Source organism: Trachurus trachurus, assembly GCF_905171665.1.
Source record: "Trachurus trachurus genome assembly, chromosome: 11".
Classification (NCBI taxonomy): domain Eukaryota; kingdom Metazoa; phylum Chordata; class Actinopteri; order Carangiformes; family Carangidae; genus Trachurus; species Trachurus trachurus.
In genome coordinates this window covers 8,930,332-9,074,510 of record NC_139904.1, presented here as the reverse complement: position 1 = coordinate 9,074,510, position 144,179 = coordinate 8,930,332, and the positions used below count along the sequence as shown (strand labels likewise).

Below are 144,179 nucleotides of genomic sequence, written 5' to 3'. Positions count from 1 at the left end.
GTAGAGGAAGCTCCCAGTGTCTCAGGTCAGTGTCAGTGCAAATCTCGCGCGATTTGCATTTGGTGTGTCTTTTTGGACGAAGAAAAGTGAGCCCCGTTCGCAACCGTCATACGGCAGTGCAGTGCTGCGCTGAGCCCCCCTGTAACTTCAAAAAGGCAGGGAGGACTCTGAAACTTCTCCCAACCCTTAGTCGACATGAGGGTGAGTAGAAAATGAGTGAAATTTGAATTTTGGGTGAACTATCCCTTTAAGGCTTAAAGTTGTGTATAATTGAGGTTGTGGTATCTTTGACTGACAGGTCAGAGCTGCCATGTGTTTTCTAGCTTCTTGTTGTTTAGCTGCTGTGGTGTTGGAGCATTTTTCACATAAATATCAGGGAGATAATTTGACTAATTGTTTGGTCAATTGCTGGTTAGCTTAGTTTGTCAATGAGGTCATTAGCCATTAGATGAAATTAACCACGAGTCGTTTGGATGCCTAGCTGTGGTAACGATGCTAAACGGCCAGTTCTTACTTCAATTATGAAGACAGAGGGGCGTCATTTAACTGTCTCTCTGCACCTTTCCTATCAATCAAGGCCTAAAAAAACCCCCAAAATACCAGCTTCCACAAATGCCCCATGCATTTCTTCTCCCGAGTCCTGAGTGGGGTGGAGTCAGGCTAAGTCTGGCCAAGATGGCGGCAGCGGAGCAACCCGCTGTTAGCTTGAAAACAGCACTTCAATCATCATCATTCAGATCAGTTGTGGGCAGCAGACTGCACTGTGATTGGTTAATGCAACCCGGTGCCATGGTCACTCATCAATTTCAGACTGACGAGACTGATACTTTGATTTTGTTGGTGAGATGTTTGAGTCTGTGTTTCCAGGTATTAGACATGTCCACTGTTTAGTCAGTTGCTTCCTTCATCAAAATGCTGAATATTAATATTTCACCGCTTTTTAATTTGCTTTTAAGTGAATAAATATGAAAAGGTGACTGCAGAGTCACCAGGGAGACGACGTGAGAGAAGTCTCATTATGAAAACAAACTTTATCCAACATAAATTAACAGAATTAATTTAATTTAATCACTTTGTTGATCTCGTTCTGCTTTATTTCACTTTTCAGCAGAATGTTGAACATGAACCATCAATATTAATATGAGTCAAAATTAAAAACAGACTCGTGGGTGTTGGTGTGAAACAGATTTGATGAGTGTTTTTTTGGAGGGGGGTAGTGGGGTGTTTGGTGACCTGTCAGAGGAAGGTGCCGCTTGGCTTCGGTTCCTCCGTCGTACCGATGCAGAACCGGATGAGGAGCCGGGATCCAAACCGAGGCAGCATTTGGTGTTTTCGGTTTCAGAGCCGTGTTTTTATTTGGCAGCACGGAAAGTGAGATTTAAAGCTGTCATTAAAACCCAAATCTGGCACAACACTTTTATCCGCCGCCGCTGTTTGAGCCAGGAGGGGTCATCTGTGGGAAAAAAAAAAAAAGAAGAATCTGAGGTCTTGTTTCCTGCCCTGACAGGCTGCTGAAGTGGGAGAGATATATTCTTGAAAAACAAACTGAAATTTAGGAAGACTGTCAGTTTGTTTTCACAGCAAATAATATTTTTCCACACAGATGTGAGAATGAACCTCAAGCTGAGAGGAAGGTGGGCCGGTTAAAAGCTGAGTTTTGAGAAGGAGACAATTGTTGTTGGAGCATTTCAAGGTTTAAATGTTTGAAGGAAGGAGATTTTACCACAAAGAAAAAACAAACAAGTGAAGTCACTGTAATTTTTGTTCTGGAAAATTTAACAACACAGTTTTCTCAACTGAGAAGTTGTCATATTTATCCGAAACAAGATATATTTGTCTTTTTAAGAACCAAAAAACATCTCTTTACTTCTCCTCTCTTATTCTGCTCTCTGGAGCCCTAGTAACAACAGGTTGGTGTCAGCCAATCAGAAGAGAGGAGGCTCTGAGCCTCTGTTCTGATTGGATGGCTGTTTTCAGATCATAATGAAAACTTTTCAAAATATGTCAGGGTTTTACTTATACACTTACAGACATAAATCCTGTTAAATTGGATGCTCTGTCCAGGTGGGCGGGGCTTGTTAACATCACATCTTATGACATCACAAAGTCGCAGAAGTCCTAACGGCTAATTTTTAGGCTCAGGTACTGAATACAGGCTGAATATATTGACACTTTCACTGTATTAATATAGAACCTAGACCTGATTTATAATCAAATAACCCTTTTTATATAACCGTGGACCTTTTTTTAAGGGATGTTTTGTGTCCAGATGTTTGGAGGGACTGAGCTGGCTGCTGTTTGTGTATGCGTCACCTGTTTGTCCAGCTGCTGTGGCACAACAACAGACTGTCAGAGCTCATTGCAGATTTTAATTTGACGGTGATGATGGTGTCTGACCTTTTTACCTCTTAAATCTTTTTTGGTTGTTGTTGTTTAACATAGGACACAAGCAGCATGGAGAAACATCGATTTATGTCTCTTAACTCTATTTTGATCTGAAATAAGTCTCTTGTACTTGAGCTTTGATGCTCAGAGCTCATCTTAACTTTCTGTCAGATGTAAACTCTCTTGGTTTGGGTTAATGGTGGTAAAATGAGGGTATTGCACTGATTTTGGATCTTGTGTTGCTGTGTATCAGCATCAGTGTCACTGCAGTTTCTCCTGTTGATAAAAACTGCCAGTCATGAATCTCTATGCTGTTTTCAAAATGGTGCATGGACTCAGGTGAAGCTCCCTTGCCCCCAGAACGTTAAACAGAGATCGGGGTCGTTTCTGCTGACCTCCCCGAGTACCCCCCACCCCACCCAGCCTCCACCTCCTCTCCCCTCTCAGGTCAGGGATTAAGACCAGCAGGGATTATCTGATCTCAGTCCTGCTGAAGGCCAGAGACGCCCCGGTGCACAGTGAAACAGCAGATACACAACAGCAGATTTATTACTGCAGCAGACAACAAACAAACACGACAGCATTGATCTCATCGTCTCACTGTCAGATCACTGAGACCCTGTAGTCCTGCACCCCCTGACTGACGCCCCCACGCTATTACGTTATAGTATTCTTTTTCTTTCAAAGTTTAATCTTCTCTTCTTTTTCTACATACTTCATGTCGGTTCCTCCTTCTCTAATGTTTCTCCTCTTCCTCTTCATCTGAGTCTTCACACAAGGCTACATAACTGGATTTTAGCTTCAGGATCATTTGCCTACAACGCTACACCACTAGTATAAACATATCTGCAATGATGCCTCAGGCTACAGAGGCTAATGCAGCGTGTGATCTCCATAAACATCCTCAGAAGCAGAGAGAAACTTTTCTGTCGACTGAACAGTCGGAAGAACCCATCAGAAGAAAATGTTCCTGGTGTTCAGAGACGTGGTGAGAAGAAGCGACTGTAGTCAAAGTCTGTCCAGCAGAGAAAACAACACCCATCAAATACTGTAAATGAAAATAAAAAAGCTTGTGGAAATATTTTTTCCACCAAAATAAGTTGAATTATTTTTGAAGGTGAAATGATTTTTAGAGATTCAGACGAGCGCCCAGCTTCGTGTTAGAAATATTGGTAACACTTTATAATAAATACACACTATTAAGCATTAGTTAAGCATCAATAAATACTGAATTCTTCATTTATAACACATTAATACTCATTAGTATGTACCTTATAAATAAACGTAGTGCTTATCAATGATGAGTAAAACATTTTTAACTATGTTTTTAAACTACATACTAATGAGTATTCATCTGTTATAAATGATGAATTTAGTAATTAATACTTAACTAATGCTTAATAGTGTATATTTATAATAAAGTGTTACCGAAATAATCCCCCGAAGATACTAACACAAACATGACCATTCACATACTGTAGACTGGGCATGCATGAACTGGTATAAACAGTAGGTGACTCTGCTGTGCTATACGTTAGTTGTAGAAAATACAGACAGTAGAGTTTATATTTTATTACCAATGTCACTTTCGCCACTAGTAGTTGAGACATGCAACACCCAAACAGGAAGTGACTGTGAGTCTACATCACTGTTTGTCTACTGTTTTTGTCTTCGCTCCTTGCGATTTACAGCAAAACCACAATGTTTTCTAAGTATATTAGCCGGTACGGTTTCCTAAATCCTCAGGATCTGGTGTTTGAAAACTGTGCAGTGGTGACAGCCCAGGAGTTGCAAAAGAGATTGAATTTGAAGCCTGGAGTGGTTTTTCATTTTCGCTCTTGTGAAGGAAACAACCTGTGAAACTGTGAAATTCTGCAGCAGAAACATGACTCAGTTTTAATAGATGGAGTCCAGCAGCGGTCGTAGATAAGAGGTTAAAGGTCGAGGCGTGATGGTCTGTTCCAGCTCGTCCCGGTCCAGGCCTGAGGCTTCATGTTCAGCTTCAGGTTGCTGGTTTGAATCCTCAGACCTGCTTCACCTCAAACAGCCATTGCAACAAACAGTCATTGTCGATGTGGCCCAATTCCTGAGACTTTAAAAGGCTGAAGGGGTTAATCTCCTCATGTGTGCGTATGGGTGTGTGTGTGTTGTGGGGTCTCCATGTGTATGTATGTGTGTGTGTGTGTGTGTGCTTGCGTGTGTCCTTGAGCCGTTGGCAGGGGAGGGGAAATGTGGAGGGTGGGGGTCTGTACGTCTGTCTTTGGATTAAATCCGATAAGATTCGACCTCCTCCCCGTTTCCCTCCAGTCTTTATCCCTCTGGCTGGAAAAAGCCCTAAAACCTCCTGACCCCCTCCCCCACCTCTCATATATGACTCTGTGTGTGGGTGTGCGTGTGCATTAGTGATAAAATGATTCCCCTCTCTGGCAGCCTAACACCAGTGTGTGTGTGTGTGTGTGTGTGTGTGTGTGATCTCTGCTGACATGACGTGGAAACAAGGCAGCCTCTGACACGAAGAACTCAGACTCTCACGGACCGAGGCTTCGCTTTCTCCGGGTTTTCCTTCGGTGGTTTTTGCTTTTCCTCGCCTTTTCCTGGTGGTTTGTGCAGAGCTGACGTTAACGAGACTGGAAAGGTGGAGCTACTGAGAGTAATGAGCTGTGTGGAGTCGCCCCTCCACCAGGCCACCTGAGCTATACCGCACTTTAAACCCTCTGAGTCTCTGTGCTGCTCGCTCCATAAGATAACCACCATGCTCCCACACTGCTGAATGAACGTGTCCACAGGGTCTGCACTGCAGTCACTCAACACACACATTGAAGACTATGGCGGCGTATTAGGGCCACTGTAGGAAAAAAAAGAAAAGGGGGGGGGGTTTATGTGAGTTTATGAGGTCAATACTCAGAATTGTAAAGTTTAAAGGGATAGTTCAACATTTTGGCAAATTGGCCCATTGCCATAATCCCTATAGTTTTAGCAGTAGGTTTGTTACCTTAAATTGTTGGTGCAAGCTATTTTTAGAACGGTGGAGCAGAGCCGCGAGCTGCTCAGAGCTACGCTACGGAGGCTCATGGGATTTCTTGGTTTCCCTCATCAAACTCATCAAATACACAATTCAACAACTCCCAAACGCTCTGGTGGACAAGTTGTGACCTGCACATTCACCACGCTATGAGATAATAACAGAACGTTACGAGATGGAGTTGTTTTAGAGGTAAATGCAGAGACTGCTTGCTGAAAACTGCCCCTAACAGGAACGCGCATCAGCGGTTTTGCATTAATTTACCTTGAAAACGACTCTCGTAACGTTCTGTTATTATCTTATAGCGTGGTGAATGTGCAGGTCACAAATTGTCCATGAGAGCAATTTGCCAAAATGTTGAACTATTCCTTCAAAAACACAAATTTTGAAAAACAAAACAAAACAAAAAAAAATCCAAAGCAACTCAGAATTAAAAGAAAAATCTCATATGTTATTTTCTGATCATGGTCAAATGTGAGATGCCATTAAAAAAAACTCCAGATGTAATGAAGAGTCTTATCTTGCAACAACACAAAAAGCTAATTTCCAGTTCTGAGTGTTTTGGTGCAGTAGTGTCTGATACGTTGATACTGTCTCATAAATGTTAAATTTCCATCTGAATATCTGATCTCACAGACTAATCATCTCTTCTAGTGGCTCAAGCTTCATTAAACCGGAGAGACAAACAAAAAGGGACGTGGCGGCTTGTTTGATGAGTCTTCGTTCTGTCTCGCTCTGTAACAAAAAAAAAAAAAAAAGTAATGATCATATTGGCTTTCAGCTATTTCACAGGGTGATGCTCGGTTTCCTAATTTCTGGTAGATCAGGATGAATTACAGCTTCGCTCTAATCACTGGGAACAGCTGGAAATGAAGTCTGGTCTGTTTTATGTCTCTGTGCTGTTTGAACTCCAGGACACAGGTCTCCGAGGAAGGACTCGGTCTGATTCTGGAAAACTGAAAGTGTCCAGTAGTCCACTGAAAGTTGTGTTGAGTTTATCTGTGTGTGTGTTTGTGTGTGTCCCACTTTGGCCTTTCTTTCACCCTGAAACTTCAGCTCTGCATCTCAGTCTTTGACCTCGTTTCCTGAGCAGATGAAAAACAAAAACCCTTCGTCACACGTCTGCTTCATCTCCACCCGACACAGTGGGAGTGAAAGGAGGTGGATTGAGTGTTGTGAGAGAATTTTTCTTCTCCTCTATTGGTCACTCATTCTTGGAGGTGGCCCACTTCCAGCAGGTATTATTCACTTGTTTTTTTTTTTTTCTTTGTTTTTTTTTTTATCCTGTGTCCCAAATTTTGAGTGGGCCAAAGTTTCCTGTCTGCCCCAGAAAACCGGAGCTGAGGAGAAACTCCTGCCTCCAAACGTCAGACGAGCTCCGTACCCGAGAGGGAATTTAAAAAGAAGAAGAAAAAAAAAAAAAGATCATTATCTGAAGGTGATCTTTCAACGTCTCTGAAGTCCAGAGGGTCCAGTCTGTTAACATGCTCTCATTTTGTCAAAGCGAGGGCTCAAAAGGCTCAATGGAGGTGCTCAGTCACCTCCTCGTGGAGGATCCTCGCCGCCGCTCTGCTCTGCTCCCCGCGGTCCGGGAAAATGACTCGGCTCTGCAGGTGGAAGGGTCTTTCCTCTCTCTGGTTCTGTCACACACCTGAAACTGCAGAGCTGCTGTATAGTCTGAGGATTTCTCACTGTGTCAATATGCAAAATAAGAGAAGTCTGCTCATATAATTATTTATTTTCTGTGAGAACACAGGAACATTAATGGAGGATGTCGAGAGTCCCCAGTGAGAATCCTCCTCAGCCTCCAGAAATATCCTGGTACAAAGTGAAAAACTACATCTGTCTGACTCTGTTCCAGATGTTTGCATCTGGTTACATCATTCCAGCCCCACTCTGTGCAGGTGGAGTCTCTGGTTCGCTGTGAGGGAGAGAAGGGGGGAGGGAGGGAGGGAGGGGCTGCTGCTGCTGCGCCTCATCATTACTGAGGCTCCAGGTGAGCTCACTCTCAGTTTGACCTCCTGATGAAGAGGTCTGGACCATTTGGACTGTGTCCTAGTGAAGCTGATATGTCTCCTGGGTGAAGGTCTTCAGATTCATTATCCCCCTTAACACCCACTGGTCCGTCCACGGCCTGGGAGAACCAGCATTAATAAGAAGCAACACGACCCACAGGCCAGTGGGTGTAAGGGGTTAAAGGGATAGTTCAACATTTTGTCTAATTGGCCCATTGCCATAATCCCTATAGTTTTAGGAGTAGGTTCGCTACCTTTAATTGTCGGTGCAAGCCATTTTTAGAACGGCGGGGCAGAGCCGCGAGCTGCTCAGAGCTACGCTACGGAGGCTAATGGGATTTCTTGGTTTCCCTCATCAAACTCATCAAATATACAATCCAACAACTCCAAAACGCTTTTGTGGACAAGTTGTGACCTGCACATTCACCACGCTATGAGATAATAACGGAACGTCACGAGACGCGCATCAGCGGTTTTGCATGAATTTAACTAACTAATGTTTAACTAACGTTCTGTTATTATCTCATAACGTGGTGAATGTGCCGGTTTACAACTTGTCCACCAGAGCGTTTTGGAGTTGTTGGATTGAGTATTTGATGAGTTTGATCAGGGAAACCAAGAAATCCTATTAGCCTCCGTAGCGTAGCTCTGAGCAGCTCACGGCTCTGCTCCGCCGTTCTAAAAATAGCTTGCACCGACAATTAAAGGTAACGAACCTATACTCCTAAAACTATAGGGATTATGGCAATGGGCCAATTTGACAAAATGTTGAACTATCCCTTTAAGAGAGACCTGTCTTGGCCAATCAAGAGATGGCCATCCAACATGATAATAATACAGATGTTCATAATAATAACATATAATGGATGAAAAAGAAAGAGAAAAAAATGCTTTACCAGAGTGCTGCAGAATATCCCACTCCAACACACACAGCAGAACAAACCTATAAAACTTTTCTCCAGCAACATGAACCTTCATCAGTGGGGCCCTAGGCTGTATAGTTAATAAACATGGTCCTGCAACAGGAGATCTGAAGTGTTCACTCTTTGGTTTAATGAATAATTCTGAGAGGGAGTTCATCCAGGGGCGACCTGATGGCCCAGAGTAAAGGCTCCAAAAAATCCCCCGTCTATCTCCGCTGGTGCTTTCTAATGAAGGCCGAGAAATAAAATATTGATAATAACAAGATGTAGTAGGCTCACCCAGGGTCATCTGTGGTGTTTTTATTGGATGGTTTGATTTGTTGCTACAGTTCAACACAATGCACTTTATTAGTTTTTTTTTGGATGTATGTGTGATCAACTGTGTTGCTTTGTGGTCATGTGACCAGTCAGCTGATCAGCCCCTTTAGCTTCAGGTTGTGACACTGCAGCAGCGAATAAACATCAGTTTGAATATTTCAACACATTTGATTCCAAAATGAGAAGTTGAAATGAAAAACAGTGAGCCTGGAGGAGGCCCCGTCATTAATCCAGTCATGATTTGATTTGTTTATGAAATCAAACACCTGTGGCAAACACACGCACGCACACACCCACACACACAGACTTTATTCAGACACGCATCGTGCGCCGTGTACACACACCAACAGGTTTGATGTGGAGTTACATGTGCGTACAGTACGAACACACACTGTGCTGTTCGAGATTAAAAACTCGGATCCCCCAGGAAACTGATATTCTGGGCCCTCTTGGTGTTGAAAGCAGTGGGTTGTGGGTAGTCGAAATCCTCTGCCCTCACAGCAGTGATGTGGAAATGTGTGTGTGTGTGCGTGAAAGCAATGACAGAAACAGCTGGGAGTGAGACTTTGAGGTGCTGTTTCAGTGTGATCAGATTCAGATCTGAGTCGGGCTCCGATTCCTCACAGAGCGACGACGACGACGACTGAGGGGCCTGATATTTAAATCACATGAAAATGAAGCCGAGCGCTGCTCTGAGCTCCAGCTGCTGCTGCCGTTTTAATCTCACGCTCAGCCTCCAGCCTCAGTTTCAGTGCAGAAATAAAAGCAGAAGATTGAGCCCGGGGCTGATCCCGGGTCAGCCCCTGCGACTGGTCGGGTGGGGGACTTCATGGACCTGAGGGATGAGGCTCTGATCTGACCTGGAGTCAGACCTACAGCTCTGCACGGTCTGATGCAAGTGGTGATTAACATCCAGCGGTAACTTTGACTGTGCAGTGCACCCTAGTGTTTTAAAGAGCCGCTGCAGCTCAGAAATATCTCAAATGCTTAAAGGGATAGTTCACCTAAAATTCAAATTTCACTCATTATCTACTCACCCTCATGTCGACTAAGAGCTGTGAGAATTTTCAGAGTCCTCCGTGCCTTCTTGGAGTTACGGGGGGGGTCCGCGCAGCAGTATTTGTCCATATAATGGTTGTGAGTGGATACCACTTTTTTTCGTCCAAAAAGACACACCAAAAAACATCCAAATACCTCCATACTGCTCGTCTGTAATGTCCCTCTTGTATTGAAGCCCCGACATGAGAAATTGTTCAGAAAAAAATTAAATAAGTATATATTTTAAGCTTGTTTGTAGCGGAAGCTCCCAGTGTCTCAGTTCACTGCTCTTCCTGTGTCAGTCGGGGCTTCAATACAAGAGGGACATTACAGACGAGCAGTATGGAGGTATTTGGATGTTTTTTGGTGTGTCTTTTTGGACGAAAAAAAGTGGTACAGAGTGAAATTTGAATTTTGGGTGAACTATCCCTTTAATCAGAAAGTGAGTTTTCATCGTGTTTTCCATGACTTCATGTTGGAAACATTTGATCAAGAATAATCAAAGACCTCCAGCACCTGCTCTGCTGATAACAGTCTTTATCATCACACGTGGGCTGTCAGCATCAGTTCCTCTTCTCTCTCCTCAGCTTTAATGATCAGAGGCAGCGGGAGAGTCTAATTCTCCCGCTCTTTGTGTCTCCTGACGTCGGCCTGATGTCTGCAGACAGCTGCTAGTTAGCGTTAGCTCCGCAGCAGGTAATGAAGTGGAGTGCGCGCGCCGATCAGCCGACTCCCGCCGCTTCACCCCGGCAGATAACATCAGATAACTCTGCAGAAGCTTCTCTGCTCATTGATGAGATTCCTCAAGTCTGTATGAGATACAGTGAAAAAAGTCAGAAAGAGAGAGAGAAAAGTCATGAGGCAGCAGGAGTTCACAGGACGCTGCAGCTGTTAACATCCTCACCCATTGCGCATATATTGAATTAACTCGATACAGTCTCGGCTTCGATGTGGTTTCACGTCCTTCTGAAGTCATTGTGTGGGTTGCGTTTGATTTTTACAGCTGTGCATATGTCAGCCAGATGTACAGAGTGTTTCAGGCCACAACTGGTGGCAGGTTAAACAGGAGCGTTGAGTCGTTCCATCAGTTCCGAGGTCGACTGAAGCCGTGAGGCGGTGTTGGTGGAAGGAAACCGGGACAGAAAGTTAGATGTATAATTTTGGTGTTTTTTATTATTTTATTTTTTTTATCACACTTTGTGGGACTTTGAGACCAAATATGATCTGCAACCCCCATGAAGTTTGAATTTCAACTCAGAAGCCTCACAAAACTTTGAGCTCACAATCCAAGATGGCTGCTCCGTGCGTCAATAGTGAATATTCACTATTGACGCACGGAGCAGCCATCTTGGACACTGCCATCTTGGACACTGTAACACACAACTTTTAAAAGTTGTGTGTTACAGTGTTTATCAGTCACTTCAGCCTAGTTTTTGTGTCATTAAATAGTTGTACCCTCAGTATTGTGCAGTTTTTGTGCAGAGTAGACATGTTGTTTCTTCTCTGTGACGCTAATGCTATGGTTAGCTTTTAGCTTCCGGCTCACTTTCACACTGAAACTGAATCCAGGTGTGACTCACCTGCTCAGCTGTTTCTGTTGCTTTTCCTCCTCCCCCCTCTTCACATCCCTCTCTCTTTCTCTCTCTCCTTCTATCTCTCACTCTCTCATTCTCTCCCTCCTTCTCTCTCTCTTTCCCCTCTGGCTGCTCTAATTCAATCAGTGTGTTTTGTAGCCTCAGAGTGAGAGATTGTGTGTTCATTAAAAAAAAAAAATCCTGATTAGTCCAGAAGACTGATTACTCTTTGTTGCCACTAGTGTGTGTGTGTGTGTGTGTGTGTGTGTGTTGCTGCTGCCCATTAGTCTTCCACTTGAAGCCTCCCTCCTGCCCTCTCATTTGTCTAATGGATGAAGACTTAAGCCCCCTTTAAAATGCAACGTGCACGCTCACTGCACGTGCGCGTCAATCCATTAATTAGCTTAAGTGGACCCTCAGGCTTCCTCTTCCTCCTCCTCCTCCTCCTCCCCTCCTTCGCCCACTTTGTTTTCCTCCCTTTTTTCCTGGAAAACAGCGGCTCCGTCCGTCACTCTCAGCTTCCTGTTGATGCGTCTCCTCCTCCTCGGTCATAAACTCTCATTAAAACTCAGGTGACTTGTTTCTTTCCCTTCGACTGTTTCAAATGAAGATGCTTTGTTCCCCCCTCTCAGACTTAAGCTGTATCCGGGCAGGTTTTCAGCTCTTTCGGCCTAATTCCTAATATTTATCCCCTAAACTGGCTCTACGGCAAGCGAGCAGGGATTTATCATAGCGGCAGGAATCCCAACCTCTTCTTCTTCTCCTTCTTCTCTGTGTGTGTTCGGCTGCAGGCTGATGATTGGCAGACATTTGGTTTAAGGGGAAAATTCAATAGCAGCAGCCGTTAGGGATTTCACCTCAGGGGGATGTTCCTTTATCTCTGCTTCAGAAGACGCAACAGCAGCCATTATGAGTCATGCAGGAGTGTGGTGCTCAACATGAGGCCCGGGGACAGAACAGGGGCCGCCAAGGACGACCCCTTTGAGGGGAGGAATGAGGAATAACTCAAAATTTTTAATGCCGCTTGTGAAATATAATGATTTATACAACACAAACACACAGTGAAGACAAAACCACGAAGATCAAGTCAACAAGTCATAAAAAACACACACCACTTCCAGTTATTTACCAAAAACTGACTTCAGAAATCTCACAGTTAAAGTTTTAATATATTTTTCAAATTAAGATAAAACCTTTTGAAACAAGTAAATGATCCTGATTTACATTATCTCATAACTAACATTAAACTGGGATGTTAAGATTTCACTGTGATGGATCTAGAGACATTAGATGAGGAATCTGAGTTGAGTTTATTTCGACAGTAGCTCTGATATTAAATACTTTACATCCTGAAACCCTGGATCAGGTCTCAGTGAACATGCCTTTCTCTGCACTTAGTCGACTACCGGTAATCGCTATAAATGACGACCACTGGTCAACCAAGAAAATCTTTGGTCGGGGGCAGCCCTAAACGCAAACACTATTGCGACTGTTTTAGGGGAGCAAAGAAGGATTCGGGTAGGTAGTGTTACGTAAAGCGTTAGCAAAGTGGTAGCAGCAAATCCCACTAGTGAAAAGACGACATTTGCAGGCTTTAATTTGGAGTTGAGACAACTTGGGGAAATAGTGTAGGAAGTGTTTATTCCCAGATTCCCAGATCGTATCAGGTCACATCTGCACAGAGGCAGCACTGGAGAGCTGTTAAAATTTAGTTTTTAAAGAGGTGGTAGCAGGTCAACACATCCAGATGTTCAGGTTTGTTGGACTTAATGTGTGAATCTGATATTCAGAGAGAGAAAAAAATACTTCAAAAAACAACAAAATAACAGCATTAGATTCGTTATCTTTGGATCCAGAGGCAGAGATCTGGATGATGTTGTCGTGGTGATGGAAAAACAGATGTTAACTTTGTGTTTCAGAAAGTTTTCCCTCCACAGTCTCACGTCTGTTTGACCGACCAGTCACCTGTGACACAGAGGAGAGGATGATGAAGAGAACAGATTATAATCTGAGCCTCCTGTGAGATGTTAATTCTCAGAGAAAACAGAGATTATCTGCAGAGTCGCTGGCGGAGCGGCAAATAAAAACAAACAGCGACGTTGAAGAGACACGGTCAAAAAGTCCAGACACTAAAAGGCAGGACAGAAATAAACCAGACTATTTACTGGAGTACAGTGTAGTGTGCCGCCGTGCATTGTGGGTGGAAACAGAGCGAGGCGAACGGCCGCGGCTCAGAGGGTTTAATGTGTGTGTGAAAGTGCAGCGTTCATCAGAGAGGAATGCTGGGAAAGTGGAGGACGCAGGAACAAAGTTTATCGAGTCTGTGATGAAAAACGAGCGACAGCATTCCTAAATGTCAGCTTATCTCTCACACGCACACACACACACGCACGCACACTGGAACTGCTTCTGATGGCTTTATAAGGGACTTTGTTCAGAGTTGAGCTGTTAGAGACACAATGAGAGGACGTGGAGTCAGAGACATTTCTAAATGAACAGACAGCGCAGCAACATGATTTAAACAGAGACGAGGATGAAGGTGACATCATCAGTGATGTCACAGTTTATACACATGATTCAACTTAAGATAAACCTACAAAATGAGCAAAGTATAAGATTAGAATTAGATATTTAAAATTTCTTAACTTTCCTTCCTTCCTTCCCTTCTTCTCATTATCTACCACCCTTTGTCCATGTCTTTCTACACTGTCTCCTTCCCTCCATCATCTACCTGCCTCCAGTTTTTCTATATTCCTTTCTTCTCTACTTCACTCCCTCCTTCCTCCCTTTTCCTTTAGTGTTGTGACGTTCACGAACGAACCGATTCTATTGAACGGCTCGTTAACATGAACGATGGGAACCGAGTCACAGCTGGGAACCGTTCTTTTTTGTTCTCTGTGTGTTCATAACAATCAATTGAAGCTGCTCCATTGGCTACGTAAGTGGCGTGCAAACTCAGATATTAGTGGGATATCTAATTTTGTATTATTTTGTTCCAAATCTCACCCCATTATTTCCAAGATAAAATGAGTTATCACCAGGCTGGCTTCTTAAAACTTAATAAATATAAAAAAATATCAGTCAAATGAGCCAGTTTTTTGAACGTCTCTTTGAAAGGAACGGCTCACCAAGATCCGGCTCCCCTCAAAGAGCCATAAATCTCATCTCTATTCTCCTTTCCTCTCTCTCACGTCTCAAGGTTTCTGTGTCCTTACAAACTCTGATTTCCACCGTAACACACACACAGATTAATGTTGCTGTTGTTTTCTTTTTCTGTTTCTCTTCCCCCTCCTCTCCTCCTTCCTTTTCCTCTCTCTTCTCTCCATTCTAGTCTCTTGTCATACTTTTTTCTTTTTCTCCTCTTCCTACTCCTCATTTTTCCATCTCATCTCGTTCCACCCTTCCTCCTCCTTCTTCTTCATAATCTATTTTCTTCCATTTTCCTCTTCCGTCTCACTCTTTTCCTTTTTGCCTCTTTCTTCCCTCCTTTCTCCATCCCTCCTTCCCTCCTCATTCATCCCTTTCTTTCCCTCCTTCCTTTGTACCCTTTTCTTATTCTCACCTATTCTCCTTCACTTTCCCTTCTCCTTCACCCTCTCTCCTTCTCTTCATCCTCACACTCTCTTTACTTTCCCTCATGTTGCTTTTGCCTCCCAGGTGGTTGTCACCTGGTTGCTATGGTGTTGCTAGGTGGTCTGGGTCACATGGCTTCCTGTTTATCTTGTGTATCTGTGTGTGTGTGTGTGTGTGTGTTTCTGCTGAGTCACTTCATCCGATCATTAAGCTTCATTAACGTCCGCACATGGATCCAAGTGCTGGAAAAATGAGGCCAATAATCCTTACCACACACACACAACCACAACCACACACACACAAACACAACCACACACACACACGGTGTCTCTGGGGTCCAAAACAAACTCTGAACATGAACGGCGACATAAATCAAACTCCACCGTTTCTTTAAACCCTTCAAAGAGAAACATCCAAGGCCTTTTTTGCGCCCACAGTCACAAACATTTAAAAACTTGTTGCCTTCAAACTAACAAACTCTGAACTAAGAGAAATGTTTGCTTCGGGAAACGTCTTTTTAAAAAAAAAAAAAAACAGGAAACATAAAATTGAAATTGCGATTTTTAATTTTTTTTGTGAAAAGACAAAACTTTTCTTTCCTTTAACTTAAGGAGAAAAAAAACAGGTCCACAGACATAAAAAATAAAAATGATAAAATAAATGAGTCTAATTCCCACTTAAAGCTCATCAGGAAACAACAATAACAAACCAGTTTCTCTCCAGGCTGCAGACGAACTCACAAACTCCTTTCAAAGTTATTAAATGTCACTTTTCTTCCTTTTTATTCTCCATCAGTTTGTTCACCATTAGCCGTTAGCCGTTAGCTCTTTTCACTGGCAGGCTTTCATGCTGAGCCCGGGGCAGGTAGCTGTGACAGGGCCAGGCTAACAGGGGCAAACGCTGTGACTCTCTATTATTGTATTATTAATAGTGAATCAGCCCCGGGGCTTTCAATCAATAATGTATACACACCTTCCTGTCAGGTGTGTGTGTGTGTGTGTGTGTGTGTATAATCCTTCATCACATGCAGCTTCAGCTTCTTTTGAAATGAAAATAAATAAAATAAAATCACTTTGAGTCGCAGATTAAAACTCAGTCGTGGTTTTGTTGTGTTTTTCCACTTGAAGTCACTCCAGTAAAATCTAAAAAGCCGCCCCACCCCACCCACCCACCCTGCACCTCCACCCCCCTCTGTCCCGCAGCGGCCCCCGAGTTCAGCTGAAAGTTGTTCTGTGTTGTGTGTAGTGACCCGGCCCGGCCGCTCGACTTCACTTCAGATGGAAAAAATCATTGTGACATTTCCAGCGAGCGGCGAGAGTGACAGCGTGAAGAGGCTTCCGTCACTTCACCCGCTGCTGTTTGAACACACACACACACACACAAAAAAAACGCCAATTCAACAGTCTCTTCTGCCGCCGCTTAACGGGAACAAACTGTGCAGCGTGGAGGGTTTCATTGTTTTCATTTGCATCACTTGAGTTTCTCTCCGAGTTACAGTCTGCGGCGCTCATGCGTGTCTGCATTGGGGTGGATAACGGCAGGAGGAGGCTCAAAGACTCTCAGTTAATTACAGATCAGGGTTTTTATGTTTCTGCTCCTCTGACTTTATTTGACAGCGTGTTTTTTCGGTGATTTCTTGCATCTTGTTATTGTTGTTGCAGTGTTAAATCAAAGGTGATGACGGCGTCTGATGCACACACTGATGGGAAGGCACCGTATATCAGGCAGCGTATTTCAAGAAGTGTTTTGTGAGACGCAGTCTGCAGTGTCTGTGGAAGTCACATGACTTATGGTGCATTACGTTTTTCGTTGGAAGTCGAAGCTCGGAATTACGTTCTCGCTGAGTTTAGCGCTTTCCGGTGGAAAAACAAACACAGAAGATGGAAAAATTGATGATTATTAAAACGAAACAAAAATACAAGGATTTATTACTAAATGTTACATTTCAATGTAATCAGTAACGTTTTTCAAAAGCACAAACTTACAACATAAAAACATGTTTCTTGCACCAAAACAAATGAGGAGGCCGTTAGCCACTGTTAGCCATCGATAGCAATGCTATTCTGATGGGTGGTTTTTAAAGATACAAACAGCGTAGAAAATGTGCAGGGATAAGGACTGAATACAGTATGTATTGTGTATTATGGTATGTAGATTGCTGAGAAGAGAAACAAAATAAACAGTAAAATCGCTCGCTGTTGTTGGCGCGAGTAGCAGCCATCTTGTAGCAGCCATCTTGAATGGAGCTTGTGGGATTCATTCGACTTTCGGATTCAGAGACCTTACTTTCAGATTGAAATTCCCACTCGGAGCTCGGAAATTCAGACTCCACACTTTCCAGTTGTATTAGTCAGTGTCTGTATATGCGGAACAAGTGTTTTCCATTTAACTTGAGCAAAACGTAGCTTTGTTGACTCGTCTGAAAAGAAAAAGTTTTTCAGAAGATTGTGTTTCCTATTCTTACTTTTAAGTGATTGATTAAGGTGAAAGTTAAAATTAATCATCATGTAGATTTGAAGTCGCATAATTCAGCTCCACTCTGAAGCAGTACATCAACCCTGCCCACTGTTAAAACAAAACAAATTTATTCCTTTAAATTCTAGAAACTAGTATGAAGCAACATGATCAGTGGGTTATCAGCATGTAAGATCTTCATTTCTCACTGGAAAAAAACACGCCTTGAGCATGCAGAACAATGTTCAGTGTTTTGAACAGTTATGAAATGTTGTTTCTGTGGAGTTCAGTAGATGTTTTATGATTTGAAGTGGATTTTGAAGAGAGTAAAGAGGCAGCGGGTTAAAACTCAAATCTGGAGTGATTTAAGAGAAAAACCACAAGGTCCTTGAATGTTTCAGTTCTCCTCCTGAGCAGCGTGAAGGTGTGAGTCATTTCAATCAGGAGAAAAATCAAACGGTACAACATTACAACATTTTCTGCCGACGAAACAGACGCTGAGTTTTTCTCGTGCTTTTGTTTTTGAAATCGGAGCAGGCGGCGGAAATTAAAAGGCGTCACATGTTTAGTTTAGCGAGCTGCTCCTCGGGCTCCGTCTGCCGTTCACAGGTTCATTTAATGAAGAGGATGAAAAGAGAAAGAGTCTGCAGAGAGCTGAGAGGAAAAGTGACGGCAGGAAGGGGCGCAGAGAAATAACAGTAAGAAGAAGAAAGTTCAGCCTGCAGCGACACCGCTCTGATTAGATGGAGATGTCTCAGGCTTTTTTCCTTCTAAAGACACACACACACACATAAACACACACACACACACTCGTCATGGACATGTTAATCAAGTGTGTGTCGACATTCTGTGCTTTACTTACCCAGCATTCATCTGGAACAGCCGTGAGGGATTGTGGGTAGATCTGATTGGTGCTTATCTAATTCTGGAGGCTGGAGGGTGGATTTATTACACACACACACACACACACACACACACACACACACACACACACACACACACACACACACACACACACACACACACACACACACACACACACACACACACACACACACACACACACACACACACACACATATACACACACACACACACACACTGTTTCCCGCTGGACATTTTTCTCCCTCCGCTCGAGGGAGAAGTTCTTATTCCCATTAAACATTTTTAAATGAACAGAAACTAGTTCTTTATCTGTCGCCATGGATACATCTGGACTCCAACAGGAAGTTGAAATGAATAAAAAAAAAAAAGTTTTACTAAACTTTTGAATCGTGAACAGTTAATCTGGAAATAACATTTTCTAGATGGTGAAATGATGCTTTTCCCTTTTTCTGTCATTTTGATTGACTAAATAACTGATCGATGATGGAGAAAATCATTAGTAGCCTAAGCGGAAGCAGGAAGTAACGGTCGCCATTGGACCTCAATTCTGAAAAAATCTCCATGTAAGTGAACGGGAGTCAACATTTTATTTCGTGATCCGATTGAATTGTGCCATGAGAAAAAAATATGTCCTCTACCTGTTTAAAACATCACGTTTCATGCTGAGAAAACAGCAGTTTGTTGTAAAACTATTGTAAAATAAAATTCTGAAAAATCCGTAACCAGAAAGACTACAAGTCGCGTAGGTGACGTCACACACCAAATGCCGCCCTTTCCTGTGTCAGCTGGTTACGTATTTTTTGTGGGACACCAGATCTGTAGTCCGTAGAGCGTCGTCACACAAAATACATTCTTCTGTTGCCGTTTTATGACAAACTGCTGATTTTTTGGCATGAAACGTGATGTTTTAAACAGGTAGAGGTCATATATTTCTCTCATGACACAATTAAAGCAGAAGTGAGTGATATATTTGTGTTAATATAAGTCTTAAATAGTTATATCTTCCGACAGCAATCACTTACATAGAGTGTTTGGACTGAAACACGGGTCTGTCAGTCACTCTGCTCTGCTCTGAGCCGAAGAGAAAACATTTATCGTATCCTACAGTTTTTATCCAATGAGGAGAGAGAACGGCATGCAGGGCTGTGTGTGCAACCAAGGAACGCCGTGAATGTGGTGACGTAGCGACGAGGACTGTTATGGTGCGTTCAAGGAAACTCGTATTTTTCCGACCGTGAAGTGGTACCAGTTCGATCTGGTACGAGTTCACCGGTCGGAAGTTACGAGTGGCCGTTATAGTGACTTTCACCGGTAAAACAGGTCGGAAAAACACGAGTGGGTTGCCTGGAACGCTACAAAGTCGTAAGTTGTGACTTGAAGCTGTAATTTACGATTTCAAAAGCCTGCCTGGAACGCAGCATTAGCGAAAACGACCGGATCACTCACTTCTGCTTTAAATCGGATCACGAAATAAAATTTTGACTCCCGTTCCCTTACATGGAGATTTTTTCCGAATTGAGGTCCCATGGTGAGCTTTTGATTGATAAAGAAGTGATGGTGTTTCAACACTACAGTCATGATGTTACCAGTCAGTTGACTACAGGCTGGTGACACGTGAAACTAGACATCTTGATATTTTGGTGCTTCTGAATCTGGGTCCTGGACCGTGGACAACGATAGTGAACGAGGTGTTTCAGTGGACTAAATAATAAAGGAAGGAGGAATAAAGTTAATTCTTTCTTTCTTCTTTGTTATTGCACTGTTCTGTTGAACAAAAACCTATTACAAGATCTCATTTCAAAACATAATGATGCTTTTACAGTACTTCTATAATAACAAGTAAGAGATGAATCAGACTTATATATACATATATTACATATACTGACTTACAAAAGAAAAAAACCTCCACATTTCTATTATTTTATAAAGGTGATGGTGTATGTGGCTCCTTGTCATCATCCGTCACCCTCCTCCTCATCTCTCTCTCTCTCTGAGTGACTCCATCACTGTTAATTGTCTCTCTGATGTGTCTATTTATCTGAAATGAGGCAGCAAAAACCACACGACAGGCCATCAACCCACACACACACACAACACACACACCGAGGCAGTAGCCGATGTTTATAGTCCAGATTGCAGTTAATAGCGCATTCATAATGTCATGAATGCAGAGCTGTGACAGATTTGTGTGTCATTCTGTATCTTTGTGTCTCTGTGTGTGTGTGTGTGTGTGTGTGTGTGTGTGTGTGTGTGTGTGTTGTTGGTGTTGTTTACATATCTGCAGCTCTGTCAGTAACAGACACTCCCTCCACGTCAGTTCACATCAAATCCTCGGACACTGAACTCGCACAGATAAAACCTGAGCAGGTGCAGGTCAGGAAGAGACACTCCTCTGGACACACACAACACACACATACAAAACCAAACTATTTATTGTCGTATTGTTAATGGATTTTAATCGGACTCCATGAAGAGTAGCTGTCGTTGTGGCACAGTGATTAATGGAGATCTAACTTGATAAATAAAACCAATACCACAGTGAGTCAGTAAATCCTCATGCACACACACTTGAGTCAGTGGTTGCTTCATGTCTGTAGAGTTCAGGACATCAGGACTTTAACTAGATGCTACAATTTACCCGTGTTTCCTAAATGCCTCACATGCAGACAATCTATACATACATGACACATCAAACCCACTAGGTGGATAAGATATCATCATGATACTGTATGGTTCATTACCTGTAATTGTCGGTGCATGCTGTTTTGAGATCGGGGCAGAGACGTGCACTGCTCAGGTAACGGTAGATACAGTAGTCCCCTGTCCCTCATCAAACTCATCAAATACACAATCTAACAACTCCAAAATTCTCTTGTGGAGAAGTTGAGACCTGCACATTCACCACGCTATGAGATAATAATGTTACATTATGAGACAGAGTTGTTTTCAAGCAAATGTGTAGCCGGAACTACTTTCCAGACACGGCTGCTGGGCGGAGTGATTTCAAATGCGCAAGTGTGTCGTAACGTAACATTATCTCATAGCGTGGTGAATGTGCAGGTCATAACTTGTCCACAAGAGCGTCTTGGAGTTGTTGGATTGTGTATTTGATGAGTTTGATGAGGGACAGAGGACTACTGCCTGTACCTTGTTAGCTGAGCAGCTCACGTCTCTGCCCCGCTGATCTCAAAACAACATGCACCGACAATTACAGGTAATGAACCTTCTCCCATGACTATAGGGATTATGGCAATGGGCAAATTTGCCAAATGGTTGAACTATCCCTTTAAGTCACGATACAATGTTTTTCCGACTTTGAGCTTTTTCAATATTGTAATATCTTATTGTGATTGTGAACTGCAAATTATGCCCTGAAAAGAAAACTTTATCAACAGGTTTGACTGACATTGTCATACACACAGACTGAATAATGCGTAATAAAAAGTAAAAAGAGGAAATCGTAAAAAAGTTTTCTTTTTCTATGAAACTTAAATTTGTATTTGCAATTTCCAGTAATAAAAGATTAATACTTGGAGTCCTTATAGTGAAACAATATTACCACACCAAATCTGACAATACTTTTCTGTATTGACTTTTTTCCAGCAGTAGTGCTCTGTGTTGTTTCTTTAAAGCAGTTTGTACAGTAGCATGAGGAGCCACTCAGGGGCCCATGTCTCCTCAGAGGGCCCAGGAGTTTGCCTGGTTTCCCTCTATTGATGTTGCACTTTTGTGTGTGTGTGTCTATGTGTGTGTGTGTGCAGAAGCAGCAGCTGGTAACACCTGATGCAGTTGCAGTTATGGTTTTGTTAATTATAAATGTTCAGCAGGTGTAATACACGGGCAGGTTTCACTGTGAGTTCTCCATGCTCTCCATCAGAACCAGTAGGGTGTTTTACAGCAGAAACACGGGCAAAAAAAAACATCAGCTCCAGTCGGTAAATTAGATTTTTGTTTAATTTCTGTCTCTAGGAGGCTTCTAGTTTCATTTGACTTTTTCATTTTTTTTTATTTCACAATATCTGCTGCTGCGCTGTAAAAGCCTGTAGTCACCACCACCGCCATCCATTATTAATAGTCTGGAGCTTCTCCTGCTGTTTAACTACAGTTTGAATCATATATGCAAAGTGGATTTTGTTGTTAGCAGGGAAATAAGATGAGCAGCTGTTCAGAGGAAGTGAGAGCGTGGAAAACCTCCTCGGCTGATAAAGGCAGACACAGAGAGAGAGAGAGAGAGAGCAGCTAGAGTCGGAGCTCGCTCTGTCGTCGGTGGTGATGGAGCAGAAAATAGGGAAATGGCTGTAGAAGCTGAGCGAGTGTGACCGCCGGCTCCTGTTCGTCGTCAGCCGAGCGACGCCACCGGTCGCACCCCCCCCACCCCCCAGATACCGAGACACTTCAGATGATGAAGAGCGTTCCTCCAAAATAAAAGAGTGGGACAGGAAGCAGCCAGGCAGCCAGTCGGCCGATAAGAGGCACAGCAACCGACACAGCTTCGTTTAGTTTGGGCTCCGTTTATCGACAATGTGCTGAAACATTAATCCACAGTTGTGTTATTGATGAAGTCTGATGTGGTGAATGTTTTATAAAGCGCCCGAGCTGCTGTATGTCGAACACGGTCTCTCTGGTGTTTTCACAGTCAGACGAATCAAGCTGCAGTTTCCTGACAAACTACTGAGATAATGCACAATAAAAGAGTAATGGCTGCTTTTAAACTGAAGCAGCAGTAAAGGTGCGGTGCAAATCTTATTCTCTACACATGAACTGACACAATAGAACAGAATATAATCTAATCTATCTAATATATTGACCTCATTTTTAAAAAATCTATAGCTGATTATCTTCTCAATCAATCAGTTCAATTCAATTCAATTCAGTTCATTGCCTTTATTGTCATTACACAGCAGTACAACATAATTGTGTGTTTCTCTGTGGCAAAACACACAAATAGTAGAGACAAAAGACAGTAACCATAACCAATCTAATGAATTCTTTTTCCTATAATTTGGCTAAAAATGTATCAGACTCCATTGTCTCATTGAAGAATCAGAGTCAGAAGTGAAGACTTTTATGTAAAATTTAATTAAGAACAATCTGTTATAAGTTTTGAATAATGTTAATTTGAGATATGCAATCTAATAGCCTACTCATAATCATGACAGGAGCAGAGTGGAGAAGAGTGATGATGTAACAACAGGAGGATGTTGTGGTAGATGGATGAGTGGGAGTGTTGTTTGTTTCATCCATGAGCTTTAAAAAAAATAAAAAAACATTCACCACTTTGTTATTATTACTTATTATAACGATTTTTATTTTTTTTTATTAATGAACAAAGTAGTTTTTGTGCCTAAACCTGATCCAGATATTATTGCTGTTATTATAGTAACCACGGTGATGATCTGTACACAGCTCCTGTTAGTTTCATTTGCATGTTTATTAACCTGCTGTGACACTACGGTTATTTGAGTTGGATCTGAAAAGTTTCAGTTATTGAAAATATATTATCTGTCTGTGTGCGTGTGTGTCAGGTCCTTCATCTCTAATTGATTAGCCTCTAAATTAGTCGATTATCACAATAGATGCTGATTAATTAATTAGCAGCTTTGTTTGTCCCCGGCAGCGCTGGAGAGATGTGTATCTCTGTAAACAGGAAATCAAACCGCCCTCCGTCAAAAGACGACAGACCAACAAACTGATCACACTGATCACAGGTCGGAGTGTGTGAGTGGCTGAAAGTAAAAAAAAAAAAGAAGAAAAAATTATCTATACTTTCATTTTATTGGTTAATTCTCCGGCTTCTCCTTCTTTCCTTCCCTCACCTCCTTCCTTTAGCTCACGTCCTCCTCCCTCGCTCCCTCTGTCGCCTCCTTCACATCCATCATTAAGTTTTGACTCCTTTTTAGGGGACAGATCATTAGCGTAATGGCCTCTCCGTCAAATCATCATTACACACACGCACGTACACGCACACATTAGGGCTGCAGTAATGGCTGTCCATATCGTTGGTTTCCCATCATCATGCCTGGAGTCTGTTCTCACTTTTAAAATTGAAGTAAATGAAATGCAAACACATTCAACTGGGGGAGGAACTTATCTGAGAAACCACATGGATTCTGGGAAATGTAGTTCATCTCTGCATTCGTGGTTTTTTTGGTACCTTTTTTTAAAAACTCTTTCCTTGACAAACACTGTGAAACTGACACAGACACACACACATCTACTGTACACAGAGACATATTCGGTCATGGCTGCTGTATCTGAGTGTTTAAGTGTTGTAGCTGTCAGAGAGACATTCTGCTCTGACAGGCGGCAGAAACACCAGCTGCATACATTTAACTGTGTGATGTGTGTGTGTGTGTGTGTGTGTGTGCGTGTGCGTGTGTGTGTGTGTGTGTGTGTGTGTGTATGTATCTATATATGTGTGTGTGTCCATCCTGCAGTTCCTGGTTTGGAGCTGTCAGTCTCACCTGTTAATCTGTTTTCTCTCTTTGTTCTGTATAAATGGATCCTGACAGTTTGAGGCTGTACCTCGGCCCCTCTGTGGATTCAGACTTAAACTCTGCTCAGTTGGTCTGTGTTGACCTGTTTTTTTTATATATAAATATATATACTATATATATATATAAATAGCAGCAGTGGTTTGTGTTGGTGCTGCTGCTGCTGCCCAGGTGTTTAGAGCCTAAACTGTTCTGTTCTGTTCTCCGAGGTGTCCTCAAGTCACCGTCTCTGTCCTCATTTTAAACAAGTCTGTGACCATGGTGGCAACGAAGCAATCAGTGCGCAACAGGAGTGCAGCAGTTTTATTTATTTATTCATTTTTATTCATATTATCATTATTATACAATGTGATTTCTAGACCTAAATTCACACCCCGCGGTAATTGCCTGCTGTTTTTTGTCTCTTTATGCAGATGACACCGCTGCTTTTGATAACTTCACAGAAACATCCAATTCTGTCTGTCTGATTATAAACTTTCTCTTTGGATGGAATTAAGTCGGTTTTCTTATGAATGTATGTTCAAATTGAGTCAGACAGTGATTTTTTTAAGTGACGGTGGCACAGAAAACACAAAACTCTGCAGACAGTCATAATAAGCCTTGATTACTTAAAATAAACTTGTCACAGTTTTGTCAGGAAACATGTGGAAATCTCACTTTTTGGCAAATGAACTACGATTTACAACAAGTGAATTAAACTGAAACTCCTGAACCAGGAATTTTTTTCTCCCTTTTTTTTCTGTGACCCAACTACTCGACAAAATTCACATAATAATTCTATTAACTTGCAAATTAACTGCTGCTCAGACACTGTGAAATTCAGGTGCTGATTTCAGGTGATTGGAGGTCGTGTTATGAAAAAATAGAAAAAAAAACCTCTGCACAGAGTGTTTTTCATTTTCACTCTGAATGACTTGGTTTGAATAAAACCTTTGCACCGCTATTAAAACCTGGCCTTTCTCAGAAAAAGTAACACTATGATTATATTTGAAGTTGAATAAATGTGTGTGAACTAACGTCGCTTTCTTTCTCTGTCTTTTTTCCATGTGCGTCCTCTCCTCGACCACCCGTCCTCCACAGGTACGTTGAAACAAATCTCATTTCCTTCTCTTGTCTTTGCTCTTATTTGTCTCCAGCATCAGCTCAGTCTCAACCACACACACACCCTACAGGTTTTTTTTTGTTTAGTGCTACACATGCAACATTTTGTCCTTTGATTTTTCGTGGCGTTTTGATTCAGGATGGAAAACCTCTTGTTTTTCTATTCTGCATATTGTTCCACCTAAATATATGTCATGTAAAACAACTATAGGACTATTGTAGTGTGAACGTGTGTGCTTGTGTGTAGCTGCAGTGTTTGACCTGATTACATCGACTCAACGGTTCGGAGAAAAATCAAATCAACTTTTGGGAGGAAATTAAAAACTTCTCCGTCTTTGTCCTCCCCCCCTTCTCCAAAATGTAAACTCTGACAGTGGCGAAGCTGCCAGCGCCGCTTAACTTCACTTCGCTGAGTTTTAACAGCTAATCTGCCAGATGGTGAGTTGTACCGCAGCCGAGATGGAGAAATTCCCAGGTTAACTTGTCTGAACACAACCCAAAAGAGCCAGCCAGCAGACAGCACACACAGGTGGGAGGCTTTACCGCGTTCTCGCCTCGAGACACTTCTCGTGGCGGCGGAAGCCAAAAAAAACTCTTTGTTTTCTGGTTAAACAGCAAGAAATGATCAACTGTTCAAACAAACTGTCTCCTGAGCAGCGATTTAAAGTCTCAGGTATCTCTGCTGTTCAGGGGATTTTACAGAAGGTAGATTTGATTTTTTTTTTTTACTTTTAAATGAACGATTGATCCTGACCGGACTTCATGTTTTTATGTTTTTTTTTCTTCTTAACTTAAAATGCAGCGTTGGCCTTCATCTACTCTCCCTAGTGGAAGGACGACACTTCCCATCCAGAGAGAAATACTCTGATATTGATCCGCGGAGTTAAAATGAAACATTTCAAGTTTAAGAGCCGGGGTTTCATGAAAAGAGACCTTTAGTTGTTAACCACAGTAATCTGCTGATTGTTCTTTTGTGTTTGAAACTCTGCCTGCTCGTACGAGCTGATGATAGGAGCGCACCGAACCCTTGTCGTCATGGTGAGAGTGATAAACATGTGGTTAAGGAAACAGTGCTGACTGTCAATTTGAACAGTTTCCAGTGTAAAAGACTAGATTTAGTTTTTATACATTCAGCCATCAAGTGTAATGAGTTATCAAGATGGTCCCATATGTACTTTTTTTTACCATATGGTACAATATCAAACAAGGAAGTATGATACAAAATGGAAAAAAGAGAAACACCGTGTTATAATATGATACAAAACAATTTAAAAAAAAGAGTGTGATATGACATTAGACTACAGTATTATGTGATACAAAACAATACAGTATGATATATGAAAAGATACAAGTAGATACATATCATATGGGATGATACGATACAAAATAATACAGTATGATAAGAAACGAAACGATGTGGCATAAAACAAACTGAAAAAAAATGTGATGCAATATGAAAATCAATACAGAATCATAAGATATGAAAATATATGAAAACAATGTGGTATGTTACAATATGACACCATACGGTAAGATTGGAAATAATGAAAAATTATAGGATACAAAAAGATCCCAAAGAATGCGGTATAACATAAAACTGCAAAATACAACATGTTGTGGTATAAAAATATTGAAATTAAGATATGATACAATATAAGAGACAAAACAATCTGTTGTCCTATGTAACAAAGCAAATACAATATAATACATTAGAAAAAATATACAGTCTGCAGTGATATGATACTAATCAACATGTATGATGGTACAATATAACCAATAATAGGCCCAAGATACAATACAACATAGTTAGCTATTATGCAGAACACATCGTCTTCTGAGCAGCAGAGCGGTGCTAGGGTTAAACATGGAGCCTGTAGATCTCCTGTCAGAGGTCAAGAGCTGGTTTCTCTATTTTAAACATGACAAAAAAAACAAAAAAAACTCAGGAGCGACGTCAGCAGGTTGGAGCGTGTTCTCGTCGTTGCGGCCTGTGGTCCAGTAATCCTCAAACAGATTCTGAGCTGATTACACAGGTTTAGTCTGAGGTTTCACAGAGCGACGGCCGGACCAGGCCGAACGGAGCCAGTCTGAAGATACGGCGCTCAAACTACGCACGTTGAAACTCTCATTCTCTTCATCATATAAGTCTAAACAATACACTCCCTACTCTGCCTTAATTCTAAGTAGATACGCCGTTAAGTGGAAGTCGGCTTATTCGAGTTCATTTTCCCTGCGTCGGGCTTTTTAAGGTCGATACTGATCAATTAAAGCTGATCTGAGACCTGCGGCTCCCTTTGGGACGTGTAGGTAGGTGTGTGCTGAACGTCCATCCTGAGCTCCTCGGGGCTCCCGGCGACGTCCTAATCCCAGGGAGGGGAGACTGAGAGCGGATTAGCCAACGAGAGAGAGCCCCTGAGTGAGTGAGTGTGTGTGTGTGTGTGTGTGTGTGTGTGTGTGTGTCCTGCTGTGTCGTCGGATCTTCGTAAATCTGATTTCCTGCAGGTTTAGACTTGAGGGTCGCCGTCTCATCTCTGTCTCATCCCTTCATCCTTTATCCTCCCCTCCGTCCGTCCCTCCCTCCGTCCGTCCCTCCCTTCTTCCCTCTCTTTAAGTCCATCCCTTTTGTCTTTCCATCGATTCGACCTTGATTGTCGCCTTCTCACTTCTTTTTCTCTTCACTTTCCTCCTCCGTGATTCTTTTCAATTTCGTTCATTTCGGGTTGCCACAGCAGCCGCGGTGTCCCAGCTCGCTCAGTGGGACGTGTGTGTCTGTGTGTGTGCTCATATCGGTGGCAGTGGAGCAGAACGTGTCGCCATGGAGTCGAGGGGGGGAGCGGGGAGTGATGATGGAGAGATGAGGTGACGGAGGTGAGGGCAGACGGACCGCAGAGTGCTGATACCAGTGATCAGATAGCGAGGGATCAGATAGGAGCAGGCGGGTCAGGGCTCCGAGGTGGCGAGCTGACCCGGCGCCACCTGTTTGTGAGTTACATTAGGGTTTGATATTAGAAAATATACACCGGTACACTGATGGAAACTTGTCTCCGTGGTGACAGACTCTGGTTTTCAGCAGTTATCGGTCCTGTTTCTCTGCACCGATGACCTTGAGGTTTTTCCTGCGGGCTGGCGGGCCCTTGGTATCAGGACTCCCACTCTCAAATCAAAGAGGAGGGTGCGTGTCTGCTTTTTAAATGCGGACCCAAGAGCCGTGGCATTCAAAGGACAGTGCCTGATTTTTCCACCTCGCTGTGTGTCCAGGTGACTCCAGGAGCATATGTGAAAATACGAGCACGAGGCCTTTAGAGCGTCCAGAGGGAGCCGAGTGATAAATGTCCTCAGGCGATGTCACCTGAGTCGGTGATGGGTGAGGAGGAGGAGGAGGAGGAAGGGGTGAGCTCACAGGACCTCCGCAGCCCAACCTACAGCACACAGAACAGCTGTCGGAGAGCCATGTGCAGGGAGGGTGCGTAATATAGGCACCAGGTTGACGTTGGATGGGGACTCGGTGTGGACGTAGTACGGCCCTGGTGCTGGGTCGACCTGTGATGACCTCTTAAAGGTCCAGTGTGTAATATCTGTCAAGGTCTATTGGCAAAATCTGAATATAGAACGGATACGCCTTGTTGTTTACTTCCATGTAGAGAACCAGCATGAGAACAATGGTGACAAGAGTTTCACTATATTTATCTAATTTTTCACATCTATCACCGTTTGGATGTTTGTAAAGTCTATAAAACCAATGATTGGACAAACATTATTATTTCTGTGTGCACGTTTTTGTAATTAGTCATGGTTATCATAGATTAGCTGGGCTAACAGTTACCTTTTTAACTTTAATAACTCAGCAACTCAATGAACGGTCCATGAAAAAATATTTTTTCCAGTGGATATCTTAGTTACAACATGATTGAGCTAACTGGATAGTTTCATGTCGTACCCGACAACGGGAGGGTTTAAACAGTTGACGTCCTGATGTTAGCTTAGCTACCGCCGTTAGCTCAGCTGCCGTTAGCTCTGTCCCTGTGAGCTGCAGCTACTGATGCTTTCTAGACACCGTGATTCCCCAAAATTGAATAAATACCACACATAACAACACAAAGCTGGTTTGCTCGTGCACACAGAAATAGTAATGTTTATTCAATCATTTCAGATTTGTCTAAATGGAAATAGTGGCGTGAAAAACATGATATACTATATAGCTAAACTCTCGTTCGTTACTATTTTTCTCATTCTGGTTTTCTACCCGGAAGTAGGCCTATGTGTAAACAACAAGGCGATTTGTTCTATGCTACCAATGAATGTATTTGTGTTTGTGTATAATTGCTATAAAATAAAATCCATCTGGTTTTCATAGCCTTATAATGCTTCTTTTATATAAACATATAGCAAGGGTCTTGCTTAGAGAGTGTCGCCATCTTGCGCCGCCATGTTTGTACGGAATGGAAAATCCAGCCAACCAGAGAGCACGTTTTAAGAGTTTCACAATCACAAATAAACAATATAATTATTTAATAGATACATAATAGAATCGTAATGCTAGATGCCACTGTTTTCCCCTTATTTTACACACTGGTGTGATGATCCTGCTGGCAGCTGGACATCTGGGCACACTGTCACACAACACTGTGGTCTGTTTAAACATCAGACTTCATACATTTTAATAACTGCTGCTGCTGCTGCTGCTCAGGAACATGGTGATATACACTGTGTCAACAGTCACAGCTACGAGCTGCAGCAGCTCCGTCCTTAATGTCTCTAGTTGTACTTCAGTGTCGTCAGGCAGGATCGCTCTGCACCAACGCCCCCACCCAGTCTGTACTGGGACCACAGTACGTTCCTGCTTCCACAACCTGAATCTGGTCCATAAACAGCTTTTATTATCAGACAGACATCTTCCAGCTGTTTGTCTGTTCAGGAGGATGAAATCTGGATGCAGAAGAAGACACATGTTGATGCTTTGGTCTGTTAGGTGTTGCATTTACTAGATACTGTACTTGTCAAAAGCAGGCATTGTTTTCTAGTGAAATTAATAAATTTGAATTTAAATTACATTATCAGAGTGCACAATTACAGAAACACTTTCTTTCTTTAACCTTTATTTAGATCTCAAGGGCCATAAACCCTTGTTTCCAATGACGTCAAGAGCACATCAAGTCAAAACAGCAGTCACATAGAGCACAATTACACATCATCTACAATTTTAGGATTATTTTTTGAAGCAGTTACATTCAGAGGAGTGCATGTTTATGTCAGTGGCCCCGGGTAACAAATGAGTTAATTTTCAGAGATTGTTGTAGAGAGTTCCTGGTGTGAGCAGCAGAGAAACTGAAATCTGAGTCTGTCCGGGGAACATGACGTGTTAGATAATCATTAGAGCGTGTAAATCAGAAAATTACTATGGTATGGTGGTGTGAAACCTGTCAAAACACTGACAAAGGATTTTCTCCACTTTGCTGAACGTCATTTTACATGAAACCTTAATCACGTGATCTATTGATGTCGTAATATAAAACTATGTACATTGTTGTGTATGGTTTTTATTCCATCATATCAGACCTCCCTGTTTTCTCTGTGTGTGAGTGTTTAGTTCAGCTCAGTCCGACCGAGCCGCTGTTTGACTCGTCTCCTGTGTTTCTGCATCAAGAGCTGCAGCAGCTCTGCAGCCTGCAGGACACACACACACGTCAACACCATATAATACACTGTGTGTGTGTGTGTGTGTGTGTGTGTGTGTGTGTGGGGTAGAAAGAGTTTGGCAGGCAGTTGATCATTTCTGCGTCGTGCCTACCTGCCTGCCTGTGTGTGGCCTTTATTATGTTTGTGGCTCTGTGAGTGTGTGTGCACATGAATCTTTATCTGTGTCTTGTTTGCACACACACACACACACATGCACTCACACACAAAGACAGACTATTGCTCTTGTGTACTGAGTATTTAAGAGCCGGCGGTGTGTCTGACTGTATTGGAAAGACAAATTAATGGAGCTCAGATCTGATGTGTTCTCGGCTCTGCACTCTTAGGCAATTTGACTCGGAGTGTGTGTTTGTGTGTGTGTGCGTGTGGGAGTGAGTCAGTCCCTCCAGCTATACAAGCAGGTTCATACTGTCTTTACGATGCCGATCTGTATGCAAACTGATCTCAGCTCTGCTTTTTGCTGTAATGCGTACAACAACTTACCAGAAACCTGCACCTGTCTGCTCCTGTTCGTTGACTTTCTTTGCACCGGAGCTGCTCACACACACACACACACACACAGTTTCAGTCAGATCTGCGGCTCCGATGTCGGAATTTGTCCTGACAGTCAAACAAAAAACAAAACATAGCTAGATTTCTTTCTCTTCTCCTCCATTCATCTCACGTTGATGCTTTAAAGCGTCTGTTGTGGATATTTCGTAAAAAAAAACAGTGCAATGATGTGAAATTGTATCAGATGAGGAGATGGGATGAGGAGACGTTTGTGATGAGTGATTATTTGAGGAGCGTCGGCCTCTCGTGAATCATGTAAATTGGTGTAAAAAGAGACGAGTGAAAACGGTAATCAGCGGCTGCAGCGGCTGCGTCGTCTTTTTATTTTAATGAAAAGGCTGCGAGGCGAAAAACATCCGAGCAGCGTCTGAACAAACACCGAGAAGTCATTCCCCCTCCCTCAACACCTGAGTGAGTCACGTTGTGGTCACCACATACACACACATGCACACGCACACATACACACAGTGACATTCAGTGTGTTGTCATCAGCTGATCTGTCTTTGTTAGTGCTGCTGCTGCTGCTGCTCGGGAGTTGGAGGATCAGCTTGTTAGTCTGAGAGATGTCGCCCAGCAGGAAATGTCATGCTGGGTTTGTGTGCGTGTGCATTTGTGAGTTTGAGTGTGTGAGTGTGTGTGTGAGTGTGTATGTTCTGCTGCATCTCAAACGCTCTGCAACAACAACAAATATATAGATAAATAAATAATAAATAAAAAATGTCAACAACCTTGTAGAGTCAGGTAAAACAGGAGTATGTGTGTGTGTGTGTGTGTGTGTGTGTGTGGTATAATGATCATCAGATACATTGCACACACACCGCAGCTTGTTTACATTTCCATCTTGTTGCTCAGTTACAGTTTTTTTTCTTTTTGCTGATGTCTTGTTATTTTGTTTTTCACCTGCTGCTGTGATTTTATCTTTTAATTATTAAAAAACAAAACTGACGAGAAAACAGTGAAGTCAGCAGTGATTTTATCTCCACAACGTAGTTACTTTGGTACTGAAAGTTGTCTCAAACAAAGGAAGGATCCAAACATTGGACTCTCTGTGTTTAATAATCAATATTTGTCACTGTTTCTCATTATATTCTTCATTTCCGTGCCATGAATGCTTGTTCACAAGATCTTTTGGCACTTCTGGGTCTCCGTAGATCTAATGTTTAGCTTCTAGTCTGAGGTTTAGCTCAGGTTTTGTTAGTTAGCTGTCTGAGTTTATCCAGGATTTTGTATTCGAGCAGCACATATGGTTGGACTGAGTTCAGTTTGACCATTTTTCCATAATTAGCCTGAGTTTAATCCTGAGTTTTCAGGTGGATTTAGTTTATCACACACTTGGCTGAGTTTATTTTGTTTTTTAAGATGGTGATTTACAGCAGGTTAGTCTTGGCTGCAATACACTTTAATCTAAATTCAAGATGTGTTTAGTTCTTGTTTGCTCAGAGAGATAGTGGCTTTACATGGCTGTGGTAGGGTTTAGGTTTAGCTTAGCTTGTTTTGAACACGTTAACCTGAACTTATCCAGGGTTAAAGAGGGTTTGTTTTTCCAGCCTGCCTTTATCTTGAGCGTAAGTATGTCTCAGTTTAGTGTGTGTTTGTGCTTGTGCAGGGTTCAGTCTGTTTTCCTTTTCCAGATAAAGAATTTAAAGAGAAACCAGAGACACAGAGATAAGACACAAACTGAGCGAGAGAGAGAGAGAGAGGGGAATCAGCTGATCTCCTGATCATGGAGGACAGATCCAGATGTTTTGTCTGAGACATCCTCCTGATGTGCTGATCGAGGGGCTTCACGCTGGGTTTGGAGGAAGGAATGCGAGATGGTTCACTTTATAAAAGATACATTTATTGATTTGAAGATGTTCCCGTCGTCTTCTCAGTGCTGAAGAAAACAGTTGGGTGAGTGATTCGGGAGCTGATAGTTTGCGTCTTTATGTCATTGGATCAAATTTCGATCCATTTTTAAACCATCTGAAACATTTTATCTCCCGCTGGTGTTGAGATTTGAGCCCATCATCCTCCTCCTCGGCGGCTATGAACTCTCAGGTGAGGTTCCTCCTGTCGACGGCAGCGGCAGAAAGACGAATCTCCGGGCTGTGAAACATCTGACAGAGCAGCTTTTTAGCTTTTCTGCAGCTTTGCTCCGGCGTGTTTCAGATTCAGACGGCCTGTCTGGGAGCTGCAGGACGGCCAACAAGAGAAAATTGGCCACTTCAGCACTGTGAAAATCACCGGGACCTGCTGTCAGCCCGTTATTTAAGATGATAGGATACAAGCAGGCTCGGTTTAGCCGGGCGGTGTGAAGCCTCTCCTGGGCAGTGATGTGAGAGGGAATACCTGAGCTGATATGTTCACTGTCATCTAATGTTTCACTGCAGTTTGGAGAACCACTTGTTTTACCTTCAAACCCCACACAGCTCTTATTTTTATATCTCCAACAGTTCTTCATAGAGCTGGGTATTAAGACGTGTTGTCTGTGTTTCCATCTCTCTGCAGGCGGCTGCACACTCACATCCTGAGTGTCGGTGAAATGCATCAACTAGAACTCAGAATAGAGTAAAACTTGATCATTTAAAGGTGCACATAGAAATTATCTGTAACCTTTTTTTTTCAGGAACTAAAAGGTTCCTGTGGCTCATTTGTCTGCATTTCTAGCGATGGGGTAGACGTTTTTGTGGCGGGTTGGTGATATCATCTTCTGTATAAACGCCTAGCGAGGCCTGCACCTCGTCATTGGTTCATCCGTCATACATAAAAAAAAATCCTTAATAAAAGCAATCGGTTCTCTTGCAGCTGCAGACCTTTAAACATGACTGGTAAAATAAAATACAGCGAGTACTCGACCAATTAGAAATGTTCAACACTGCAGAGCACAACCCCCAAAGTTAGCAAACGTTTGCAAAGTACAACTCCCATGACCAGGAACATTTTTTTTTCAGGGGAACCATGCAAGTCTGGTCGCTTTTTTGCAGTTTAGTTACATTTCTTCTAAACGGAGCTCCCCCTACAGCTTCGGAGTGCATATTTTCACTGTCCGTACACCTTACTGCTAACCCTCCTCCCTCCATGTGCATTTGTTTTCAAGGAAGGCAATTCATGGAACGAGGTGGGTAATTGGGAGATTAGAGGGCGTGTTTGTGCCGTAAAGCAGTCCATGTTTCTGAGGAGACGAGATGTTGGACACCGGGTCAGAAGCACTGATCTTACAAGGTTGTTTTTTAAGCGTAGGTGGAAGGCCGAGAGCCTCCGTTCTCCCCGTAACGAGTCATTTAACCATCACAATTTCTCCGAAGCTGTTTAATTAAGGTAAAAATCTTGCAGAGTTCCTCTTTAAACAATTACAACTGCATCTAAATTGTTCATTAAAAAGCAAAAGAGAGAAGTTACTGCAGATCAGTGATTGGTCTTTCAGACACGTTCACACCTCATTCACACGTCTCTCTGTCTGGGCTGAATCTGCTGCTGCAGAGCTGCTGCCACATTAGAGCGCTCCTACTTTGAAGCATTAACGACTCTCTGCAAAGGGAAATAGTCTAAAGCTTTCGCTATAGGTGCTTTTTCAGACAAATAGAGCAAGAAAGCAGTGGAATTGGCAACTTCCTTTGTTGATATTTGTTGTCCTTAATGAAGAGTATATTGCACCTTTGTGAGCCGTGTGGAGTTCTTCCTGTTTGATGTTGTTTTTTCTGTGTAAACTCCTGCACATCAGCGGCGTCTCGTTTTATGCCCATTAATTCTCCAGAGAAGCAGCAAGTTTCAACACTTCTGCCCCCGTCTCACCCGCTGCACTCTCGGACCATGTGGAGCGTCTGATGTCGCTGCTCCTCGAGTGCAGCGGGGAGGAGCAGGAGGAGCAGGAGGAGCAGGAGGTGGAGGAGGTGGAGCAGCACCTGAACTCTGCCAGACAAATTATAGAGAGAGAGCATGATTTCTCCACCTGTCCGCCCCGTCCTCTCCATCCGTCTTACTCAGGTGGAGTTTAAAAATAACTCCTCCATTGGTCGCCTTTCAACTTCCTGGAGGGGTGTAATTGGTGAGGGGCAAGGGGGGAGAGAAGCGTTTCCGTGGAAACCGGCATCCATGGAGCGAGAAGAGGGGAAAAGGGCCGCGTTTGTGTGAGTGTGTGAAAGAGACTCGCTGTGTCTAATTAGTTTCTGCTGTATATGTTTATTTGTTCCCTTCAGCAACTCGGTGTTTAAACCTAAAAAATCTTTGTTTTCTTCTTGTTGTGTAGTTTGTGAGTGACTGAGTGATACAGTTACATCATTGGCCGGTTGGCTGCAGTGTCCGAGTTTCCTCATTGGCTGTTTGCTCTTTCAAAGTGAATTGACACAGTTACATCATCAGAGGCGTTCAAAGACCTCGTTGACCACGGATTTTCAGACCCTTTAAAGGAATAGTTCACCAAAAAATGAAATTCAGTCATTAGTGACTCCCCCTCATGCTGATGAATACTCCGGAGTAGCTTTTTATTGACGTCGTTTTGAGTAAACTCTGGACTGTATCCTTTCAGGACACATGGATTGCAGTGGACGAGCAGTGTGGAGGAAGATTACAAGGTTTTTTTGTAGTTTTATGGACGTTTTTGTGTCAGGCGCTATCGACTGTCATATACTGTAAAGTTTTTGTTGGACTACGAATCGGCCTCCCGGGTCTCCAGATGCACTTTGATGAATAAAAAACTACTCCGGAGTATTCATCAGCATAAGGGTGAGTCACTAATGAGTGAATTTCATTTTTTGGTGAACTATTCCTTTAATGTGAAATGGAAAATATTTACAAAAAAAAACGTCAAAGTGAAAAGGTACAAGAATTAAATCATTTTGAGAAAAACAAATAACATAGTTGAAGGAGAGTTGCACAAAAAATGCACAAGTTGCAGTTTTATAGATGAATAAAAAAATCATTACGGTACACATGTCACCCTGGTGGACTGGTTCCCTATGGCAACAAGCTCACACACAAACATCTGTTGAAACACCTGCAAGACAAAGTCAAAGCCCCGCCCATATAGTTTGATTGACAGTTGTATGGTTGTTGTTAATCCTGGTCATGGGATAAAAACCAAAGAAGAAAAAAAAATACAATAAGCCATAAACCTCTGATGATATTCTTTGATTTGATTTCTTCTCAGAAACAAATCTGATGCTGGAAAAAAAAAAAAAAAACTAAAGAAGCCTGGCAAATGAACTCTGGGTAATAACAGATTATTTTATCTTCTGTACACGCAGAGACGCATGTGAAATGTGCATTCACCCACATAATCCCACACACACACAATGGATCAAAATAAAATATGACACAAGGTTAAAGCAGAGACAGATTTAAAGCCATTCCCTTAAAACACACAATGTTTGTGTACAGACACACACACACTCAGTCTACATACTGCCAATTCTGACCTCTTATAAAACTCAATCCCTACACACACACACACACACACACACACACACACACACACACACACACACACACACACACACACACACACACACACACACACACACGCTCTGCTCTCTGCATGGAGGATAATCTGGTCTGTATGAATCCAGTGTAATCCTGTCATCTCTGATCCTCTGTTTCCTCTGCTGCTCCAAAAATCCAACTGTCGACACTTTAACGTCCTCTAGAGGCAGAGTACCACTTCTTCTGCTGTCAGGAGACGGCCGCTCTTATTCTGTGGTGTTGTCCTCCCGTACGTTGGTACACTCACACATCACAGCTGGAGGAGGAGGAGACTCAAACCCCTGGAGGTCAGGGACTAACAGACTTTCAGCTGGTGTGAAGTGGCTGAAAAAACAGTTTCTACTGGTTCATTCTCTTGAATAAATGACAAATAAATATCATTAAATAGTGAAAATTCTTAGTAGAATGTTCCAAAACGGACTTATAAGATGAGGAAAGGCAGCAAATTCTCATGTTAAAGCAGCACATTTTGGGCATTTTTAGCTAAATTGAAGCTTTATTCATCAGTTGATTATCAAAAAATAATTGACAGATATGCTTCTTTACCATATTATTTGACTGACAGTGTTAAGTGACAGCTCTGGGGGTAGGCAAACAGAAACAGCCCCTGCTAAATGTCCCCTTACTGAAGCTCTTTTCTAGAGCTTTCAGCTGCATCCTACTGTCTGCACAGTCATCAAGGGTCAGATCAAGATGTTGGTGAATTCTAAATCATATCACGGCAGCTGCAAAACTCATGTCAACAGATTAATCTCAGCCCTCCTGCTGAAGACCATGTGTATGGGTTAAAGCTAATAAGGAGACACTGAGCTGTTATCTCAGTATAAATATAGAGGAGTTAATTTCACACCATGTACAGTATGTGACAGACTGGATCCAGTGTGTGGTTGTGTGTGTGTGATGATGTTGGACCGCCCTCAGATTGTTGTCTGGGGACCGGACCGAACTCTTTATAGAAAAATAGATCTTGACAGACAGACACGTCTCTGTCCTGCCGTCCTGACCTCCCTCGGCGTCCGATCGGAGCCCGTCAGCTGACCGGCGCTCGGCGGCGACAGGATGAATGAGCGACAGATGGAGGAGACGCTCGGCTGGAAACAGATCAAATCGGAGGGTTTAACAGAGATTTAAAGCCCCGGCGCGGGCCGAGCTGTTCGCAGTTAGTCACTGTTATTATTTACCGCGGCGAGTGTCGGTGACAGAGCGGCGGCGGTGAAATAAAACACAGGCTGCTGGACGGACGAGAGCAGGGACGTGAGGATGAGGACGAAGCTGTGATCTGCGTGTTCACACAAACACAGATTCAGCAGCTGAGCTTCAGATCCAGAGTCTCAGGACTGGACTTCAGGGACCCGGTGCCTGAGTGGTCTACATGTCCACAGATGGTCTCCCTGTCCCCTGACTCCCACTCGGCGACCTTTGACCTCTTCTCTGTTCCTATGTAGATATCACAGAGTTCAGAGCTGCATCATCACTGATCCATTTAGTGATGATTGTTATTGTTAAGTCCATTATCTGTCAGAAAACAGAGAGTTATTTTATCACAGGCTCCTGGAAACGACTTGTTTTTATCCACATATAACTGTAAAATTAAAAGAAATACATGAAAATAATTGGCAATTTACTTTGATAACTGTTTGTTTTGAAAAGCTAATTGCCTTAAAACCTCCCAGAAACATGACCTAGTATTTAGCTGCTAATTATTACTGAGAACTATTCTTGGCTTTTCTTGGGAACTCTGGATCCCTGACCCTGACGTTTGTTACCATCTATTTTTTCAAAAATCAAACAAACAAAATTAAAATAAAATAAAAAACTCGCTTGAAGATACAGAACATACTGTATAAAATATAATGTAAAAGAATACAAATAATCCATTATTGCTGTAATTATGATCCCTCCTATATTTATATTGTGACTGTGAGGGAACATTGACTGTAAGAGATTAACCTCTGAAACTTTTCTCTGTGAGCCTGATTACATTTTGATCTAATCACCCTCCTCCTCCTCCTCCTCCTCCTCTTCCTCCTCCTCTTCCTCCTCCTGCCGCGTTGGGAATCAGTTGACCTTTCTGACCTTGAACCCTCGACCCCACGGCGCCGCGGCGAGGACGGGGGGAGAACTGGCCTAGTTAGAGCCGGGGCTGCTCCCGAATGTTGATGTCAACAAACTTGAGTGTGTGTGTGTGTGTTTTTTTTGAGTCAGCTTTAACCTTTGACCTCTGGGCCACGTGGGGAAGCGCCAATTAAGTTCATGCTGTTTGTTGTTGGCACCACTTTTCTGTGAACGCGACCCCGCTGACCTCTGATGAGTCTGTTTAGGAGTAAAATGAAAAACACAAAGATGCTGCAGCTTTTGATTCTGTTGCTGACTCAGACTCAGGTTGTTTCTTCAGGAGTTTAAACGACACTTACGCACTATTGGCAGCATGTGCACATATGTAAAGGGATAGTTCAACATTTTGGCAAATTGACCCATTGCCATAATCTGCATAGTTTTAGGAGTAGGTTCGTTACCTTTGATTGTCGGTGCAAGCTATTTTTAGAATGGCGGAGCAGAGCCGCGAGCTGCTTGGTTTCCCTCATCAAACTCATAAAATACACAATCAAAAAACTCCAACAGACTCCCGTGAGTTGTTTTCGAGGTAAATGCAGAGACTGCTTGCTGAAAAACTGCCCCCGACGGGAACGTGCATCAGCGGTTTTGCATAAATTTACCTCGAAAACAACTCTGTCTTGTAACGTCCCGTTATTATCTCATAGCGTGGTGAATTTGCAGGTCACAACTTGTCCACAAGATCGTTTTGGAGTTGTTGGATTGTGTATTTGATGTGTTTGATGAGGGAAACCAAGAAATACCATGAGCCTCCGTAGCGTAGCTCTGAGCAGCTTGCGGCTCTGCTCCACTGTTCTAAAAATAGCTTGCACTGACAATTAAAGGTAACAAACCTACTGCTACAACTATAGGGATTATGGCAATAGGCAAATTTCCCAAAATGTTGAACTATCCCTTTAACATAGAAGAAGAAGACATTTGTTATACTGAGAACACACTGAACTGGAGTTTGCAGGCTACTGGAAAGTTGGATTTTCCTTCAATATAAATACATTTCTTCTTTGTTTTTGAAAGAAAGAGCGCCACAGTCTCCACATGCAGCTGCTAAAATGGTTAAAAAACATTTTTGCAGTGTTGCTTTATTCTTCGGTTCAGGATCCAGCCTACAGTGACGGCTGCAGTGGGAAGTGCTGATGTGAACGCGGCATCAACACGTCTTTTCTTGACCCATTTCGGCTGGGACACGCGAGCGGCACGTGTGGGAAAAAAAACAAACAGGCGAGAGGCTGAATCACGCGATGAGTGTGTCTGCTCTAATCCGTTAACATGCACAGCAAAATGAAAACCATCACGCTCCACGCTCATGTCGCACTTCCAGTCTCTGTTCAGACCCAGAAGAAACCATCATGTTTCGAAATGTGCAACAGGTTTCAGATTAATTTATCCCAGATATTCAGAGTTTATTGGGTGCAGATTTTCCTCTTGGGATTGACTCAACTTCCCACTTCAGCAGTGACAACACGTCAACATGTGCATGGAAAGATCACGAGACAATGGCGTCCTCAACCTTCCTAAACAGAAGCAGGAAACCGGAGCGATCCACAGGTCTTTTCTTTGAAACGAGACGCCGAATCTCTAGATCATAAGACACATTTGTCACGCAGGCTTTGTCTCTCCTCTAAATTGGATGTGAAGATGAAAAACAAAGACGCTCCACAGTCGGTGTGCTACAGAGCTGATGAGGCGACGGCTCCAAAAGTGTCAGACCTGGAGATTTACACTTTATGTTGACGTAAATTTAAAAAAAAAAAAGAAGAAAAAAAAGCAGCAGTGAGTCACGTTTGTGATGCTGAAGTCAGGAGGTCTGTGTTTGTCACGTCAGTTTGTGACTGATGTGATTGGTTTCACTTTAACGCAGCTTCGTTCCAGATCTGTGCAGATCAGTTTCTCACCGAGCATCAGAAACGAAATCGAGGAGGAGACCGACATCGGCGTGGGTTATTAGAAAGTTGACAGCCTCTCTTAGGAGAAGCTCTTGTTGTGATACAGTTGTTAGTATTTATGACCTGGACCGATGGGTCGTGAGCGGGACGATGAGCCGAATGCGATGTGACGTATCACATCTGAAAAGATTCCTTTGTTCTGATCTAACATGCAGCAGAACTCCTCCCTCCTTCCCTCCCTCCCTCCCTTCCTCCCTCCCTCCCTCCCTCCTTCCCTCCCTTCGACCCAGGCGACCTCCAGCAGCATCATTAGACCGCCTGAGGTTCGTGTTTGTTCGCGCTGCATGTTAAACATGTGAATAATTGATCGGCGGTGGGCGGAGCGAGGTCACAGCCATCGACACTTGATGACGCCGTGAGACGAAGATGGGGGAGAAGATGAGTCAGATGCTTGGATGGTAAAACCCACATCAGAGTCCTCGGTTGGGGCGTAAACGCTGGAACCTGCAGAACAATACAGAGTGATTGCTTTGTGTGAATTTTTAATGTGAAGTCTGTAATTTACAGACCTGCAGGATGTTTTTTCTTTCTTGTTCCTGAGCGGAGCCGCCGATTCTCCTGTGATTGTAACGCTGCCGCTCTTTTGATGAAGATGTTTCTTTACCTGACGGGCTGAGTTTAGACAGAGAAGAGGCTGTCAAAGGTTTTTTTTTATTTCTTTTACTCAGATGTGAGAGAGAGAAAGTGAGAGAGAGAGAGAGGGAGAGGCATCAAAGAGGAAGACAAGACGCTAAGACAGAAACAAAGTGATGAAACCACTCAGGTGGATGCTGAGGAGGAAGGATGTAATGAAAAAACTACTTAAAACACTCACTGCATTGATAACGATGATGATGATGATGATGATGAAGCGACCGCTCTGTGAAGAGGTCAACCTCCTCACTTTGACTGATGGACAGACATGAGTTTTTCCTCAGGGACGGACGTCTCAGCTCAGACGTCTGAACCGGGATCAGAGGAGAATCACTGAGAAGTTCAGACGCCTCGGGCGAGTGAAGCCACCCAGAGCTCTTCCTCCTCCTCCTCCTCCTCCTCCTCCTCCTCCTCTGGACCACAGCCTTAAAATGACTTTTATAAACCACAGACTGAGACAGTGTAGATATTGAATCACAGTATTTCTCTCCATATATGATGCTTTTCAGGAAGTTGGACTCTTCTTACTTAATAAACTGTTTTTGTCGCAGCATCTTTTATACCAGAAATGTGACATACACAGATTATTTTATGGGATTGTGAGGGAAAATAAATGAAACTAAGATAAATAGATAAATGAGGACAGAAGTGGACGGATTCAGGTGAATAGAGGACAGAGGACGGTGTTCATCAGCAGACAGATAGTGATGAAAGAGACAAGATGGAGATACAGCACAGAGTAAAGTAAAGGGGGGGAGGGAGGGAAAAGAAGATTTAATTAATTAAAGAGAAAATAAGAGTCTGCGCTTTCATCAGGAGGAGAAACCAAAGCAAATGGGCAGAAAACGCTGAATCGATGGGTTGATTAGAAAATTAAGAAGTTGCATTCAGAAGGAGAAAGATGAGACGGTGAGGAGACGAAAGGACGAAGAGAAGACAGAATCATTGACCAGGTGATGAACTGAGAGGTTTGTGGACGTGACAGATCCAAGTCCAGATCTACCTGCCTTTTTTTTGACAAAATAAAAAAAAAGGATGGTTTGATAAATTAACAAATTGAAGAAATGTGAGTTTATGGGTTTAACACAGGTGTGTGAGTGAGATCAGGTGGGAAAAGAGCCAAAGCTCCTGCTGCAGAAACAGCTTCAATAATTAAAGAGAAAGGACGTGCGGTGGAAATGAAGATTAGAATTAAAAGAAAATATTTAAAATGGAAATCGTAATGGAGAAAAGGGGAGAAGAAGAGGGGGTGTGCGAGAGGATCAGTGGAATAGCAAAGAGGCCGGGGTCGACTTTTCATTAACGCTGGAGAAGTGGAATTGACCTGGAAAAGAAGAAGAAGAAGAAGACGAAAAGGGATGAAAATGAAAACGATGATGAGCAGCTTCAGAGGAAGAGGAGACGGCGTCTTTCATTAAAGAACGAGGGAGAGAAATCAAACAGACGGAGGAAAGAGGAGGAGGAGGAGGAGGAAGAAGAGGACTCAATGATTCACGACCTAACGAGGATGGAGCTCGTTAAAGGGTCTCTATGTTGCCACGGGGATGGGGACAGGAAGTGGGAGGTGTTTAGACGGACAGCGGCGTCGGACCGATAACGAGCTTTGTTTAAATACCGTTCCCTCTGTGACGTGACCGATATGATGCGGTCTGATCGATTATTCATTGATTGGAGAAGAGAGCGTCGGCTCTGACCCCGGTGTCTCATCTGGGTCTGTGTTGGATGAAGATGATTGATCTTCTCCTGATAACAGCTGCTGCTTTATTGATCTGTTGCTGAAGCGTTTGAATGGACGGAAACTAGAGCTGATCTTAATGAGAAACCTGGTTATACCTGTTTATATACCTGCAGCCTGCATGGTCACCAATGTCCATGTGTTAGATTATCTGTGTGACTCAAAAAACTTTGCCGACTCCAATCGACTCTTTGGAATTAGCATTTTATTTTGAAATCCCTGTTGTCATCGGCAAAACTGTCGCAGTAGGATGGTATCATCTTTATTTAGCCACTGGGGGACTTTTAATGTGAAAGATCTGTGCAGGAAGTGTTGAGTTTAATGTTTGTCAAAAGTAAAATAGATTTTAAATAATAAAGAGTGTGTGACTCTGTCTTAAGTTTTATCTGTGCATCAATCAGCCACAGGATTGGACACTGACAGGTGAAGACTGAACATTGATTATCTGGTTACGTTGGGTCAATGTCAATAGGTTGGATGTATTATTGAGCAGAAAATGAACATCAGAGGCTGTGCCACACTGCAAAAACAGCTGAAACTTGGCCTCCACATTTCCCAAATCTCAATCCAATCAAGCATCTGTGGGATTTACTGGACAAACATGTCCGACCCGCTTGTGCCCCACCTCGTTTAGGATTTAGAAGATCTGCTGATAACTTCCTAGAGCGAACGTTCAGAGGCTGTTTTAGTTGGAAAAGGTGACCTCCAACCACAATATTAGGCAGGACGTTATAATGTAATGTCCGATCAGTGTAGACGTGTGAAATGTATGAAAACAATTTTAAAATGTTAAATTCACCTGGACTTCCTTACCAAATGTTAAACCCAATCATGTTCACGTTTAATATAATCATTAACTCCTCTTCTTCTTTCAACTCTCAATCTCCCAAGAGGTTTATTGGCTGATGGAGACTGTGAGATATGACTGAAGGTTCAGGGAGGCTGTTAGGTTCCTAGACTCAAACAATGAAGATTTGTCTGTTCTCACTCAGCGTCGGAGCTGTTTCTCATGTACCCCTGCAGACATGTTCTGGTGGGTCTAATCCGGTTTGGTCTGGTTTGGATGTCACATGTTTCAGCTGAGTGTGACGTCAAACACAGTGTGTGATGTCAGGACACGCAGCCTGTAGATGAAGTGAGTCCGAAAAACACTGTCGTCAACACTGTTTACTTAATCTAGGTACTCTTTTTAATTATGGTATCTGAGGGTTTGCTAATTATTATTGGTCACTTACCGCGTTTTTGCGAAAGCTCTGGTGGCACAAACTCCTGCCAATAAAGCTTTTAGATTGTTTGGGATGTTCAGAGATTAGAGAGAGAGAAAGAGAGGAAGAGAGTGTCAAAGAGTGAAAGAGGGAGTGGAGAGTGAAGGAGATGGACATTAAACAGGAGAGAAAGGATGAGAGACAGGTGAAGAGGTGAACGCCAGTGTGGTGATAAGAGTAAATCCAGCACTGAAGGAAATGGAGAGAGAGACAGAGAGGATTAACCTCAGACATGTGAGATTAGTTTTGGAGAAACACATGGAAAAACAAACATATGACACACTAATCCCAACATGAGGTTTGCAAACATGAATCCAGCTGTGAGACCTTCACTTTTAGTCCAGATGTTGGTCGGCTCCTCTTGAACCTCTCGACCATTCTGAGTGTTTTTGAGCCAGACATTAAAAATTGCTGCCGTGTCGACACCTGTGGACCCATTTTAGTCAAAGTAGTAAAGTAAGACTTTCTGTTGGCATCAGCCTCCTGGTTAGTTTTAGTAAGAGTCAGGAGATCCAGATCCAGAACTGCACTATTTATTGTTCCACTTTTGGAGATTCCTGGTCTTGTGTTATGTGTGCTAGCATCATAATTCTGGTTTAAATAAGCCTGAATTTACTAGCTAGAAACCCCGAAAGCATCATGTAAACCAGAATATAAAAGGTCTCACATCAAATCCTGAATATGATTCAAACCAGGAAAGGAGTCACCACTCTGTTAGTGATCTTCAAGCCCAGAGGTTTCTAAATACATGGCTTCATTCAGCAGAAAAAGAAAAAAGAAAAGGCACATATTCGTTGGGGACTATTTTCAGCGGTGTGATGTCAGGTTGGTATGATGTGATTGGCTGCTGTCAGTTGTCAGCTGTTCATGAAGTGAGGAGCTTCATGAGTGACGGCCTCCTCTCCTGTCTGCCTCCGCGCTGCTCTGCATTCTCCCATGATCCTCCTTTGTTTGACCTCGTTAGAGGAGGTCGCCTCTAATTGGATACCGCTCGTCTTAATGGCTCCCATTAGCTCATTAGGAAAGGTTAGCTCATGCAAAACTTCCTGTGCGCCGCGTCTCGCTAACAAGCGCCGGCGACTTTGGCTTCGTTAAGACGGAAGGATTTTATTTAAACGAGCAGCGCAGAGGAGATGAATGTGGAGAGAATCACAGATTCAGACTCGACACTCTACTCCTCTGAAGGCAGACTCTACGAAGGAAAGGAAAGGAGAGGAGAGGAGAGAAGGAAACATCTGGGTCTTTAATTTCCCAGCAGTCCCCCTCTCTCTCTCCTTCTCTCTGCATGTTAATCTAATGTGTGTGTTTACGCTCTGTCTCGGCTTGCGGGATTTTCTTGAATGAGATCAGTTGGACAGATCAGCTCCAGGCCAGAGAGCAGCTGATTAGATTTCAGCCGATCTGGATTTCTGAAACCTCCAGAGACTCGATCTCCGAAACCTCAGCGAGGAGAAATCCAATCAGCTTTTGGATGTAGAGGAACTCGCTCGGTGTTCAGACGACGGCGCACTGATGTAGCTCCTGGAATATGCTCCTTAAAAGGATGCAACCAGTTTGCTTGTTACATTTTTGTGTTGAAGCTGTGAGATGTTTAAAGGCGCCGTGTTGATCCGTAAGAAGTTATGTTTGAGGTTTTAAGAAGCAAAAAAGCATCTCAGTGTATTTTTTTCCCTCTTTAAATTCCTCTCCCAGGCTTCATCCTGGAGCTCTAGCAGGTTGGTGAGCCAATCAGAAGAGAGGAGGCTATAGTCCTATCTTCTGATTGGCTGGATGTTTTCTGAGTGATCAATCAAAAATACGTCAGGTGAACTCTCAACAAAACAAAATCCTGCAAGGTTGGATGGTGGGTCCAGGTGGGCGGTGCTTTTTGATATATAAGGGCGATGGCTGTTTTGTTGTGACATCACAAAGTTACAGAAATCCTGACGGCAAGTCTCAGTTTCTGAATCCAGACTTTGTGCGTTTCTTTGTAGTCTTTGAAATTTTTGCATAAATAATTTAAAACCTAGAGCTAATTTATAATCAATAGATACAAGCAAATCTACCTTTATACAATATTCAACCTTTAATAGACTCTTTAATATACTCTTAAACATATCCTCCAGGATCCAGTTTCAGCATCTTTGTAAACATATGGAGCTGGAGTTAAAGATATATTTGACATGGAGGACTTTTTTTTTTTTTTTTTTTTTACACAGGTCCAGTCTCTATCACACTTATGGTATTTTTGGCAGTGACACATTAAATGACTTGGGGACTGGTGTGAGCGATAACAACCAGCAGCAGGAGCTTGTTAGTGAAGCTCAGTAAGTTTTGCATATAAATGTGTCCTGATTTCAACTTTTTCAAGACTTTTACACTATATTTCATTTTGGCAAAGTTCCTGTGCAGCTGTGAGTGTTTGGATGGAGTTTAACATCTGAGGAGTTTGAAAGTCTTTGTTGAGGGGAAATAAATGTTTTTTTGGAGAAAATAGGCCTTCATGTTCTTCAAAAGGGGGGTAAACAAAGATGTCATTCAGTGTTTAACAGCACTCAGTTGCATCATCTATTTTCAATAAGTTAGGAAAAGGTAGAAGTTTATTCAGGGAGCCTCTGAAAACAAATGATATAACTCCTGCTGTGTAAAAGAAAAAATCACCATCTCCAGAGTGTTAAAGCAAAGTTTATTACACTTCACTTTGAAAAGGTCATGGATTTTAACTCCACTTTGGATCTAGTAGAAAAAGGCTTCATTGTCTCTTGTGCAAAATGTCTCAAACCAACTATAGATTCACAACATGAAGTAAAATATTGACACGTCTCCATCGTTTCCATCCACTGTGACTAATATGTGTCTGAATGCAGCAGGATATTGAACCGGTGTTTTGTGTCTCTGTCGTTGCAGGATGTCTGAGGGGGTCCACCCCCGCCTCCTGACTTCCTCTCCACTTCCCGGACCACAGTGAGAACTTCCTGTCTACCTGCACCCCTTCTCTCACCTGACCGGCTGGAGTCTGTTTCACACTGTAAGAGCTCTTTACTCACTCTCTTTTCAGACTGTTTCACCTCAAAGAAAGAGCACAATGCGTGACGTTGTCAGTCCACAGTCAGTTTGTCGTTTTAAGATTGAATTTAAGTGGTCGTGACACGAGGAGGTGATGAGAGGAGTAAAAGCGTAACCTGATTAGAGGAATGTGATGAAGTTAAAAAAAAAAAAAAAAAGGATGCGGCGTCGTTTGAAGTTTGACTGATGCTTCTAGATGAAAGAAAAGTGAAACCAGGAAACAGCTGAGGATGAAAATGTTCAAAAAGAGTCCGCTCGCTAATTTCTATGTGGGGAAAAAGGCTGGAAAAATATGTAGAAAGTCTGAAAGATGTTTGGGGGGGAAAGAAAGTGACGCGTGCATCTAGTGGAGATGCTGAGTACTCTGAAGCTTCGTGATGAAAAGGTGGAGACGGTGTGATCCGTTCTGAGGTGTCATCGTCGGGAGCCATCAGATTTATTTATTTTAATTCCATCAAAACCCCGTCTTTTCTTCACTGTTGTTGTGTTCTGGGAGAGTTTCTGTGGATCCAGAAACACTGTGGGAGCTTCAGTTTGTGTTTGAAGAAGTGGTTCATGCCGTCGTTCATGGTGCTGGCCACTGTGAACATGAACAAGGACGTTTAGATGTTGTTGTTTTTGTTGTATCTAAGCCTCATCTGTTGTGTCGTTGCCACCGCTGTTCAAATCCGACACTGATGTTAAAACATCTGCAACGAAAACTCAGCTGGAGTGAAGGCATCGCAGCATGACTCTCTTTCTCTCTCGCTAATTGATGAACATTATCGGAATCATTTTACAGCAGCATCTTATTATCATCAGTCACAAACAATAGAAAATAAGCAGCTTACTAATAACCATCTGCTGTGTGTGTGTTTGTGTGTGCTATAGCGTCATATTCCTTCCCCATTTTGTTAGAGCCAGTCATTGGTTAAACAGCATCCTCTGATTTACTACATTTCCCAGAATGCCTTTAGACAAACTGGGCATTTGTTTAACACAGACACTGCAGAGACTGCGATGAAGCAGCGGATCGTGTCAGTGATGACGGTCTGAGCCCGAGATGAGCTGCACAGCGTCACACAGAAACCAGAAACCAGGGCCTCCATAGACTCACACAGAGATTTTAAACCAATAAACTCTGAGCCGGGATCAAACAGGTTTTAAAGGGAATAGAGGAGCAAATGCAGCAAAACAACGATATTATTCCTCCGAAGTGTGCTGGAAATGATGTCTCTATATGTGACTGAGCAGCACCAGCAAATACATCGAGGAATACCTGAGCCTGAAGGTCACAGAGTTTAATTAAAAGCATCTTTATGAGGTGACTTGTTCAGCGTGTTTTCCTTTTATCCGTCACCTGTCAGCAGCTCTGACACAGACCTCGTCTCCAGGTTTTCCAGCTGCGTGTAGAAGTTTTGAAATGTCGGTGCGTTTGTCAGAAATGTTTTAGTTGCATCGTCAGAAGTCGGACGGAGGGTCAGAGGATCAGCGGTGTGTTGTTTCCTGATGCTGCGATCGCCTGCAGAGCGCAGGAAACAGCCCGAGGCTCGGCGTGGACCGGTGTCAGAGAGGAGAGAGGAGAGAGGACCGAGGGTCTGAGGAGCAGAACCGGGTCTGTGTTTCTGTCGCTGAGGTTTTCTGTCCAAATGGCAGTAATGGAGGATGTGAGGAGGAAGGTCACAACCACACACACACACACAACACACACACATACTGCTGTGTCCTTCTGGACAGGTGGCACTGTCACGCTGCGTTAGTCCATCGATCCACTGTGTGTGGCTGAGGGGTCAGAGGTCACGCAGACCTCCTGTCAGTCACAGCTGCAGGTTTAATCACACATGACATCGCATAGAAACTGAGTCACGGTGTCAAAACATGTGATGATGTCACAGTGTTGGATATCTGATTAGTGAGTTTATTGTTAATTGTATTGATAATAGTAATGATATTGATAAATAATAGATTTCAATGCTAAAAAGGTGAATAAGTTAAAGTCAAACCAAACCCTAAACCTGATTTTAACTGGAACCAAAATATCCTCACACCAAAGTCTAACTGGTCCTCACAAAGGGGGCAATATACACACACACAAATACACACACGCTCACACACCACATAGTGTCACCGCTCAGCCATGTGTAGCAGTTGCCTTGGTAACTAGATGATAGGATGTCACCGAGCTTAGAAAGTGACCTTTGAGGATGAAGGAAGACTGGAAGGAAAGAACAAATGGGAGAAAGGCAAGGAATGAGGGAGGGAAGGGTGGAGAAAGAGCAGATTGTAAGGTGGGAAAGAAAGGACTGCAGGAGGGAGGAGGAAAGAAAGAAAGAAAGAAAGAAAGAAAGAAAGAAAGAAAGAAAGAAAGAAAGAAAGAAAGAAAGAAAGAAATGGGAGGAAAGACGACAAAGGGAGAACTCAATTAGGAGTAATACAGCTCTTAATTTCTGCCTTGAATACATTTATTGAACAATCTTTCTTTCTTTCTTTCTTTCTTTCTTTATTTCTTTATTTCTTTCTTTATTTCTTTCTTTCTTTCTTTCTTTATTTCTTTCTTTCTTTCTTTCAGTTCATTAATTGATGCTTTCGCTCTTCCTGGTTTCTTCTCTTTCACTCCAGTCGACCTCATCTGATTTTATTCACTGTCACTGATTACCAGATTAAATGCTCTCATTGACTCTCAATCACTCACATTTACACATGCACACACACACACGGAGCTCCAACTCCAACACACACTCTGTAAAGTGTTTCTGCATGAAAACACTTTGTTCAACTGGGAAAACTCCACACACAATGACTAGGAAGGCCACGGCACACACACACACACACACACAGACATTACAGTGACAGTAAAAGCCAGGGAAGCGTGCAGTGAAATCCTTGATAATAGAAAAGAGGTTCATATCTCTCCCCTGGTTCCCCTGAAGACTCTGTAAAAAAAAAAAAAAAAAGAGAGGAAGATAAATGATGGAGGGAGGAAAGTGACAGAGGAGGGACGAGTGGTCCAGGTCTGATCCAGTCAAACATGTGAGTCTTTTATGAGATAAAACATGTTAGGCGCAGATTATTTGCTATACTTTGAGAAAAATTATTGATTATTGTTTTATTACACTGGTTCTAATGACTGAATGTACCTTTTATTCATCATTTTAAAATCTAATAAAGGAATCAGCTGTAAAATATTGGATATATCCAGAAAAGCTACTACTAATCATAAAATAAATTGATAAATTATCAGTTGTTCCTTTAAACTGGATCCTGTTTCCTGTATTTATGTGATGTGAGGAAATTTTGACATTTTGCATATTGCAAAATATCAGAGGAAGCAGACGTTGGTTTGGTTTTGTCAGTGCATGTCCTCGCTGTGTCCTCAGACTGCTCTGAATCTGATGGTAAAAAAAAGAAAAAAAAATCAAAAGCACAAAGAGCTGATTTGAAACGGCGTGAAATTAGGATTTCACAGAGTTTAAAAATCTGAGGCTGCAGATTGATAACAGCCGGGATTAGTTTTGTGCTCGCTGTGTAGTTTACTTATTAATATGGTAAACTTCCACAGAAACCACTGAGAGGCCGGAGGAGGAGGAGGAAGAGGAGGAGGAGGAGGAGGAGGAGGAGGAGGAGGAGGAGGAGGAGGAGGAGGAGGAGGAGGAGGAGGAGGAGGAGGAGGAGGAGGAGGAGGAGGAGGAGGAGGAGGAGGAGGAGGAGGAGGAAGAAGGGGAGGAAGGGCGGGGTGTGGGGCTCACTACAAAGATCTTTTTTTTTTTCAGGAGGTCTCTCAGTCTCCTTCATGTGGAGTTGTTCTCAGAATTTGTCCTTCAGTGTGACACACACAAATGAACACACACACACAAATCTCTGCTAACGCCTGTGTGTGCATCACCTGTGTTTGTGTGTGTGCGCGTGTGTGTGTGCTTGCTTCAGTGTCAGATCAGTAAACTGTGCCACCAGAGAGTGTGAGTGTGTGAGGTATGCAAAGTGAAGTGTGTGTGTGTGTGTGTGTGTGTGTGTGTGTGTGTGTGTGTGTGTCTGCTGGCCTTGAATGGGCGCCCTGAGTGCCAGACTGAGAAAGTGGAATCAGTTTTCATCCTGACAGGCAATTCACCAGCTTTTCCTACTGTGAATGCCGAAGTCTGTGTGTGTGTGTGTGAGAGAGTGTGTGTGTGTAGCTGTACTTGCACCTGTGAGGACCAGTTTGAACTTTAGACCTTGGGAGTGACAGTATTATATCCAGTCCTCATTAAGTCAAATGGTTACGTTATGGACTCGTGAACGTATGATGTCAACAAGTGTCCTCATAAAGGTAGTAGAACAAGAATCTACGTGTGTGTGGGTTTGCATATATGTGTATGTGTGTTTATAACCTGTCTGGTATAAAGGTCCTCAGTGAAACATTAGGACTGAGGTCCTGTTGGACTGTCCACAGTGAAACAACAGTGTAAGGGACAGTGTAAAGATGCATTGAATAGTAGAAGTCATAAAAGAATCTTTGCAAACTTTATTGTTAAAATCAAAAAACCCGATTGAAACTTGTGATCATCTTCTTTGTCACTTTTTTAAGATGTTTGTTTACTCACTGGTCTTCTGTCGACTATTTTTGTCACAACCAATCGGCTCATATTGACCTCTCACTGGCTCAGTGTTGTTGTTTTTTTAATGTATGTTAAGTCAGTGTTTCCTCTACATTCATTTAGGAATGGTGGGCGGCCATTCCTAAATCCTAGCCGCCGCTCCTTCAAATTTCTTATTATCGCAAATACACCACCACCGCATGTCTCCACCTTCACAGCAGAGTCCTGCACTGGGTCGGGTACTCCTGAGTACGAAGGTAAACTACAGATAACTATCTTGCTCAGTATCTACTCTTTTTTTTTTTTTTTTTAAAGCCCCTGTACAGACTTTTCATTTAGTGGTGATTTTGGTGGCACGTGTGGACGAAAGACTGCATTTCCCACTGTCATGAAGACGTTTGTCCGGCCAGCACGTGCAGATTAGTTTTGGAAACGTCAGAAAGAAGACGGGACTTGCTTTGCTAGCGTAATGTATCTATTCGTGTTGTTTCGTCAGTGGTCCGACCCGACCATGCCTTCCAGAGGTATAGAATTAGACTACTTAGACATAGCGTATCTTCACACTGATGGGCTCATTTGCTGTTGTAGGTAACAGAGACACATCAGCAGAAACCAGAGACTTTTGCGTATCCAGTTAAAAGCTCCATACAGGGGCTTTAAGTATATATTTTTGAGGCTTTTTTGGCTTTTAATGTACAGTACAGTTGAGAGAGAGAGACAGGAAATGGAGGGGGAATGACACGCAGGATAGGGCCGCTGAAAGTCCACTGTTTCTTGTACCTCCACCATCTTGGTTGGCTACACAAAACGGCAACGTTGATGGAATAATATGGAAAGGGACAACCAGATGTTCTGAGATCACCACATTTATTTGATTGGATTGAAAAACGATTTAAGCGTTTGCCTCGACCACACTGTTTCTGATTCTGCAGCTGCACACGTCATGTGGTCAGAGGACCGTCCCCCCATCCCCCACCTCCCTCCCTCCGTCCTCCACCCTCCTCCGTCGAAGCTCTAAATGACCAAATCAGTGAATCCACCTTCCTCCCGGTGACTTTAATCTCATTACCTGTTATCAACCGTCATAATAAACACCTTTACTGCCGCCACCGTGACCTCTCTGACACCAATCTCATTAAAACCTGAAAGTCGTTGCGATGTTGTCCCGGTAACAGTTAATCCAGTGGCGCCGGGCCACAGAGGTGATCCCTCCTGCCGACCGAGGCAGCCAGTGATTTGTGGTTTATCTGGCTCACAAACAGGAAGCTGCAACCGGGCTGATTTCTATCAATTATCTAAATTAAAGCAGCGGCAATATTTCAAATGGGAGGATGTAGTTTGTTATATAAAGGGGCACATATTGTCCACTTAGTGTCTGGACCCTGATAGGACAGGAAGTAATAGATGGATAGAGGAAAGGAGGAAGATACTGATGCAGGCGTTTAAAGGCCAATATCGATACTGGATTAGAGGAACACACATGAACCGGTCCAGAGTTAGACCACGGGCCTTATAGATCGAGTATTTGAGATAACGGCACCATGAGGAGCTGAAGTAACTGACTTAAAGGTCGTAGAGTTGCTCCAAAAGAGACGTTTTAACAGGTTGGTGTGATTGTGTGTGTGTTTCATGTTTGACGCTCAGATGTGAAGGTCTCTCAAAGGTTTTGTTTTTCTCTGATTTCGTCCTGTATCATTATTAGTCATACCAACTGTCTGACTAACAGTCTCAAAATAGAAAATTGTGCTTTTGTTCAGCTGCTAAGTGTCTTTCAGTACCAGAGATTTTGTGTTTCCACAGTTAATGTGTGATAATCACTTGTAGTTATTTCCAGGAACTCCTTCTTTACACTCACAGAGTTTCTAAGAGCAGCTGAATGGTGCTTCAATCGGAGGATAAGTTCTTTAACCTTTAGGTCATAACTCAGTTAGAAGAGTCAGATGAACTGGACATCAGCCGATACTGCAGCGTTGTATCAGCTCTAACCACGTTAATATGACTCTCAAAGAACTACAGTAAGACCTGGACGACCGAGAACCTTCACTGACTTCTGACATTTTAGAAATGTTGAATACTGAATGTAATCCAGTGTTTTGCAGATCTGTGTCGTGATTGGTTTGAACTCTGACTGCATGCTGACATCTTGATGTAGATAAGAAACAGGCTATTTGTGGTTTTCAGCAGAAAGTTGAGGACGACTTTGACCTCGAATGTAAAACAGTTGAAAACGGACTTTCACTCCCACATTTTTAAGGTTTAAGGTAATTTTTCTTTTCATGCAAAGCAGCTGCAGCTATGGGCATGAAGATGTAAATGCTTGAACTTCAGTTGGCATTGATGGACTAAACATCACCACCATCACCAGCAGGACGGTGAAAACAGCTATGGGTGTGTCTTGTTTCATTAGTTCCTGCTGACAAACTGGACTTGATGTTCTGTTGAGTCGTCACTCAGGGAGCATTAGCTGAAGACAGCAAGCACATCTATTAAAAAACTCAGTGAGTTCGTTTTACATGCAGTCGATATTCGAGTTAAGGTCAATGTTCCGGTTTCTGAAACATTCGAAATAACCCTTTTACATGCGTGAGCAAACAGGGTTATTCCTGTATACATGGTAATTGTAATCAATTGGGATATCCCGATCAAAACAGCTACACACGGACAACGTCTTGATGCACGGAGAACGTCATGACACAATGCGCGCCATTTCCGCTTCTATCCAAAAAGGACAACAACAACAACAACAACAACAGCAGCACGGCGCTCTCGCTATCCCAGTACTTTCTACCATCTACAAGAAACATGACGTTCATGTCTTTCACCACACTTATGAAGTGATTTGTTTCCTCCTTGCTCCAAAAGTAGTTCCTGTACTCAAAAGACCAAGATTCATTGCGAATAGAACATGTGCAAAACACAAATTAATGTTCCTTCCCTTTCAATAGGTGTATACATGACCAAATATTTGGGCTAGAAATGGAGAAACCAAGGAGTCATTTTCAGGTTTTTAAAAACTGGAATATGAGCATATTCCGTTTTTTTCAAAAGCGTTATTGGTGTTTACATGGTCATGCACAACCGGGTTATTGCTAATATTCCAGTTATGAAAGGGTAATTGACTGCATGTAAATGTAGTCAGTGTTGATTATCCCAGGAGAGATTTGGGCCCCCAAGTGACTGGTTAATTTACCTGCCATTTTCTAAACAACCACATATACCTGTGGGCACCTCAGGCCTTCTGTCCTGGTTATTAAATCCTAACCAATGATGGAGCTAGCTGGCCTTTAATCTGTATAGACACAACAGTAAAAAAAAACCTGACTGGATTATTCTGTTGGGACAGTTATCTTAAATATCTGAAGCAAACTAGATAAAAGATTAGGCTGGAATTTAATCAAAAATCCGAGGAAATGAAAGAGATTGAATAAAACATCTAAAATGCTGATAAGTCCTGACAGTTCCTCAATGATTTATACAGTCTGAAACTTCTTCCGTCAGTCTGGACTCTTAATGCTGAGCCGTGAGCAGTAAAGGGTTAAACATGTTCAGGTTAATGTCTGTACTCCCACTGAGAGCCGTGTAATATCGACTAATCCTAAATGTGTAATCGATCAGGCTCCATCAGAGGGGGAGGGCGGCGGCGTCTGAAGCAGATCAGATTTATGATCACATTTGAATATCAGCCTTTTATATAAATCAGCTCGTCTCCATGGGGACAGCTAGGAAAGTGAACTTTCAGTTTCCAAACCCCCGTGTGACGGATTAATCCCGCCATATAAATGACAGATTGTCCCCGCCGGCAGGAAGATCATGTTCAGGCGGCAGAAAACACGCAACGACGAGGAGGAGAACAAGATGTTTCAATTATCTAAATGAGCCCGGGCTGACTGACTGACAGTGGGATGGGGGAGTGGGGTGGGGGGGTGGCATCGAGCCTCTTCCATTTGTTCAACCTGAGAGTCACATTCAGTTTGTTTGCTCAGACAGGAAATTCAGATCCTTTTTTTTTTTCTGTGTGTGTGCTTCTTCTGCGCAAAAAGAAATGAAACAAAGTCTAAAAGTATGCGGGTGAGACAAAGAAACCCGGGGGGACGTCTGGAAACAACCAGGGAGATGATTAAAAAAGAAAAAAGAAAAGATTTGGATCTGACAGACGCAGGTGAATTGGGTAAAATGAGAAAAAGCAGGCAGCAGCTTCAGGATTCGACACAGAGGAGATCAACAAAAAAGAAAAAAAAAGAAAAATAATAACGTGAGAGATTGGAGGGAGGAAATGGCTCTTTGGAGGGTTTTCAATGAGAAAATCAAGGTGTTTTTTTCTTGATTAAATGGTGAAAAGTCTTAATTTTGCCTCCTGGTTTTCTGATGAAGAGGAAACAGTTTTTAGATGCAGCAGCTTTGTCTGATTTTTTTTCTTTCTCCCCCAAACATTAAAGCAGCAAATAAATCAGAAATGTCTATGATTTTACGTCCAGACTGTGTCAATAAAGTTGATTTAACCTGTCTGTTTGTGCAGTTTAGTCTGAACAGTCAATTAGTTCCTCCTCCTCCTCCTCCTCCTCCTCCTCCTCCTCCTCCTCCTTTAAAGAGCTCTTATCAGGAGATATTGACATTCGTTTTGAGGGGATGAGCAGGATTCAGCCTGAGGTGACAGCAGTTGATTTAATGAGAGAGAGGAAGCTGAGGCTGAAGGTTTTTTTAAAAACCTCCCGTCTTTTTCTCTTCTTTAAACGTAGTCATTTTAACCACTTGTGCTCTTGTAATTTATTTAAAAGAAGAAAAAAAAAACAGCTTTTGCTGATTTGCATTAAAACTCTTTGATGAAAACTGGTTGAAAACAGTTTGACTTTCAGCTCAGTGCAGGCGGAGTTAAGAGTCCGTAGATCGACTGTGCAGCAGTTATTGCTACGTCATGATGCGGTGACATAATGTATGTGAAACTTCTTATTGTTGCATCCAAACTTTCTACTACAGGAGAAAGACTATAGTTTAGACCAGTAGCATATGGATTAGTTCATATTCAACACTGTCATTTTCTTTATATTCAATTATCCTGTCAGTCGTTTGGTGGATTATTAGCATATTTCTTTTCTTTATTTAGTTATAGATGATTTTCCAGGTCAATCTGTTGTTGACCGGTCGTTCTCTCTCTGTGTCTACAACCTGTAACTGTGCTGTGTGTGGATGAAACATGACGCTGTCCATGGTGCTGAAGTAGCCTAACACTCACATATACACCAACTCCTCATCTCATGTTAAACCGTCCACTGAAGCATATATCAAGTTCTCTCTGGACATTTTATGGTTATTTTTTAAATAATGCACATGTGAATTAACTATACTGCATTCATTTTATATTTCTTTAGAATCTATTTAAGGTACTATTGACTTTTGACTATGACTGTATGTTCTTGAGCTGTAGTCGAATGCTACTGCTTCTACAGTAGTTTATTTGGCTACTTCTAGCTGCACAGCAATTTGCCGGTTATGGATTCAGCATTCAAAAATATCAAAGCGATGTTCAGAATAACATCAATTCATGCAGTTGTGAGTGTGTTTTTCTTTTTAAAAGAGTTAAAAGTTGCTTAGTATGACAAGCCATTTTAACATTTAAAAGCCAGACTGGATATGTGTTGCAGACATCTGTAATTTAGTTTTGCCTCGTAAAAAAGAATATGTCAGATATTCTTCCTAGGACAAATGACGTCACTTTTGCCATTTATGTGTATGGGGTTTTTCATTACAGATATCAACAGTTCAGTTGCAGATATCCACTATGTGAATTATGGATATCTGTAACTGAATTATGACTAGTAGTAATTTCAGTTTGAGATATCTACAATTTGATTATGACTAGTCATAATTCCAGTTCAAGATATCTTTAATTCACCTCAATTAAAGATATCTACATGTCCCTTTTCAGGTATCTTAAATTAAGTTTTGTATATCTGTAACTGGAATTATGACTAGTCAAAATAATGTTGTAGATACCTCAAACTGGAATTAGTCCTAGTCATAATTCAGTTACATAACATAAGTTACATGACATAATTCACATAGCAAATATCTGCAACTGAATTGTAGATATTTGTAATGACAAACCCCATACACATGAATGGCAAAAGTGACGTCATTTGTTCTAGGAAGAACATAGTTGCGGATATCTGAAATGTTCTTTTTGACTATAGGCAAAACTGAATTACAGATATCTTGAATGAAAAATCCAACTATTCAAAATGTAATTACGACAAGTCAGAAAGACGTTGTTGATATCTACAATGTTAATAGTCAGACTTAGCTTTTAAATGTTAAATCTGCTTGCCATAGCTGAGTGATGTTTGATTTCCACTGCTAGTAACCATTGCTGCCACTGTACGTCCCTATTGCAATTTGCGACCCTTAGTTATGTGTTGTTGTCAGGGCGACACCTAGTGGCCTTGGTAACAAAGCCTTGGTCTGTGTTAATGGTGCACTGTTTACAGGTGTTAAATATGGATGTTGTTTGAATCTGAAGCAGCTCGGTAAACACAAAACAGCCACAACAGAACAGAACAGAAGAACTCTCCATTGTTTATGTTGTTAGTGCCCACAAAGGGGCCCCTGGCGGCCCCTCACATCGTCAGGGTTTGCAGTAATAAATGAGTCGGCATGGTGAAGGTGGCAGGGAGAAAGTGGAGATGAGATTGTTTGCCTGTGGCCCCCAGAGACGAGAAACACCACTGACTACCTGACATTACCGAACAAGGTCTAAAAGGCCTCTAACAGGCAGGATCTGTTAGGTGTTTCAGTCGGACCAGGTCTTGGTCTCCGTGCTGCTGCACCTGAACGAGTCCCGTCCATCAAACAGCAGTCGACGTGCGTGACACCATCCCCTCCTTCATAAGCGCTCTGCCTCGTGATTCATCCCTGATTTCAGCGCCGTGCCAAAAATAAACCACTGTAGTGTGTGTAACAAGTCAGGAGACTGAATCAGAGCCGAACCGCGCAGTGAGTCTGAACAGGTGGGTGGACCTGCAGACGGGCTGCAGACGTGTCCTCGCATGTGGACCCCGTCCGTCCGTCCGTCCGCCGAGTCCACGGTTCAGACTTGGAGGTGTAAATTACATCCGGGAAATGGGGAAATGGGCTTCAGACGAAATGTCTCGAACAGGACCTAAATATAGTCAGCTGCTCTCCGAGGTGAGTGTGTGTGTGAGTGTGTGTCAGTGTTCGTTCATTAAACCAGGCAGTTTGTCTCAGCCTGGTCTCACTGAATGAGAATTGACATCAGGGCTGCTTTGGCTTCGAGGAGCAAATTAATGATTTAAGGAATAAAACACACACACTCACAGAGAGAGAGAGAGAGAGAAAAAGAGAGAGAGGAGGCATATTGAGAGCTGTGGCTCATCTCAGAGAGGTTCTTCAGTTTTTTCCCCCATATTTGTATTATTTGGTAGCAAATGTCATCAGAGAAATCCTCCAGGTTTGACTATCAACAGTGTGCTATCCGTCTTTCTTCTACACACACATGTTTGTATGGCTATCTTTGTGAGGACACTCATTGACATAATGTATTCCCTAGCCCCTTACCCTTACCTTGACCATTCAAAACAAATGCCTAACCTTACCTTATTATAATAACGTATAAAGTCTTAACCCTCAAACAGCCCTTGGAAGGGGGTCTGAGAAAATGAGAACCAGCCAAAATGTCCTTACTTACCCAAAAGGTCCTCACTCTGGTTAAAACTCAACCTGGTCCTCACATGTATAGCTATACAAGTGTACACACACACACACACACACACACACACACTTACACACACACTTTGTAGAGGCTAATGAAAAGCTAACAAGAGGAAATGTAGTTAATTCTGGGGAGCGGCAGTCAGTCTCAGGTCAGAGTCTCCACTTCACTGAAACACGCAACGTCAGCTGATTCGTGTCTACAACAACGGTCGATCCAGTCGTTTATGTCTGTCAGTGAAGAGTCAGAGGAGTTGGATTAACATTAAAAACACATTCAATTTAACAGTTTTGGAGCCGGTTTGTTTGAGCCTGACATCAGTCCAACTTTTTTTTTTATCTGTGTGCAAATAGTAATGGTCCAGAGGATGTTGGATGTTTTCATGTTTTGGTCAGGATTCCTGTCATCCTGTAAACCTGCACCTGACCAGGTGGATACAGGCCGGTCTCACTGTTTCCTGCCTCTACTACTTGAAGAGACCCAGAGGAGTTTGCTTTTGGTTATAAAAGAGTCTCATACTAATGTGGATGAATCTGCGTTACCCACACTTGTTAATGGGTCCATTTTCGATAAATTTATCGTTTTGTCTTTATAGTTATTTTGATATTAGTATTTAGTGGTCGACTCGCTTTTGTGTTCGTCCGTCTTGCACCGGTCCAAGAATTTCACTCTATCTATCTATCTATCTATCTATCTATCTATCTATCTATCTATCTATCTATCTATCTATCTATCTATCTATCTATCTATCTATCTATCTATCTATCTATCTATCTATCTATCTATCTATCTATCTATCTAGTAATAGAGTAATAAATAAATGAATGACAGCAGCAGCCGAGGATTCTTAAGTTATGAATTAATCCCAAATTAAGTTATTTTTCCCGAATGTCACGACAGCACCTGAGGCGATTCTTTGAGATGAATCATCTTTGAAGTGTTTTTATTGATGCAGCTGCTGGTGGAGCTTCATTCAAGCTTCCCTCATCAATATACACCAATATACAGTATATGTGTGTGTGACTGTGTGTGTGTGTGTGTGTGTGTTAGCTCGAAGCTCTTAGCGGCCTTGTACCTGCTGCTCACCTCCTCCAATCACACCTCTGTAATGGAGGAGAGGAGAGTGTTATCAGGCGACTGCTGTGGCTTGACAGGAAAAAGGCGAGGGGGTGCTTAAGGGAGCGATACCTCCTCTTTTTAAGCCCATTTCTAGACCATAGAAGAGGAGGAGGAGGAGGAGGAAGAGGAGGAAGAGGACAAGGGGAGAAGTAGAGCTCATCACCTCTGGGACCACCTCTCTCCTTTTCATTTGTCACCTGGCGCGACAGAACGAGGCAGAAGAGGTGAGGAGACGACGGGGAGGAGGTGATGAAAGAGGACATGAGAGGAGAGCGTGTCACCTTCCTGCCTCCTTCTTTTCTGCTTCGTCACTGTATGACATAACAGTGGGAGGAGGAGGAGGAGGAGGAGGAGAGGTGATGAGGAGGAAAGACAGAGGAATTTGTCTCTCGATTGAAGATGTTTTGCACATAAAGGAAAGATAAAAGGATGAGATGAAGGAGGAGGAGGGGAGGGGGTGAGGGAACAGAGGAGTGCAGGAATTAAGGAGGAGGAGGAGGAGAAAGAGGAAACACAATCTCTATTCTCTGCTGGCTCTCTCTGTCTCTTCACACACAGACTCCAAATCTGCCTGTCACATTGTTTTTCCCCCCGTGAACCTCCACAATCGTTATTCTACACCAGCGAGCTTCACAGGAGGAGGAGGAGGAGGAGGAGGAGGAGATGAAGAGAGGAGCAGAGATAAGGCGTCCGTGTGATTCACATACTGAACCTGTTGGGGCGAGTCGCAGCGGGGGGCCGCCACGGAAAAAAATTGCTTAACTTTCCCAAACTGAAAAAAAGAAAATCAAAACAAAACACATCCAACGTTGCCATTTTTACACAGGTATCAGCCAACTCTGCCTTTAGCCAAACTAGCATTAAACATATGGAGGATTAACTATCACCTCCTCCTGTTTGCAGTTTATCATCATAGACTGTAAAAAGAATGGACGTAGCGTCCGTGACGTCACCCATTGGTTTGGGGGAGTCTGTTTTGTGCCGCTACTACGGGGGTTTGAGCCGCGCCATTTTGGATTCTACTTGCCATATTTGGAGCGGTGCGGCCGTTGGCCGGCCGAGAACCCGCCCACTGGCCTCGTAGCAGCGGTCGCCGGACCTGTCACTCAACGGTTCTGCGCCCTGATTGGCCAGAACTTTAACCCTAATAATAGTAAAACGGTAGAGTTTAAAAAAAAATCACCCCCCTCAGAGTGTGTGCGGGGGTAGAAACTATCGATTGAGACCAAAAAAATAAAATGTACCAGGCTGTAAATATGTTTTTTTAAGCTGTAAAATCGGCTATTTTAACATGGGGCTCGATTGGAGTTGCTCCCTTCTGGAGCCAGCCCCCAGCGACAGCCGAGGGGATTGCAGCTTTTTGAATGCGGAAGTGAGCTTCACTTCTCAGACCGACAACTGCCCCCTTGTTTATCATGGACGTAGCTAGTACTGTATGGGAGTAACTTATGAAGACATATGAATGAAGTTTTGCAGCTACAAAAGGATTTCTAAGTGGATTTATGTGATATATATATTATTCCCGGTGGATATCTTCAGATTGACATCTTCATAAAGCACGAGTCTGACTGAATTTAAAAGCAGCTGCATCGAGTCTGTGTTGCTGAGATCCGACTCATTTACGATGCTGTAGCTACCTGGAGTGTGATCTTTGAAATGATGAAAATTGTGGCAAACCTGATTCACCTGAGTCCCCAACCTGCACCTGTGGTCCCTTTCACCACCTCGCACTGCGTCTTAGTGTGTTTACCTTCCTCATTCACAACACACACATGGAGTGAGTTCGACACTGAATATTGAACCTGGAGGTTATTTCTGGGAGCTTCTCATCTCTTTTTCAGGGTATCCGCCACGGGGTCTTGAAAAAGGTGATAAATCAATTTGGGTAAAATTAAGACCCTTAAAAAGTATTTAAAAGGGTCTTTTCACGACTTTATATGTAATTTATATTTATAGGGTGCCGCCCAAGTCGAGCAAATACTCGGATATCGGCTACAACCCTCCTGGCAACTAAATCAAACGACCTGAGGCATGACTGTCATGGTTGTTGTTTTTGTTTTTAGAGAGTGGAGCAATGTTTTCTTTTTTTTTTTTAACTTTGCCTTTGATTTATTATCCCAGCCTATTTTGAATTCTGTTGTATCATAGTGGTCTATAGTAAAACTGTTACGTTAAAAGTGTCACTGATGTAAATGGTTACAGCTTGAAGTGGCGGTGAGGTATTAAAACATATTGAAAAGGTCTTGAAAAAGTCTTAACTCATTGGCTGCCAGCCATTTTCAGAGCAGAGAGCCCCATACTGCCAGCCATTTTAGAGCATTTTGAACGATCTTATAAGACCCACAGAATATTGTGTTCTATGACTATATAAACACAGAAACTACCAAGAGAAAAGTAGACTCTCTTTGTTCAATAGGAAAAAAAAAGTTTGTTTCTACCTTTTTCCGTTCTTTTGTAAACAGCAGTAGAACATAGGCTGGTTTCGCCAAAAACAGCAGTTTTTGACCAAAACACTGAGAAAACGAGCTTTTTGTGGAAAGAAACATGTCAAGCAGAACAGTGACTTTGACGTTGATATTTTTTGCTTTAGTGACACCTCACACATCTGAACAGTGTTTTCCTTCTATAAAACAACAAAAACAACACTGAGAAAGGACTTTTGATGGCAAAATAATAATTTATTTACAAATATCAGTAAAAATGCATTAACTTTTTTGTAGGCTACGTTTGTAGCTGTCACATGACCTCTGCCCCATGGTCGACCACTGCTCGATCCACCACCTGTAAATTATAGAAATATATAGAATTACCATAAAAATACATCTCTTAGATGTAGTCAAGTGTGATGTGGAGTTTTTTTTTTTTTTAACCTTTCCGATCAAAGCGATCCGCCCTTCTCTAAGCAGTAAAAGTTAGCTCGCTAGCAAGTTAGTTTATTTTATTATTTTTACCATTGATGTATTATATTATTACCTTCATGTCTTTCTGGAGCGTGGGGACGAGTCTCTGCTCCTGGTTGATCCGGATGGAATCGCTCGGGTCACGTCCACCGAGCCGTCAGTTGAGCTGGGCTCTGGTCTGTGGTGACGCACCGTCAGCTGCTGCTCTCACCGGCCGCTCGGCCCGGCTTGATCGCCGGTGTCCAGCGTCGGTGTCGGTCGTCGGTGTCTTTTTCAATGATCTCCGTCGTTTTCTCACGATCGCGACCCTCTTCCTCTCCGAACTACCGCGACACACACGGTACATAATGTGCCGACGTGCGGAACACATAGGCTCCGTGCATAAGTTTCTTTAGCATATCTCTTGTCATCTCGCTTCTTCTTCTCATACCGTAATACATGCTGATCTCTCATCCAAAGAGGGCACTGCTGCCCCCTACAGGCCGCTACACATCTTTACACTAGTTTACAAGCCTGATATTGATGGACAAGCTCCGCCAGACCTTCCTCCAGCCCTTCCCGTTGAAAAACGCAATTGACGTCTATCGACGTCAATGGCAGTGAACGGTTGTAATTAGATTGACGTCTATAGACGTCAATGGCAGCCAATGAGTTAAAAAGGTATTTAAATTAACTTCAATATTCCTATATACACAGTTTTTTTCTTCTCCTGCAATTAATGGGTTTCACTTTCTCCCTCGTTGTGTTTGTGAGTTTGTGTGCGTGCTGTTCAACGTCAACAACAAGCATGCCATCGCTAAGCTAATGCTAATCCATGTAACTGAATGCAGGTTTTGACCTGGCAGGTTAATACGGGGGCTAACCGCTGGGCTACATGCTAATCCCTCATAATTTATATCTGCAGCAGGAGGACGACCCGGGGGAGATAAACCCTGAACACCACACCAGCACACACACACACACACACACACACTTTTTTGCTAATCTGCTTTCGTCTAAATGCCGTTATCTCTCTTTCTGTTCCCGTGTAGCCGACGTCCACCATGACCTGCTGACATCACCCACGCCACGGACCCCCCCGCCCCCCCACTCCCCTTGCTGCTCCTCGCCGTCTCTGACAAAATGGCCCCGACCGATTGGCTGTCACCGTGGCGACAGCTGCCAATGACGCTGCTGCTGCTGCTCATCCTGGCCTTCAGTTTCCTGTGTGAGTCGGCCTCCACCACCACGCCCTTCCCCAAAGACCTGGAGCCCATCAACGCAGTCACCTCGGAGCGTGAGTAGAGCCCTCTGATTGGTTGATGATGATGATGATGATGATGATGATGATGATGATGATGATGATGATGATGATGATGATGATTTTTCAACCTTCCTGTTCATAGTTGTGTTTGCGATGACCATCAACGATAAATGTCCATGAGTTTGTGATGGATAAACCTTCGTCTATTAACTCAACTTTCTATATCCATCGCTCAAAGCATGATGGGAACTGTAGTAAGATGAGACACGATAACCATGAAAATCAACCCACGTTTGTCCTATACTACCCACTTTGACGTGTCCCATCACCATGTTCTTTGTATCCATGGAAACTAACATGTTGTGTGTTGTGTACAGTACGTTCACCCTCTGACTGTGTGGTCTGTGTGGTCTTGTGTCTGCAGAGTCGTACCAGTATCCAGGTTTTCAGGGTTTGCTTCAGGACAACGACACGCTGCGTCTGGGCCTGGACTTTCAGAGGATGTTACGGATCAACCACATGTTGTACATCACTGCCAGGTCTGCACACACACACACACACACACACACACACACACACACACACACACACACACACACACACACACACACACACACACACACACACACACACACACACACACACACACACACACACACACACACACACACACACACACACACAAACATACATATACACACAATGTGGAAGAGAAGCTGCAGGACTTCTTAAGTGAGAAAAAATAGTTGACAACATGTGGGGATTGTCTAACCTCAGAGAGCTGGCAAAGGTTTTCTATTGATTACGCAAACTGGTGGAAATGTTTTGTCACATAAGATATAAAAATGAGTAAGTTCAGAAGGAAATAAGCGTCTTTTTCTGTTCCATCTCCTTCTGAAGGTCACAGTTTTTAAATACTTTCCAGTCTTGTTAAATCCAGGGTTTTTAAACTCTTGATTTGTGGTGACAACATCTGTATCTTGTGTTTTCATGTTTTTGTTTTAAACTGTTAATCAGCTTCTTAGATCTGATTTTAAGTTCAATGCCTCACTTTACCCATAATGAAGCTCTGCTGCTGAAGCATGCTGGGAAATATAGGACAAACACTAATTGAAGCAGATTTAAGTCCAAACATGTAAAACCTGAGGACCTGATGGATAAGAAGAACGCACAAAGACACAAATATGACATCTCACAAATTGAATGCTTCTCTGACACAATCAGGTCAGATAAATTAACACCAGTGAATCAGTAGAAGAAGAAAAAGGCTTCCTCTTGTTCTCCTTCTCCACATCAAGCTCTGACTTTGTGTTTTAACCTCCACAGAGATCACGTGTTCGCAGTGAACCTGACGACGGCGTCAGAGGAGTTCGTTCCTCAGCTGGTGAGTGAAGTCACATTATCAACACTTTGCTTTTTTTTTTATCTCTGAATAATTAATCGGAGCCGAAATAAATAATAAAATGATTTAATCTCTGTGGAGAAGGTGCTTGGGAAAAGGTGAAAAAGTCTAAAAAATCTGAAAGTGAAAACAATTGTAGATTCATACTTTTATATTTTTTTGCTGATCCTCAGTGGGAGGAGGTCAGAAAACTTTAAAATGTAGTTTTATTCAACTTGGACCTTGTTTTTATAGTTTGTCAACAAATAAAGTCAGTAGTAAAACATCATATGACAAAATATAAACTCCATGTCTCTTGACAGCAGCAGTTGTGGTCAGAGCCAGTATCTTTTCAGGAAGGCCAAAGGTCACAGGGACTTCACAAAGCACGTTTTTGATCATATCTCAGTAATTCACAGGCTAATTAACTGGGACTGTGTGGAGGTGCGTAACTGCTGCTGAGTTGATGTCGGACTCAGCCTGGATGTTATTATTCAGACTCAAAGACAGACTTATCACTAATATTAACATCTGTTCTTCTTAATGAGACTGATAAGAACAAGATCACATATCTGACTCAAAAAAAAAAAATCTTTTTCCTGTTATCAAAGATTTGAAGAAACATGACTCATCCTTAAAATCGTTATCAGGCAGAAACCATCACACTATTCTAATTTTCAGACCCTCTGTGCCTCCAGATCAGTTGATGTAATGTCTTTTTTTTTTAATTATGTTACTGCTCTCGGCTCCTTAATGTTCATTTTTTCATTATAACGTCTGGATGATCTGAGGACAATCCAATGAGAAATACAATTCTTAACCACATCCTGCAAGTTCAGATGTGGGTGGAGCTTCTTTACCGCTTTGTTGTGACATCACAATGTTACAGGAAGTCCTACCGGCCTGTTTCAAGGCTCAGTTTCTGAATACAGACTGAGTGCATTTCTCTATGGACTGAGGCTTTGATACTTCAACAGTATTGATATAGAATCTACAGCTAATTTATAATCAATTGAGACTTTCACATCTATATACTATATAATTTGGGACCTTTATTGGGCACAGAGGTCGTCATGGCTAATCGTTGATATTCAAGGCGCTCAGGTTCTGTTCAGATCCTGCTGGTGTTTTTTCTCAGCCTGCTGTCTCTCCAGGTGACGACACACTTGTCCCCGCCCACCTGTACTGTACATTTAGATGTGGTCAGAGACGTTTCCCTGGATTAGATTTCGAGTGGAGCCTCTCCTGCGCCTCGTCCTTCTCTCAAAGTGTCGAGGGCAGCATCAAACCTGACGACGCAGCACAAGATCCTTTTCAGTTCCTGCACAAGAGGCGCCGTAAATATCAGAGCGGCGGAACAAAACTACAGCAGCTGCTGATGCGGCGTGTGGCGGCACAAAGGACACGCTTCCTTTGATCTGCACACGTCCTCCTCATCAAAGAGAAGAGGTTACGGGGTGGCTCCTGACAGTAATGGGCCTCCCGGTGCATTGTGGGACGGTGGCCTGCAGCGGCTCTTTGATGTTGAGCTCTTACTCTCGTTATCAGTGATCCGACCTCGGCGGCGTGGCCCGTCTCCTCACCTCGTCTTTGAAGAAAAGTTCACGTCTTTAACGTTGAACTCGTGATCGACTCAAAAAACGCCCGGAGAAACGCCGGCGCAGACTCTGGTTTTAGTTCGACAAATGATTCTGTCAGGACGGAATCACCTTCATTATCGCCCTCTGAGGAGGTTTTTATGTAGGACTCCACCGTAGATGTTCCCCCCCCCCCCCCCCACCATGTCAGAAGCTGCTGCTGATGTGTTCGGGTCAGACGCTTTGGTGCTTTTAGGATGATTTAGGATGAGCAGTAACGGTAAATCCCACGTGCCTTGAACACAGCATCAAGCATTCCTCTTCCAAAAATCAGTTTATTTAAAGGGATAGTTCACCCAAAATTGAAATTTCACTCATTATCTACTCACCCTCATGTCGACTAAGGGCTGGGAGAAGTTTCAGAGTCCTCCGTGGCTTCTCTGAGTTACGGGTGGTCTCGGCGTAGCAGTGCATGTCCATATAACGGTTGCGAAAGGATACCAACAGTCTTTGTAACAAAAAGACACACCAAAAAAACATCCAAATACCTCCATGCTGCTCATATGTAATGTCCGTCTTGTATTGAAGCCCCGAAATGCGAAATTGTCCCGAAAAAATTAAATAAGTCTGTATTTCAAGCGTGTTTGTAGCGGAAGCTTCTCGAAGCTCCTCTTCCCGGTTCGTCAAATTTGGACAAACTGGGAAGAGGACAGACCGTGGTTCGTCCAAATTTGACGAATCAGGAAGAGGAGCTTCCATTACAAACAAGCTTGAAATATAGACTTATTTAATTTTTTTTCGGGACAATACAAGACGGACATTACATACGAGCACTATGGAGGTATTTGGATGTTTTTTGGTGTGTCTTTTTGTTACGAAGACAGTTGGTATCCATTTGCAACCGTTATATGGACATGCACTGCTACGCCGAGACCCCCTGTAACTCAGAGAAGCCACGGAGGACTCTGAAACTTCTCCCAGCCCTTAGTCGACATGAGGGTGAGTAGATAATGAGTGAAATTTCAATTTTTGGGTGAACTATACCTTTTAAAAAGAAGCATCGACAACAAACCGTCTCACTGCTGATCGCTGAGTGAAAACAGAGGAGGCCGTGTCGCACCATCCACCTTCACATAACGGCTCTGTGTGGGACTGACAGCAGCAAACCAGTCATTATGTTCCCAGGTGGCTCCTGAGGCTGCAGGTACGACACTGAATCTGTATCAGCTGATAATCAGACAGCAGCAGGTGGTGCTGCAGGAGATGATGCGATAAACTTTCATTTCCTCCTTACTTTTTTTTTTTTTACAGCCTGTCAGTGCTGGTGGAGACACAGCTCCTCGGTACACTGTGTTCATCCCTCTGTGTTCATCACACTGCTGCTACTGTGAAGGGCTGGAGAGCAGCATGAGCCTACGGAGATGTGGCCGTTTTTGTACTGTAGCTGCTGTAGGTTGTTGAGGCCAAACTGCAACGAAACAGTCTGTTCCAGAGAGAGAGGTGTCGCCTCACAGCGAGAAGGCTCTGTGTTGGATCCCTGGGGTCTTTCTGCTGTGGAGTTTGCATGTTCTCCTTGTGCCTTGAGGTTGTTCCTCCCTACATGTCGCCCCTCTGATAGACTGGCGACTTGTCTAGGGTGCGTGTCCCACCGGCGCCGTATGTCAGCTGGGATTGGCTCCAGCCCCACATCCACAACCCTGCATGGATAAATGGTACAACTGAAGCATGGATGGATGTCTTTGGAGGATTTTTGGCATTAGCATTATGTCACAAAGTGCTGCTTCTTTCACCTTGCAACCTTGACAATTATGAGATTTTAAGGCCCATGGGTTTAGTCAGTGTCGCCATTACCATTGGTACCATCCAAGTAGGGCTGGGTGGTATGACCAAATTTGCATATCACGTTTTTTTCTTTTTTTCTTCAGTTTCACAGTATTTGACGGTTGGTTTTTCTTTTTATGCAAGAGTTTTTTCACATTTTTTTGTAATAAGAAAATAATTAGAAAAGAATATGTAGATAGGCATTAAATAGCCCATTTTACAGTGCACAGTCTGCACACAGGTAAATGCAGCAGGACCCCCTCAGTGTTTCCTATTAATTAACAAGACTATGGCGGCCCCCCACAGTCTCTCACAAAAAGAAAAAAAAGTTTTTTAACAGCGTTTCACTAACTCTCAGCTCTGTCAGTCTCAGCCCGCTAAATCGCTAATTGTACAGTGTTTAAATAACCCCGCGATTGTGATCGTCGAGCACCGCTGTTTGGTGAGCAGCACTGAAACGGGTTCCCCCCCTGAAACACTTTCCCACTGTGCAGGTTCCGGGCAATTTTTGGGTTATTCCCTGGTAAAGCGTACAGGATATGGAAAATTAATATCATAACAAGTAAAGACCGGTATACCGCACAGGTCTACATCCAAGTAATAATAATAAGAAGAAGAATGGCAACCACCAAGATCATTCATACACATTCACACTAAGGATTCAAACCGCCAACCCTCTGATTATTGGACGACCCGCTCTACCTCCTGAGTCACTGCCGCCTGTCTGACAGGACTTTCTGAATGAATCTTGGGATAGGTTGGACTGTGAAGGATCCAGGAGAAGAAAGACACATTACCAGGCCACATGTGACAAAAGCTTGGTGCAGATGTTTCCCCTGAATGGCGACACATGAGTCGGTGTTGAGGTGCTGAGGAATAATCGCTATGACACTAATAATCTCTACAGAACTAAACAATACAACCTCTGAAGTCTCACAGGGACTCACTGCCCTCAAGTTGGACTCCGAGCTATTATTACCTGATGTTCTCATGACTCGTGATTGTTTTCTTCTTTTTTGTTGATCAAGGACTCATTTTTTGTGTGTGTGTTTTGTGGGCTGATTGTGTGATTATGAATCTTTGTTTTTCTCAGGTCTTGATTTTCTCCCTGATTAAATAAACGTAATTAACTCCAGGTCCACTCAGTCTCTTTCTTTTCATTCCCTAGCTTGTAATCAGATCTCATCAGCGGATGGTGATTACGCTTCACATGGGAGAAACCACGTCGCTGTCGTTTGATTGGGCCGCCACGAGTCGACGGGCCTTTGTTTGTGTTAGTGATTTTTGTGGAGTGGCGGTTTTTTTGTGTCGCGGTCAGGTGTGTGAGTCATGATTTGCTGAACCCCGATCACATCCACCTTCTTCTCTGTGTTTCAGAAACTGACGTGGAAGTCCAAAGACGTCAGCAAGTGCACGGTCAGAGGGAAGAACAGCGTGAGTTTCCTTCTTCTTCTTCCTGTTCCTGTTCCTTCGCATTTTTTCACACATCTCCAGATAAAACCAGTTTATTAGAATCAAAATCTGTCCAGCTGTAACCAGCAGCTGTTTGAGACTCTGTCTAAACACTTGAGAAATATTTCATGTGTGACAGATCAGATAAGTAAGAGGCGCTGACATGTCTTTGTTTGGAGTTCACTGACACCAAAGATAAAATTAGAAAGAGACTCGCAGCTTCAGAAAAACATTTTCATCCTTGTAAGGATAAGATTTTATCACATCATTACATGATTAACGAGGCCTGTCACTTTTCTTTTTCCTTTTTTTTTTGTGTTGAATATGTCGCCGTGTGTTTGTGTTTTTCAGGACGAGTGCTACAACTACGTCAAAGTCCTGGTCCCCAGAAACGACGAGACCCTGTTCGCCTGCGGCACCAACGCCTTCAACCCCACCTGCCGAAACTACAAGGTAGTTACACACCTGTTCTCCCCCGAGTCCCGGAGCAATGATCATCACATTACAGTCACTTTAGGGTTTTTACTCGGTGTAAATATAAAGAAACACACTGGTGGTTTTTATACATTTTTGCTCATTAATTAGGAAGTTGTCTCCAATTCAATACACATTGATTTCCCACTGTCTTGGCAGCGGTGGGGGGAAGTTACTAAATGCAGTTTAAATGGCCTCTCACGCGTTTTACATAGCTACAGAAAAATGCACTGAAGTCGGTCCTCTACTCAACCGTCTGTCAACAGCAGCAGCTTCATCACACACACACACGCTCCATCGCTTTTCAGGTGACACGTCTGAACAACAGTCATGAATCTAGTGTAACTACAGCTGACAATGTGTAAACCTGGATTCCCAGTGTTCATGGCAGAAGGACGCAAAGGAAGACAGCTGTGATGTTTTTATGTCCTGACACTCAAGAGTTAAGTGCAAAGACACACCGTCTGCATCGCATCGTCTTTGTTTAATGACAGCAGAGCAAATACAGTCAGAGGAGTGAGGTGTCAGCAGTCAGCAGTCCTGACAGTAATGTCTCCCTGTGGACGATAACTACTCTGTTTATTATCACTTTTAATGCATTAAAGTTGCTCAGTGTTTGGAAAAGTCATTTTAATCTTCATGATGTCAGTGGCGTCACAGGAGGTGGTTTTAGGTCTGAAACAAGCAGCAATTTTCAGGACTGAATAATAAAGTCAACACTAACAACTGCAGTTCCTCAAATGGCCACTAGAGGAGGAATGCCATGTTAAAGGTTTAGTTTGTTCTGCCTCCTTCCACGAGTTTACACGAGTAAAGAAAACAAATTTGATTGGGCGTTATCGAGCGGGCAGGATATTCATTGTTGGGTCGGGACTGGGCGATGTGTGTGTGTGTGTGCGTTACTACGTTATAGCTTGCTAACTTAAGCCTGCCACACACATAAAGATTTCATAAATCGCACCGCGGCTCTCTATGGGGTTTCTGGTGTTGTGCAGAGAAGTGGCTTGTCGCTGCGAGCAGCATGCAGAGCTCGGTGAGCAGAGCTCGGCAAGCAGGCGCTTCTCCGCACAACACCGGCTTTCCACACACAAGATGACTTTTGATTGAAACGGCCACGGTGGTCGGCCCCGATAATCGTAAATATTGAACATGTTTAATACTTACGATTATCGGCGCCGAACGTTTTCCGAAACGATTGTCGGGGGAATTTTGACTCTTAACACACCACACACTACAAGAGAATCTTATAAAATAATCTTAAGAGCTTAAGATAATCGGGCGATGTCTGTCCGTGGTCGGAAGGGGAAAAATCGGGGCAAAATCAGCCCGATTATCTTTATGTGTGTGGCAGGCTTTAGCTAGCTAGGCTAAGTGATGGACCACAGGGATCTGACTGCTACTACTCGCTGTCAAAGCTTCCTGTTTTTTCTCAGACGTTTGATTGACGGATGAAGGATTCTGATATCATTGGCTAATTAATCGTGAGCAATGTGACACATAATTTGCATGCCTGCATTATCCAATGCAAAAAAAAAGCTACCCCACTTTACCCAGAATTTACTCGAAAATAGAATTTTGCACAAAGTTTGGGCTACATCGGCTGACAGCCTAGATGAGTGATTACACTGATTTTAAGACCCACAGTGGGATCAAATTCAATTTTCTTTTCTGGCTTTCAAAGGGAGATAGTGTAGGAATTGCTCCATCTAGCGGTGAGGTTGTATTTCCCAAACTAGCACAATCGTATTCTTTATGCTGCATTCACGTGGAATAAGGCAGACAGCAGACGGACAACAGCCGCTGCATGTGACGGGATGAACAAGTGGTCTGTCTGCACGATGCAGAGAGAAGTTACACACTGGGGCTTTAAAGTATCAAGCTTTTACAGCAGATATGAACATGTTCACAGACTGCCTGGTACAAAAACTGTTTAAAGTTATACACAATTTAGGTTGTGACAGGTGGGTAAACAGGAGTCCTCTCCACAAATGTTGACTTGGCTGACAAATATGGTGCACTGTGAGGTTCAAAACCGCTCTTCAGAAAACTTTAAGTGACATCACAGAGATTATGTACAGCTTTAGTTATGGTTCTATGATTGGTTGGAGAACGTACAAAGATCCGGTTCACATGCAGATCCCCTCCTAGACCTGAACCGGGAGCCTGAGTCTGAACTGTTTAATGATGCTGGAGTCACTTCAGGTGGAGATTGTTCTGTGACATCATAAATCAAACTCCCTGTCTTTGCTCTTCCTCAGCTCTTAGCCTAGCACTTACCTTTCAAAATAAAAGCACCCATCATATTGATGGGTTCTAGGGCATCAGATCCATGAACCAAAAGAAAACAAACTGATGTGTTATGGTTTTAAACAGAGATCGGTTTAGGTAGTTGATGCTACAGCAGGAAAAATTGCTACAATATTTGTTTCGTCCTTCAGCGAAATACACTTAAAAGAGCAGCTTCTAATGGAACAGCTGCTATTATTGACATTTACGGAGGTACCTGCACTTAAGATGTAACCTTGTGTGTTTCATAACAGCTCCAGGATGTGCGTATGCGTGTGTAGCCTATTCATGATCAAGTGCGTCTCCACACTGTGTGTTTGCACTTTTTCTAACCTGCCCATTATCCCCTCAGCTGTTGAATCGTCACTAACGTCAGGTTAATGAGCAGAGAGAGACGGGGCGCGGGAACGAGGCAGCCTTTTATTCTGGCGGCGTTCCCCTGCTCCTTCACTTCCCTAATTGGAAGCGTCAGGCAGCTCAAGACGCTTCGTAACACAACACCTTCACAAAAAGCCACCATTTCAGACCTTGTGTCTCTCTCTTTCTCTTTTTTTTATTATATTCATGCTGCTCTGGCGGCACTGGAGGTTTGATTGACAGGCGCTGACCCCATTTAGCTGAGGCTTTGTGTGCTTTGACAGCTCCGGCTGCGGGAAACAAAAAAAAACAACACATTTACCTGAAGACGAGGCGCTTTCCTTTCTGATTGTGAAGACTTTGGATCTAAAACGAGATCCGCAGCTCTTAGAAAAACACTGACGCCTGCTCTCGTCGCCTGATTGATGGCACCAGATAAAATCAACTTTTTACTTTTTCAAGATCAGGAAGTGAAAACTCTTCGTTTTCCAAATAGTTTGAAGATGTTTTCTGACAAGACCGATTAAAAACAGATCGACTGAAGTGTTTTGTAACGAGAAGTGAATCCACTTCAAGGAGCATCTGCTGGAGGAATCAAACAGTGAGTGTGGGAGTTCATTGTTGACCTTGTAAATGGTTGAATGCTCAAGAAAAAAGCTGAGCAGTGGACTTTGTGCTGTGAGCTGAGAATATTCTGCTGTGGTAATTATTTCCAATTAGATCTTAGACTCAGATGCTCAGAGTGGGCTGCTCCACTGTCGCCATCTTGGCAGATTGTGACTCCGCCCCCTAACTCTATAACTTCTAATCCAGAAATGGGCAAATGTGGCAAATGGGCCTGTGTTGAGCAGAATAGATGCATGCTTGATTGTTGCCAGCATTGGCTCACCCATCTGGCACTCAATGCTGCGCACTTTCAATCGTACATAACTTTAAGTCTTTAAAAAACTCAAGACGGTGAGTTATATGTATAAAAAAAAGAGAAAAACACTTCCTGTTCAGTTGTTATGAATGAGGAAATTAAATTAGTGTTTGTACCAGGTTGTAAACATGTTAATTTCTGCTCTAAAGTTCGATATATTAACATTGGAGTCTATGGGGATTGACTCACCATTGGAGTCCACCCCCTAGTGGCCAGTAGATGAACTGCAGTTCACTGGCACTTTAGTGTGTTGATTCTTGTTGAAAAACTGCAATATGCTGTATCCAACATGAGTATCTGTAATCCATCTCTGTTGGACATTATTTCCGAATTGTGTATTTCTGTATGCATCTAACACCTGAGGCAGTTTAATTCTTCTGATTCAATTCTAAAACATTAAATAAACACGAGCTCTGCTGTCAACACACCAAAGATAATTCCTTAAGATGCTGTTCCGGCTTTGATACTGAAGCATTTTGGTGTTTTTTAGTGAACTAATAAGTAGAGGATAAACTAATAAGTAGAGGATAAATGTCCCTTCACACTTCAGTCTCCTCTGCAGTGGGTATTGGTGTAAGTTCAAGGAGATTATCCCCCTTCATCAGTCAGGTCCTGACAGGCCAGAATCTGGGTAAAGACATTTTTTTTGCTCTATTTTCATTTTAATTCTCTCATGTGCCTGTGTGTGGAACTCATACAGCAGCCAATAGTGATGGAGATAAAGTGAGTGTGTGTGTGTGTGTGTGTGTGACCACTGAGCCAACAGCCTCGTGTCAATAAAGAAGAAATAATGTTTAATTAAAGTGTGATTAAATGTTTGATTTAATTTGAGGATGATTCACATGTTTCACCCTGTCTGAACATACCGTGTCAACAGAACGGAGAAGAAGAACGAGAGAGAGATGATGAGGAAGGAAAAGAAGGGAGGAGTGTTATCAGAAGACAAACAGAGCGAGGGCGAGCGAGATAGAGAAAGTCTTGGAGACAGACAGAGAGAGAGAGAACTGGGAGAGTTATTCTCAGACTCAGATCCCTGAGGTGGAGGCAGCAGACGAGTGTGTTTATGAGGCTAAACGCTCCCACACACCTCTGTTAGCAGCTCCGCTAACGTAGCCTCATTAGCTCATAGCTAACATGTCAGTTCATCCATAAATGAGTAGCCTATTATCCGCTGTGTTGGGCATTCACATGTTAACAAGCTGTAGAGTTAACAGGGAAATGAAACAGCATTGATAACAACATCAACAAACTTTGCCAGAGGAGTAAAAAGGCAACTGTGGCTGTGGTTGTCGGGAAGACAAAAAAGAAGAAAACATGTTATTGAATATTTCCCTGTGTGAAAGCAGCAGAATTATTATTTATCTTAAAAGAAAATAAATCTGACACATGCTCACACAAAGCAATATTCTCATTTCAACAAACACAAATGACAGTAATAATGATAAGAATAATATGTTTAGCAGCAGTTGTAGAGAAAAGCACAAAACCCTCCGGGTGTGTGACAGACTAAAGGCCCCAGAGACGGTGAGATTCAGGGGGAATAAATTACTTTAAAAACATCAGTGAATGAAACAATAAAACTATTTTACAGGGGGTTTATCATGCTGCAATGACTGATTTGAAAAAAAAAAACCTCTGATAAAAAACACATTAACCCAGAGGAGCTGGTAGAGCAGGGGTCAGATACACAGTCATGACTGACTGAGCAGCGAATCAGAAATCTCCTCTGTGACAGGAGGAGTCGGTAAAACTGAACTGTTGGGCGTTTTTTCCATACAGGTGGTGATTTTAAAATACTGGTAAAATAGGCTACACATTATGGTTTATTTTTAATAGATCTATCTATCTATCTATCTATCTATCTATCTATCTATCTATCTATCTATCTATCTATCTATCTATCTATCTATCTATCTATCTATCTATCTATCTATCTATCTATCTATCTATCTATCTATACAACAATGTGATTTACAATTACATTGCAACTATGATATCATACTTTGTGATAAATAATCATTAGATATTAAATATTCAGTTTAGTTTTTTACATGTAACAGAAAAAGAATATTTGTGTGCATTTTTGTTATTAATTATTATCAGGGCAATATTCAACAATATAAAATATTGTGATATTTATGTGAATATCACTTTATCTGTCCATCTTAAACATACAATAACATATATATATATAGAGAGTTATATATACTAAATGTTTAATATTTTAGCTGTCAGCAGTTGTTTATGTTGACAGTCACCTGCTGTAATTTATTCACCTCTGAATGATTGTGTGTATTTGCCCATGTGAGTGACAGGCCTGTGTGTGTTGGTATGTGATTGTCACCGTCCTGCTTTGCCGTGTCTTGCCGTCGGTCTGGAGTTCAGGTTCTGTTTGTTTCAGAGCTGAGCTGTTAATTTCTTCATTAGAGTTTCATTATCTGATCTGTCAGCTTGGTCCATCAGAGTATTATTAGCTCAGGTCCAGTAACATGAGGCCGCCCAGTCCCTGCTGAACACTCACTTAGCAGCGCTATTATCCCCTCTGTGGCACGCAGGGAAAAACATTAGCACACATTATTCATAAAGTTGACATTATAAAGGAGTCGGTGAATGAGAGGTGAGTTTCTGTTTCGCAGCCAACTGCTTCCTTCAGAGCTCTGATAGCTTCTGTGGTTTGTAAAATGTAACTTCACTGCTCACCTGTCTCCTCCTCTTCCTCCTCTCAGATGACCTCGCTGGAGCAGGTCGGGGAGGAGGTGGTCGGCCAGGCTCGTTGTCCCTTCGAGTCCGGTCAGTCAAACGTCGGACTGTTCGCTGGTGAGTCAACAACTACTTCACTGATACTTCTATTTTCTCCTCTGTTTTCTGTGTATTAGAAAAAAGGAGTATCCATCAATCTGAAAAGTATGTATTGTATAAAGATGAATTCATAACATACACATTTACAGTTTCAAGGACACATTCCTGTTTATCCAGAGTCTAAACATATCTTATCATTTAAAATATAAAATATTAACCACCTGTGTGTCTAACTTTGACTTTTGACCACCAAATCAGTTCATCAGTGAACATTTGAAGAATTTCCTTACCAAGAAATGGGACAAATCCAAAACAACATGTCTCTAGTTCTGGCCGTTGCTGGCACTGAAGCATAAAAATCCATAAATATAATAAATCTCCGTGTATTTGCCATAAAGAATACCATAAGGAAAGTTGACTCATTTTTTTCATCCATTTGTCCATAAGGAAAACACACATTAATTAACACATCTGTCAATGTGGCAGCTTTAGCCAGCTGGCTCATTTCCAGCTACCGTCCTCAGGCGAGACGTGTGTTAACCAGTGAAGTGGCGGTTAAAAATAGAGACCGAGGACAAAACAGCATAAACACCGAGTGGAGTTATAGAGCATCAGTGTTCAGTAATAAACGTCACTGTGACGTGGAAAGCAGCAAAACACAGCTGATTAACTCTGAACTCTGACACAGGCAGAGCAGCAATTAACAATAAGACATAATCCTGGACGCGTGGATGTTGTTATTCCGTAAATATAAATGTAACACATTGAGTCACTGCTAATGGATGTGGCTCAGCTTAAAGTCAGTTCAACCGAATATAATGATTCTGCAAATTGTGCAATATGTACATGTACAGAAGTGACTAATTATCAAGTCTATAATAATAATAATGGTGTTTATTTCTGCTGTAAAACTGTAAAAATACCTAAAGTAAAACATTCAGCTGTGTATTAGAGGTGAAGATAAGGTGTGTGTGTGTGGAGTGTGGAGATGAACCTCTCGCTGTTTCATCAGGAGGAGATTTCTACTCGGCCACCATGACGGACTTCCTGGCCAGCGACGCCGTCATCTACAGAAGCCTGGGAGAAGGTCGACCCGTCCTCAGGACCGTCAAGTACGACTCCAAGTGGCTACGAGGTATTTATTTAGATATCTATAAAACCTAAAACATTGTGATATTCTGTTTGACTTAAAGTTTGCTTCATTTAAACTCGATCGCATGACGCACATATAGTAGGTCACATGATGCTGTCAGTGTGAAATCCCAGCATTTAACAGGAACAGTGACCAATCACCTGGAAGGAAACACTTTCACAATAAAATACTTTATATTCTCGAACACATTTATTAACTGTTACATGAACATTTTTCAGTTTGCTGTTGTTATGGATATGGTTTAGTTTTTATTAATGCTATAATAACTGAACCGTTCACTAATGAAGGTCACAAGATGTGTCTGAAAGCTCCAGAGGAAATAAGTAAAGCTAAATGCATTTCTCTGTATTTAAATCTAGTTAAATTCTGTATTCAGCTTGTCCTACACTAATATTTATAATATTTACATATTATGCTTATAACATTACGTATTACACATATTACCGCAGTGTAAAACCCACTGGATCAGATCATTTCTCTGTGGTTTGGGAGGAGATTCAGGCAGAAGTAAAATGGCCGTATGTGATGACTGATAGTAAGAGAAGAGGAGGAGGAGGAGGAGAGGTGTGACTTGGAAAAGAAGAAAATAGATGACTGTCTCTCTCTCTCTCTCTGCAGAGCCTCACTTCCTTCACGCCATCGACTATGGAAACTACGTCTACTTTTTCCTCAGTGAGATCGCAGTGGAGTACACCGCCCTGGGCAAGGTACGTCTATGTGTGTGTATGTGTGTGTGTGTGTGAATGAATATCTCTTTCTTAAGGTTAAGAGATAGTTAAAATAGTTTTTGGACTGTCAGACTCTAAAACTGAAACTTTGACTGACTGAGTTACTCACATTTAAACTTCACATTCAGATGGAGATGTATCTTAAATCAATATCATACAGTTTTTATGTCATAATTTCAACAACAACAACATCACCTAATGTGACTGACAGTTACTGGCTGATGTTACTGCCCTCTCTGACCCCTCCCTCCTTCACCTGCCTTACAGGTGGTGTTTTCTCGTGTGGCGCGGGTCTGTAAGAACGATAACGGTGGATCCCCCAGAGTCCTGGAGAGATACTGGACCTCTTTCCTCAAGGTAATGTACAAACTTTTGATCCTGTATGAAGCTAATGGAGTTTCTTAAAGCAGAAGTAAGTGATATATTTGTGTTAATATAAGTCTTAAATAGTTATATCTTCCGACAGCAATCACTTACATAGAGTGTTTGGTCTGAAACACGGGTCTGTCAGTCCCTCTGCTCTGCTCTGAGCCGAGGAGAAAACATTTATCGTATCCTACAGTTTTTATCCAATGAGGAGAGAGAACGGCATGCAGGGCTGTGTGTGCAGCCAAGGAACGCCGTGAATGTGGTGACGTAGGGACGAGGACTGTTATGGTGCGTTCAAGGAAACTCGTAACTCGTGTTTTTCCGACCTGTGAAGTCGTACCAGTTCAATCTGGTACGAGTTCACGGGTCGGAAGTTACGAGTGGCCGTTATAGTGACTTTCACAGGTAAAACAGGTCGGAAAAACACGAGTGGGTTGCCTGGAACGCTACAAAGTTGTAAGTTGTGACTTGAAGCTGTAATTTACGGTTTCAAAAGCCTGCCTGGAACGCAGCATTAGCCAAAACGACCGGATCGCTTACTTCTGCTTTAACTCATGGCTGTTTTTTATAACCACACACTCTGATTTTATATACATATATCTGTGTGTGTGTGTTCAGGCTCGTCTGAACTGTTCTGTTCCCGGAGACTCCTTCTTCTACTTTGACGTCCTCCAGTCTCTCACCAATGTGCTGCAGATCAACCAGAGACCTGCTGTGGTCGGGGTCTTCACCACTCAGGCCAACAGGTACATACCAGACAGTTCATTACATTTGTTCATTCAAACTGTTTTGTTTTGTTTGATTACGTCTGTGGGCATCTCAGGAAAGTGTGTGCAATCTGTCTTTTAAATGTCTCTTTGAAGGTTAGGACCAGCCTTATGTTACGATCACAGGCCATAAATGAGGGTTGTCAAACGTGCGGCCTGCGGGCCAAAACCGGCCCGGCAGAGGGTCCAATCCGGCCGTCAGAATGAATTAGCCAAGTGTGAAAATTTGAAATTGCACATATTTATATCATTATCATATATCATTAATGACTTTTGTAAGAATACACTCCTGCTAGCATTGTTAGCACGTGTTGCTCAAAGGCTAACCCGAGGATAATGAAATTCCTGGCTTACAAACTACATAACAAGCTAACCAAGCTAACAAGCTATTGGCCCCACATGAAGCCACATTGTGTGTTCAATATTTAAAGAAAAATTACTCAGAGAGGTCATGAAATATAAAGATCAGGGGATATGTTGTATCATTGAGGGTCCTCACAAGTATACAGTTAGATGTGTAAAACTACGAATGAATGATTCAGGAGCGAGTGTGTTGTTTCTCTGTTTGTTGTTGCTGCTGGATGTGTTGAACTCACGTGTTAATGACAGTGTCACAGACAGCAGAGAGTTCAGTCCTCTCTCCATATGCTTCCAGTGAACTCTCTGCATTTGTTTACACTGCGACTGGATTATATAACGTTTGAGTTTACTGTTTACTGCGTTCTGCTCTGAGTCAGGAGCTGAGCCGTTGCTGGTTTTCATCACATTTCAAGGGTTTGAGGTGTCAGGAAACTTAGTTCTGTTTTCAGTTTAAGTTTTTAGAGGACAAATGTGCTCTGAAGCTTTTTCTTCTGTGCTTTTGAATATCAGACATTGTTTTTTTTGTTTTTTTTCACGTGTTGAATGTGAATGTGTCTTCCTCTGCAGCATCCCCGGCTCTGCAGTTTGTGCTTTCTACATGGACGACATAGAGAAAGTCTTCAATGGGAAGTTTAAGGAGCAGCGGACCAGTGACACGTCCTGGACTCCAGTCCCCGATGAGCAGGTTCCCAGACCGAGGTCAGTCCAAATCCAGGATTATTTGAAAATTAGACTCATCTAAATCCACCAATGTAACAACAATGGGACATGTTTTTTTTTTTCTTCAGACCTGGTATGTGCGCAGGCGACGGTCCTGCTGCGGACTACAAGTCGTCGGTTCAGTTTCCAGATGAGACGCTGACCTTCATCAAGTCGTATCCTCTGATGGACGAAGCCGTTCCCTCCGTCAACGACCGGCCGTGCTTCACCAGGACCTCCAGCAGGTAACACACAAGAACCAGGCCTGGCTGGACATAACCCAACTTTTGTTTGTTTGTTTGTTTATTTTCACATATCAAAAATTTAAAAAAGATATAACATATAAAATCCAAGACAATGTGAAGGGGAAATGCCAAAAAAAAAACCTCCAGGGGCTTGTAGGGTGGCATTCTCCAACTACAGTTCTAAGCTAATGAACATACATTTGTGAGGTACAAAAACCATTCATAAATAATACAAGCATGGTTTAACATGATTTAACATTGTACAATGCAATACAAAAGCTTGATAAACATATGATAAAAAATATAAAGTTATCCTAGTTTATACATTTTTGACACAACACAACATAATCCTACAAATATCTGCTTTGGCCAGAGTTTCCTAGGGTTGTAAAAAGGTTGTATATGAGATAAAATCAAACCCATAATATTAGATCCTCCATCATATTTCATTGTTTAAAGGAGAATTACGGCCCCTAAATTGTTTTTCTGATGGTCACCCAGTGTTGGGGGGAGCAAAAAACGCGACTAACATTGATGCAGGCAAACCAGAGTTACACCATGGCTAGACGGCGCTAGGGATAGCGACAACGCTAACCTATGGGGGCAATTCTTTCACCCACAACAACCACTCAGAAAACAATCAAATATCTATGGTACATGACTCGACTCCGGTTTGCCTGCATCAATTTTCATCAAGCGTTTTTTGCTCCCCCCGACACTAGGTGACCATCAGGGAAACGATTTAGGGGTCAAAAATGGGCGGAATTCTCCTTTAAGCTAAAAAAGCTGATTAACTGGAAACCTCTGAACAAATGATGTCGGTATGTGTGGATGTTTTTTAGACGGTTCACTGGCAGGCTGGGCGTTAAGCAGGTTGTCCTCGTGGCCTATTCACCCGTTCTCTGCTCTGATCTCCTGCTTTGTCTCAGCTAAAAAAAAACACGACAGAAAATCGTTATTTGCCGCCATATTGTTGTCTATAATCTCATTTACAGAACATTTAACGCCTGCCTGTGTCACTCTAATCACTTTCTTCCCCACTATGTTAAAAATATCTCATCCACCACTGATTTAATTATGGAGAAACCATGGGGAGTAATCAGTGTCTCTGCTACATTCAGTGTGACTTTTATTTACCTGTTACTAATTGGCTAATTTGTGCAGGACGATCAGATTCACTTTTAATAGATGAGGACAGAGGCTCTGCTTCTCTGTTATAGATAATTAAATCTGCATTTTGCAGACATTTACCCAACCCTCCTGTATGAAGCGACTTACAATATGCAACTGTAAAATTACCTTCAGTCTCCAGGCTGTTGTTAGATGTCGAAACCGCTGTAGCAGAGCTGATGAAAGATGTCATCACACCCTCCTGCAATGTGTTGGGAATTTTTAAAGATGTTTTTTTCCCCCGTGAACAACAACAACTCGAGTTAGACGAGTCTGTAAGTTTGAATCAATGAAATGGTGGAGGAAGAGATGTCAGAGGTCAAGAAGGAAAGCGGAGGATGGGAACTCAGCCCAGCAGAGGTGAGTTTTGAAGCTGCTGCGGCTCTGAGAGGCAGTGAATCCACCATCTCGACCCGAAGCTGTGAGGATAATCGCCGGTATCAGCTTTGATTAGTCTTCGGCGGCGCAGGAAGTCCTCTCTGTCTCTGTGTCCGTCTCGGTGCTCTGAAAATCTCTGACCTTTTTAATCTGCGCCTGCAGGTTTCAAATGAGTTTCTGATGGATTCTAATTACCAGCCGGGAATGGGAACGAGACTCTTAATTCCACATTCAAATTAGCCTCCACTCTGGAAAGGCCTGAGCTGACCCAGATAATGATGATGTGAATGTCCACAGGGCTGCACATCCTTTCGCTCTGTTATATAACTTGAGGGTGGGACAGTCGGAGCACTCTTAGGTACTCCGTCATGCAGATCTGGAAATCATTTTTCATTGGAGGGAAGGCCCTTAACTTCCACATACGCAATCACATGCATCTATAAAGGTTACTGTCCTCCTACACTTTCTTACATGCTCTTTATGTGAAGAGATGGAAAGTAATTAAAGCAACAAGATCCCACTTGAAGGTCGACATTATGGTGTTTTAAGTGTCTCAACAACTATTGAACTGGTTGTTATGAAATATCACAGCTGGTATCCATTAGATGGAGGAAAAGAAACTGTTCACCTGGTTACTTTGGCCATTCAACACATCCATTCACACAGTGCATCATCCAACAATGATCGAATGCAAAGCCCTTACAACTGCTGCTGCTTTGAAAACCAGCCGTTATAGAAAAGGTCGATACAACCATCGTCGAGAAGAGCTTTTCTCAAGGCCATTCATGTTGTTGCAGTGGTTTGTGAAGACTGAAGAGTGACTGCAGCTGGAGAACATAAGAGATGTTTCAACCTAGATTAGTTTCTCAGCTTCACACACACCAAGCATCAATTAAAACAGTAGAAAACATTTTAATTCAGTGTTTTTCAACCTTGGGGTTGGGACCCCATGTGGGGTCGCCTGGAATTCAAATGGGGTCGCCGGAAACGTCTAGTAATTGATAAAAAAAGATTTCTGATAAAAATATTTTTTTAACTAATTATTATTCTTTTTAAAATTATGATGAAAAACACAACACACAATCTTAAACAACTGTATCCTATACTTTCACTTTCTTGAATATAAATCGAGTTCAAATAAAATGCAGCATGTAAAAATATCTGAGCTGGCGCATCTTAATTGACGACCCTGCGATCATGTGCAGTCATGTGATCGCGGGGTTGGCAGAAATTTGTGATGTCAAAATGGGATGACGAGTCAAAAAAGGTTGGGAACCAGTGTTTCAGTTGGTCCAGTTGTTCATTTCTCTCTTCCATCTGGACACAACACAGTTCGTCACACTGTCGGAGCCCCATAAGGGAGTTAAACCTCAGATCCCTGGCATTGTTAGTTAGCCTAGGGTTTGGGTTAGAAAAAGAGGTAGGACCTGGTTTAAGTGATGCATGCAGCCAAATCCTGTTGAAAACAGGTATTTCATTTTGTTTACTCTGACAGGTATTCATCGTGTTGTCTCTAAAACGAGAGTAAATTGTGAAAATGTCTGTAACCAATGTCTGTACAAAGCAGGTCAAATCTTCATTCACTGAGATGTTCTGTTCAGTTCATTTTTCTGTTTGACAAGAAGAAAGTATTTGACATATTTTTTTGTTCATACAACTCTAGATCAATTAAGTGATCAGTGGACTTTTCAACTAATCTCCAGCTGTGTCTTCTTCTTCCCAGGTCTAAGTTGACCCAGATCGTGGTGGACGTTTCGGCCGGCCCCTACAAAGACCGGACGGTGATGTTCCTGGGCTCGGACGACGGGCGGGTCCTGAAGGTTTTGGCGAGCACACATCCCAACGACAGTTTCGGGTCCAAACTACTAGAGGACATCGACGTCTACAACCCTTCAAAGTAAGACTTATAGGTCAGATGAAGTCACCTACCAGTGCTACCAAAGCCTCGTTTCTATGAAAATAATCAACTTCCTGTTTGTGCATGTGTGTGTCTAGATGTAACGTTCAGGGTCAGGAGGACAGGAGAGTTCTGGGCCTGGAGCTGGATAAGGACCATCATGCTTTGTTCGTAGCCTTCACCAGCTGTGTCATCAGAGTGCCGCTCAGCCGCTGCAGCCAACACGGAGCCTGTAAAAAGTAAGACGACAGTGAAAGCAGCTCATCAGCCTGATTTAACCGTCAAAAAAACAAAAAAAATCTCTTGTTTTAGAAGGAGGAACTTGATTTTTAATGAAATGTAGCAGCAGCATAAAATGTGTTAATTCTGGGAATCGTCCCAAAAATCTGAATCCTTTTTTTATACATTCAAATGCCGAGCTTCATTTAGAAACATAATCAATACTGTAGCAATGAGCGTGAGCCGGGGGGAAACAGGGATGCCGGGTCTGAATGGTGAAACATGAACAAAAAGAACCTTATTTATAGTCGTCATTAGACTGAACAGAACAGAGCTTGCTGCCCAAATTAGAGCACATTCATCACTGGAGAGCACACACACACACGCACACACAGGGTGGCGAACCAGACTCATCTTAATTACTGAGCTGGATGGGTGAACACTTGTCGATGCGATGTGGGAACACGACTGCAGAGGTTTTCCGCCAGCTGTTTCTCAGTTGTAGGCAAAAAAAAAAAGGTTGTCGCAGATGATCAACTGGGAAGACGAGGACGAATCAGAGACCTGAAACAACATCTTGACTTCTGCTTATCTAAAAACTCGACACGTTGCACAGATTCCTCGGAGACTTGACTTTGTTTTTGATTGTCAGACTCAGAAAGAATAGTACCAGAATAAGAGGAAGGACCAGTCTAACTCCAGTGGAGTTTCGAGTGGGACCGCAGAGGAGATATTGAGCTTTATTGAAACAACTTCAATCCAACAAAATTGATACCTAGATTTACTTTCTCGTACTTGACTCGACTTAAGTGAAGAAATCGAGGTTTGATCAGGATTAACCCTCGAGTCTTGACATGAGAGCTGGAGCCGACATGTGGCTTCATGCTTGGAAATTAGTCGCCCTCCACCAATTCCCAGACCAGGAGAGACTGGTGTTGTAAAAGAAAAAAACTTTTTTATTATCACTCCCAAACAGAAGTCTACACAGACTGGTACTCTGCCATATTGCTGGAGGGGATGTGGAGAAATGATTGGATGATCATGCTCAGGTCTTCTGGACTTCTGTGAGGATGTAGCAACATCACCTCAAAAAACCCTGGATTTTTAATATCAATACAACATCCACGTCTGTAACTTGGACATTCTCCTGATGGGATAAGTGAAGATGATATCCTAAAGATTACATTGGCAGCAAGTAAAGAAAAACCATTATAAAATGTTGGCATCAGAAAAACGGTCTCTTTTGTCAATATTGTCAAACGTAAGCATCTTCTAGAACAAACGACTTTCTTCATACAGTATGACTCTGAAAAGAAACGAGAGAGTAACAAAAGGAAACTGAGTCCCGGTGTCACAGCTCTTGTCTCTGCGGCACCGCGACACAAACCCGCTCCGTAACCTGTAATCTTTTGTTTATGACGGTTAAGACTACACAAATACACACGTTGTAACATTGTATATGTTATATAATGTCATCCACCGCTCCGTGTATTGATTTTTCGCGGCTTCGTTGTAAACAAATGCACATGGACGAGAGGAGCGTTAGCAAAACAGCGGAAAAGCGACCGGACTTGAGTAGTTCCTCTTTAAAATTAGGGGGAAAAAAGCGCCTTGACTGACTGATCATCTATAGACTAGAGATGTTCCAGTATCAGAAATGCCACCAACACTACATTCACTCAGTAGAGGAAGTTCCATGACATTTTTTTTTTTTTTTCAAAGGGTTTAACCTGCTATAAGCTGTATTTTTTAAAAATGCTCTTGTATGAGACTGGTATTCAGTATCATCCGATACACAAAGTTCAGGCACTGGAATCAGTATCTAGAAGCAAAAGGGACATGAGACCTCATAACTGATAACTGTTTGTTCTTCAACTGACTTGAGACTCATGGACTTCTTCAGACCTTGACACAGACGACTTTTGACTTGATTTAGAGAAAAGACCCAATGTGGATTTGACTCTGGATCCTTGTGGTTTCACTGTTAGGTTAAGGACTAGTTGCTTCCTTCCTTAAAGGTAGGGTTGGAGATTCTGGAAAAATGGTTCTAGCAGGCCACATTTGATTCTGAGGCCACACAAGTCAAAAGTCCCAGCCCCTTCCCTCAGACTTCTCTCTGAAGCCACACCTTCACCTTTCCGTGGACGTAGGTGAAGAGTCTGGTCGTGCAAGTGGGAGTAGGGAGAGGAGGAGAGAGATGGCAGCTTGATTGGCCGTAGGCAGAACTAGACATGAAGGCATCTGATTGGTTTTTCCTTTTCGGAGAAAAAGCAGGGATTGGTCAGAGTTTTGTCAGTCCTGCAGCTGCCACAGAGGTCTGATTATTGTCATTCCTTTTTCTGAATACATAATGTATTGATTACTTTCAGGATAGAAGGACCATTTCACCTAGGATAACAACACATGTTTCTGAACATGATTACCAACCATAACTTTAATTTTCCTCCTTTACTTCTTCCTTCCTTCTATCCTCATTTCCAACCTCTCTCCCCCTGTTTTTTACTCTCCACTGGAGTAAGTGACAGTAATACATGGTCTCTAATGTCCTCAATTCCCATAGGAGCACACACACACACACACAAGCACAAAGACACACACGCACTGCTGTCGTCATTAAGTAAACATTTACAGTCTGATATCACCGACAAACTCTCTTCCTCCACTTATGCATAAACACAGACACAAAGCTGTCACACAAATCTCAACACACACAGACACACATACAGACACACTCACACACCTGTCGTGTCAGCTGTTGTCAGGTAGCTGCTGCTGCTGCAGATGGAAAAAAAAAAAAAATCCTCAGCCATAGAAACAATGGCTGCAATCCCTGTTGGCCACACACACACACAAACACACACACGCACGCATATGTACACACAGACACACACTTGTCTCAAAGCCTGTCACCCATTACCAGTTCATTTTGTTCACACTCTGCCAGTCACACACACACACACACACACTTCACATGCCAAACACACACAGTTCACAGTCAGGCCAGCCAAAACAACTGTGTGTGTGTGTGTGTCTGTGTGTTTGTGTGTGCGTGTGTGTGTGTGTGTGTGTGTGTGTGTGTGTGTGTGTGTGTGTGTGTGTGTGTGTGTGTGTGTGTGTGTGTGGAGCAGACAGCTGGCCATTTAGACTCACACATGACAGCGACTGATACAGAAGAATAACTCTGCGTCTTCTTCCTCCCTCTCCTCCTCTCCTTTGTCTCTCCATCTGTTTCCTCTGTTTCTGCCTCTCTCTCCCCTCTCCCTCTTTTCTCGTCTCTGATTCCATCCATCTCTCTCTCTCTCTCTCTCCTCCTCCTCCTCTCTCTCTGTCTGAGGGTTTAAACCTCCTCCTTTGGAATGATTTCTTTCTCTATCATCTTTTTCCTTTCAGTCTCCTCTTCCATTTTTGCTTTATCCTTTCCAAAATGTGTTTAAATGGAAAAACTCTATTTAAAATCTGCGTTTCCAACATGTTTTAGATTATTATTGGGAGTAAAGTCACAAAGAACTGGATGTCTCTCTTCTATCTAATGAACAATACATTAATTTTCATTTTACACCTCAAATCAATCCACCAAACTTTATTTGTATAGCACTTTTCATACAAGTGCATTTCAATGAGTGAGAAAAGACAAATTAAAAAATGAAAGCTTAATAAAATAGATAATAGAAGCCAAAATAACATTAACAAACCAAAAATATAAGAACATTACAACAATACAATAGAAAGTAAAATTCAATCCACAGCATAGATAATGGTGGCTCATAAATTAAACAGACTAACCGTCTAAAAACTATATTTATTTAAAAACCCAGGGTGAATATGTGTGTTTTGACTTTCCATTTTAACAGCTCTCAGGTCCTCGGGGACTGGTGCGTCAGCTGGGAGCGTAAAAGCTAAAAGCTGCCTCACTAGAGGTTTTACACCGGGTGGTTAATGAGGTACAAGCTGCAAAGGACAGTGCTTTATATATACCCACATTATGGGCGCCTGTTTTTAGGAGGTGGAGGGCAACATTACAGAGCAGCTGTTTGCCACCGCTGATGTTATTAACCTGTGTAATATTAAAGCTTTTAGATGTTGAACTTTTTCATATTCAACTTATTCCTGTCAGGAGGAAGCTCGGGTATACAGGAAAGGCTCGTCTACATATTTTATGATGATAAAAAGCCTAAATAAGGAATTGAAATAAGCGGAAAACATGTTATATCATGTGTAATACTATGTAATAATATGTATGATAATGTTATCATCTCTGTCCAGAGCCTGCCTGGCCTCTCGTGACCCATACTGCATCTGGCTGCGGACCGGGAGCTGTGCCAACATGGCGCCAGGTTTCAAGTAAGTGTCACTTTCCTTTTATTCTTTTTTTTTTCCTTCTCCTTCTTCCTCTCTGTCACTCCTTCACCCTCTCTTTTCTTTCCTTTTCTTTCCTCCGAGCCGTCATCAATCCGACAGCTCGTAAAGCTCTGACGGCTCCGCTCGTATATCTGCCGCGGCGAGCGAAGGGTCATATATCTGAGAGATGTAAATCCATGATGCCTTTCACGCTCGCCGCCAAAGTAAAAGGATGGATGGGGAGCCGTAATGGGAACAAATGTTAAAAAGGATGTCAGCGAGAATGTACTGCATGCACTTTGTTGGTATAAATCATCAAGTTATAAAAGTTTGTCGATTCGCAATTGGGCTCAGTTTGTTCTCGGTAAACGTCCAAGAAACATCCAGAACATTTTCTTGATTTCCCCTTTAACTTCCTATAAGTGAGTTTTTTCCACCCAATCTCATTGTACCAGTGGCAAGAGGCACTTTTGCATTCTTGCTCTGACAGATTGATCTCAGTGGTTGTAGTCCACAGTGACGTGACTACATCGAAATTGTCAGCTGGAGAGGTTCAGGAAACCAGTGGCTTTTGCTTTGTGACATGAAGCATCGTCCTGCTGGAGGTAGCCATACTGTGGCCACGAACATGGCCGACAACAAGACTCTGATCGACTCTGGCATTCACAACATGATTGATTGGTATTAAGGGTCCAGGAAAACATTTCCCAAACCACAGCACCAATACCACCTTGGACTGTTAACACCAAATGGGTTGGGGCTATAGATCCATGCTGACCCTACCAACTGTCCAGTTTCAGTTTTATCTGCAGGACAATATGTTTTATTTTTGTGCAAATGCTACACTAACTACTGATACATAACACAGCCTGGTGTGTTCAGTATCTACAGTATGGAAGAGTTTGGAGCTCCTCAAATTTAAAGGTACTATATTGTACCACATTGAGCTATCAGGATGGCTGTAACTTTGTGATGTCACAACAAAGCAGTCACTGCTAGTGCTTTCAGCCCCGCCCCCAAGCCCCACAAACTTGGAAGATTTTCCCTGAAATCTAGATAATTGAGAAAAAAAATCAGCCGTTCAGAATAGAGACTCCGAGCTTTTCTCTTTATACTACAAGAAACAAAATGAGCGGATGTATGACATGCCATTTCTTCCTCAAACCACTGCTGTGTTGAGTTGCTTCAGTCTGAACGCTCAGTCTACACCGGGGTCAACAATCAAGAGGCTGTTGAGTCACAAACACTCAGAAGGAAATGAGTCACGTTGTTTTTTCGCTGTCTCTATAAATAATTGGTTTGATATTTAAAGCAAATTGTTGACTCGCATCAATAGACCAAACAGGAAGTGTCTCTGTCTCTACCTGCGGGAGGTTTTCCATCACAGACAAGAGGAAACTTTCATCATCTGGAAGAAGAAAAAAAAAAGGCGACGTTCTCTCAGGAGACGGAAGAAGCGGATTCAGAAACTGGCAGACAGCCGGCGTGCCGAGCGTTTGGGCTCAGCTGGTTTCTTCATGTGCGCTTCTGATCTGCAGATCACACGGCTGACGTCCCTCCAGTGTCACCACAGGTGACGCGATTCATTTCAGACGGGCCGGCAGATGCTGCAACAGCCGAGCAGGGGGACGTTGAGAGAACGTCTGAGGAAGGAGGACAAAAAACCGCTGCACATCGAGACTCATGTTCGAGGATGAGAGTTCATCCCGCTGCCTTTCAAACACCGTTCGGGTCATTCAATTGTACATTTGACTAGCAAGCAAGCATTGAAGTGAACTGATGCTGCTCATTTTGTCGGGTAGCGACCTTCCTGCAGAGTGCCACTAACATATTCCTGTTTAGTAACCATCTGTCTGGCTGCAACACATTTTTAAACACTTTTATTTATTCAGTGTGGTTTTCACTGACAGTGCGGCTCTCTACCCAACATCCACCTTTAAAAGCTGCTTTGTAGAGCCAGTCTGACCCGCTGGTCACTGGGCAGCTCCACTGAGGCAGTCGGCTTTAAAAGCCTTGCTCAAGGACATGTTGCTGGTGGTAATGAAGGAGTGGCAAGTATTTTCTTTTAATGATCTCCTTGATATACCTCTGAGCTCAGGAGGCTCCTGGGTGATATAATAATCCCACGGCTTTACACTATTGACTCCCTCTGATCTGGGAGTGGCATACAGCGTCAGGATCCTAAGGCGAAGTGTCGCGTCATCTGACTTTCATGACGCTGTGTCACTGTGGCTCATACGCTTTGAAACATGAAGCGTTTGAATGTTCACTCAGTGGGTAGAAGGAAGCTTGCCTGGGAAACCAACATCAATTTATACCAACTGGAGAAAAAAAAGCAGCTTTCTGCCAAAGTCAATACAAATCATGTAAAATCAAAGATGGCTCAGGGTGTGCTGCTCAGCCCAAAGCTTTTAGAGTAAAACTCCTGAATAAACCCTGCCTCACCATTCAGCTTAAAGCCCACAAAATATCATCTTTTTTATTTGATACAGCCTTTAAATCACAATTTGACTCAGCTGATCAAAACCTACACTGGGATTGTGGTTCTTCATATCCACTCATATAAACGACGGCGACAGGTCAGTCGGTGATATCTTTCCTGTATAACCATACCCGCTGATCCTCAGATGTAAAAGCTGTGTTGTTAAGCTGGATTGAAAACATCGACTCTTCTGTCATTCTACCGTTATTCAGCTGGATGGGTTCAGGGTTTCAGCTGCTCTGTGGTTCTGTTTCTGTTCCTTTGAGGACCATTTGGGTCAAAACAAGCCTGTTTGGTCTTGTATAGACCCTTTTACTTCCCCTCACAGCTGCCGCCGGTTATTGATTATTGCACACACTAGCATTGTGATTCTCTAAGAAAGGAAGACTTCCTCCAGATGACCCCTCTTTCGCTTTCCTGTGTCTTTGTGTGGCTTCTCCGTCTTTCATCCTGTCTGACAGCGAAATCACCGGATGTGGCTCTGAGTGTCTGAGGGATGACACATGATGTGACTTGTCACTCAAAAGTCTAGGTCTGGTTAAATTGAAACTGCATCTATGGACCAGAGAAATTTATTTTTTGACTTTCTATTAAGTGTGTGGGATTTAAACCTAAGCACCTAAGCTTCTGAGCACCTGGAATAACTCTTAGCTTAATCTTAAAAGCAATACTCTAAGTTTTGCTATTGCTACATAGCTAACACTAGCATTAACAGCTTTTTACAATTGATGCATTCAACTTTTTCCCTTAATATGACCTGTGTCCAGAGGTGGAAAGCAAAGCAACCATCTTGTTCTGCTTTCTATCATTCCCTGCACTGGACTTACAGTAGCATAATGACCTGCAAGCTGTAGCCCAGGGGGCCTATTTCCACCCTTTCCGATACCGAGTCGCTGTAGCCTCCAGGCTGCTCTAAAGAGGTAGCTTCTTAGAGGATATACTGCTACAACCCATTGTGTTGTAAATATGGCAATGGCTAAAGCTCATGGAAAGATTTGTGAGTAAACAGCTGTTAATGCTATCGCTAGCTCTGTAGCGTTAACACAATTTGCAGGTAGCTCCTTTAATACACAAATATCCCACTGCGAGTAACTCACGATGTCCAACTGTCTAAGAAATAATGAACACATTTCTGAGTCAGTATCTGATCAGACCTCTTCCTTCATCTTTTATCTCTTTACAATTTCTGTGATCTTCAATATCATCATGTCACAGCAGCATCCTGAGACCTGATGCTTGTTTAAGTACGACATTCGTACATAAGGACGCCGTCATGCGGTTTGTAAGGCTGTGCTGCAGCGACGAGAGAACACCGACTCTCACTGCCGCTGTCAACCTGCAGAAGTTTATAAGTGATGATATTTACAGACGAGGAGACTGCAGACGCTACGCGGCTCTCCGAGGATTAAAACAAGTCCTCCCCCGGGAGGCAAATATGAAAATAATATCACTTCGATTTGCAGAGGGAGAAAGGGAGCGGAGGAATGGAAGAATAACCCACGCTTCAGCCACAGATCGATTGTCATGAAGTGCTGTGGAGTGGGCGCGAGCTACCTGACACTTTTGAGTTATTGATTGGAAGGTGGCGCGGGGGAACACGTTTGATTTCACAAGCTGCCAGCCGCAATGTGTGTGTGTGTGTGTGTGAGAGAGTGTGTGTGCATGCTGCAAAAATCTCATCTTGTCTCAGCATATTGATGGACTCGAGCACAGAAACTCGAGGGGGTTTCATCTTCACGCTCGACTCTCGTGTCTTGAATTTAGAGTCAAAGCTGAAAGCTTGTGGGAGTTTACAGGAGAAGAAGTTGTGTTTGTGCAAATGAAGAGTTAAAGCGAGTTATAGCAATGATTAGAGGGTTTATCAAAGAGAGTCATATTACTTAACTAAGTGCCCCCGTAGCTCTCAATTGATTTTAATTGGGATGATTCATTGTTCATATTGTTTGACAAATAACACAGTCAAGATCACTTACATGACTCAGGCGCTGCAAAATTAAGCTAAAACTGAAGTGGCAAAAACTGTAGTTCCTCAAGAGACCACTAGAGGCAACGGTGAGTCAATCTCCATAGACTCTAATGTAAAATGATTTGGGTTTTGTAGTGCATTTCCTCCCTCTTGTGGCCTCATAAAGTGACAGGTGGAGGTGTGTACTTGCTTGTACCATCCACATTCTGTCACCCCTTTAACATTTTTTAGGTAGCTTGGGTTAGGGGCGGAGTCAGGCACTGCCAAGATAGCAACAGTAGACAGAGATCGAATCCTTCCTGTCACAATGAAAACTGTTATTACTGAATGGAAAGACGTTGGACATAAACACTGCAGCGTCAAAGCTGTCGGTCCAATTTGGATTTTAATTTAAAAGATTTCATCATTTCGAGCTGAACTGATCTCAGTCTGTTGTCACTCTCCCGCCGCCTCACTGTGAGGCTTTAGATTTTCAGCTCTTGTTTTATAAATCGACTCCGTCTCTGTGCTTCAACACTTCCATCAAATACAAACCCAATCAATGTCAGGCACAAATATTGCAGCAGGCATACATAATGTTGATCCCTGATCTGATCTCCACTACAGTCTTGAATGTGACGCCCTCCATGGGACGACACGACAGCTCTTTAAAGTCGCCTCCACGTAGTCGATGTGGTTGCCTTTTCTTTTCACACAGATCTGAGTTTTTATTTGTTAATGTCAAAGCTGCTTACCAGGGAACTGATCGTTCAATAAATGCCAATGTTCTTAGCTGAACAGCTGAAGAGGAAACTTCTTAGATGGTGAGAAGTTATTGCTAACTGATAGTTTCTCTTTGACAGTGGTACAAAGGGAAGGAGTGATCAAGGAGGAAAATTAAAAACTCGGTTCACACTGGCCTCATTTTGACCGCTGGACCAAAAAATCAGTTGTTGCGGTGTTAGTATATACTTTCCAAAAGTTAAAGAACTTTGAGGGGTGTGGTCTGCAGTGCTGAATGTTTCTTGCTGCATTTTATTTCGCTGTTTTTCATTGTCGTTTGAGACGTGGTGATGGCCTTGCTCAGAATTTTTACCGTAGATGATTTCCAATGGGTCTTTGAATTGGTGACCTGCAACAAAAAGGTCTACGGCAAGATATCAACGCACCAGATCAGCCCCAGATTGTCCACTCCACCAAGAAGACCAAGAAGAAAAACTTACCTCCATTGCTTTTCCAAACGGCATTGGCCTGATTTGCCGAAGAAAGGATAGAAAAAATGGACGAGAGGAAAAGGGAGACTGCTGATGAACCGAGATTATACGGTTCAATGAACGTTTCAGACTCAAACTAGTGAAAATACGCACCTGTCAGCTCCTAAAAGACGGTGTTTGTGTCTAATAAAGACCACAGGGTTTGACGCCCAGAGTGGAATCTATTCATCGCTGTAATTGGTGGATTCGCTCAGAGACTCAGATTAAATGGCAAAAGCTTAAAAGTAGAGTTGAATTCCCTTGTGTTGACTAATAGCAGGCTGTCTCTACAGCGCTGACCTCCGAGGGAACCTCTGCCCAAAACACAGGGAGCTGCCGGAGCTTTTCCAGCCGCAGTACACGACCTTTAAGTAGCTGTTACAGCCCGGCTCCCAGGGGGGGGAGGAGGAGGAGGAGGAGGGGGGCATAAAAGATTTGATAAAATGCCGTTATTTGTTTTATGGAATGGACGTTAAGTGACAGAAAAAGGAGGAAACTACAAAGGAAAAAAGGGCCCGAGGGGTCGATTACAGCTGTCTCTGAACAACAACAAAGAGATAATAAAACCTCGACCAGCTAACCCGCTGTGCTCCTGCCGGTCCGCAAAGGAAACACTCCTGCTCCTACTGTGTGTGTGTGTGTGTGTGTGTGTGTGTGTGTGTGTGTGTGTGTGTGTGTGTGTGTGTGTGTGTGTGTGTGTGTGTGTGTGTGTGTGTGTGTGTGTGTGTGTGTGTGTGTGTGTGTGTGTGTGTGTGTGAACCTGGCTCGTCCCCAGGTAGTTCAGCAAGTGCATCAGTCTTCACATTCACTCAGAGATCGAGCCTGTGCAGAGGTTTGACACTGATCTCTGGCAGAGAGAACAGAGACACCGGTCTTAACGCATCACATCCAATCACAGCCACGAGTGACGAGTTTATGTAGCTCATCGTGATGTAACGGCTTCCTCAGGACTGATTGTCGTCCTGTCAGGGTCCTCGGGAAGGGAGAAGGTTTCCTGCATCAGGACCGGTCTCATATAGGAGACCGTGGGCCTTGGTTTTTAGTCTCTTTTCTCTGTGCTGGAACATTTTAAGTTTGTCATTCATTGAAGCAGGTTTTGCCTGTTGGATTAATCCCCCCTGTTGATACTGGACATTAGAAGAGATTTCAATCTAAGTCGCTAAGCCCTGAGTGGCCAGTGCATTTATTTATTTATTTATTTATTTATTTATTCAGTGGTTTTGATGAGGATTTATTTTTACAATACTCATTTAATATTCTTTAAAGGAAAGTTGATCATTTTTTCTGTCAAAAACAAACAAAGAAAATAACTTACTGTAAATGCTTTTACTTTAGTGGTGCACTACAGCCTCCGGTGGCCAAAATGAGTATTAAAGTGGAATACTTTCTATAAAAAACGGATGACTAAGAAAAATCTGTAAAATAGATGAATGCGTGAATAAAAACTTTATAGAAAATAATAATTTTCAAGGATTTTTTTCTTCTCATAGCACTTTGTTGCCGTAGTATTTCAAAAATAAATGAATAAAGTCCTCATGCTTTTTTCACTGGCCTTTGTGGGCTTCCAGCACTGTGACCCATCGTCCTTGCTCTGTGTAGAACTATTTTCTTGGTTTGTCTGAACCAGAGAGTCACACAAAGTGGAGATTTTCCAAAGTTACAGTCTGATAAGTACAAACCTTCGTCTTTGTGTCTCCACTCCACACTCCACAGGCAAGGGACGGCGACATGAAGGGGAAATTGAGCTGTGAAAAGTTTGCACTGCAGAAATAGGCAGCGGTGACGAGGGTTCAGACGAAGCGTTGCTTCATTTCAGCAGTTTTGAAACTCCTGCTGCAGTGAGATGATGTCAGTATTACTAAAACCCTGACTGTTCAACCCAGAAAATCCACCTCTTCTTCTTCATCTTCTTCATCTTCCTCCTCCTTCCAGAAAATCCACCGGTTCTTGTTCTTGTTTTTGTTCATGTTCTTATTATTCGTCTTCGTCGTCTTGTTTTTCTAGTTCTTGTTCTTCTATTTCTTCTTCTTCTTCCTTAACGTATGTCCATATGGAGCATTGATGGAGTTCTGCTCCACTTCAATTACTCCTGAACCCCAATGTCTTTCAACTGGAAAACTGTTGAAAAGGGAAGCAAGAAGCTGCTGAAATTCTGTTTTCTCCCGACTTCACCCTGCACACACACATACACAAGAAACAATAATATCTACAGCGGCAGCAGTCGTCAGAAGACACACAACTGGCATTTTTAATACAAACAAGAACAGAGCTCAGAAGGAGCAGAGAGGAGCTGCAGCAAGATTAAAATGGACAGGATGAGCTGGTGGAGATAAAAAAAAAAAAAAAAAAAGAAAAGAAAGAAAAAACAGACGAAGGGAGGAAACGGAGAGAGGGAGGCAAAGATGTGATGCAAGAGGTGGAAAGGAAGGAGCAGCAGAGCGAAGATGAGAGACGCAGAATTGCAAAAGAAAAAAAAAGATATCTGTGTCAGAGAGTTAAAGGAAGAGGAAGTAAAACAAGTAGGAAGACACAGAGTCAGACAGGAATGTCAGTTTATTCTCCTCTCAGGTTTGGATGCTGCTGTTCTCCCTCGATTGGTGTTGAAGTGATGTAGAGTTTCATTTGGTCTCGCTCGGCTCAGGCTTTTGATGGAGCGGCTTTGACTCGGCGCCTCAGAGCTTTCACCGCCTTCAGAAGTGAGCAGGTTTATAGATTATGGCTTTTTTTTTTCATCTGTTGTCGTAGCGTTTGTTCTCTTCTCTTTCTCTCAGTCATCGGGGTGTCAGCCCCATGTTCTGCACAATACCCACATGCGTTCCCCATGTACTTTGCCAAATGCTAAATGTAACATGATAGACTGTAGGCTGGGACTATTCGCTGAAAACTGGAGGTTTTGATGTAGATTAGAAATGACTATTCAGTTATATAGGTAACCCATCATCAAGACGCTGATCGTCAATGGATGAGACTGTCCTCTTGCAAAAAATGAGCTCATAGGTCGTCTGTGCAGCAGCTTAGGTTTTGTAATAGTAGTAATTATGACATGGGCAAAGAGAAAAGTGTATTGCAAAGTGCCACGGCTTTGTTATGACATGGCCTTCTACTGTATGCGAGGCTAGCGCAAGGCTAACATTTCCTACAAAGCCAAAGTCAAAGTGCATGATGGGACATCATCAGTTCTGCAGGAGTGTTGAGCAAAGTCAAATGAGTTGATGTTGGCGTGAACAAAGTTATTACAGCTCATCGACAGAGGAACAGGAGGGGGCCCAGCGCCCAGTTGGGCCCACAAAAAACTCCACTAGACTAATCTTTGTATGACTGATTTATTCTGCACAAGACCCTGACTAATACTCATAGTAATGCTGCATTAGCATCAAAACAAAGTAGGCTAAATAAAAAATGATAATAAATACGTAGTCTAACAAAACAAGCTGGAAAAGTCAGGGGGTAGGGGCCCACTTTATATTCTTTCAGGGGCCCCAGAATTCCTAGCAACGGCCCTGTTCATCACTATTCACCCAACAACCACTGGGAGTCTGGACCGACGCTGCCAATTTACATGAGAAATTCAATTTAATACGTTTAAAGTCGGCACTTTTCAGTTTTTTGGTCTTGAGTAAGGGAAAAATGAAGCCGAACCTTTGTCCTCCGCTGATCTAAACACAGTCAGCGATGTAAGTTTAATTTCCTCGAAGACCAACAGTGGAATCATCCAGACAGCACAAGGGCTAAAAGTCAGAGCCTAACTGCAGCAGGATGATATTACACTGCCCGCAGAGCAATCATGTGAGGAGGAAAAGTGAAGAGAAAAGTGAGTAAAGGAGAAAAAAATTAGTCCAAGCAGGGAGATGGAAAGGATTTATATGTGAGAGCATTATTAGAGCGAGTGGAGCAGAAAGATTGGGGAGAAAGGGTTCAGCAGTGAGAGGCCGGCGACGTGAGACACCTCTCTAAAGAGAAAAATCACTTTAGTCCCTTTTTTTGAACCAAAGCTGCCGCACTGACCGACCGCTAAAATGTCTTAAAGGTTCAGAGTAATCCATCAGCAGACATCATTGCCTTTAATAAACATCATAATGTCTTTCTCTGTGTGTGAATGTGCATGTGTTACGTCACAGAGGATGATGATGGGAGAGCAGGCAGCGTCGGTTCGTCCTGTGTGTGTGTGGCTCGGCAGCCAAGTGCAGGAAAAGTTTGACCAAGTTCGGTGATTATCCTCTATTAGCGTCAGCGAAGATCACATCACACGTCCCAGCAGCCCCTTCGTCCTGCGTCTGATCCGCTGCCGTTAGCATCAAAACCTCAGACACAATACAGTCCATCACAGGCCCGCCATCCCAGCAGGAGAGAGACACGAGGCTCGGCTTTGACTGAACCGACTCACTTGACTGTGGAGGCTTGTTTTTGTTTTTTTTGTTCAGCGTCACCTGTTAGCACGTTCCTTCTTTAATTTACATCCCTAAAATCTCCTTATCTTATAAATTCTTGTAACGTGGTGCTGCACCAGTTGTGATAAAGTTAAACACATTAAAAAAAATATATATATATATATTCTGCAGGTTTCACAAAGTTTGAATCCAGTTGCCTCAGTAAAAGGCCTCAGAGGGTTTTTTAAAAAATCATGTCGAAACAAATTGAATTTTTCTTTCTTTCACATTAGTCATAGCCAGGATGGTGAAAAGAAAACCAACTGAAAAGTAGAGGTTGATAAGATGCAGGACTACAGCGTCTGTCCAGTCCTGCAGAGGACAGGGACATGTTTCCTTCCTTCATGGAAAAAGATGCACAAAAATTCAATATATTTTTTTTCTAAGTACATGCCTGACTCAAAAAACAAATTACCAGGATAAACAAAAGGAAAAAGTCAGCACACTTCAGCTCCCTTTTCAGTGCATTTATTTATCCTCTTCTTCAGGCTTAAGACATGCTTATGACAGACGCTCTCTTTTTCTATCTGCCCCAAGTAAATACTAGGAAAGCAAAATCTTTTGTTTGTTTTGTTTTGTTGGAAATGTCCCTCCTCTTTTCCAGCTATTTATTTTTTTAACACAGTGGCACTAATACTGTACGTCAGCATATATAACAAGAAACGCACAAGGTCACACATATGATCTTAAAATATACAGTGTATTTAATGTTTCATCTCTTATTTTATTTAAATATCCAGTGTTCAGAGACTCTGAGAGACAGAATCTGTAGGATTTTATATCACAGTGACAAAGAAAACAGACAGAAAATGCAACTGTGTGTGTGGCATGCTGGGAGTCAAACTGAGGACATAAGAGCCCATGTGGCGTGTGGTCTTACTGTTCAGCCATCAGGTCGCCCTGGTGATGGGTTTTAACCAAGAGCATTCTGGGTAAGAAGACTTTTAGACTCGCATGTAACCAGAGCAACCATCGCGGGGCCTTCAGGAACCAATCAAATGTCTGTAGCAAACAACCGGGGTGTCTGAGTCCGAGCCTGAGTGCAGCTGATGGAAGCATAAATACATAACATTTTGTAAAAGGAAGAGAAATTATTCAGAGCTCCACTGAAGTGAGTTTAGCTCCTCTGACTTCTCCTGGAGAGCGGAGGACTTCCTCCTGGGAGAAACACAGAGATGGAGGGATGGATGGAAAGAGTTGGAGAGGAAAAGGCAGTTTAACAGCTCACATAACTTCTGCGGAAAGTAGGGGAAGGTGCAGAAAGTAAAAAAAAAAAAAGTAAGAGAGAGAGGAGGAGGTAGAGGGAGATACAGATGGAGAAAAAGAGAGGGAAGGAGGAGGAAGACGAGGAAGGAAAGAAGAGGGACAAACCGACAGGGTCCACAGGAGAACACCAGATGGACTCGGTTGTCGAGGCAGCAAGGCAACCGTTTCCCTGGAGACTGCCTCAGTATGTGTGTGTGTGTATGTGTGAGAAAGACTCTGTGTGTGCGTGTGTGCACTCACTGTTTAGGTTGATCCAGAGGTAGGACGACAGCACACACACACACATACACACACACAGATAGAGAGGGAGATAAAGTGACAAAGTGATGCTTGTGAAAAATGAACACACACCTGCTCCACCAGCTGATGGAGACTAACGGAGATGAAAACTAATGGCAGCTGTAACTTTCAGAGACAGGAGGGACCTTCAGACCTTCACTGTCTCAACACGTTTCATTTATTTCAGTTGACCAGGGGAAGGTCTCACTGAGAGGTTACGCTACGGCAAGAAATACAGTCACGCTTTTACACAGCGTTGTGGGGAAAGAGGATTAAAGTGAGGATGAAAATAAAAGAGAGAAATCCAACTGAGATTCTGAAACAGCCACAATTCTCAAAATCTGAAATAGCCTATGTACAGTATAAAAATATTAACCAAGAGTTTCCAGATCCTTTAAATTCACCAACTGCTCCCAGCTCTGACAGTTTCAGCTCCTTCTCCATTGTTCCAGGAGAAAGACTTTGTTCCTTCAGCTCTTCCCTGACTGAGCCGAGTGACAAAGGTGAAATGTGAAAAATATGAAATAAGATCTATGTCTAATATATTTAATCTTTGAATTATATTTCCATAACCGTGCAACTCAATGTCAAAAGTGACTGATTATTAATTATCACCCAATAATTGAATTACACCTTTGTGCTTTCTTTGGGAATTTCACGCTTAATTGACCTCATTTACATAAACCGTGTACCTCATTTTTGAGTCAAAATGTAACAAGGAACCTGTTTTGAAGCCTTTTCAGTTGTTTGACTCTTTGCATCATGTTAGTTGCAAGGTCACATTTGGCTATGTAAGACCACAGATGCTATAAATTTGAATGAAATACCCCAAAATTTGATGTAAATAGTGATCAATGAAGTCAGAAACCACCAATCAGGCCTGAAAGAAACTACGACTCGTATAAAGACATTTGACTGTGAATTTTGACCCAAGGACAACAGGAAGGTGAAATCTGACAGCAGAAGGGGAAGTATATGATTGGACGGTTGGTATAGAACGAATCGCCTTGTTGTTCCGGGTAGAAAACCAGCATGAGAACAATTAGTGACGGACGATAGTTTTGCTATATTTATCTCATTTTTCACATCACTATTTCACTGTTTAGACTAATCTGATGTTTGTAAAGTCTATAAAACTAATGATTGGACAAACATTAGCTAATGTTACTGTGTGCACGTTTTTGGAATTATGGTTATTGTAAATTGGTGGGGCTAACCGTTACCTGTTTAACTTTAATAACTCAATAAACGGTCCATGATTATTTTTTATTTTTTTTTCCCGGATATCTTAGTTACAACATGATTGAGCTAACTATAGTTTCATGTCATGTCCGACAACGGGAGGGTTTTAACAGTTGACATCCTGATGTTAGCTTAGCTACTCCCGTTAGCTTAGCTACCGCCGTTAGCTGTCCCTGTCAGCTGCAGCTACTGATGCTTCTAGACACCGTGATTTCCCAAAACTGAGTAAATACTAAACATAGCAACACAAAACTGCTTTGCTCGTGCACACAGAAATAGTAATGTTTCTTCAATCATTTCAGATTTGTCTGAATGGTGATAGTGGCGTGAAAAACATGATATACTATATAGCTAAACTCTCGTTTGTTGCTATTGTACTCATTCAAATTGCGTGCTGGTTTTCTATCCGGAAGTAGTTGTAAACAACAATGCGATTCGTTCTATTGATAGATATGATAAAATATCCAGTAATACCCATGATCAGCTGATATACAGGAGCAAAAAGCGAGAGGGAAGTGTGAATGAGATGATCCGTAGAGACAGTCCTCCTGATTGAACTGATGCTGAGCTTCATTTGACAGCAATCGAATCCAAAACTTTAAACCTTCACTCACTGACTCACACAACACTGACGTAGCATCACCTTATAAGTCGATGTGATGAAACATACTTTGTTCTTGCAACACATGCACACACGCACACTTTCAAACACACACACCAGCACTTCCATTCAAATGCACAGCCCGTTTTCTCTGTGTCTCATGATAACATTGATTATTCCTTCATTGTCTTCGCACGGCTCAAACCTCTCACCTGCATGGCTTTAATAACTTCGCCAAATCTCACCTGCGTGGGTGTAAAGCGTCAGCTGTCGTCTCATCGGACCTTCAGCAGCGAGTTTATGACTGTTACCGGTTGCTGGGATATTGCTGCTGTCAGGCTTTAACTCATCTCTCTACAGTCGTTTGTGCCTCAGGAGCCGAGTGCTCACTGAGAGCTCCACTCCTCCATAGCTCATCACGGCGTGCTCAGAGTTGTTTATAGAAAGCAATCTACTGTTACTCTGCACTCCGGTCCAATTCAATGACATTCATTTTGCAACATCGCCGACGTCGGTGACATGACTGACTCTTAGTGGTTCATTTGATGAGCAGAGTCCCAGTGTGAATCAGATCTCAGGTCATTCAAGCCAAGACAGTCAAGTCCAAATTAATGTCAAGAGAATGATTTGATTCATGCTGAGTCAATTAAGACAAGACTAAATCAAGTCTCAGGTCCTGTATTTAGGCTTGTGAGGCAGGTATTGAGTCATTTATGTCTCTAATTAAAGTGAGTGTGAAGTTAAACTAGTCAGACTCCAATCAAGTCATCAATTGGCTTCGATCCATCAAGTCAAACTCTGATCTCAACTCAACTCCTAAATGATTTGACTCGGTCCAGTCCAAATCAGTTTCAAGTCACATAAGAGAAGTTTGAGTCAAATCTGAGCTCATGTTAGACCAGTCCAAGTCTCAAATCAGAAAAGAACAATCAAGTCTCCAATCATTCAAGACAAATCTTGCATTATTAAAATCAAAGCTGAAGTCATTGCATACATGATAATCACGGCAAGTCCAAATCATACCTCTGAGTCATGCAGTGTGGGCCGTAATGTCTCAAGTCCTTCAAGATGAGTCTATATGTGGTCCTTTTATGTCACTGCAGTCTGTCCTATGTCAATCAACTTTGATTGAAGTTGATTGATGTAGGAGCAGTTTTTATTCGAATCATTCAAGGCAAGTCCAAATCAAGTTTCAAGCCATTTCAGACAAGTCAAGTCTTAAGTCTAAAGTCAAATAAAGTTTCAAATCCTTGAGAGTATCTCTCAAGTAAGACCTTTAGCGCAAGTTTGAGTCTCAAGTTATTCAAGGCAAGTCTTAATCATATGATCTGGGTCATGTCTTAACTCCTTAAAAAGGCTTAAGAAAGCCTTTAACCGGCCTATCAAGCCTGGTCCACATAAGTCAAGTTCAAAGTCCTTTAGATCACTTCTGCATTAAAGTTATAAGTCATTCAAGGCAAATCCAAACCATTAGATATAAGTCTTGGGTCAACCCACAGGTCTTTCCAGCCTTTAGCTATTCGAAGTGGTCAAGTCATTCAAACCTGAAGGATTTTAGTGATACATTTGACGACAACAAATCAGTTTGGCAGCAAACAGCAATCTGTCTTCACACCTAACCTGCTAATTAAAACCCAAAAGCCATTAGCGCAGATGCATCATGGGAATGTTCTGGAACAGTAAATGTTCTGTCTCTAAAGCTGAAGCTCTTGGAGCCTTTTATACGTTGTAATTACATTTCACAGCCTCTGAAACTTGTCCCCGCCTCCATTGTGGAGAACATAAAAATACAATTCAGCAACAACAGCATCTGATAACTTGGCTGTATTTTATAACCGACTGAGTCTATTTCCGTCGCCACCTCCGAATCGCTTCCCCGCTAGATGAACGAGGCGTTTAGGTGCCCGAGAGGTTTCAGGATTTATAGCCGCTCGCCGTCGCAACAACCTCCTCCTGTTCTCTCCCTTTTTCTCCTCACTTACAGCTCAGCCCACGCTGGTGGAAATGCAGCTCGAGACCGAGGAAAGGTGGTGATGGAGGGAGAGAGAGAATGAGTGATAAGGGAGATAAATATTGAGTGACTGTGGGGGCGGAGGAGTTAGCAAATAAGTGAGGTGGAGGAGAGGTAAATATAGAGGGAGCGAGGAGAGGAAAGCATAATGATTTCATAACAAATCCAAACATGTAGAGTTCATTAAATATGATCGAAATGTTCCTCAGCTCCTGTTGCATAATTCATTTATCCTTTATTGGATTATGTGATCTGTATTTGTGCAAGTGGGGGAAATCTAAGAGCAGATAACTGTTGTTTGCTAAAGTTAAAGGAAATGTGCAATGCATGGGGGAAAATATGCAGACAAATTGAATATTTACCCCCCCCAGCTGTGACTGTGACACCGTTTCCTGAGAGCCTCCACACCTCTGCAGTCAGTCTTTCCAGCAGATGTTGAACCTGCTGCAGGGATCAGCTCCCATTCAGTCACATCAGTGATGCAGGTGGTGAGTTCTGGTTCACAGCTGCTGTCCCGCTCCGTTCGAAAAGGTGTTGGACTGGTTGGGGGGGGAGGTTGAGGTCGGGCCAGCTGTGACTCACTAGGCCGAGTGAGTCGTTGATCATTCACGGGGACGGAGGTTTGACCCTCCACCCTGCCCCCCCGGCTCTTCCTGTCCACATGTCAAAGTGCAAGACGCTCAGCATCGCTGTGCGTGGGTGAATTCTTCATAAACCTGGCTTCTTTAGTGTGTTGCCATCAACCCCCAGGAACACCAACGAGACGTGAGGTGACTGTGGGACACGCTGAACCCCCGGAAACACTCTGTGATATGCAAACCTTACAAGATTAAAGCAGAAGTAAGCGATCCGGTCGTTTTGGCTAACTTCTTGTCAGCCGATGGAGTTAGCAGTCCCCGCCCTCGTCCCTACATCACCACATGCACGCGCATCCCTTGGCTGCACACACAGAGAGGACCGCCCCTTTATGCCGTTCTCTCTCCTCGTTGGATAAAGGTTGTAGGATACAAGGAAAGTTTTCTCCTCGGCTTACAGCAGAGCAAAGTGACTGACAGACCCGTGTTTCAGACCAAACACTCTATGTAAGTGATTGCTGTCGGAAGATATAACTATTTAAGACTTATATTAACACAAATATTCTGCTTACTTCTGCTTTAACAACCTTTATACACTGAAATAGACTTTTATGGATGTTGCATATCCACTATATGTTTAAGATTTTTATCTGTTTGATCTATTTAATTTGATTAGCTGTGCCAAATAGTAGCTGTTGCAGTTGTAACAGCTAATGGGGATCCAAATAAACAAATAAATAGGTTAATCTGGATTTGATCCCTGAGAAGAACCAGTATATTTATATTTTTAAGAGCCAAAACCCACCTCAGTGTAGTTTTACAACTTATCTCCTTTAAAGGATTGTATCTGATGTGTGTGTGTGGAGCCAGCAGGATGTGACCTGGCTCAGCTGGAGCTCTATGGCCCCAAAACTGTGGAGCCTCCACGGGAATGAATTAGATGCTGTCTTGGAAGCTCGTTTTCGTAATACATTATGGCTGCCAAGAACTTGGAAGTGCACTATATTTATTGTTTAAAGCTTCTATGTGTGCTGTGTCATTAGGATTTCCTGAGTCAGACCCAGAACAAAAAGGGACTACAGTATATGGACCAGGGTGGCCGTATTTATTCAAATGTACGATGCAGAAAAAAAAACCCCAAAGCATTCTACAACGACAAGTCAACTCAGCCCTGTAACACTCACGTTCACCCACTCAGTGACTGGTGAGGGTGAGAGAGAAGAGCCAGGGTGTGAACTCTCCCCGTGAACGGCGTGCGAGCGTCTGAAAGCGTCCGCCCACTCACCTCGGTCTGCGCGGTCGCAAAACCTTTTGGTCGCAGAATCGCACCGTTGCATCTGCTGAGGTTTGAAAGGGAAACGAGAGAGAGAGAAATGAGCATTGAATTAGACGGATGGAGGGAGAGTGTTAGAAGAGAAATGAAGAAACAAAGCAAATTAATGAATAAATGAGAGCGAGAGAGTACGGGCAGGTGAGGACAAACAGCGGAGTCATTTTGTCACTTTTATTAAACAGGAATAAAAAAAAAGTTAAAATAAGTGTTTCGTCTCTCAGTCACTCAGGTGGAAAATGTTTTCTCCGATACAGACAGAATGTGATAAACAGAGCTGGAAACACGTCGTGCCAAATAAATAAGGACGTGGGCTCAGCGTGATCAGACTGATGAATGGCTCTGTCTCCGAGCACAGCAGTTTGAAAACAAAGTACCTTTTCTGCCTCTGAAATGTTTCTGGGAAAATATCCACTCACCTCCACAAAACATCTCGCCTCCTCCCACGCCGGCTCCCTGTTGATGGTTTATGACTATAATTTGGTTTATTGAAGCATTGCCAAATGTTCCCCCTTTTGTTTTTGTAGCAGGAGGAAATAATAAGAACCGTCCCTGAACAGTTTAATATAATTATATTAATAGATTTTTAATTTTGCCCGTGGGTGGATGGAGATGTTCGTCCGTCTGTCTGTCCAACACTGAGTTTTCTTAGCAAAACTACTGGTGAGACTTACATGAAATTGACAGGATAATACCTTTGTGGTCCCTTATGTCTGTCAGTCCCTTCCTATATATTCATGTTTTATATTTAAGGGTTGGTTCAGGCACTAAAACTTGACTGCAGCATGGACATGGTAAAAAAAAAAAAGAAAAAAAAATCTGACAGGATGCCAGCAGCAGGTCCCAAGTGTCAAAGTCAGACACTTGTCCGGTTTCTCTCAGTCTGCTTTCTTGTCTGTTCTTGTTTCCTGTTCCCAGTCATGGTGTGAGTTTCACTCTCTTTTTTAAAGCCAAGAAATTCACCACATATTCTGCACTGGTTCTTGTCCTGGCTCCTTTATCCAGGGACCTACAGGAGCTGACGTGGTCAAATTTCATCATCTCTAATCAACTAATTCACACACAACAGCCCTTTGATGCATCACTCTCATCACCTCCCCTCCTCTCCCTGTCATCTCTCAACGATCACAGCCTCGATGTTGCCCAAAACCTATGTTTAAAAAATTAATTTTGACTTTAGACACCTCATAATTATAATCCTCCCTCTGTCCTTGTGTCCGACTTGACCCGTCAGAAATATAGTTTTATTTTTATTTTTTTAAGTATATTTTTGGGGCTTTTTATGCCTATAAGGGTGTTCAATTCCTCTCGGCCAGTAGGTGTCGCACTCGCCCGCTCTCACTCCAACCTTCAATTGTTGGTTGCTAAGTATGTCGGGAGCGGCTAGTAGCTAAAGCTAAGCTAATGCTAACCGTATTTAATGAGCAGCAGCTGCGGAGTTGACATCGGACTGGAAACACATCTGCATCATTTCACACTAACTCACCTGCAGACGAACCCGAAATTAAACCCGCAGCATCACACCTGCACCGGAAACATTACAGTAGTACTGGCTGACCGTTAGTTAGCATTAGCATTAGCACAATGCCATTTCTCCACAGAGCTATGGCCCCTGAGCTCCGCCTCAACCTACTAATGCTGTTGGCGCAGAAATAATTTCATGTCAATGTTGCCAACGTAACCAGATGTAAATATTCTTTTGGACCGGTCAAAATTTATAAAACAATTATTTCCATTCTATAGCTAAACATTTTTTTCTGTAAAATTAATACTTTTAATCTGCACCCCTCTAGACATTTTGTGGATGTATTAAATTAATCGTTTTAATGAAAAAGTTGTAGCTATAACCTGTAATGGATAGTACAGTTGAGAGAGACAGGAAATGGGGAGGCAGAGAGAGGGGGAATGACATGCTGTAAAGAGCAGCCCTCAAAATATAATGGCTCCTTACTACACTGATCACTTACTTTACAGTAGCCTATCTGTTGTCTTCCATGTTGAAATTAGACCTGGTAATGACAAAGATTCAAAGGGTCATACAACAGAAACGGCTTCAAAACAGTTACCTGACCAATTTTTCAATTTAAAAAATGAGGCCTATTAGGCCTTCCTATTTTCCAAAACTAAGTGTAAAAGTGGACTGAAATTGTCCATTGCAAATACTGGGTAATCATTTTTTACTTTTAGGTTGTATAAGCAGTCAAAGAGATTGGTTTAATTTTCACCTGTGAGGACAACAGTTGTGTGGAAAATATATAATATAAAGTAATTTTAGGAATCTGTCTTTTAGAAATAATTTGAAAATGTCTGACTTTCCTTATATCTGTGTTTGCAAAATTGATTCATGTCCACCAGAGTAATGTCTATTCTGGTTTAGTGTAAATTCTCTAATATTATATCAATAATATCAGAGCAATAACGTCCACTTTAAGCAGCCTACCATTCATGTCACCTCTAAATGAATTGAGATATCATCAATGAAGCACACTCCCTTCACATTAGGAGTGAGGCTATCAGGACAAGGAGGGACTCACACGGGTAAACTTTTAATGTGAAACATCTGCAGGAAGTTACTGTAATAGGAACTGAAAGAAGGAAAATGGTGGGCGACAGGTAAACATGGAGGAAGTGCTGCATGCGTTTGGTGAGAGGAGGTGTCAGGTGAGACTTCATGTCTGACCTGTGTGAGTAAAACAACCCGTCTCCCATCTCCTCGCTTCTCACGCTGCAGTCGATTTGCAGCACGGGGCGGTAAAAAACCTGATTTGTTGGCCCTTTAAAAATTGATTTGAAGGTCAGGTGGAAGCGTCGGTGGCGACAGAGGCAGAGACGGTAAACAGCGGGGACACAGACCGAGAGCCGGAGACACTGAGAGGAAAGTAAATGGCTTCATTTGCAGAGAAACACACCACTTCACTTTACTGCTGCTTGAAACCCAGTGTGTGCGAGCGTGTGTCTCACAGTCGCTTCTTGTTGCTATCTGTCTTCCGATTGGACGCGTCTCACCTTTCTTTCCCCTAATTGGACGACCAGAGGAGGCGAACTCATTGTCTCTTTCTCCTCGGTCGACCTCAGAGAGTCCAAAACTAAATGATGAGCTGGAGACGGTCTGTGTGACACGGTGTAATTAACGCCGTCCTGACTCTGGTCACTGTGGATACACATCATCGATTAAATTCCCAGCCAGTGGTAACCCACGGCAACCACCATGAGAGGGAGGCTCTGCGTCTGGTTTTTGTTCTTCAGTCAGTGTTTTATTCTTTTGTTTAAATTCTTGTCTGCCCCTCTTTCTCCTGTGTGTGTCTGTGTGTGTCTGTGTGTGTGTCTGTGTGTGCACAGGGCGGGGTTTGAGCAGGATATCGAGGGCGACCACTCGTTTCACCCAGACAGCTGCCATGGTAAGATAAACCTGGCATTTTACAGCCGCCATAATGATGATAACAGCTCCGATTTGAGGTGTAAACAGTGTCAAAATCAGTGGAGTGTAAAACTACAGCAGTGATACAGGCAGTAAATTGGACAGTAAAACATATAAATGTGCAGGATTTTAAGGACATGGATGGATTTTGTGTGACACAAACTGACTGTGTTTTGTTTTGTTTTGTTGTGTTGTGTTGTGTTGTGTTGTGTTTGTGCAGCCGATGTCTTGGCAACAACAAGGAACCAAGAGTCTGGAGCCGACTCCGCCTACGGTAAGAAACTCTTCTTCTTCTAAAATCTGGTTCTATGCAGACTTAGCAGCAAAGAATCATGGGAAAAAGACATAGAGAGGAAACTTCTCATGGTGAAGGTGACTCTGCAGCTCCACCTGTGGACGGGTGAGGTACTACAAATATAATCGACAGAACAGGTCAAATAAACAGAGGCTTTTATTTTCAAGTAGTACCAACAACCTGTATTGATTAAAATAAATGTTAAAAATGACCACTAATAACTCAACAAAGTATCAATATGTCATAGCCAAGTGTCAATAACCTGAAAATAATCAATACACTTAATATCAGTTCATTACAGTATCAATATACTGGATATGAAGGTAGCATACCTATCAGTGCCTTAGATATTAATGCACCTGCGCATCAAAAACCACTGCCAGGATATTAACGTACCAAAGTACCAATACCCTGAAAATGTATGTAGAAAATGAACAATACACTTGATATTAATTCAGTAAAGTATCAACAACCTGAGACTTGACATATAAATAATCAATACTCTTAATAATAAACACCCAAATATCAATAACTTGGGTATTAATGTAGCCACGTATTTATACCTTTAACATTAATAAAGTATCAATAACCTGGATATTCATGCACCAACCCCTAGATATGAATAATGAAAACAACAATGACCTAAAAAATGATGTAGAAAATGATCAATACAGTATCAATAACCCTCCAATCAGCATCACTGACAGTGCAGACCTCTTGCTGTAGTAACAGTGGATCTGAGCAAAGCAGCAGGAGGCTAGAGGAGGCCGATGGAGGCTGATGGAGGCTGGAGGAGGCTGATGGAGGCCGAGGAGCCTCCTCCCTGCTCCATCTCCACCAGGAGACGTTCAATCCTTGCATCCGGTCGGACTCGTGCTGATACAGTGTAACGCCTCTGTCACTGTGACATCATTACTCTCCACCTCTTCACCGACCAGCAGATCAAAGCTCCTCACAGCCGGGACGCCTGCTCTGTATTCACGGCTGCCGCCCGGCCTCTATACCTGCCTGTCAGGACTCCTGCCTGTAAACCAGCTCGGGGTTTGTCATTCACAGAGCGACAGCAGACCCACGCAGTGAATCCCATTAAGTCTCCATAAGCTGCATTACTGTGATTACAGCCAGAGACGGGGGGGGCAGAGGGGGGACGGGGGGGGACAGCAGGGCCGAGCGCACTCTGAGATTTCTGATGCAAGCTCTACTTGACACGAGCTGAGTTGGTCTTTCAGGGGCGCTTGAAGCGAACTCGAGTGGCTGCGTCACGTCGGCAGCGGTGAAGGACAAGGTGAGGAAGAACACAACGAGGGAAGAGGATTAAGAGAAAATGAAGAAGATAAATGATTAGTTGTTCTTTTTCACCACTAAAACGTATCTGAAATTATCTGCCTGGTCCTGGTCTGAATGACGTCTATTATCTCTCAGCCTCTTTAGACTCAATCATCGGCTCTGTTTGACATTGTCATGCTTCTCTTTTTTTTTTTTCTTTCCTTTTGCATCCTTCCTACAGGGAACTTGTTGCAGTTTATTTCTGCAGAGCAGCTCTGATGCTATCAGCTCTCTGGAGCTTTTTTATTTTTTTTTTAAAGTAAAGAAAAAAAGAAAGAGCATCAGACCTCGTTCGAAGAGTCCTCCGAGCTTAGAGAGCGGCTGGTTTTGTATTCTGCCTCCTCAGTTAATTGCATTCACCTGGCATCTAAATGAGGCGCTGTTAGTCGGCTGGAATGAAAAGTACCTGTTTAAAAAAAAAAGAAAAGAAAAGGCAGCCGGAGAGCTGCTGTGCGGAAAACACGAGGCCACTGTAGGAAGCTGCAACTGTAATAAGTAAAACATGTAGGTTGCGACTTAAAGCTGCACCAGTTGATATTTTTACATGAACACCGGAGCGGATGAAGGAGCTCTCACCTGCAGGAACATTCACCCCATGCACGGTGGAGCGCCGGCACCGCAGCTGGAGCAGGAGGAATCTCACCGTTAGCCATGTTTCCACACACACTGAGCTCAGGTGTGTTTCCGTGCAGCTTCACCTCAGCCTCTAATTTCCCTCTTTAATCACTGAAACAGCAGCGGGATGCGAGTGTGGGAGTGAAGCCTGCAGTCACTTACATAGCAGGTTATCAAACAATGACTTCCTGCTCGAGTTTCCTCCCTCCGTTAAGTATGACTTTGCAGACAGAGCTACACCTCGCTGTGCGGTGATTAGCCCCGACTGACTGACGTGATTACAGCGCAGCAGATGTAAAGCAGCGGGAGGCTCCGACGACGCCTGGCGGATTAATTTTCATACTTCCTGAGATTCATCTCTTTGACTCGCACTAATTGTGTCGTGATTAACCGTGTCATTTAAGTTTTAGATTTTATTGACGCCTGCAGCGATCACCCAGGGAGTTAATGGCACCATAACACAATAAAAAAAAGAAAAAAAAAGAAAAAGCGGTGGCGGCACACTCCGGCAAACATCAGCCACATTCTTCACACTTCCATTGTGAAACTTTAGTTTAAATATGCAGCGATTAAGCCGGGGAGTGAGCGCTGGCGCTGCCATTATGCAGTAGGACTGACAGCAGGCACTTCCTCCATAATGGCGTCGGAGGCATTAACTTCATGGTGTCAGGCAGCCAGGCATGAAGGACTCCGAACACAATGACTGACTGATGTTTGAGCCTCGGCGCGCCCCGTATCTATCCGCCGCGCCATGCAAGAGTGCCTGTCGTTACAGTAATGACATCGTTTGGCAGGGAACTATTCCCGTAATGACGTTTTCGCTGCAAATTGGTTATTTAATGTACTGCGAGGGAGGTCCCCCTGGGTTTAGTTTTGGCTCTGAATGGACATAAATTGGCCATTATGCTGCAGTGTGCTATTACAGGGTAGTTTTCTATTAGATGAGAGTTGACATTGTGCAGAATGAGTTCTGCAAATGCAAATTACGAGGGTGCATGGCTGACATGAGCGCTGTCTGTCTCTGACCTTTACATTACTCATTGTAATGTTGGCCATCCAGGAAATGAAGTTTACTCTGCTGTCGGGCTGAAGAGTGAACAATTAAAAACGGCCTTCTTGTCCTTATTGTTGACTTCTCGAGAAGTTGAGAGCCACAGGATGGATTTTCTTTGTTGTTGTTTTCTCTACAGAAGCCTCATAACATTTTATGATGATGCTACATGTGGACTCAGCCGACCGGCTTTAAGACAACCTCCACTTGATGTTCAGGGTCAGCTCTGTGCAGATCAGTCAAGTTCTTCTATACCGTCTGTTGTTGGTGTTCAGTCTCTCTGCTCTGTGGACGATGAGGTTCATGGGTCTCTCCTTGACTTGACTTGACTGGACCGTCTCTGTTGACTGTTATCCCTCTGATTAATATTTGAGCATATGTATTTTTTATACCAAATCTAGTGAGGCCTTCGAGGGTTTCTGGACAATATTTATCTTAGTTTTTGGTTTATGTATAATGAGGTCACATTTGCATAAAAATGTGCATATTTTTCCATTATCTGGGTTCTCAAGTAAAAATATCCCTTTATGGTAACAAATAAAATGAATGAATTTGCAATTAATAACAATTAACCTTTGACACTTAATCATGGTTATATATTTTAATCACAGCCTTGGAATGACCACATGAGAGTGTAGAAGGAAGGAGTGGTATTGCTACATGTAATTATCAAATTATTTATAAGTGCCTTAATAATTAATAACAGCTGCTGCTTGCGTCTCGATATGAAGTTAAAACTGGTCGTCTGCTAATCAGATGGTCAGGGGTTTACTGCTTCTCTTCAGTGTGCGTGTTTTCATCTTCCAGTTGCCTCCAATACATCATCTGTGTGTGTGTGTGTGTGTGTGTGTGTTGTGGAGGAACGTGCTGTGCGTCTGGATGAAGTGTAAAAAGCTCTGAGTGGTCGATAAGACTGGAAAAGAGCTATAGCTTTTATCATTTAACAAACAACCTCGACACCTGACCTCAGTTCGTGCCGCTGCAGCGACTTGACACTGAGTGGCGGTGACAATGGACAGAGACATTTTAGTGTGGATGATGATGCCGTTTTCACCTCGATAAAAAGCTCCAGTAATTCTCTGGCAAATTGTTGCTTCAAGAGCTGAAATAGCTTGAAAGGGAAATTATTCATTTATTGAATTCTTTATATATTTATTTTCACCTCCGTGTCACCTGGCAGCTTCTGTCAGAGAAGATGTCAGAATAAAGTTGAAAAAGCCATCTGGTGCGATATTAGTGAACGTGTAAATACATCAATGTTCACAGTGCAGGTCACAGCAGTGGATTTGGCCTCTGGTTACTTTATTTGCACCAGATTCATTGATAAAAAATGATAGATTTGGAATAATAAAAAAAGACTCATGAGTCTTACATACAGTATAGCTACATTCAACACAGATAACGCTACATGTGTAAGGTGAATTTAAAAGATGGCTCTTAGGCAGTGGTATTAGTGCTGGAACAAAGAGCTTGTTGTTTTGTTCTATGAAGGAAGAAGCTGAAATGTGACACCAGACACCAGGCTGTTGAAACTGTGAACTTCTTCAAAGACATTAATAGACATGAGCATGAGTTTAACTTTGCAGAAACTTTTTGTTGTGCATGAAGGTTGAAGCCGGCGTCTGGCTGTGTTAGTCAGCGTCAGGCCTCCGACACCCAGCTGCTCCTCCGCGGCGCTGCGGGGGGATTTCTGTGGCCTGGAGGGAGACGATGGTGTGACTCACGTCACGTTCAACACAACAGCCTCCTCTGTTATTAATGACACAAATGTGAGACTTTGACATTTAAAGGATACTTAAGAGCTCAAACGCTGTGTAATTGAAGAGTTAAGCGTCTTATCGCACGACGGCAACCGCTGACATGACATTTAAAATTAGAACGAGGTCTCCATTTCAAATCAGACACGTCGTCCTCCAAAAGTCATAATTGATTCATAGACAGATGAAATTGATCCATTGCATGTTCTCCAGAGGATTCCCCAAAATGTCAAACTGTTCCTTTATTACTTTACTTTACTTTATTCACATCTCACGTGTTCGCCTTTAACCATGACACAGAGACGACGTATTCAATCTTCAGCTAAGTCCTGTCATGATTTCACTCATATGTCAAACAAAACAAAATTAAAGTTCTAGGTGCATTTGAACGTGATTCTGTAACTAAAACGTAAGTAATAATTCATAGGCTTTAATGAGAAATGTAGTGTCTTAGTAAAACTCTGCAAAGTCGTCAACATCAGCGTGGGCTTGAGCTTTTATTCTTCCGTGCCACATTTAAGGAGAAATTGGATATTTGCAGAATGAAGTCATAGCAACGGGAGAGCAAAATTGTATTTTTAAGCATAAAATCATAACATTTCAAGAAAAAAGTGAAAATAGCAGCCACAAAATAATATATTATATATAATATATACAATATGGATACATGAAGTTGTCATTTCAGGCTAATATCAGAAGAGCAACAGCGCCGTCAACCTGCTTTAAAATGAGAAATATGCAGCTTCCTGTGAAGTTCTACTTTAGCACAGTTCTCACAAATCAAGATGTCCTTTATCTTTTGCCACATCAGCATCACCATCATCACCAGGACATTGAAAACACTGTGCAAGGAGCAGAGTCTGTTCATTTATCAGACATAAAAACAGCTCAGACTGTACTGCAATTTTGCATATTAAATTATTCTTATATTAGCTACAACCTTTTTCTTGAAATATGACATTTTTTCCGTTAATGACAGCCTGACTCTCTTAATATTAAGACTTTTTCTTGAAATCTTATAATTGTATTATAATTTTTAGCACCAATGCTCCAGTGTAATTATTTTTTACATATAATTTTGCACACAGACCGTTAAAGACATTAAAATATTGACTTGACCTACCGTAGTCATTTATCCTCTTATATAAACCGGGGGGGGGGGGGAGGGGGGTGTTGGCATCTGGCTGTTTGTATACTGATGCCCAGTTTGTCCTCTGATAATCAAATAGACCTCATCATCCTATCACAGTCTGACAACATCTACATCACAATACATCTGGATGGTTTGATCCGGGAACAGCTGGAGGAGCCTCAGATGTCATTGAGGCCGACGCGTTCGGACAAAGAGAAGGTGGATCAGACAAAAACCTGAGGCACAGAGGCAGTCAAACATTAAACATCCTGATCAGATCTCTGTCATGATGATGAAACACGAGCTGCAGCGGTCCAGGAATTAGCCACTGCCCTCTGCGAACACGCATAAGCTCATCGTTAACGCCCTTCATGTTTTAATGAAGCCGATAATTAAAGCTGCTCCAGATCTCAAAGCCTCATCTCCACTGGACTGATATCAAAAAAATATCTTTATTAATATCGTGAGATCAGCAGCTGTATTTGTCTGGATATGAAAAGTGAGTCTTAAAGGAGAATTCCGGTCATTTTTGACCCCTAAATCGTTGTCCTGATGGTCACCCAGGAGTTACACCATGGCTAAATGTTTTCAACCACAACAAACACTCAAAAAACAATCAAATATCTATGGTACATGACTCAAATCCTTATGACACACCACTGAACTCATAAACTGTACAGTATAAACTGGTATAAACAGTATAAACTTTGTGTTATGCGGTATGTTTTGTGCGGAGATATTTTGGACATTACCACTGCACTGCTCGACCGTTTATTTTTGTAAAAAAATCATCACAACAAGGAAAAAGTGTTTGTTTCTGTGGCGGGGAGAGCAGGCGCTCTGTGATTGGTTAGTAATGTCTTTCCAGGATGTGTCAGAGTTCGGCTACTGAGGTGAGTGGCTACATGCAAAAACACAAAGTTTATACTGTTTATACCGGTTTATACTGTACAGTTTATGAGTTCAGTGGTTTGTCATAAGGGTTCGAGTCATGTACCATAGATATTTGATTGTTTTTTGAGTGTTTGTTGTGGTTGAAAAAATTGCCCCCATACTTTAGCGTTATCGCTATCCCTATAGCGCCGTCCAGCCATGGTGTAACTCTGGTTTGCCTGCATCAATTTTAGTCGCGTTTTTTGCTCCCCCCCCAACACTGGGTGACCATCAGGACAACGATTTAGGGGTCAAAAATAACCGGAATTCTCCTTTAATGTCATCCGAGGGAAACTTTCCCCGAGTGTTTCCTGTTTTATGTTGCACCGTCGTTGGTGGTGGTGGTTTCAGCAGGCGATCTCTGCCTTGCTCAGGGGCACATCAGACCGTGCAGAGCTCCGGTCGCTGCAGGTGTCAAACCATCAACCCTGCAGTGCGCCATCTGCTCGGAGGTCACATTCTCATCGCCATAGCAACACTCGCAGCAATTGTTCCCCCTGCATCCTGTGCTCAGGGCTCAGGACACACACATTCACACACACACACACACACACGGAAGCTGCATTTCCTCCCTGCGTGTATTAGACCTTGAGATTGATGACCGAGCAGAAATGTCAGCGGCCAGGCACCACATGTGTGTGTGTGTGTGTGTGTGTTCGTATGTTGAGGTAAAAGCATGAGCTGCATTAACAAGTGTGTATCTATCAATAACAAAACACAGCGGGTCAGTAAAGGAGGTCAAGGCGTCTCCATTAGATCCTGTTCCCTGTTGGAGGAGTGAATGTGTCTCTGACCTCACTCAGTCCTGAAGAGCCGCTTCTCCAAAACGCCACATATCCGCTTCTTTAAACTCCAGACCGTGCTGCAGGCTGCGTATCAACCCTCTCTACCTGTCGGGTGGAGGTGGATGTTGCACAGCGTTTCAAGAAGTGCCATAAATCTCCACTTATACATGAACTCAGTGTTGTGCATGAATGCGTTCATTGAGTAGGTTCATATTTTTTTGTGAACGCAGCGTTAACTCCTCAGAGTGTCAGACAGCTTTATGGCACGCCGCGTTAACGTCTCCATAGACACGGCCCGGCATCAATAGTGTGTATCTGCAGTACAGACACATCTACCACTGCAGAGGACAGTTAGTTTGAATATTTTAAGCCGTTTTATAAACAAACAAGCGAAGACAGACATAAAAAAAAAGACACATTTTTATGCAAATTGTGTTTTTCCACATACGGTACACCTTAACTACACATACTTCTGTTCACTGTCAGCAGGATGTGGTAAAATCTATTCTTTTTTATTGAGTGTTAAATGTAACTGTGGTTCTCTAGTGGTACAAAAATGCATTTAGTCTGGGAACAGCAGTGATATGAGTCTGGTAATGGAGGTTGAAGGACGTTATATGGAAATAGATTAGCAGCCTATTTATTCTAAAAAAATGAACTATGAACTTCGGCTAGTTCATTATCATCTGCATAAGCTGAACTTTGAACTAGTTCCTTTTTACTGGCGCTCTGTATATGTAGAGAAAGGTGTTATCGTTGAAGCATTAAAAACAGACTGAAGCTCTGCTCCGACCGGATTTATGGAGGACAGGTGGGTTTTAATGGGACCTGCTCTGACCGCTGATTTTAATCCTGTCCTGGGGGTATGTGGGTGTTTCTTCACCCCGACCCCGGTAATAATTACAGCCACGGTGATCTCCTGTTCTCGTGTGAATTGGCTGCTGCACCTCAATTAAATCCCGTCTGAACCTGGTACTGTAATCTGAAGGAGAGAGCTGCTTCTTCTCCAGCTATCAGCTCAGTGTGAACGTTGACTTCTGTGTGAAGACAAACACCTGCTAACCAGCTTGTTTCAGAACAAAAAGCAGTGGTTTATGTATATGTTTACATGAAATCTACTATATTTATATTGTATCATCCAGAAAACAGGCAGCCAATCAGAAAACCACTGTAACTTTATGACATCACAAGAGAGCAGTCACTGCCCGCAGCTTGATGGCTAAGGGGATAAATAACTGAGACAAAAACATGTAATGCCTTTAAGAGTCTGTGTATCCAAAATCATGTGTATAATAATCAAACCGAGTGATTACAATGGAGTATTAGGGTCACATTTAGGGGAAAAATACATCTGAAATTGCTAATTTTGAGAATTGCATCATAATATTTCAAGAAGAATTCATGATATTGTTATCATTAGATGTAATTAAAATTCAAAATTCTAAGAGAAAAAAATTACTTTTATGAATATCATGAGCAACCAATCACTTGGACCTACCATCCAAAACCTGCAGGATTTGGTTTCTCTGAGTGTTTTACCTGAAATCTGCTGCATATTTACTAGATCATTCAGAAGTCAACAATCAATAAGAATAGAGACTCAGAACTGCCTCTCTTCTGATTGGCTGACCTGACCTGTTGTTACTAAAGAGCTCAAGGGAAGCCTGACAGAGGAGTTGTAAAACTACACTGAGATGGTTTTTGGTTCTTCAAACTGCAAATATATCCTCATATGGAACAACATTTCAATTTAAGCACAGGGGAAGTGTTGAATGGGTCCTTTAAACAGATCACATGGGAGCAAGTTGATAGGAAGTGTAGTCTACAGTTTAGGACAATCTGTTGACAGCAGTTTTCATGAGGCTGTTTTCAGAAGGTCATGGGGTCACCTGAGATTTTTGTGTGTGTGTGCTGATAAAAGCTACAGTAGCAGCAGGTTGTGGGCTCAGACCAGAGGGATTGTCGCTGTGTTAACTGCAGCACAGGAAGTGAGCGAACACGCACTCTTTATCTCCGTTGTAGAAATCAACAACTTTGAGCTCCACTCTCCATAAGAGACGATATCCTAATTACAGTGTGTGTATAACAGAGAGACAAAGAGTGTGATTATGCCTAACGAGTGTCTCTGATGTGCTTCTGCGCACAAGAACAAAAACAAGAGTGTGTTGAGGAAAAAAACGCTGTTAAGTGTCTGTGATCACGTGTGCACCAATTGCTTGGCAAGAGATTTTGCGTCCCAGTGTGTCGTGTGTGTGTGTGTATGAGCAGGCAAAAGAGCCATCATAGCGTGTTAAAGTGTTTTTTAATGAGCTGGAACTCTTACAAATGGACTGAGTGTGTGGTGCAGCTCATGCTGAGCAGGCGGGGAGGGTGGTGGTGGTGGTTTGGGTGTGCATGAGGGATAGTAGTGGTGGTGGAGGAAGAGGAGGAGGAGGAGGAGGAGGAGGAGGAGTGTATTAAAAAGCAGCCAAAAGCAGTTGTATCGATGCTAATTACCTTCATCTTCTCCACCGCACGTGCTGAAGAATGAGGCGAAGAAGAAAAGCAGCTCAGCAGGCAGACGTTTGTCGCTCAGCAGCATCTGGATGGTGTCGAGTTGATACGGGAGTTGCCAAGTCCCAGTAGTAGCTCACCAGTGGTACCAGTTGGTTCAGACCATAGTTTATTTGGTTTTATCAGGAGTTTGTACAAGTTTTAAATCTCCTGTTTTGATAAATGGAGCTAACACCAAAAAAAAGGCAGTTCCCCCAATGACCCCTAGAGGCTGGTTCCAACAGCGAGTCAGTCTCCATAGACTTTCAGCTACAAGTTTAATTCCTCCTGGCCAGTTAAGTGTCGCACTCACACTCGCCCACTCTCGTTCCAACCTTCAATTGTACTGGTTGCCAGGTAGCGGCTAGTAGCTAAAGCTAAGCCAACGCTAACAGCTCCGGTGTTGACAGCGGACTGGAAACACATCTGCATCATTTCACACTCAAACTCACCTGCAGACGAACCCCGACAAACCCGCAGCATCACGCCTGCACCAGAAACGTTACAGTACCGGCTGACCGTTAGTTAGCATTAGCATTAGCACAATGCCATTTCTCCACAGAGCTATCATGATCTGGCTCCCGCTGAACTCCGCCACACGTGACATCAACGCGCTAATGCTGTTGGCGCAGAGATCATTTCATGTCGACATTGCCAACGTAACCAGATGTACTAAATATTTATATATTTTGGACCCGTCAGAATTTAATAAAACAATTATTTCTATACTATAAAAAAAATGTCAGTAAAATTAATATTCTGCACCCCTCTAGATATTCTGTGGATGTATTATTTTTGAAAAATTAATCATTTTGATGAAAATGTTGTAGCTATAACCTTTAAAACAAGCAATTTACAGCTGAAATAAACATGTATAAAGCCTGGTAGAATAAATAGTTTACATCTGATTTCCAGTAAGGGAAAACAGCGAAATTAGTCATCTTAAGTCAGGCACATTCATATGTGAAACCTGTGGGTGACATCATTTTTATTCACTGTGTGGCTCCACCAGTATCTAGTACTCGTACATTACAGATCGTACAATGAGCTGCCAGTGTCTGGTCACTACTGACCGGTCCACTGGGGATACTGGTGCTCTAATGGTGGTGTTGATCATACTGACTGCTCATATGTTCATATCAATACTAAAATCAATACTACAACTGATGCAACTGAGGTGACATGTAACCTACACACACAGACACACAAACACTTACAGATGTTTTTTATGTGACCTGCTTGATTGCTTTTTTTGTGTTGTTTGTGAGCTTGTATTTAGACGATTGGGCACCTGTGTGTGTCTGTGTGTGCGCACAAGAACATTTTCTCTGCTGTCTCTTCGCTGACCTTCTCTCATCAGTCATGATTGACCCACCCAATCAAGACTCTGCATCGCCCCTGGCTCACACACACACACGTATGCACTTGCACACCCACACACACACACAAACCCGGACACACACACAGCGAGACGCCCACATTGATTGACCCGGTCGATGAAAACACAATATGGAGCTCAGTGGGAATCAATCAACAACAAGAAGGTACACAGTCGGAGGTGTTTCACCCTATCAGTTACCCCTGTGTGCGTGTGCATGTGTGCGTGCGTGCGTGCGTGCAAAGAAAGAGACTTTAGACAGTTTTGCCTCTACATATATGTATGAATAAAGGAGTGTGATGCTGTCTGCACTGTCAGCAATAGCTCTACTATAGTAGGTCGCACACACACACATTTACACACACAATCAAGACATTTGGAGGAGGAAACATTCAACAACAGAGATCAGATCAGAAAATTAAAGCAGGAAAAGGAAGCAGATGCAGAATTAAACAACTCAAGTTTTTTCTGTGTCTTTCTCACACTAAGATACAAAAATAATCAAACTCTATCAGAGCCAATCAGAGGCCTCTGATGTCACTCATCTGTCCACGTGTCAACTAACAGTAATAACATCAGTCCTCTCCCTGTCTTACTGAGACAATGAAAGACACAATCTAACAATGAGCGATGACTGAACACCAATCAGCCATCCCATTGAAACTCTACTTAATTCTCAACGACCGTTGCGTTTTTGCACATCAAGCTGAAAGGGAGGATTTCGCACAAAGAACAAAACCATTATGGAGTTAAGTGAATTTCCAGCTCTGAGTGTGTTAAATGCTTTTTCCCTGCGCTCCCATTATCTGCATCTGGATAATATAGAGACTAAATGGAAGCTGTTAAACCTAAAGTAAAAGTCTGCTACAGGCATATAAAGGATTATACACACAGACAGAGACACACACACATACACGCACAAGCTGCCATGTGTGTAAAATGTTTTTGAGCTGTTAACACAGTGTGATAATGGCCGTAATGGTATTAAATGACTTGTAATCTTCGCTGTGGGAGCCTCACGCCACCATGACCTCAGTCATATTTATTTTTATCATCATAATGTATTTACATCAGGAGCGCAGCTGCAAAAAGACTGCTTTATAAAGTGGTGGGAGTAGTTGGCTCTCTCTGAGCTGCTGGATGTGGGGCCGGCTCCATTCTGGGTCCAAATCAAAATCACTTTTGGTTCAGTGTCTGTCGCCTCAGTGACACCATCAGCAAATCAACAAACACTGATGGTGCAAACAAACATGATGGACCACCAAGTTATTGCAGTAACTGTGAATTATGATATTTGTGAGAGGATGCTTTATCAACTGTCTCACATGTAAAAAAAAAACAACAAAAACAAACAAGAGCTTATTGTTGATAACCTCAGGGAGCCAAAATGTGATTGAGTGTCACTGGAGGATAGACTTGTAGTTCTTTTTTGTGGTCTTGGTCTCGTCTCGGTCTCGACAGTGTTTGGTCTCGGTCTTGTCTCGGTCTTGTGTCTCTCGGTCGCGCAATGTCTCGGACTGGCAGAACGGTCTCGAAGGGATTTGTAGCCTACAATATCCAGGCTGGCAATGGGATATCATTATTTATGCGCCCCCTTCAAGTGGTACCAAAAATGTATTTTGTGACACAGACATGTGCTCGTGTTCTACAACTCATGCGGAATATATGCAAAATATGGTTTAAATACTTGTTTTTTTTTGGTCTTGTTCTCGGTCTCGGTCTTGAGCTCTTAGTCTTGACTTGGTCTGTCTTGGTCTTGGTCTTGATACTCTCTGGTCTTGGTAGTGTCTTGGTCTCGCTTCAGACCGGTTGACTACAAGTCTACTGGAGGATAAAGGAATATTAAAGGTCCCATGTTGTATAAAGGCATGTGCGGTTTGATTATAAATCAGGTCTAGATTTTTATATGAATACTATGAAAGCATCAAAGCCTCAGTCCACAGATAAAAGCACACAGTCTGTATTTTAGAAATGAGCCTTTAAACAAGCCATTTGCACACATGCAACTTTGTGATGTCATAAAAAAAAGAAGTCACCATGCCCCGCCCAGCCTGTGCAGGATTTGACCCTCTGTCTTCTGATTGGTTGAAAAACTCTCACAACTAGAGCTCCATATAGAAGCCTGAGGAACCACACTGGGGAGGTTTTTAGCCTTTACAAACACAACATCGTTTTATGGATCAATACTTCAAATAAAACGCAGGAGGAGTGTAAAATATGTGACCTTTAAAATAATAATAAAGAACAAACAACACAAGCTTGTAAAGAGGAAATAGTTTATCGGACGGTATAATAATAATAACTGTGAAGCTTGCCGATGCACCAAACTGCCAAAAGTGTAAAAATAATGGACCTTTAATGTTATTTTCACTGAGTTGTTTTTACTGCAGCAGAGCCCTACTGCTGCTTAACTCTTAAAAAGGAGTTGATACATGGATTTAGAACAGGATACAGATTCTTATTAAAAAAAGTTGCTTTTCAACCTCCTCCCTCTGCTGCAGGACTGCATCCTATTCAGGAAACTGCACGACTCTGACACAGATCAATAAAACCAGCACCGTAAGGCTGAAATCTGCTGGTGATAAACTTTAATTGTCTTCTTTTGCTGGTTAAAGGAGAGGGAGACTTCTGGACATACTTTAAACCAGATGGAAACCGAGGCTCTGTTATGTTTTGAGGGGTTGGACTCTTGACTGATGGGTAACGCAGCCTGCTACAGGGAGCCGTGGACGTTGTGTTGCTTCCCTTTGTCTCTCACTCTTCGAATTTCGATTTAGGGGCTCAAGGCGTACTTTAAAAAAAAAATGTCTGCCACTCTTAAAATGATAGAAAGTAAGCGAGCGAACATGTGGCCCGGAGGCAGCAACCACAGAACAAACACATCGACAACAACGCCAAGGAAACGACCATTAAAAGGTGGCGTGAACAGTCCATTAACGCCACTGAGGGGAGCGTTAGCGGCGCCTCCCTCCCCATCACCATTATCATCACCACCATCATCATCATCATCATCATTACTACCACATCAGGGCTTAATGTGCTGCTTAATCGCACTAACCGGAGAGACACATGAACCGTCCTCCAGTGGGAACATGGACGAGTTCCCACCAGAGCCGACTGGGAGCAGAGAGGTCAGCTCTAACATCCACACGGTCTCCGAGCGGCGGAGAAAATCCTGTTTCTGGAGGTTTTTCTGTCTCCGTCCTTCAGCGTGAGGGCATCTGCTCGCTGCAGTAATTATTACCCCACCATGATCGTCACCTGTAGGAGGAGCTCCGTCGGAGATCAGACGTCCTTCTCAAGGTTTTCCTCCTCTTCCTTCCCTTCCTAATGAGGACGCAGGGAGACGTTTCCTTGATCCGCGGACATGTTTCATTGAATTGTCTGCGTAATGTGAGCGCTGTGAGATTAATAAACCTGACTGGCAGCATCTGCGGTGCTGAAGTGTCCTTGGGCCTGAGACTGGAGCCGTGTCCCAACCTCTATAAAGCACACATCCACACTTAATATCAATAGTTTGTTCGCTCCGTATTCGAGGGGTCGAAACACTTGTTTCGTGTTGTACTTGTCCCAAGATGCATTGCACAAAAGGAATAGAGGCTGTGCAGTTTAATTGGCGTTGGCTGTGACATTCAAGAGCACACGTCTCGTTACGTCTTGTTATAAAACACTATAAAAATACATATTTTATATAATGCAGAATCATCTACTCTCCAACTGCATTTGAACACACCGTAGCTATGTTTTAATTTAGAGGCTAAGTCCCTCGGAGGCTGCTTTCAAAGACTGATTGCATCACAGCGACTCAACGCAACGCAGCTGTCCCACTTCGAAGGCTCCTCGGTTTCCAAGGCAACAGGTGGATCCGTCACAGCCCGAACTATCCTGAGGTCCATTACACACAGAACATGACAGACCGGGCAAATAAAACAGGGGCCGAGGACAAATAGGAAATCCTCCGTGGACCAGACGCCTCATTTAAGTTTGTCCTTCGTTGGTGTCTGCGGCGGCTGCCACGCCTTCGTTAATCACGTCCTTCGTAAGACGCCTTCAGGGCGTTTATAAATCTTCATCATCCACAGCTCGGCCTGTGGTGGATGCATCTCTGTCTCGGTAGGTTTGTTGCTGTCAGTGTATCGAGCTAAAACAAACACCAAATACAAACACAGCTTCATTATTTTTCTGTATCTCTTATTTCCCCGAGTCAAAGTCAGGAAAAAGGCGTCACGTGTTGATGTTTTGTGCCTTAAAGTATTTACAGTTTCAGCTGACATTCACTGTCTGACTTACTTGACATACAGTAGGCTATATGTGAATGCAGTGACACTAACAGGCTTCTGCAAGGAGGATTTGCCTCTTCCCACCGTCCCTCGGGGCTTCAGCTGCTGCAAAATGTAAATGTGGCCGAGCACTGGAGCAGTGGGAGACACTTGTCAGTTGTTGGAGCCTATAGCGGCCGTCGGGAGATCATCTCTGGGACCGAATCATGTTGGTAACCATCCTTGGAGAAATGAAAAGTTTTATTTCTGTGATGCATTCGCTTCACCCAGACTGCAGATTATATACAGTCAGCTCAGTTTATCAACCAAAATGTATTTTGTATATTTGGTTGTATTCATTTTGCATACAGGCCAGTGCAGTTCAAAGAGCCGATGAGCTAAAAAGAAAAGGACAGTATTGGTCATTTGTAACAAAAATAAGTTATAAAAGAAGAGATGAAATTCAATGAAATACAACAATAAAGGAACAGACAGGTGAGGAGCACCTGCAGGCTGGAGAGGACAAATATAAAAGCAGCAGTGAAGTGAGGAGGTGAAGAGCAGCACCTGCTGCAGAGAAACCACTTCATTCTCATTCAACACACACCTGACACACAGGGAAAAAAGCACATACATATACACACACACATACCTGTGTGCGCGTCTGACCTTTAAAGTGACGGGGATAGTGTGTGTTACCAGCATTTTTGGTGGCAGAGTGAAAAAGTCAAACTTGACAAGGTGTCTCCTTATTCTCCATTGCCTCTCTTTCTCCCTCTGTTGTAGTCCATCATTTCTCTCTTTCTCTCACCCCCCCCCCCCCCCCACTCTCCCTCTGCTCACAGAGTCTGTCACTAGTGTCTGGTTTCATGTGAATACCAATGGATCCAGTGAAGAACAAGTGAGAGAGAGAGAGAGAGAGGGGGCATGCTAATAGGGTCGAAGTTTCTGGAGCTTGACTTCAGTGTTGGGAGCATCTGCCTCGGCCTTAAAGCCACAGTTCACTCTGAACAAGCTGTGACACACACACACACACACACACGGTGTCGGGATTTGACTATGTGTGATTTTTCCATCGGTTTAGTAATTCTACTACTTCCTCTTTGCTGAAACAGGAAGTAACACCTGCAGGGTCTGAGGTGCTGAGCAGTAACACAGAGTCAGTGATGACAGAGCTGTGACCTGAGGGGAAACAACAGCATCTGTCTTCAAACCGCCAGACTTTACTTCAGTCTAGACTCTACACTCAAACACACATTCGTGCAACCTCAAGTGTGGTTAATAATAGTCTGATTACATGGTGATTATGGATGCTGACAGATTCCAACACGCAGGTAACCTACATTTAATAGTGTACCTGAACGCCTCTCGTGTAGATACAAGCCGTGTCCCAGTTCAGCAGCAGCATCATCCTTCAGAGGCTGCATAGCGTCTGACGGCCGATTGCGTCACACGGGCGCGACAGGCTGTCCCGTTTTGATGGTCCCCTTCAAATGCAGCCCAGAAAAAAATACGTCTTTTCTTTTCTTGGACATCAAAGGTTCCAGCAGGTGGAGCCGCCTTCATACCCCGAGCTATCCCAAGATTCCTAGCGTCGTGCCTGGTAATAAAAGCAAAAACTCTTTGACAGAGGAGCTGCAGGATTGCACACATAAATGTAAGAACCAGGTTTCAGCTCAGTTCAACCGCTGCTGGGACAACTGTAAAAACCGAGGCCCTTAAAAAAAAAAAAAGTGACATGTTGTCAAGGTTGCTAGGCGACAGGAGCTGTGGCTTTGTGACACAATGGTAAGGGGCCGGTGACGCAAGAGCAAAGGTCCTTTGTAGGCCCGACCGTCTCGTTTTGGTTCAGCCGTCGTCAGTCACAGTAACATTTTCACTGATCTGGACCCACTGACCCCAGGTCAGTCTGACCCGGCTCAAACTTCAAACTTCAAACTTTATTTATTTGTATAGCACCTTTCATACATATAAAAATGCAACACAAAGTCCACCCCCCCCCCCCCCCCCACACACACACACACACAGACGTACACATACACATGCACACACACACACACACATTAAGAGTATATGTTATACACAGCTCCTGCTGTGTTTACTGGAGCCAGAATGGAGAAGCCAGACCCTGACCCAGACCCTGATCAAACGATGACTGGTTTTTAATCACCTGATCAAACAGTGATCATATATATCACAAAATAACGAAACGTTACAAGACAGAGTTGTTTTCGAGGTAAATGCAGAGACTTCTTGCCGAAAAACTGTCCTCGACGGGAACACGCATCAGCACTTTTGCATGAATTTACCTCTAAAACAACTCTGTCTCGTAACGCTCTGTTATTATCTCATAGCGTGGTGAATGTGCAGGTCACAACTTGTCCACCAGAGCGTTTTGGAGTTGTTGGATTGTGTATCTGATTAGTTTGATGAGGGAAACTAAGAAATCCCATTAGCCTCCGTAGCGTAGCTCTGAGCAGCTCGCGGCTCTGCTCCACCATTCTAAAAATATCTTGCACCGACAATTAAAGCTAACGAACCTACTCCTAAAACTATAGGGATTATGGCAATGGGCCAATTTGCCAAAATGTTGAAATATCCCATTTAACGCAAGTTTGGTCCATTTGGTCCATGGGGTTTGGATCATATCACACGATGTTCATCTGCAGGAATTTGTCCAGTTGTTGTATTATGTGGATGTTTGATTTTATATCCTTTATTTTTTTCCCTTTTCACTTGGGCTCCATAAAAACTTCATGTCCATCTTTGGACTTTGAACTCCAGGATTTATTCTCGACCTTGACAATCGATCGATCAATCTCGCCCCGGGGTCCTTTCTGGAGGTAGTGGAGCTTTTCAGCCAGCATCACGTGACCTTTATCATTCGATAATGTTTCGCTCTTTTGTTGTAATAGTTGGTTTCTCACTTCACAGCAACACGTAAAACAATGAGAGCTGGTTTCATTTTCGGCGTTTGGCCTCCTCCCAGGTGCAGCTTTCATACTCATTAACCGATCATTTACAGTAATGCCGTCCATTCATTTGGTAATCGATCGGTATGACATCACTCGAAGCTTCAGTGTGAATCCTGTGATAATGGTTCAGTAGTTTGAACCATTAAATTAGATTTCTGCAGACAGGAAGGAGTCCTGTATTGATTCCACTGGAATCAAACAAAGAAGAGAGAGAGGAGTGGAGGAAAATAAGGTGGAGACTGAAAGAGAGAGATGGAGAGATGGAGGGAAGAACAAAGACATGTAAGGCTGACAGATGAAAGAGGAGGAAGATGAAGGTTGAGAAAGCACTGAAGGAGAAGCAGAGAGGGATTTTAAGAAGTGTAAGTTTTAGACTGACAGGAAACAGAAAACAGTGACAGAAAAGTGAGAAACGATTTCACCCAGAAGATTTCATCCTCCATCCCAGAAACTTTTTACAGTTCAGAGAGAGAGAGAGAGAAACTTTCAGACTGACAGAGGAGAGAAGGAAACAAACACACAGAGAGACGGAAAGAGAGAGAGAGGGCAGTGGAGGAAACATTTCCATGTCGGGCTGTAATTAGCATAATATTTTTCTCTGTGTGTCTCCATCATCCTATTTATAACTGTCAAGAGTGAAGGACGGAGATGAAAGGGTGGAAATAACGAACATGAAATTGTCTCTGTTAAACACAGGGGTGTGTGTGTATATATATGTGTGTGCGTGTCAGTGTATGTGTGTGTGTCAGTGTGCGAGTTAATCCTGACTGGACGTGTAATGACTGCTTGCTCTATTTCAACAGTATTTTGCATAAAAGACAAATTTGTTCCATAGTGTCTTGTATCAAAGCGAAGCCTCACAGGCCTGGAGGCGACGCTGGCTTTGAGGTTAGAGATGGTTGCCAGTTCGAGTCCCGGACCAGCAGCAAGCTGGGGAATAAAACCCCCGGACAGCCAATAGCGCAGGGCATGAAATTAGCTTCTTTGTTTCTGGGGGTATTTTTGGCCCTTTGATCAGGATTTCGGGGACATGCTGCTCCTTCTGAGCAATTTAACTGAACTATGAAATAATAAGGGGGAACCCCAAGGTCCTTACAGTGATTTTCTAACCAAATATTCAACCCTCGGCTTAACAACTGAAAAAAAAGAAAAGCTTAAAGGTGGCTGCTGAGAGTAGTTCAGATCCATGTAGAGAGACAGCCAAATGAAAGAAAGAAACCTTGACAACCCACCCAACCAAACAATCTACCCAGAATCAGTGGCTTTCGAATTCTTTGTGTATGAATTGGTTTTTCTAGCTTCTTCTGTTTGTCCAAAAAAAATCAAAGATAGGGTAAGTGTTAGGCCAGTAGTCATGGAGAAGTTCTCTTTTGGCTCTGTTTTTGGTCTCCACCGCCTCCTGAGGAAAATATCTGTCTGTTTAGCAACCAGATGCAGCTCTATACCAGTGGGTGGAAGATTTCTACAGCTGGACCACACAGGAAATGTGGCACAAAATCAAAATTAGAGGCTAAATATGCAACATGGAGCTGAATAGACATGTTCATTTTCATTGGTTATGTCACTATGAGTGACATCTTTAACATCCGAAGGGCTGGTTATATAGGCTACAACTGCAGGGGGACTTTGGTAAAAAAAAGCAGAAGCAACAGCTACTTGAATGATAAAATCCCGTGTCAGAATCTTAGAAAAGGTTTCCCTCCACCTGTCAACAGTCTGAAACCATTCACAATGTGTCGGACAATGTGTAAAATGCTGTGTGAGTGTCAGCAGGTAAATCAGCCCGTCAGTCTCGGGGCCCGTGCGGCTGCCAGGTCAGAACGCTCGTTGCTGTGAATGTGAAGCAGGAGGGCGGTAATGAAAAACGCTCCAGTGGTGCTCAATCAAGCTTGTGGGATAAAACAGAGGTTAACACAAACAAGAGTGACCTGAAAGTCACAGTTTTCATCTGTTAAAGTGTTCAATCACAGGGACGAGCTGCAGCGATGACTCAGCAGCAGCGACCACGGCCCCCAGTGCTGTCAGAAAAACTGTGACTTCATCAAACAGAAAATATGCAAACGCAGAACAAAGAAACATCTGGTTAACGGTGGAGTTATGTACAACTGAGACAGTATCCAGCAGCAATTCTTTTATCTTTAAGTAAAAAGTGTTTTCTTTTTTTTTCTTTTTCCATTAAGATATAAGACGATCCAATTTTTGTTGCACTTAAGATAATTGTTCCATTAAGAAGATATCGAGGCTCACGGGGTTATTGAAGGTTCTGCTTTCAGTAAATGACAAAGATTATGGTAAGATGCACAAAATAAATACAAAACTTGTTTTCAACAATAGACCTACAACTTGAATGCTCACATTCGAACATAAAACATGAAAGTACATGTAAAGGTTAAAAACATAAGTGCACATTTCTGCACTGTAGTGCATGAATATATATAAAAAAAACACTACAATACATAGATATAATGCATGAAAGTATAATCCTATATTATGTATGTAAATTTATGTATAAAATATGTCTTTATAAAAGTGCACAATGTAAAAATGAGAATCGATAGCACTCTTGGTAGTGATTACACTTTCTTTATAATATAAGATGCACAGCAGCAATACAGATCAGGGTGCATTTCGGCTCGTAGCCGTCCTCAGCCACCAAACCATATAAATAAAATATATTCATAGAAATTCTGAAATATATGAAATACAAATAAAAAATGAACAATGTATAAATATGTGTATGGGTTAGTGACAAACAAGGGTTGGTAAAATGAGCAATTCAGAAATATCTTCAGAAAAATTCAAAGCATCAGATTTGTGTAAATGTATCATGTTGGTTTTATGTAATTTGAACCATTTTTTAATTGAATGCCCTAAAAATGTCAAATCATGTAGCCACAAAATAATTATAAATATGAAATATTTGATCGACCTACAGTGGATTTAAGTGTACTTATAATAAAAAAATACATACTTTCTTCTGAAAACTTTTGATAGATTTTTGCATTTTGGCAACACTGAGTAGGATATATCCTAAAAACACACACTTTTTTTCTAAATAATGTGAAAAATTTGTCAAGAAACACAGTGTTGCATTGCAACAGTGAATTACATTTATATATTGCTTACACCACTTTGACATTGGGTTGCATCATGTCATTAACCCATATATGAATATGTCACATTTCCAACAGAACTGTGCATAAATGTCCTTATTATATCTGTTAACACAAATTAAATATATGCATGAATTTATGCCAAATGCCTGTGATATGAAAAAAAATCATAAACTGTTTCAATCTAGAGAGAGACAGACTCAGACCGTGTCTGTGTGTGTGTGTGTGTGTGTGTGTTGAGCTGTTGTTGGACGCACTGATGATGACTCATTGTTTTTGAGAGGCTTTGATGTTGTTTCTGGACCTGATGAAGTGAACACTGCCAAACAATAAACTCTCTTTCATCTCTTCTCTCCTCCATCCATCCCTCCTTTCTCATCCCTCCATCCTTTTGTCACCCTCCCCTTCTTCTCCCTCTCTCAAATCCAATCATAGTTTCTTCTCCCTCCTTTCTTCTCCTCCTCTCTCTTCTCAGATCTCACCTCCTCCGTCTCCTCCCCTCATCCTCCTCCCTCCTCCTTCATTCTGCTTTCTCACCTGTGAACCGTCTCCTTCTCATTAAGTCCAATCCTCGTCTCTGTCTCCTTTCTTTCTTTCTTTCTTTCTTTCTTTCTTTCTTTCTTTCTTTCTTTCTTTCTTTCTTTCTTTCTTTCTTTCTCCTCCTCACCTTCTCCTCACCTCTCCTCCCGTAGGTTTTCCTTCTCCTCCTACTCCACTCCTTCATTTCCCTCCCTTATGGATTTACATCAGTAAACCTCAACTGTTCTCCTTTCACTGATAATTACTGATGTATATTAGGATACAGACATATCAATATTCATTGTTTTATAGTGTTTATAATTTAATTCACGGAAGTGTGTAAAAGAGGGAAAATAAAAACTTTGAAACAGAAATCTGACTTTTTTTTCCATTATGCTGTACAAACTGAATTTGAGAAATGATTTGCAATTTCATGAAAAAGTTAAAACTGAAACTTTGCAGATGAATATGATGGCTTGACATGTGAAATAACCCGTTATTCCTCCTCCTCTTTTGTGTCTTCCAGGTGTCCGTCGCCTTCCGGAGATGGACCAGCGGGCCGGAGCTAACGTCCACTACACCCTCCTGATCGCCTGCGTGCTGGTGGCTTTCTTCCTGGGCGCCATCTTGTCCGGCTTCCTGGTGTCGTGTTACTGCAGCCGCAGCGCCGCTCACCGGGCGAGGAGGCTGGGGAAAGACCCCGAGGCGTCTCTGCCCCACGCTCTGTCGCTGCGGTCCCTCGCCAAGCTCAACGGACTGCTGGACGGCCAGCCAAAGGTAAACAGGGTGAACTAGTCTCTGGTGGGGCGAAGGAACCAGGCTGGGCTTGTTCTGTTTTTTTTTACAGATAATTACGAATATCCAGAAACCACATTGCAAACAAATGCCTTTGTTGTACATAAAATCCTTTGCAGGTTGTAAATAACAAATCACCAGCAGTTTAAAGAAGCTGAGATCAGGTTTATTTGCTCTCTGTAGGTAGGTAAATAGATAAATTGTACAATTACAGCAGCAAAGCTACAGAAAAATCAACAAATGAGAAATGCAAATGCAAAACAACAAGAGACGAGACACTACAAGAGTATCCATGGATTAAAGGCTGGAAACATAATAAACAAACAGGAAAGACAAATGCTACAAAATTATTTAAAAATACATTAAGAAAAATATAAAAGGTACTTTTGTCTTTTCATACCTAAAAACAGTGATATTTGTGATCGATCTGAGCGCTGGATGTTTACCTCACAGAGAGGAGTTTCAGTCAGTCGTCAGTTGTTCTGTTGGTGATGTGAGAAACGAAACCTTTTTCTAACAGTGTCACAAAAACTAAGACAGAAACATCTCGTTTCTACCTGTGGCAGCAGTTGAAGAAGTGTAATATTGATTCAGCTGCATTTCAAAGCCAGAGGAAATGTGTTTATATTGACTTATGAATTATATGATAATACAAATAATGGGCTGAAAGTGGTTCTTAAAAGAACCTTTTTTTACTTTGATGGGAACTCCGACTCCAGGAGGAACTTTTCAAGTATGATTTTGGAGAAGTTATAAGAAAGTTGAGTTATTGATTCTTTCAAATGTCAAACGAAAATTTTGTTTTAAATGTGTATCTATAAGATCTACAGACACCTTTTTACGGTGTCATTGTGGTTGGTGCAGCTTCATCCAACAGTGAGGAAATAAATACGTAGCCTCTGGTTTACAAGCATGTGTTTCAGCTGAGAAGCAGCGACATGATCAGCTGAATTCTGAGCAGCTGCATTAATATTCACCCCCCCGACACACACACACACACACACACACAGACACACACACTACTCTCTTTCCCCTCCCCCCTCCTGCCTCCTCACCCCGAGGGGCGACATAATAAGTTAATAGCTTCACTTCAGCCTTTTATTCAGTCATCGCAATTCACAATTTCATTATGAACTCAATGTCCTTGAGTAGGAAACTGAATCTCTTTGCTTCTTGTTGACCTCCGACCGCTCCACTGAAATGTATATTTGTCCCTCGTTGCGCTGTGTGAAGTGTGATAAGTGTAAACCGGACGTCCATCCTCCTCCTCCTCCTTCTTCATCATCAGCGCTGTCTGTTTCGTCTCTTCCCAGGAGGACAAGCTGGACGTGTCCACTCCAAAGATGTACAGCTCCTTTATTCCTAACGGCCGGGCGGAGCCTCACCTCCACACACCCGGGCATCAGGGCCTGTCGCTAGGAGACCCCGACCTCAGCCTCTCCCAGGTAGGACAACTGGTCATGATAGGCAGTCTGAGACACTAGATGATGATGAAGATGACCATCGGTCTTATGTCATGGACATATTAGCCTAGCTTAGCATAAAGACCAAAAGAAAGGGGAACCTGCATCCAGACAGGGACAAGAATCTTTAGCTTGTGTTTCAAACTATATGCTAATAGGCTAATGTTTAAAGGGATAATTCAACATTTTGACAAATTGGTCCATTGCCATAATACCTAGTCACAGCAGTAGGTTAGTTACCTTTATTTGTCAGTGCAAGCTGTTTTTAGAATGGCGGAGCAGAGCCATGAGCTGCTCAGAGTTACGTTATGGAGGCTAATGGGATTTCTTGGTTTCCCTCATCAAACTCATCAAATACACAATCCAACAACTCCAAAACGCTCTGGTTGACAAGTTGTGACCTGCACATTCACCACGCTATGAGATAATAACAGAACATTACGAGTTGTTTTAGAGGCAAATTCATGCAAAACCGCTGATGCGCGTGCCCGTTGGGGGCAGTTTTTCAGCAAGTAGTCTCTGCATTTACCTCGAAAACAACTTGGTCTCGTAACGTACCGTTATCATCTCATAGCGTGGTGAATATGCAGTTCACAACTTGTCCACCAGAGCGTTTTGGAGTTGTTGGATTGTGTATTTGATGACTTTAATGAGGGAAACCACGAAATCTCATTAGCCTCCGTAGCGTAGCTCTGAGCAGCTTGCGGCTCTGCTCCGCCATTCTAAAAATAGCTTGCACCGCTATGACTATAGGGATTATGGCAGTGGACCAATTTGCCAAAATGTTGAACTATCCCTTTAACAGATGACTATAAAGTCAGTACTTAGCAGTTAGCTAGCTAACAAATTAGCAATATGGTGATAGCAACTAAAATGTATGTTATGTGAAATTAAGACTTCTATGAAAAGATTGTTCATGTTTCCTGAAATGGGTTAATGTCATTCTGAATAACGACTTAAATGAAAACCAAGGGTCTGACCTCTGTTTAGTCCCTGTCACAGGGCGATGGAGAGCTGTCGGGCCTGCCCACGCCCGACTCCACCCCCGAGCTGCCCATCAAGAACATGAAGGCCCTGCGGCACCATCAGTACGAGAAGAACCAGAACTGCAACAACGCCAAGGACAACAACCCCAAGTCCGGGCCCAGCTGCTCCGGATCCAGTCTGGGGTTCATGGCCGTCGTCGGGAACTCTCTGACCCAGCAGGTGTTCCCCTACTCTCATCACCAGGGCAACGGCCTGAGCAACGGAGCGGCCCACGGAGCGGGGGCCTCTTCGACTTCGCTGCACCTTCCGGAGGAGAGGAAGATCTCGAATGACGAGCGAGCGGCGGCGGCGGCGGCGGCGGTGGGCGGAGGAGGAGGAGGAGGAGGAGTGCCCCACCACCACCACTCCCAGCAGTCTCTGCCGCAGACGGTGGTGGACGTGTCGGCGCTGGACGAGCTGCTCAAACACATCCACGAGGTCAGCGCGTCGGGCACCGGCGGCATCAAGGTCCTCACCTCCACCTCCTCGTCGGCGCTGTTCCCCGGCGGCTCGTCCTCGGCGGCGTCCAACACCGTAGGGCATCATCATCATCAGCATCACCACCACCATCCTCATCCTCACGGCCACCACAGCCAGACGCGCACCCACCACTACAACCACAGCCATCACCACAGCAACCACCACAACAACAACAGCAGCGGCGGCGGAGCGGGCGGCGTAGGCGTAGGCGGTCACCATCACCAGCAGCAGATCCCCGAGACGGAATCGGCGTCGTACTACAGCACCTCCACGCTGCCGAGGGACGGCCTCCCCAAGCGCCTGGACGCGCCTCCTCAAAGCTCCGCCCACTCCTCCTTCGCCACCTCCTCTTCCTCCTCCTCCTCGTCCTCCAACAACAACCCCACCTCCTCCACCTCCGTCCCGTCCTCCTCCTCGTCCTCCTCCTCCACTCCGCTCCAGCAGCAGGTGATCCCGGAGCGGCCCGGAGGAGGGAGCGGCGGCGGCGGCGGCGGCGGCGGCGGCGGCGGCGGCGGCGGCGTCTCCGTAGCGCGCCACCACTCCCAGCGCCACTCCCTAATAAAGATGGGCAGCGGCGGCGGCGGCAGCGGAGGCGGGGGCGGTGGCGGTGGCGGCGCCGTGCCTCGTCACCACAGCTTCAACCAACGGGGGGCGCAGCATCAGCAGCAGCACGCACACTTCCTCGCCAGGATGAACACCAACAGCAGCAGCAACGGACCGCCGGGCGCTAACGCCGGAGCTAACGGCACAACGACCAACGGGGTGAGCCAGCGGCCGTCCATCGCCAGCGCCTGCCTGACGCGGCAGCACAGCTACAGCGAGGGTCCGCACGCGCAGCGGGCAACGGCGGTCGTCAGGAGAACGGCGTCGCTCAAACCCCAAGTCCCGCCCAAACCTTTGTTCCTGCCAAACACGGCAACGACGTCACCGGTCGCAGAGGCGGGAAAGTACAACTACTGAGACAATGACGGCTGCTGCTGCTGCTGCTGCTGCGTGAAGGAAGCCCCTCCCCCCAACGCCCCCAAACCCCCCCCCCTCCGACATGTCCGCAGGGCCTGTGACAAATGACAAAATGAGAGCACTGATGGGACAGAAAGACATGAAAGAGACTTCAGAGCTTTTTTGTCCCCCATCACAACTCATTATGACCCTTCAGTTGTGGTTGTTTTTCCCGCCGCCACTGCCGCTGAGAGGAACGCCGGATGCCACCTCGCTGAGTCACGACCGCTGCGTTGTAGCCGCCGCGCTCACAAAGCAGAGCCCTGAACAGAGCCGACACACACAGACAGACACACAGACAAGACACTGAGAGGATCGACAAATAAACAGGATCTCTGACTCATTTCTCCGGGCGGTCAGGACTGCAGATCAAACTCGGCTCAGACGTGTCGGAGAAACATTCCAAAACCAGGGCGAAAGATGTTAATGATTCAGAAGGAGTCCCCCCAAGGCTCGAGGTGGCCTGAAAAATTCTTGATTAATGCAGTTTTTCTTATGAGCGCTTTGATCTAATGTCCCCGGTTGTTGCACTTTGGCACGGGGCCCAGATTGCATTTGCAAAAGATTCATAAACGCAGGGAATCGGACTGCTGCTGCTGCAGACCCGACGTGAACTGAATCTCGGACCACTGGGACGTCTCTCTCTCCAGGACTCGAAATCAAACAATGGCGTTTCTTTCCACAGGAGAAATCAAACAAAAATCATATTAAAGAAAAAAAAAATGCCCAGAGGGAAATTCCTTCCTTTGCTTTGGAAGTCACTTTGTCCCTCTGAATGTGGTCTGGAAAATTGAAATTAAAAGACGGGTTTACTCAACTTTTCTGTGAAAAAACTGAGTCCAAAAGGAGGAAACAAAACTCTTAACACGGTTTTTGTTTTCACATCTGAGACCTGAGGTTGAAGCGACGTTGGAGAGGCGTTTTTTTTTGTTTTGTTTTTTTTGTATCCCGACACATCAGCATCGACACTTGGAAGAAATTTTGAAGAAAAAGAATAAAGCCTCATGAGCAAAAATATCAGATGATTCAGATCAGAGCAGCGATCTCTTCACACCCTGACAGTCCATAGTACATACCAGATGAATGTTCTTTTTGTGTACCATATTGGTATCTGAAAACAAACACAGCGTTAATGCAGCCCAGCAGGTGATTAAGTGGAACATTTCTCAATAACGATTCCCTCAAATTACTAATTCATGCACTCAGTGCTCTTAATACGCCTTCATTCACTCATTTGTATGTTCAAATGACTTAATTGATTCTCTTGAATTAATAATTGCTATCAAATGACTTAATTTGCCCGTTCCACAAGCTTAAGTGGCGAATTTTAAGAAGTGACTGACATCTGCAGGATCAATAAAGTGTCGATGTTTCCAAGGACGTCAAAGATAAAAGTCTAACTCTCCGCGGTGTGAGAGCTCTGCAGGGTATTGATTAAGTCATTTGAGGGAGTTGTTTATAAAAAAAAAGTTCTGTCTTGTTGCCTGCTGAGTTCTGTGGTTTTGAGTGGTGCGACAGGTGAACCAGCCCAAACTGAAACGACAGCTCACAGATTGAAAAGTGTGATCAAATATTATGTGTTTCTTTTTTTAAATGTCAGGCCGCTCACTTTCCACAGTGGGTGTCCTGGCCTCCTGTGGTGCAAAGGTCATTTGTTTCCATTGTTTCTACTGGATAGTTTACCAAATGTAATAACTCAAGTACTTTAACTATTATATTGTGTTTCCAAAGTCTCACCAAGAGGAAAAAAAAAGCAATTATCATCAACATTTCCAGAGTAGTCCTGAACTACATAGTCTGGCTGCAACCCACTGTTATTGAGCTAATTAGTGCTACATTACAACTGTGGAGGACAGAAATGTCTGTTTGACTGCAAACCAAAGTCAAATCACTCAGCATATTAAAACCTGGGCCTGATGATATGATACCATAAATGATGAAACAAAAATGTAAAGACATTTTAATCTGACATCACCTGTAGCTAAAATTAAAATACTGTATGTATCAACAAACAGGAATTTTAAAATGTCTGGGACAACTTTTTCAGTCAAGCAATATTTTGCAAAAATGAGATGTAAACACGTTTCAAATGACATCAAAAACAGCAGATTATTATCCCCCTAAAAATCCCTGTTGCGTATTTTCTGTCACCTTCAATTAAATACAACTACAGCTACTTCCAAAGATGCAACCATCCCAACAATTAAGCAGATTCTGTAAATCCAGGAGGAAATCAGTGGAAACGTGAATGGTGCTTTGTCGACCTTTTTGTTGCAACACTGCGATGGAAACGCAACCAAAGTCTCTGTGGACGAATATAGCCAGAATGATCTGCATGTATAGATAACACAGGGGGGAGAGAGTGAGAATATATCATATGTGAGTTTGTGTGAACATCTTCATTCACTTTGACAGACTCTGTGGTTGAACCCCGGTCTGCTGCTGACTGCAGTCTGTGGGAGTGTTTCATCACAGATGGTCTAAAATTACCAACTGTGAGGCGAGTGAGTCTGCTGTTTCCTGTTTCACTTTTACCTCACTGTATTTATCCGTGCTCTTCATTCTGTGGCTGTTTCTTCTGGTTTGGGCTCTGGCCAAACAACAACTGCACTGGTCAAGTGTTAACAGAATAATACACACAAGGCAACAGGGACGAGCAACACTGCCGGCAACAGCAATAAAAGTTGGTGACTTTTTCTTTTGGGACATGATCCCTGTAAATAAAATACTGAGCTGCATGGAACTAAAGCACTGATGGTGACTTCAAACAGCCGACACAGGTTGACCGTCCGTGTTGCCTCGCCCTCGACGTGTTGCTGAGCAGGATTCGGCAAAGTCTGGGAAGATGTCAGTGTTAATGTCAGGATGCTCCGGCATCAGAAAACACCTGTACTGTGTCACGTGAAGAAAAAAACTGTGGAAATGTCAAAAGCTTCAGTTACAAAGAAAAAGTACTCACCTCTTCTTTTACTGTTCGAACTATGTTATTGTCATGTAAAGCAGTTGAGCGAAAGGACAACTTTGAAAAACCCTACTTAGCGGTGCATTCAGGGCGGCTCTGACATTTGAGACACAATTACAATCCTGCAAAAAGAAAAAAAAATGGATTAAAGAGATGTATCAGCATAAAATTAAATCCAGAATGTAAACATTCAGTAAACTCATATGTATGATATCAATAATAGATATTTGCAATGAAAAAATTAACTCAAGCTTCCTTGATGCACCAAATGGAGGAGTTTTCAGAAAAAGGTGGCTGCACATACTCATAATACAATTTTAGCACCACTCAAGTAAATCTAACAGGATTTGTTGATAACATATAATTGTAACATGGCTGCACGACACATTGGATTATTAAATGGATGTTCAACGTTGTCTGAGTTTTAAAAAATCCTCATTTTCAGACACAGTTTGATATGAGGGTTCAGCTGTTTTGCACCTGTGGACCTAAAATAGACGTTTCTGACAAGTTTAAGTCTTTTTGCTGTTTGCAGAGAAAGTCAAAGTTGTCAGTTGCTCCCGAAGAACCTTTATTTTTGGGCAATATAGTCTGTCTGAATGATTTATCATCCATTTACTTTTTTTCCATAGCTTTCTACCTCGTGTTTTTTCCTCTGTGCATAGAGTTTGTTCAGCGCTTAAACTCGCTGAAAAAAATACTGAACCTGGGAAAGAATCTTATTCCTCGACTCCCACCCCCATCTGCTGAGGAAAACTAAAATGTGGTTGAAAGTCTTGGAAAAGTTAAGAGTAGACTGAGTATTTCTCTGTGAAAGCTGTTTCCAAGTCAAGAATGAACTTCCACTTGCTTTAATTACAGGCTATAACATGCAGCAGTATGATGATCAGTGACTCCAGAAGTGAAAGGAAGCTTTGTAAAGTATTAAAACAGAAACATGACTGGCAGGTGATGTGGCGCTTGATGTCTGTTAACTAAACAAACTTTTTTTGCAGCCAGCTTTTGAGCAAGTTTGGTTCCCAGCTGCCGGTGAACCAGATAAACATCCAGCAGCCGGTTTTTCAGTTTTATCTGACTCGCTCAGCTGTGCCGGACACACACTCCCGGCACAGATTAAGCAATAACGAAGCTGCGGTGATGTTAGAGCAGAGCGTTAGTGAAGTATCCCCCCCCGTCTGCTGCGGGCAGGGTGAGCCGGCTCTGCACCAAATGATGCAACTTTGACTTCGCCAGCACCAAACATTTGACGAGGGGGCTGAAATTTGGGATGTAAAGCACCTGCTGAAAGAGCGGTGTTTTCAAACTAGACGGAGGGATCTCTTGGTTCAGATGTAATAAAAAAGACGACAAAGCAGTGGTTTCATATTGGTTTATACTTTGTGTAAACGGGCGATTTGTGCCGCGGCCTGCGTTTGAAGAGGTTACATCATCCTCTTTCATCCTCGACCCGAATCTCTCAGCCGACTGGAAGTATTTGAGAGTGATCAGAGATTAGTGTTGTTCTGGTCACTGGGAAGAAGCTGCCTGCATGAATTAAAGTCTAAATTAACTACCCGTGTTCACACGAGAAAAAGCAAACCTGACCCTCAGCTCTCAGTGGCAGATTTGATCAGTTTCTACAGAGGAAGAAATAACATTTTTAAAAATGTGGACTTTGGGCCACACAGAGTTTCTGAGTCCAATCTTCTGGTGCACTTAAAAACCATCCGTGTCCTGAACTTTTTAAAACCCCTAACCCCATCAAATAAAAAGTGCATACGCTTAACAGTGCAACTGAATAACTTTCTAGATCCATCTCATCAAC

At 42.9% G+C, this 144,179-nt stretch overlaps 1 protein-coding gene across 1 annotated transcript; it reads left to right on the top strand.

The window, feature by feature from the left end:
• Nucleotides 1-48,078: 48,078 nt before the first annotated feature.
• Nucleotides 48,079-139,398, top strand: LOC310993422 (semaphorin-6D-like). Its single transcript, XM_083981770.1, has 21 exons — nt 48,079-48,186; nt 65,548-65,792; nt 66,184-66,298; nt 67,086-67,143; nt 71,916-71,972; nt 72,342-72,443; nt 78,756-78,846; nt 79,841-79,963; nt 80,600-80,688; nt 80,977-81,066; nt 81,697-81,824; nt 82,773-82,904; nt 82,994-83,149; nt 86,421-86,594; nt 86,693-86,833; nt 91,077-91,154; nt 111,902-111,960; nt 112,201-112,254; nt 135,177-135,427; nt 136,759-136,890; nt 137,899-139,398. The coding sequence occupies exons 2-21, from the start codon at nt 65,639-65,641 to the stop codon at nt 139,372-139,374; spliced, it is 3,660 nt and encodes a 1,219-aa protein (XP_083837896.1). The 5' UTR covers nt 48,079-48,186; nt 65,548-65,638; the 3' UTR covers nt 139,375-139,398.
• The last annotated feature ends 4,781 nt before the right edge of the window (nt 139,399-144,179 follow it).

What these genes read in the sequence shown, in the direction of transcription:
- LOC310993422 (XM_083981770.1), top strand. Translation starts at nt 65,639, where the DNA reads ATGGCCCCGACCGATTGGCTGTCACCGTGGCGACAGCTGCCAATGACG. An exon ending in CAACACGGAGCCTGTAAAAA is followed by an intron (nt 86,834 to 91,076) that starts GTAAGACGACAG and finishes ATCTCTGTCCAG; the next exon opens with AGCCTGCCTGGCCTCTCGTG. An exon ending in AACATGGCGCCAGGTTTCAA is followed by an intron (nt 91,155 to 111,901) that starts GTAAGTGTCACT and finishes GTGTGTGCACAG; the next exon opens with GGCGGGGTTTGAGCAGGATA.